This window comes from Cajanus cajan, chromosome 2 (assembly GCF_000230855.2).
Source record: "Cajanus cajan strain Asha chromosome 2, NIPB_CcT2T_4, whole genome shotgun sequence".
Taxonomy (NCBI): domain Eukaryota; kingdom Viridiplantae; phylum Streptophyta; class Magnoliopsida; order Fabales; family Fabaceae; genus Cajanus; species Cajanus cajan.
The window spans coordinates 53,944,834-54,089,012 of NC_138518.1; the positions used below are offsets into that span (position 1 = coordinate 53,944,834).

The 144,179-nt window shown below is 36.3% G+C and overlaps 6 protein-coding genes across 13 annotated transcripts; 3 read left to right on the forward strand and 3 right to left on the reverse strand.

The window, feature by feature from the left end:
* Nucleotides 1–7,330: 7,330 nt before the first annotated feature.
* Nucleotides 7,331–12,908, reverse strand: LOC145954369 (callose synthase 9-like). The gene is made up of 3 exons (XM_083068445.1): nucleotides 12,570–12,908; nucleotides 12,313–12,473; nucleotides 7,331–12,219 (listed from the first exon to the last, which is right to left on the reverse strand). The coding sequence occupies exons 1-3, from the start codon at nucleotides 12,906–12,908 to the stop codon at nucleotides 12,183–12,185; spliced, it is 537 nt and encodes a 178-aa protein (XP_082924571.1). The 3' UTR covers nucleotides 7,331–12,182.
* LOC109811236 (callose synthase 7) lies at nucleotides 7,331–37,590 on the reverse strand. Of its 3 annotated transcripts, XM_083068442.1 has the most exons (16): nucleotides 36,816–37,590; nucleotides 36,255–36,355; nucleotides 35,961–36,076; nucleotides 35,791–35,878; nucleotides 35,585–35,695; nucleotides 35,316–35,477; nucleotides 33,101–33,187; nucleotides 32,868–32,959; nucleotides 32,374–32,497; nucleotides 30,498–30,623; nucleotides 30,331–30,407; nucleotides 30,110–30,203; nucleotides 27,806–27,961; nucleotides 20,546–20,674; nucleotides 20,298–20,415; nucleotides 7,331–14,517 (listed from the first exon to the last, which is right to left on the reverse strand). In XM_083068442.1, the coding sequence occupies exons 5-16, from the start codon at nucleotides 35,663–35,665 to the stop codon at nucleotides 14,252–14,254; spliced, it is 1,512 nt and encodes a 503-aa protein (XP_082924568.1). In that variant the 5' UTR covers nucleotides 35,666–35,695; nucleotides 35,791–35,878; nucleotides 35,961–36,076; nucleotides 36,255–36,355; nucleotides 36,816–37,590; the 3' UTR covers nucleotides 7,331–14,251. The 3 variants fall into 3 exon arrangements, with proteins under 3 accessions (XP_082924568.1, XP_020230502.2, XP_082924569.1); XM_020374913.3 differs by lacking the exon at nucleotides 27,806–27,961 and having other exon boundaries at nucleotides 36,816–37,533; XM_083068443.1 differs by lacking the exons at nucleotides 20,546–20,674; nucleotides 27,806–27,961 and having other exon boundaries at nucleotides 36,816–37,570.
* Nucleotides 37,591–39,795: 2,205 nt separating this feature from the next.
* LOC109811247 (callose synthase 7) lies at nucleotides 39,796–93,660 on the reverse strand. 6 transcript variants are annotated; one of them, XM_020374928.3, is made up of 42 exons: nucleotides 92,901–93,660; nucleotides 91,840–91,940; nucleotides 91,588–91,700; nucleotides 91,418–91,505; nucleotides 91,219–91,329; nucleotides 90,970–91,110; nucleotides 82,353–82,439; nucleotides 82,135–82,226; nucleotides 81,631–81,754; nucleotides 79,688–79,813; nucleotides 79,523–79,599; nucleotides 79,295–79,388; nucleotides 72,976–73,104; nucleotides 72,730–72,847; nucleotides 70,677–71,008; nucleotides 70,491–70,543; nucleotides 69,802–69,862; nucleotides 68,998–69,082; nucleotides 68,866–68,915; nucleotides 68,665–68,751; nucleotides 66,971–67,075; nucleotides 66,611–66,705; nucleotides 66,438–66,519; nucleotides 66,181–66,341; nucleotides 65,964–66,087; nucleotides 65,762–65,856; nucleotides 65,568–65,664; nucleotides 65,327–65,478; nucleotides 64,407–64,516; nucleotides 62,726–62,836; nucleotides 62,567–62,635; nucleotides 62,283–62,469; nucleotides 62,074–62,185; nucleotides 49,800–49,922; nucleotides 49,589–49,707; nucleotides 49,382–49,465; nucleotides 48,749–48,861; nucleotides 48,374–48,603; nucleotides 41,080–41,643; nucleotides 40,934–40,984; nucleotides 40,482–40,667; nucleotides 39,796–40,271 (listed from the first exon to the last, which is right to left on the reverse strand). In XM_020374928.3, exons 1-42 carry the CDS (start codon nucleotides 93,112–93,114, stop codon nucleotides 39,927–39,929), a joined length of 5,598 nt encoding a protein of 1,865 aa, XP_020230517.2. In that variant the 5' UTR covers nucleotides 93,115–93,660; the 3' UTR covers nucleotides 39,796–39,926. The 6 variants fall into 6 exon arrangements, with proteins under 6 accessions (XP_020230517.2, XP_020230514.2, XP_020230516.2 ...); XM_020374925.3 differs by having other exon boundaries at nucleotides 41,080–41,877; XM_020374927.3 differs by lacking the exon at nucleotides 91,588–91,700 and having other exon boundaries at nucleotides 41,080–41,877.
* A 2,661-nt stretch (nucleotides 93,661–96,321) lies between these two features.
* Nucleotides 96,322–97,422, forward strand: LOC145955038 (uncharacterized). The gene is made up of 2 exons (XM_083069735.1): nucleotides 96,322–96,815; nucleotides 96,912–97,422. Exons 1-2 carry the CDS (start codon nucleotides 96,322–96,324, stop codon nucleotides 97,420–97,422), a joined length of 1,005 nt encoding a protein of 334 aa, XP_082925861.1.
* Nucleotides 97,423–97,895: 473 nt separating this feature from the next.
* On the forward strand, nucleotides 97,896–98,885 carry LOC145955040 (uncharacterized). Its single transcript, XM_083069736.1, has 3 exons — nucleotides 97,896–98,173; nucleotides 98,277–98,351; nucleotides 98,438–98,885. The coding sequence occupies exons 1-3, from the start codon at nucleotides 97,896–97,898 to the stop codon at nucleotides 98,883–98,885; spliced, it is 801 nt and encodes a 266-aa protein (XP_082925862.1).
* A 27,023-nt stretch (nucleotides 98,886–125,908) lies between these two features.
* LOC109811253 (alpha/beta-Hydrolases superfamily protein) lies at nucleotides 125,909–129,617 on the forward strand. The gene is made up of 2 exons (XM_020374940.3): nucleotides 125,909–126,238; nucleotides 128,393–129,617. Exons 1-2 carry the CDS (start codon nucleotides 126,066–126,068, stop codon nucleotides 129,426–129,428), a joined length of 1,209 nt encoding a protein of 402 aa, XP_020230529.1. The 5' UTR covers nucleotides 125,909–126,065; the 3' UTR covers nucleotides 129,429–129,617.
* The last annotated feature ends 14,562 nt before the right edge of the window (nucleotides 129,618–144,179 follow it).

Here is a 144,179-nt window from a genome sequence, read left to right on the forward strand (position 1 = left end):
AAGGTTGCCATTTTACAAAGAGTGATTTGGTTAAGTTGATGGTTGTTTTGGGTATTTAATTATTTATGTTGTTATATTGAGTAATGTGGCATGATTATGGAGAAGGTTGCATGTAATTATGGAATATGCTTATGTGTGTTTGGTTTGGAAAGCTAATGGGAATTTAGAGGAGTAAGGTTATGGTATGGATTACGAAACCTCTTGGTGAGGTTTGGATATAATTTTTGGGAGAATATGGATTTTAGGGGTCCCATGGTGAGGATCCCAATATGCAACTTTTCCAAAGATTATATAATAAACCACTTCATATGTTAGGTAGATTTTGAAGTACACCTCTAAGTATTCTATTCGCTACTGGTATGAGGGCAAGGTTGAGTCATATCGATGGATGAAGTGGCCAGGATCACCAGGATTACATGACGACGTAATCCAACTGTATATTTTCCTTGAGAGGTTAGGTGTGTGACATGGGAAGGTGACATGCTCACAAATTCAACACTTGGTTTGGATGTGTTCGCTACTTCATGGGATTATACAATGGTGTGACATTGGTTTGGATATGGAATATGTATGCATTTGGTATGGATTGTATACATTAATTATGGATTCTTTATTATTATAAATTATGTATGCATTGATATAGATGTGTATACATTAGATTTTGGATTTGGTTTATATTGGCATGGAGATAGACATGTAATAATGTTGTCATTCCCTTGGTATGGATAAATTGTTGATGAATATCTATTTTTTTGATATTTCATTATATTGTATTATGGTTGGTTTTATATGTGTTAACCCTTATATTTCCTTGATGTGGACTGTGATGATCTCACTATGTGAGGGAGCAGATCAGGTGTGAGGCTTTGGGATATCAAGGAGTCTTTTGGCAGCTGCTTTGAGAAGTGGCTAGACTTAGAGCTTGACCAGCAGCTAGAGTGTCTTATTTTTGATGTTTTCATGATGTAGTAAATATATTGTCTTTTTGGATGACTGTATAACCTTATTGGTGATAACTCTCTTATAAAGTTATGTTTTATATGATGAAAACAATTTACACGTCTTTGAATATTTTCACTCTAGTGTAGCTGGCATTTGCTCTCTTTTCTTTATTTTTATATTATCTCATTTTAGTTGTCCTATTGGTTGTTGATGTGATGGCCTAAGTCGGGTCGTTACAGGATGCCTAGACTCTGTCTTGATTCACCCAACAGAAAGGTTTGATGGATTTAATCCTTCAATAAATAAAGCCATCAATACTATACAAGCTATTTTTATGTGTCACATAACCATAAAAATAGTGACTTACCCCAACTATTTCTCACAAAGCCATTATTTAACGCATGTTATGAAACTGTTGACAGATGGACACAAAGAATATCCTGGTGTTTTGTATAATGATGGATATGAACTTTGGGATGTTCAAGGCAATACCCATTATCAGTATAGCTTATACCGAGCTCAAGTCATGGGATATCAATGGTTTTTCTCTAAAACTGACGAAGTAGAGTACAACCTTATCAAAGAAACCCATGATACAAAATTGTATCTACCTTCATAAAATAGGAAGTTATTCATTCCTTTCCCAATGGAGAACAATAATAAATTAGTTGAATTCTTTCAAAAGGAAAAAAGGCATAAATAAATTTATGAAGCAAACGGAAGTTTTAGGCAACAAACTCCAATAGATAACCAATCCATGACAGGATCATCCGAGATGCAAGAAGTCGGGGAAGATGAAGAAATATTAGTCTCTAAATAAATAAATAAATAAAAAAGGAGTGGAGAAGAAAAAGAAGATTGAAACAAGAAGATAAAGATTGTTATAATTCTTATCACAAAAACAAAACGATAAGGATTCCTGCAAACCTTATCACAAAAGAATCAGCTTTAAGTCTAGTCATGTGCCATGTGACAGAGTAAATGTATGGTGTAAAAGTATACTTGACTGAAGGGGCATTTTAGTTACTTTAGTTTTTACTTTTTCCTTTGTGAGTCTTGAGTCTATAAATAGAATCACCCAGTTCTCTTAGGGTGTCGTAGTTATTTTATTTAACTAATGCGAATGTAATTTAGAATTCTAAACTCTTGAGAAAATGATTTTTGCTAAAACCTGGGATTTGGAAGCCTGAATTCTTTAGGTGTGCCCTTGATAAATGTTTAATGACCTTAAAGAAAGAAAAGAAAAGCTAATAGTTTGTCTGCAGGCTAAAATGAGGCTATAGTAAGACCTAAATATTGGGCTGTCGTAAGACCTCAACCTTGCGAGAAGAGGCAGAAAACTATTAATTTTTCAATTTCTCTACACATAAGGTTTAAATAAGAAAGAAATCCCAATTTCTCAAATAAAAGAGTTCAGGTTGTTCATTACATTCTATATTATGTTAAACGTTATAACTGGTTTATATTTCTTTAATTTTTTTATTATAAAAAAAAGAGTCCATAATCTCCTTTTACCTTTTACTTTTTATCTTGTACTTTTTCTCTTAGCACACTTGATATCAATTTTACTTTTGTTTTTATAACATAAAGAGTTTAAAAGATATTTAGATCTAAATGCATATCAAGTTTAATTGGTTTAAATTTTTCATATATTGTTTTAAGAAAAAATTAACTATAATTTTTTTTTATGTATAATTAGTATTGTTTTCTGATTAAAATTGAAGTTTTGTTTCGATAATATATGTAAACATATATTATATAATGAGATCTACATAAAATATAAATACATATTATCAAGATAAAATTATAATTCTAATTGAAAAATATCATCAATCACACTTAAAAAATTATATCTAAATTTTATAGATTATTTTACCATTTGACTTCTCAAGATTTCCAACATTATTTTAAACATATTACTATTTGAATATATTATTTCACCTTTCTCATTTTCGATACATTCTAATTTTGGGTTCTATGATTTTCTCTTAATTCTCTGTTATGAACTATGTTTTCTTAAAAAAAAGAAAAGGAAATGATAATAATAAAAATAAAATTGAAGAAATACTCACAAAGGTAGGCAAATCTTGGATTCTCATTTTCAATGTCAAGGGCTGCTTCGAGATAAGGCACAATCTTATCAAGTGAAGAAGGCACAATGTTAATGTCCACAACACCTTCCTCATCGTCTCGTAAGTCCACATTTCTAGTATGAACCCTCACAAACCTCTTTGTTGGTTGCCAATCTGTCTCAAAAGGACCCTTTGTGCCACTTGTGCTGGCCATGGTCCTCCCACGACCACCAATGAACCAATGTTTAAGCTTTTTTTTTTTTTTTTCTTTTCATTTTTCTTCTCCTTCTTCACCACCTCAAAAGCATCACAACTAATGGGATTTGCCATTTTTTTGTACTAGGGTAGAAGAAGGAACCAATAGGATTGATACTTTGATTGGAAGACAAGTTTTGGAATGCTCATAGCAAGGGAAAAATATAATATAAAAAAATAAAGAGAAAGAAGGGAATGAGTGTGATGCAGCTGCTATGAGTGCTTTTTCTTTTGGTGATAAACAAAGGAACAAACTAGAGATGAACGTTCACATTATTTCACAATCAGATTGCATTTGTTTATTTGTTTATTTTCTTGAGAAGTGGGAAAGTGGGTCTTTGAAATTGCATTTAACGAATATGTTAATTCTTAGATGCCAAGGAACCAATGGGTTTTGGAGTTTGGACACCCCATTCAATCATTGTGTTTCAAAAGATTATAGCAAACATGTAACAGGGAATGAACGCCATGTAATTCTCTACTACGTTTTTGAAATGTTTATTTTTATTTATCTTCGAAAATATTTTTTTTTTTAGTAAGACAAAATGATTTTTGAATTTTAGCAAAGACTTTTCATTTTTTGAAATTCTTTCATCTTTCGAAAGATATTTTTTTTAAAAAGAGCAAAAGCAATTTGGGATCGTTTTATTAAAGTGATGTAAGGGTCACATCTAAGACATTGTAAAATCATTCAAACAAATTGATTTTTATGAGTATGTTCTTTAAAGACATGCATTTTCTCACCTTCTTTTAGTTCTATCATCAATCGATATGACGTCTGAGACAAACTAAATGATCATAATAGAGCAACAAGAATGACATTCAATTTTTATTCTTAAAGCATATCAAACTAAGTGTGCATACATATGAGTTCTAGTCTTAGCATCTTAGAGATTTAAGACCTAAAGTAGAGCATACAAAAAGGATTTTATATATGATATAATATGCTTGTTTTATCTCTTTCTTATAATGCATATCAAATCATATGAGTAATATAACATGTATATCTAATTTAGGTGCTATATCCAATGCACAGTGGACTCCCCTTGAAAACATGCATGATATGAAGAATATAACTTGCGTCAAACAGCTAATATGTTCAATATAAGGATTATTCAAAGTAAAAAATTGTAAAATTCTTCAGAAATTTAAAGATTTGAAATATAAAAAACTATGTAATTACCCCCATTTTGACACCAACAAAAGTTAGGTCAAGTCTAGTCATCCTCGTCGTTAGAGCTAAAGTCAAGGTTGAGGTGAGATAACAACTTGTAAAATTTGCTTGCATAGCATGGTTGCCTCCTCAAAATGAAGTGTGGAGCTCGATAGAGACCAATGATCACTTTGTCATAATCCTCTTTAATGGCAAGTGGAAGGAGAGGTGGAATAGTTGGAGGTGAAGAAGCAAGTTCTGGGGAATAGATAAACACTAAAATGGGGGTTGAATAGTATATATAAAAAACTCACGATTTTAAGTACGTGAAGTAGTATCTGTAATAAATGAAGGATTAGTAAGAGTAATCAATAAATACAGTGTTTTTATACTAGTTCATCTCAATCACCAAGACTATATCCAATTCTCAATCCAACCAAATTGAGTTCCACTAATTTTCAACAAAGTTACAAGTTTTCTTTTCCAATCTACTTCTGGCTCAAACAAGTGCTTTTTGACTGACCTCTTCAAGCTACTAATCAAGTATTCTTTTACATACAAGTCTCTTCATGCTAAACCTCAAGTATTTTTTTTTACAGACAAGCCTCTCTAGGCTCAACCCCAAGTATTCTTTTATAGTTAAACTTATTTAGGCCCAAAACCAAGTATTATTTTACAGACAAGTCTCTCTAGGATCAAAACCAAGTTTTCTTTTACAATCAAGCCTCTCCAAACTCAAAAAGTATTCTCTGTGTTAAGCCTCTCCATGCTTTACCTTATAACAAAGGTTTTGAAGGTATTACAAGGTTGCAATTGTCATCTCTTTTAAACGCGATCACAACGAATCATTTGACTACAAGAAAGCTCTTGAAGAAGATTTTTTAAGAGGTGAGTAAAAAATAATTTTCTATATTTACACTTATATTCTCTATTATTGCTTATTCTTCTTTTTGAGTTCCAAAGCTTCTTATATAGTAGCTTTGAAAGAGATGACCATTGTGGCTTCTTGAATCTAATTCATTGAACTAATTCATCTTACTCCTTTGCCTGATCTTTAGAGAAAAGAAGTATTCGTTGGTGTAGCAAATGCTTCAATTAATTGCACTAGTATTATCATAGAATACATGTATATTATTTTCAAGACTAAAATAGTCTTCTAATTGATACTTAACCTATAGGAGCCGTGAGCAACATTTAACTGTTAAAATATACTATATCTTTGCAATTAGAGTTTTGTTTCTTGCTTGCCCATGAAATGAGACAATTTCCCAAGAAGTGACAACCTCTATGTGAACTCTTTCTTTCAATCCTATCTCCAACAGTCTACATCACAAAATCCTACTAACATGAAATCATTATTTTTCTCATAGAACAAACTAAGGTTACTAGGTCCTACAAGATGTCTAAATATGTGTTTAACAACCTTTAGATGAGACTCTTTACAATCATATTGAAATCTAGCATAGAAACAGATGCTGAATGTGACACCCTTAATACCGTAACACATATATTGTAATAATGTAAATAAGCTAAAGAAATAAATTTGTTAATATTAGTAAAAGGGCCCACATAAAAACCTTCATAAATGTTCGTCAGTGTCCAAAATAATTCAAAATAAAACTTGGAAAATAAAACATAAGAGCTTACAAATTGTTTTCAAAAGAATAAGTATAACTCCAAATATATATAAAAAAATCGATGTCCTAAGAATCCTTTACCCTAATGTCACAATATCATAGCACACCCACAACTTAACTGTTGGCATTTTGGATGTCACTCATAGTCGAATTTTTCTCACTTAAAACATCCACAAATTGTACGGTGAGAAAAGAAAACATATATATGTAAAGAACATAAAAACACACCACAATGTAATCTCTTCATAACTTATTACATAATGAAATATTTACAACCATTTCTATATATCATAATTCTATCAATCATGCATCATCTTTACATCACAATTCTTAATCACACCAATCCATCACATCAAATAATTTGTATTATGTTAAGCTCACGTCACCCATTTAGCATCCTGTGCCCAAGGTTGTGCCATGCCAACATAAGTACTAATTGCCACACATAAATCTTGCAATTAACACTATGCCATGCTCATGTCACCCTTATAGCATCTTTTGCTCAAGGTCGTGCCACGCCGACATACCTGTTAATTGCCTCACACATCCCACCCTATGCCATTCTCACACCACCCCTATAGCTTCTCATGCTCAGGTTCGTGCCACACCAACATAAGTGTAAGTTTATCTATAATCACTTCACATTCAATTCATACCAATTACCACACACAAATCTTGCAATTAACATTATGTCATGCTTACACCACCCTTGTAGCATCTCTTGCTCAAGGTCATGTCACGTCAACATATGTGTTAATTGCCTCACACATCCCACACTATGTTATGCTCACGCCACCCCTGTAGCTTTTCATGCCTAGGGTCATGTCACACTGACATAAGTGTGAGGAACCACAATTATATCACATTCACATTCAACACAACATCTCATATCATGCCAGCATACTCACATCATAATTACTTGAACAATTAAGCAATAACATACCATTTGCCACATCATGCTATAAATTCAATACCAAAATGGTAGATACAATACATATACATTTGTACCAAGACATCACACCACAAGTCATAACTCAATTCCACATCACATACACAATACAAATATGTCCACACAAAACAATGGTTCACATACCCTCAAGTAGTTCACCATGAATCCACATCTCATCATTATACATATATGAACTAACTCTACAACCTAGTACATACTACTTTAAACAATTTTTCAATTCACAAGATACTTTAGAACATCAAACAACATACATCTCCTTTTGACAACTGTCAAAGAAAATAACATATAGAGAGTTATACTCATCTAAAGAAAAATTTGCTACATATAGAGAGTTATAACATCTCCTTACAATATGCTACACTTACAAGACCTGAAATCAGTTTTGCTGTTAACAAAGTTTGTCAATTTATGGCTACTCCTCTTGACTCTCACTGGGTGGCTGTCAAACGAATCCTCAAGTATTTAAAAGGCACACTCTCTTATGGTCTTCATATGCAACCTGCTGCTGTAAATGGACCCATCTCCCTCATTGCCTTTTGTGATGCTGACTGGGCCTCTGATGTTGATGACAGGAGGTCCACTTCTGGTTCTGCTATCTTTTTTGGACCCAATTTGATATCTTGGTGGTCCAGGAAACAGCGTGTTATTGCTCGGTCCAACACAGAAGCTGAATATCGCAGTATAGCCCAAGCCTCTGCTGAATTAACTTGGATTCAAGCCCTTCTGCAAGAACTTAAGGTTCCCTTTTCTACACCTACTTTGCTCTGTGACAATCAAAGCGCGGTGGCCATTGCTCACAATCCTGTTTTCCACAGCAAAACAAAGCACATGGAGATTGATGTGTTCTTTGTTCGTGACAAAGTCCTCTCCAAGCAACTTCCGGTTTATCACATACCAGCTCTTGATCAATGGGCTGATCTTCTTACTAAGCCTTTGTCTGCTGCTCGGTTTGAAGTTCTTAGGGACAAACTCAAAGTGCAAAGTTTTTGTGTCAAAACTTCACCTTGAGTTTGAGGGGGGTTGTTAGTGTATATGGGTTACAACAAAAAGGGAATATTTGTTTGTTAGTCCTTTTTGCTTTTTGCATTCTGCGATATCTTTAGGATATCTTCAGAATCTTTTAGTGGACAATTGTCCTGCCACCTCTCTTGTTTTTCTCTCTCCACTGGTTTCTTTTACAACTGTTTTCTCTCTTTTCTCTAGCTGCTATAATTTAGAAAAGGTTCTCTATATATTCAGCTCTCCTTGTATTCTTTCTACAGCAACAATGATAATAAAGTTTCACTATTACATTTTACCTCTCTTGATTTTATCTAACATCGAATTCCTAACATAAATGGAGCTAGATGGTTTATCACCTTTATAGATGACCATACTTATGTGTGTTGGGTGTACCTCTTGAAAGAAAAATCTGAAGCTAGCACAACCTTTAAACAGTTTCATAAACATGTCACCAATATTTTTGGCTCCTCAATTCACATCCTTTGTACTGATAATGGGCGGGAATACTTCTCTAATGATCTTAATGGTTACCTACAGGAACATGGCATATTCCATCAAAGTTCTTGCAATCATACCCCGCAACAAAACGGGGTTGCTGAAAGAAAAAATTGCACATTTGGAGGTTGCTCGTTCTCTTATGTTCACCACAAATGTTCCCAACCATTTTTGGGGAGAAGCTGTGTTAACTGCTACCTATCTTATCAATCGTCTTCCCTCCAAACCTCTCCAATTTTTAACCCCTCTTAACTGTCTAAAAAGTTTTTTTCCTTTAGTCAGAATGTTGGAGTCTATTCCACCAAAAATATTCGGGTGTACAGTCTTTGTTCATAACTCAAGTCCTACAAGAGGAAAACTAGATCCAAAATCTCATAAATGTATATTCCTTGGCTATTCTCCCACACAAAAAGGGTACAAATGTTACTGCCCAAAATCCAAAAGGTTCTACATATCATGTGATATCACTTTTCTTGAAAATCAACCTTTCTTTCACAATGATTCGTTTCAGGGGGAGAATATGATTGAACCTCATCATTGGGATCCTTCCATCTCTCTTCCAATTTCTCTTCCTTTACTTCAACCTATACAAAAAGAATCTGAAACAGAATCTACACTAATAACCAATCAAGGGGGAGAATTAGAAAAGAGGACTCAAAATGAGTTCAAATTTTTTCCAAAATTCTACACTAGGAGACATAATGTTCCTTTGCAAGGTCAATCTTCAGACTTGGAGCCAAATCATGAGGAAGCAATAGACTGTAACACTGAAGGTAATTGTGCAGTTGAAAATCTTAATGTTGAAAATGATACTATGGATGAATTTGACTTGTCTATTGCATTACGAAAAGGAGTTAGATCTTGTACAAAGCATACTATATCAAATTTCCTCACATATTCTAACCTATCTCCGAGATATAGAGCTTTTGTTACAGAATTGGATAGAGTTCAGATCCCAAACACTTGTCTTTGATGCTCTTAAAGACGAAAAATGGAGAGCTGCTTTCCTAGAGGAAATGGCTGCACTAGAAGAAAATAAGACCTGGGATATTGTCAAGCTGCCCAAGGAGAAGAAAGTTGTGGGCTGTAGATGGATATTTACCACAAAAATGGGTGCAGATGGGAAGATAGACAGGTATAAGGTGAGGCTAGTGGCCCAAGGCTATACCCAAACCCATGGTATAGATTATGAAGAAACATTTGCACCAGTTGCAAAACTTAATTCTATTAGAATTCTCATTTCTCTTGCAGCAAATCTAGATTGGAAACTACACCAATTAGATGTGAAGAATGCTTTCTTGAATGGGAAGTTGGAGGAGGAAGTTTATATGAAATTGCCCCCTGGATTTGAAGGAGAAAATAATGATGTTGTGTGCAGGTTAAATAAGTCCCTGTATGGACTGAAACAGTCCCCAAGGGCCTGGTTCACAAGATTCAGCACTACTATGAAACAACTTGGCTATGTTCAAAGCCAAGCAGACCACACCCTTTTTGTAAAAAAATCCAAAGATGAAAGAAGGGCTATTCTTATTGTCTATGTAGATGACATGGTAATCACAGGTGATGACAATCAAGAAATTGACAATCTCAAAAGTTGTTTGCAAGCAGAATTCAAGGTTAAAGATCTTGGGCAGCTTCAATACTTTCTTGGGATGGAAATAGCTAGAAGCAAGAAAGGTATTTTCATCTCATAAAGGAAGTACACTCTTGATTTGCTTCGAGAAACAGGGAAACTGGGGTGTAGACCTGCAACAACTCCCCTAGATCGAAATTGGAAGCACAAGATTATTGAAGATGATCCTCTAGTTGAAAAGGAGAGATATCAACGCCTTGTAGGAAAACTAATCTACCTATCTCTCACCAGACCAGATATTGCCTACAATGTTAGTGTGGTAAGTCAATTTATGCATTCTCCTAGGAAGAGGCATTTGGATGCTGTAAATTTGATTCTTCGTTATCTCAAAAGTACTACTAGAAAGGGATTACTGTTCAGAAAAAATGAACACAGAAGTGTAGAGTGTTTTGCAGATGCTGATTAGGCAGGTTCAATGGAAGATTCAAAATCTACCACAGGATACTGTACAAAAGTATGGGGAAACCTAGTGACATGGAGAAGTAAAAAACAATTGGTTGTTGCAAGAAGTAGTGCAGAGGCTGAATATAGAGCAATTGCTCAAGGAGTTTATGAACTGATTTGGATAAAAAGATTATTACATGATTTATTTATTCCCCTTCAAGAGCCTGTGAAACTGTACAGTGATAGCAAGTCAGCCATAAACATAGTACATAACCCAGTGCAACATGACAGGATGAAACATGTAAGAACTGACAGATACTTCATCAAGTCAGAAATGGAAAATGGTACATTTTCTCTACATTATGTTCCAACCAAATTACAAGAAGTAGACTTGCTGACAAAGGCTTTGTTGAAGTCAGATTTTGAGTCTAATATTAGCAAGCTAGGAATGATTAGCATCTATTCACCAGCTTGAGGGGGAGTGTTGGATAGAAATCCCAAAATTTATGGGATATTATTATGTTGCAGAATTTCAGGGATTAATTTATGGGATATTATTATGTTACAGAATTTCAGGGATTAGGATCTACGACTTATTCTTTATTGTTGTTACTGATTTATAGGGATTCCTATTTAATTATAGGAATTGCCTATTATTTGTTTCCTTTTCTTATTTCCCTGTTTTACCTATTTATGTACTAGACCAATCATTTGAATAAAACAAGAAGAATGATTTCTTCCACTTCTGATAATAAAAACCATTCATAAGTTTGTCCTTGTCCTTCACATTAATCAATACTCATTCATTTTTTTCCTTTTAATTCCAATCAATATAGCAGTCTATCACATTGACTAACCTGAATGACAACATCTCCCGAACTTTGGGAGCCGTTGGCATATTCATAAATAAGGAGTTTGCAAAGAATGTAATACGGCGTCGGGCTTCTAGATTTTGGGGCACATTTATGGCTAGTTCCTTGACTGTCAAAAGCAAAAGAAGCCTAGTAACCTACATAGGCACATTTATGGCTGGTTCCTTGACTGTCAAAAGCAAAAGAAGCCTAGTAACCTACATAGAAAAAACAGAAACTATTAAGCAACAACACATTCAAAAAGAATACGGTAATGTGTTCATTTATGTATAGCTGACAGGACTACCTTTCCCGTCACTGATCTTTTGCGTCTGAGAGAAGTATCGATGTTGACAAACATCTCCTTTCTCATTGCACAATATTGCTAAGGTGTTTGCTGAAACCTAGAGAAAGAAGAACCAAGCCAATATCGTAAAGCCATACTTATTATAAGGTTTAAAAAATCATATACAAAATTTCAAGTCACTTTCAAACATACAAATGGCCATCAACCATAACATCGTGTGTGATAATTGCTGCAATATCTTGCACCAGATTCACTATCTGGGACTTTTGTTTGCCATCTGCAGACTTCTGCCAGTGGGAAAAAAATTGATATTTGTATAGATTTGCAGAAGTCTTATGAAAAGGAACTGACATTACTGAGAAGAAAAAAAGGTAGCACGATGGGAAAAACCTACCAATAGAGTTAAGAATTTCACTAACTTATCAATGAGTGAAGGCAATCCACTCATCTTGAATTCCTTCACAAATGTTTCTTCTCGTATTCACCGTTCTACTTTAGCACATATCCTGCTTACAAGCCTGTCTCCATGGAATAAACCTAATAAATTCCCGAGGATTCCAATAAGAAAATTAAATGGGTGAACAGAGGCTAAACAAGTATATTTCTCTTACAGCCTGTCTTCTTCATCCAGTAGAAGATTCAGTATGATGTCCTTGACAGTCTCATAGCATTCAACAACTGCTGAAGACATATATGCATCACTCCTAATCTTTCTGTATAAATCATCATCAGTCTCCTTATGATCTTTTGCCATGTGAACAGCTATATGAATCTATCACATATTGAAGCGATTTAGAAACGAATCAAAAGACACATCCATTCAATTATGATAAACATTTGGCCATGGGGAATCACTCATATGACACACCTTATTAGCAAGCAAGAATAGAGGCCACTGAATGACAGAAACATCAGTTGCACTGTATGGAATTAGAAGCACCGGAGTCCAAAACCCAAGGTCCAATAGATGTAGAATGAGAGAGACAGACTGTAGAATTACCAGTATGAGCAACAGTGATGGAAGAAGAGGCCTATTTAGTTGCCTTGAATTGAAGATACTCTTGGTAATCATCGGTAGATAATGTGATTGGATGATTGCCCACTGGTTCAATCTTGAGCTCTGGAGCTGAAGTTGGAGATTGAGCCACATTAGCTGTCTTGCTTGGAAAGCCATGCAAGGAATAACACCTATCTCGTGTATGTCCATCTCTCTGACAGTAGGTACAATGGAGGTTTCCTCTACCCCCTTTACCGCGACCACGACCTCGACCGCGCCCTCGACTTCCACGGTCAGCTGTGCTAGAGATAAAAGCAGAGGACTCAGATTCTGTGTGAGGATCTGCCTCTGGTGAAGGGACCCGAATCAATCGATCTATGAGTTCTTCTACTGTAGGAATGACAGGATTTGTCAAGATTTGATCTCGAACAGATCCGTAATCTTTGTGGAGTCCTTGAAGGATAAACACCATGAACATATTATCAAGTTTGTTTATTATTTGTTGAGGATCATCACTAACCAACATTAGCTTGAGCTCATCAATAGTGGATTGAGCACGATTCAAATACGTTGGCAAATCATTATCAACCATACGAAGAGTTTCCAGACCATGAACAGACTCGTATATTCTTTGGATATCATTGGCATAGACATTTCGAGCCTTCTTCCAAATATCATAGCATGTCTTGTACGGACGAAAATGCACCATTAATTTAGGCTCAATGGACTGCCACAATAGAGATACAAGTTGATAATCTGTCCGTTGCCATTCATCTCTCACCTCTTTATCAACTTCAGACGCCCTTTTAGTAAGATGATCATAAAGACCCTGACCTAAAAACCACATTTCAACCGCAGTGGACCAATCCAAATAATTTTTACCATTAAGCTTTTCAGATGTAATAGTAGGTGATCCAGAAAAGGCAAAGGAGACCAGCCCCCTTTTGGAAGATTCAATTTTTGGGTTCTCCTTGGGAATCTCTGCCATGAGGAGAAAAAGAAGAAAAACACCAAACAATCAACCACGAACAGAAACCAAACAGCCACAGAACTTCAAGACAGCAACCAAACAACACCAAACGACCACGAAACTCCGAGGCCGCAACCAAACGACCTCCAACAGACCACCTAGAGTGTGACCTACTACCTGAAAAGGGTCAAAACGAGAAGAGGGAGGGCCGACGAGTCCAACGAAAGAAACCGCGTCGCAAACAGAGGCTGGTAGGGCGGCGCGAGAAGCCCACGCGCCGGCGAGCTTCCTCAACGAGAACCGCGCGTGGGAGCGCGTGAGGCGGCGGATGACGGTGGGACGCGACGGAGCGGCCGATCGGCGACCTCTGAGTGTGCAGGCGGTGTCAACTCCGGCAGCCGCAGACAAAATTCGAAAACCCTAGAGTGCTCTGGTACCAACTTGAATATGAATAATTTCTTATTATTGAATTTGAATAGGTACAATAAAATAAATAGGCAGAAAACATAATCAATCCCTAAAGTTTAGGGATTTAGATAAAACTAATTAAAGAGAAGATAAACTAGTATATCTAAACTATATCTTATAGAATTATCTTAACAGCAGGCACTATGTTTGGTAACATATATAGTACAACAACATAGGGGTAAAGTGACTGATTCCCCCATTCCCCAGCCCATTTGGTGAAAAATTTTATAATTCCTGATGGATTCTGTAGCGACTTGGAATAACAGATTGGCAAAACAACAACCCAAATAGCTGCTACCACAAATTTCAAAAAATATCGAAGCAATTGAGTGAACTTCATATTCCTCAATGCATTCCATGTGAGAATAATATCAAGAGTTGCTGCAAATAGAAGATATGAGAAAAAAAGTTCATAAAATTACAACAGTAATTGCTATTGAAACTATAGAAGAATAAAGCTACCTTTATTTAAAAAAATAAAACATATATTTTCCATCTTGTTTACCAAAGAACTAAACAACTTCCAATAGAAAGGAGTGGTTCTTTTGGCAAAATCTTTCCATTTTGGACTTTGAATTTGCATGTAAACAATAATTGGTAAGTTAATATCTAGAGATTTACAAATATACAATGGAGATAGAAAGAACAATGGTTGATATGGAGCGACAGAGCTATTACAACTATAATGGACAATATGCAAATTTAGGTGGTATACAGTTTCGTGGAAAGCAAGAAACTATTAACCCTATTTTTCTGTAGATATTTAATAGCCTTGATATCACCTATACTTTCCAAATAAACCATAATAGGCCCACCAGGGTGTGCCCGTGTTTTCCAAGCCACATACCCAATCCAAGTTGTGGGCCTTTAAAGTATATTGATACTTTCTCACTTGGGTAATTGAGGTATTACACAATTAGTTTAGTTATTCAATTACTCAATTTTTCGTAAGTGTATCTTAAGAGTTTTTTTCATAGTTGTCAAAATCAAACCGGACCGGATCGACTGGTCTAACTGGGAACCGACTTGGTGACTAGCCCAGTATTGGAGTATATAACTTTACTGCTTAATATTGTATTAGATATAATATTGTATAGGGTTATTCTTTCTGTCATTTTTCTGTTTTAGCTTTGGTAACCTGTTCAACAGGTTACTGTTTCTATAACTTCTTCTAGAAGCTATTAAAAGATATATATATATATATATAGGTCTATTGTATTACAGATTCAACTACTGAAATAACACAAGATTTTCTTCCCTGTTAATTTGTCTATGTCTCTCATTCTTTCCCTCTCTAATTTCAATATGGTATCATAGAGTTGTCGATCCCTACTGCCTCTCTCTTACTCTCTTCTCCTTCTGTCCTTGCTATTGAGTCCTACCACCACTTCTTCCTTTTCTCCCTGTCTGCACTATTAGTCTCTTCTCATGGCTAAAGAAACGCCATCGTCTTCCCCACCACCGCCCCATTTTCATGTTGAATCTGTCAAACCCTCCTCACCCCTTCCCTTACCTTCTCGCACACTATTTTTGAGAAATTAGATACCAAGAACTATCTTTTTTGGTGTCAACAAGTTGAACCTGTCATCAAAGGCCACCGTCTTCGTCATTTCTTAGTTAATCCCCAAATCCCATAGAAATTTCTTTCGATTTCTGATAGAGATGCTAATCGTATTTCTGAAGAATATCTTGCTTGGGAATAGCAAGATCAGTTGCTTCTCTCTTGGTTACAATCATCAATGTCCAAGGACATGCTCACTCGAGTCATTGGGTGCAAATCTTCCTTCCAAATTTGGGACAAGATCCATGCATATTTTCATGTGCACACTAATGCCAAAGCACGTCAACTCCAAAGTGATCTTCGTAGCACGAATCTTGAAAATCGTTCCATTTCTGATTATCTTCTTCGAATTCAATCCCTGGTCGATGCACTAACTACCATTGGTGATTCCATCTCCTCCAAAGAACATCTTGATATTGTTCTTGAAGGCCTTCCGGAGGAATATGAGTCCACTGTTTCTCTTATCAGCAGCCGCTTTGATGAACTTTCTATAGATGAAGTCGAAACACTTCTTCTTGCTCATGAATCGCGTCTTGAGAAATTCAAGAAAAAGAACCTCATCTCTGTCAACATTCTTGAAACCTCCTCAAGCTCCAATTCTCCTAACTTGCAACCTCAAGCCAATCTTGCTCATCAAGATTCCCAGTTTGCTTCTTTTCGTGGTGGAAGAGCTAGTGCACGGTATGGTCGTGGTGGACGACCCAACAACCATTATGGACGTGGGCGTGGCAGGTTTGCAGGCATTCAATGTCAAGTCTGTCACCGATGTGGTCACATTGCCTCTTCTTGCTATTACAGGTTTGATGGCAATTTTGTCCTAGTTTACCTCTTGACACTTCATTTTCCTCTACCAGCTCAACTGCCACCCTAGGCTTTGGGAATAATCCTCATCCCTTCCACTCACAACCAGCCACTCGTCCCACTTGATTTTCTAATGGCATTTTAGGTTCTCGACCACGTAACCCAAATTCATCTCAGGCATACCTTGTTTCTAATGGCAGCCTTCAAACTCAACCATCAGCTATGGCCATGACTTCTTTTTCTCCTGGTTCAAATTTGTGGTATCCAGACTCAGGAGCATCCAATCATGTCACCAACATGTCTTAAAATATCCAACAATTCACCCCCTTTGAAGGACCAGATCAAATTACAATTGGCAATGGTCAGGGTCTTCCCATAAATTCTTCAGGTGTTACTACTTTTTCTTCCCCTTTAAAACCTCACATTTTCCTTACTCTCTGTTGTAATTAGAGGAAAATCTTCCTAATTAGAGAAAATATCTGTAGAATCTTCTAATTTATTTTTCAGAATATTTTTTCCTTGTTTCCTTATTTTGGAAGATTAGATTGTTACAAATAGGTGTTAGGAAAATGTAATACAAATAATTGATAATAACAAAAATCATTCTCCTTTTCAAGTCTCTCAATAATCTTCTTTATGTTCCCAATATTACCAAAAATCTCATCAGTGTGAGTCAATTTTGTAAAGATAATTCTATCTTCTTTGAATTTCACTCAAGCTTCTGTTTGGTTAAATCATAGGACACTAAAGAGACTCTTCTCATGGGAGTTGTTGGCCCTGATGGCCTGTATCAATTTCCCTCTTTGCTTCAACCAAGACAACAAACAACACTTACACCCTCTGCTCACATAGCTTCTTGTAATTCTGTTTCTTATGCCACTTGGCATTCTAGACTAGGACATCCACACAATGATGTATTGAAATCTGTATTCAAACTTTGTAACTTTCCTATTATCAATAAAACTGTCTCTGATTTTTGTACTCCTTGTTGTCTTGGCAAATCTCACAAATTACCATCTACATTATCCAAAACAATATATAATACACCTTTTGAACTAATATATAGTGATTTATGGGGCCATGCACCATTTATATCTGATAATGGTTATCAATATTATGTTACTATTGTTGATGCACATACTCGGTTTACTTGGATTTTCCTTCTCAAATGCAAAGCTCATACGCTTGATGTTTTTAAACAGTTTCATGGTATGATTCAAAATCAATTTCAATTACCTATTAAAGCTATTCAAACTGATTAGGGAGGAGAATTTCGTTCCTTCTCCTCCTATCTCCTCCTGGTTTTGAATCATCTGATAAGAATTTTGTTTGCAAACTTCATAAGGCAATTTATGGTCTTAAACAAGCACCACGTGCTTGGTTTGATAAGCTTAAAGCTACATTGTTTCAGCTTAACTTTCAGATCAACAAGTGTGATCCTTCCTTGTTTGTTTATTCCCATGATAACAATGTAATCTACATTCTTGTTTATGTAGATGACATTATTATCACTGGCAATAATTCTTCTATCCTACAGAATATTATTTCCCAACTCAATTCAGCCTTTTCCTTCAAAGACCTTGGTCGCTTGGATTATTTTCTTGGCATTGAGGTCAAATCTAATTTTGATGGCTCACTTACATTAACCCAAAGCAAGTATATTTGTGACCTCCTCAATCGCACTAACATGGAAGATTCTAATCCTTTTTCTTCACCATGATTAGTGGGTGTAAATTGTCTAAAACAGGTTCTGAAAAATTCTTAGATGTATCCTTATACAGATCTGTGGTTGGTGCATTACAATATGCAACCATCACTAGACCTGAAATCAGTTTTTCTGTTAATAAAGTCTGTCAATTCATCTCTAATCCACTTGAACAACACTAGTCTGCTATCAAACACATCCTTCGCTATTTAAAAGGCACTATGTTCTTGGGATTACATCTGCAACCAGCTCCATCCAACTCTCCTTTGTCTATTCAAGCATATTGTGATGCTGACTGGGCTTCTGATCTTGATGACCGAAGATCCACCTCTGGTGCTTCTATTTTTGTTGGACCCAATCTCATCTCTTGGTGGTCCAAGAAGAAAACAGTTGTTGCTCACTCAAGCACCGAAGCAGAATACAGGAGTCTTGCCCTTGCCACTGCTGAAGTCTTGTGGATTCAAACTTTACTATCTGAACTGCATGTGTCTCATCATACACCTATTGCCTATTGTGACAATATGAGCACTGTTGCATTAGCCCATAATCCTGTTCTTCATGCTCGGACCAAGCATATGGAGCTGGATCTCTTCTTTGTTCGTGAAAAAGTTGTTGCCAATCTTCTTCAAGTTGTTCATGTTCCAGCTATTGACCAATATGCTGACATTCTTACTAAAGCGTTGTCTCCAACTCGTTTCTGTGAACTTCGGACCAAGCTCAAGTTAGTTGACTCTGCACATCACCCTACTTGATCTTGCGGGCGGATATTGGAGTATATAACTTTACTACTTAATATTGTATTAGATATAATATTGTATAGTGTCATTCTTTCTGTCATTTTCTGTTTTAGCTTTGGTTACCTGTTCAACAGGTTACTGTTTCTATAACTTCTTCTAGAGGCTATTGAAACATATATACATAGGACTATTGCATTACAGATTCAACTACTGAAATAACACAAGATTTTCTTCCCTGTTAATCTGTCTCTGTCTCTCTCCTTCTTTCTCTCTCTAATTTCAATACCCAGAAACTTGGGAAAACCAGTAGATTTCAAAACCCATGCAAACCTGCTGGACCGATCACACGGGTCCAAAACTAATGAAAACTGATCTAGGAATGGTGTGGAAAACCATGTTGAATCAGTACTATTTCAACAATATTTAAAAAAAAAAAAGTCTTAATATATTTTTGACAGATTTTTTTTATTTTAAAATATTTATAATGAATAAAAATATATTTATTAAAGAGTATAAATTGGAATAAATTATTTTATAATTTTTTAATAATTTTCATATAAAGAATAATTTAGTCATTTATATTAATTTACAATTTGTTATATTTTGATATTTTTCAATTTATTGTACAATAATTTGACATTTTTTTAATCTATATGTAAATTTTTATTATTAATGGACATTATTATATTTTATTAAATTAAAACTTAAATATTATATTTGGACTTATATTTACTTTAATTATTAAAGTTTTATTTTAATTTTTAGTGTTATTAAATCATAATATTTTATTTATTTAACATTATTTATATATAACTTAATTATTATTTTATTAATATTGATTTAACTATGGTCGAACTAATGAACCTTGAACCAATGCCTCGATCATTCAATCTGTCGGATTTTGAAAACATTGTTTTTTTTTTGTAACTAATAGTCACCAACAGTTACTATCATTGAGCAACAACACCTACATGCGTGTTTGTCTTGTACAAAGCAATTTAATCAAACAAGTTCAGTATCCTTTTTTCTTTTCATCATTTTCTCACTTTTACTTTTCAAATCAGCATTCTCAACACAGGCCAACTCATCATTTGTCTAACATTTTGAAATCACCCCATCATTACACTTCTTTTAGTATTTGGTCCACAACTTAGTCATGTCTAGATTTCCATAGACTACTTTATGAAGATGTAGGAAATAGTCTGTTAGGGCATAGCCTAATCAGCAATATATCCAAACATTAACTTTTTGGGAGTGAGATGGTGGATATTTTATCCTACCTCCTTTTCTATCCTTTAAATAAATCTTTTGATAAAGTACATACAACAAGAAGCTCAAACATATAGGAATCAAGTACCTTGAAGAAACCTGAGAAAAGCATATGTAATGAATATAGTCATAACATTTTCAAAGGCATCTGAATTAAAAAACACGCCAACAGGTCCCAAGGAACTCCATGCTATGATAATCATTGCCTGAAACAAATACTTTCATATTTGAAAAAAAAAAAATTGCATACTAAAGTTTCAAGACTTAACCATAGCTCTAGACATTCCATTAAAATCAACATAGAGAACATTCCACATATCCAAATACTATGATTACCTGTAGTGCCAATATAAAGAATATCCACATTCGATCAAAACTCCTATACAAATGCAAAAATGTTCGAACTTCAACAAAATTTGTTTTGGACTTCCTCTTATAAACTCCAATGGTTGCTTGGCTACGTCCCTGTTATTGACCGTGAGAATATTTACATATAGTATTGCTTATAATCATTGCAATAATTTTATTAGTCTAGAAGGAAAATACAAATAGATTGTATATATGTATATTCGACCTTTAAGAGTAGGGAAAAAGAAGAACAAGAACAACAAGAATGAATAAAAAATAAATAAACACCTATCCATTAAAGACCATTTAGCTTGAGCAATAGATCTTATGTTCAATCATTACACACATGACATGTCTCTAGTTCAATAAAGGTCATTCACGACCTATCCAACAGAATATGTTGGATACCAAAGTAATAAAATAATAACTCTTAACTAAAATAAGAGATGAGAAAATAGGAATTAACACAATTTTTACGTGGAAAACCCTCAACTGACCAGGGAAAAACCACGAGCAAGACTAGAGAAATGTTTTCACTAAGTGGAAGAGAAATTACAACCCCTCTCTAAATACAAGGAGAGAACAATAACACGTTCTCTCTTATAATAGGAGAATACACTCACTTAGAGACACTCTTGCTTCTAAGTCTCAAATGAGGAGTTACAATTTGGGATGCTAAAAATGAAGCATGGGAGGTGCTATTTGTAGGGAAAGGATGAAGCATGGCTATTAATGCATGGTAGAATTTTTCTACCGCCCAACCAGCTACTGGGTGAAGTAAGTCTATCAAGTTGAGCCTGAGTTGGAACATAGGAGATAATCAAGGACTTGTTAAGAACTCTTTCTCTGACAAAGATATCAAGTTATATATGCTTGGTTCTGGAATGAAGAACTAGATTTATGGCTAAGGGCAATGGTACTCTAATTGACGCAGTACATAAATGGTGTCGAAACTTCAACTTTAACTCATTGAGCAAAGATTGAACCCATAAAACTTCAGATGTAGCCAATGCTAGACTTCAATATTCAGCTTCAGCAATGGCTCTTGTTACTAGAGTTTGTTTTCTAGACCACCAAGAAATAAGATTGGGTCCAAAAAATATGCAAGCACTTGAGGTAGAGCTACGATCATCTATATCAAATGCCCAATCAGAATTTGAGAAACCTTATAGAGTTAGAGGAGTAGTAGCAGTTGTTGGTTGAAGACAAAGACCAAAACTAATAGTCCTTCTAAGATAGCTTAAGATGCACTTCTTGGCAGTCCAATGAGATTTTAAAGGTTGTGCCATAAATTGGCACACCTTATTTATTGCATATCCAATTTCAGGGCAAGTAATAGTCTTAAGAAAGTGGGTTTGGACCTAACTCAACCCTACAAAACCAACTTGTAAGACAAGTGTTTCCCTCTATTTACTCTTTAATTGTCTTATCTCTAGTCAATGTGAGACTTGGGTTTTTCCTAATACATCTCCTCATGTCCAATATTATTGATCTTGGTACGTGAATAAATTATAGGTGGCACTTTTGAATAATCTATAATAGGCGGGACTTGAATTTTTTCTCAATACACCCCTTTGCACTCAGCACTATTGGACTTAGTATATGTATCAATGGTAGATGGCCCTTTTTAGGGTGGATCTAGATAGTTTTGATACCATCTTAGAACGTGAGTTATAGGCCTAACTCAACCCTATAAAATTGACTTGTAAAGTGAGAGTTTCCCTCTACTTATATACTCTTTAATTGTCTTATCTCTAATCGATGTGGGACTTGAGTTTTTCCAAATAAATAGTGACATATTGAACAGCCCTAACTATGAATCTGTAACTGATAGGATCATCAAAATAGACATTACCCAAATCGAGACAACTTGATATTAGATTGAAGAGTGGATATGCCTTTTACAGAGTCCATATCAGCCCTTTTTAAAAGATCTCTAATATAATTAGCTTGAGTAAGAACAATAAATCCTAAATCTGTGTTTTTCACTTTGATGCCTGGAAAATAATTCGAGCCAGCAAGTTGTTTAAGAGCAAAATCATCATTCAACTTTGAGATAAATTCTTGAACTAGACAAAAACAGTTCATGTAATTATGATATCTTCAACATAGATGAGTGTGTAGATACAAACTCATCTAAACTTCAGAGTTTGCTGCGCCTTAACCTCTGTTTCTACTCCATTTTCACTTCAAATTCACTCAAGGAAGGTCCAAGGGACTTGGATGCTGAGGCATAAAATTCTGGTGAACAGGTGCATAGGCAGGATTGAACCTGTGATAATAGTAAGAAGTTTCATGACCAAACTTATAGAAAACTTGGCATTGAATATTTCCTCAACCTGAACGGCCACTTCTACCACCTCCTCGGCCAAATCAACCACCATGATATGCTTGGAAACCAGAAGAATGAGAATTATCAACTGTAGACTGAGGTGCAGTGCCAGCAAGATTAACTTGAGGTGCAAGCGAACGGTTGAAGCCTATAAAGGAACAGATTCAACTAGTTTGGATTGCGTCAAATTCAGAGTAGAAACAGAACCAACAACATTTTTTTGTTTATTAACATGACTTTCTTGAGCTAACAAAAAAGATTCAACATCATCAAAGTCAAACCAATCAGGTTTGCTATTCACCAAAGTAACTAGGGATTCATATTCGAGAGGCAATCTTTCAAGAAGAACATCAAGTTTCTCTTGTAAAGAAACAGTTCCAATGGATAATTGTGAATTGGTGATAGATTTATTTGAGTTAGAATCTATGACATAGATCAGACACCTTTTCTGGTGCTACGAAGCTCTAAACGAAGATGATGAGCATGTGCTTTGGCCTTCGAATGGAAGTGATGATGAATTTTCTCCCATAATTGCCGGGAGTAGAGACAACAAATAACTTGGTAAAATTGATGATCTTAATGACAATTGAAACCATGTGAGAAGGAGTTGATCAAGTAACTCCCAAGCTACGAATGCTAGCTTCTCTTCATCAGGAAGATGATCTTCCTCAGTGAGAGATAGACTCAGAATTTCAGGTGAAGCACAACACCTATGAAGTTTGTGCGCATGATACACTAGTTCAACTTGCTAGATCCAAACAAAGAAATTATCATTTCTGTAATTAAAAATGAAAACAAAGAGAAGTGCAGCAAAATCCATGTTGAAAATGTCAAGTTTTGCAGCGGAGAAGGATTGGAAGCCATGCAAGACTTCAGAAAGCTCTGGATACCATGTAGAAGTTCAGAGAAAAGAGAGAGAAAGAGAAAACTGATTCTGTTAATATTGATATTGTGGAACACTTCAATGAAACAGATCAGGTTATATAGTTACAAGGAAAGAGTACAGAAGAAGCTAAGTAGTTATGCTGATGTGGCAACAGCCAATCAGCGTACAGAAAGACTAACAAACAGTCTAACTAACTATGCTGACATGGCAAACCACCACTCAGCTTACAACCAAAAGAGAACAACTCTACTACTCTATTAAATCCTGTAGTATTTTTTTCCACTCTCATTGTGTCCTCAATACCTTATACCATGGGGATGATAGTTGGACTTGCGAAAGATTATGGCATGTCATATTTTTTTTTTGCGATGCATGAAGACTGATGGTAGTACCATAAAAAAGGTGTTGCCTTCCAATCAACAAGTCTTTTAGACATCCACTTTTTAGTATGCTTATGTCTTTACTCTCATTTGTTTACAAAAGAGTCGGTCTATTTTTTCACTGTGAGGATGGTTGTCAATTTTCAAAATACCACCGTGCAACGTTTCCTCTTAATAACAATAATTTTAACCTTATTCATTTTGATGAATGGGATTTGTTATTGACTCTATATGTGGGAACCAGTGTTTGGTGATATTCATTCATGATTGAAATCATGTGACATGGAAGTTTTTCATTAAATATACTTGAATATGAATAATTTCTTATTATTGAATCTGAATAAGTACAATAAAATAAATAGGCATAAAATATAATCAATCCCTAAAGTTTAGGGATTTAGATAAAACTGACTAAGGAAACTAAACTAGAACTTAAAAGAAGATAAACTAGTATATCTAAACTATATCTTATAGAATTATCTTAACACTCCCCCTCAAGCTGGAGCATATATATCATATGCATCTAGCTTGTTACATATATATGTTATCCTAGGACCTCGTAAAGATTTAGTAAAGAAATCTGCAAGTTGATCCTTGGAGCAAACTGAGGAGGTCTTGATGATACCGGAGAGAATCTTTTCTATGATGAAATGGCAGTCAACCTCTATATGCTTTGTTCTCTCATGAAAAGCTGGATTAGAGGAGAGGTATAAACCTGACTGGTTATCACAAACTAGTTCCATATGACCAACCTTGCAAAACTGCAACTCTTGAATTAAGAATTTTAGCCACAAGAGCTCACATGTGGTGTGAGCCATAGCACGATATTCTGCTTCTGTACTTGATCGTGCAACAACACTTTGCTTTTTACTCTTCCATGAGACAAGATTACCACCCGAAGACACAATAGCCTGATGTTGACTGCCTATCACTTGCATCACCTGCCCAATCTGCATCTGAATATCCAACAATGTTTGTATGTCCTCTATCATTGTAAACAAGTCCTTTTCCTGGTGATCTTTTGATGTATCTAAGGATTCGAACAACTGCAAGCCAATGACTCTCACAGGGAGAGTTAAGAAACTGACTTACAACACTGACAAGAAAGGATATATCAGGTCTGGTCATGGTGAGATAATTCAATTTTCCCACTAATCTTCGATATCTCCCTGGGTCAGAATAAGGCTCCCCCTGATTAGGCATAAGCTTCACATTAGGATCCATGAGAGTGTCAACTGGCTTACAATCTATAAGTCTGGTCTCTTCTAGAATATCAAGGGCATATTTTCTCTAAGAAATAACAATACCGGACTTTGACTGAGCGACCTCAATCCCGAGAAAATAACGTAGGGACCTAAATCCTTAGTGTTAAAGTGTTTAAATAAGTGTTGCTTCAGAGCCTTGATGCCCTCCTGATCATCACCTGTAATCACAATATCATCTACATAAACAACAAGATAGATAAATCTATGTGTCGATGAGCGTCTAAAGAAGACAGAGTGGTCTGTCTCGCAGCGGATCATTCCAAATTCCTGTATAACTTTGCTAAACCGACCAAACCAAGCACGAGGTGATTGTTTGAGGCCATACAAGGACTTTTGTAATTTACATACAAGACCAGACCCCCCTTGAGCAACAAACCCAGGAGGTTGATCCATATAAATCTCCTCCTCCAAATCATCATGTAAGAAGGCATTTTTGATGTCTAATTGAAACAAAGGCCAATGCCTCATAGCAGCCATAGCTAAGAAGAGACGAACTGAGGCCATCTTCGCAACTGGAGAGAAGGTATCGCTGTAATCCAAACCATATACTTGCGTGTATCCCTTAGCCACAAGACGAGCTTTCAATCTATCCACCTGTCCATCAGGGCCCACTTTAACATTAAATACCCACCGACAACCAACAACAGATTTTTCAGGCGGAGGTGGGACAAGTACCCAAGTGTGGTTGGAGTCTAAAGCTGTCATCTCATCAATCATTGTTTGTCGCCATCCTGGATGGGTTAAGGCCTCCTGTACTGTCTTGGGAATGGTAATAGAGGAAATAGCAGACACAAAAGCATAATAGGTAGGAGACAAACGATGATATAAAAGAAAGTTATAAATAGGATGAGGATTACAAGTAGAACGACTACCTTTACGAAGAGCAATGGGCAAGTCAACTGAGGTAGGTGGGGCCAGAGTAGGTGAGGAGACTGAAGCAGGAGTAGAATCACATGGCTCAAATGAAGAACCATCGGGAGGAACAACAGTATGAGATCGACGCTCATATGTTATCCCAAATCGGTGTAGAGGATGGTCAGACCCTGGTAGTGCGGGAGGATCTGGTGCCTCTAAAGTAGCAAGTGTGGTAGGAGGCAGACTATGATCAAAATGAGGAATAGGCAATACCTGAGAGAGGAGATCTGAGTCAACCGGAGAGACATCTGTGGCAATAAAATATGGTGTATCTTCAAAGAAAGTGACATCTACACTGGTGTAAAATCGATGCGTAGCAGGAGAGTAACAACGGTACCCCTTTTGGACACGAGAGTATCCTAAGAACACACATTTGATGGCCCGAGCAGACAGCTTAGCACTTCCTGAGAAAAGATCATGGACAAAACAAGTACAGCCAAAAACACGAGGATGAATAGAATAAAGGGGATCCAATGGGTATAATAGGGAATGAGGTACTTGATCATTCAAGACAGACGATGACATTCGATTTATTAAATACCCTGCAATGAAGACAGCATCGCCCCACAAAGTAGCAGGTGTGGTAGGAGGCACACTAATCAAAATGAGGAATAGGCAATACCTGAGAGAGGAGATCTGAGTCAACCGGAGAGACATCTATGGAAATAAAATATGGTGTATCTTCAAAAAAAGTGACATCTGCACTGGTGTAAAATCGATGCATAGCAGGAGAGTAACAACGGTACCCCTTTTAGACACGGGAGTATCCTAAGAACACACATTTGATGGCCCAAGCAGACAACTTAGCACTTCTTGAGAAAAGATCATGGACAAAACAAGTACAGCCAAAGACACGAGGATGAACAGAATAAAGGGGATCCAATGGATATAATAGGGAATGAGGTACTTGATCATTCAAGACAGACGATAGCATTCGATTTATTAAATACCCTGCAGTGAGGACAGCATCGCCCCACAACTTTGAGGGTGCATTGGCATTCAATAAAAGAGTACGAGCAGTGTCCACAATATGTCTATGTTTTCACTCAGCTACACCATTTTGTTGAGGTGTATGAGGGCAACTAGATTGATGTAGAATGCCATGGGAAGCCATAAATGATTTGAAGCAATCTGAAAAATATTCTTTAGCATTATCACTTCATAAAATCCGAATTACTTTGCCAAATTGAGTTTTGATATCCGAATAGAAACTTAGGAAAATGTTGAATAACTCAGAACGATTTTTCATTAAAAATATCCAAGTACATCTAGAAAAATCATCAATAAAGGTGACGTAATACCTATGTCCTAAAAGAAAAGGAATGCGACTAGGACCTCAAACATCAGAATGAATAACATCAAAAAGGAGACATAGCTCGACTATTAATACTATTAGGAAAAGAAGCTCTAACATGCTTCCCTAATTGACACGACTCACTCTAAGGACACCAACCGTGAGAGATGAGGTACCATTTTCTTTAATTTATTCAAGCTTGGATGACCCAGGCGACGATGAATTAAACCAGGAGACTCAATAGATGCACATATGGTAGAGGTAGAAGGCTGAAGGTAGTAGAGACCATGTGATTCAGATCCGGCTCCAATCGTCTGTCCCGTACTCCGGTCCTGTATCAAGAAAGAATCAGAAGTGAAGGTTATGACACAGTTTAGTGACCGAGTCAACTTACTTATAGAAATCAAATTAAAGGGACATCCAGGAACTAGTAAAACAGATTTTAATGGTAGTGATGGGAGAGGTGATATTTGGCCAATACCAGTAGCTTGAACTTTTGACCCATCTGCAAGAGTGATATGATGTGGAGTTTTAGGTAATGATAGGTTAGGGAAAAGGGAGACATTACCAGTTAGGTGATCAGAAGCACCGGAGTCCAAAACCCAAGGTCCAATAGAAGTAGAATGAGAGACAAACTGTAGAATTACCAGTATGAGCAACAGTGATGGAAGAGGAGGCCTGTTTAGTTGCCTTCAATTGAAGATACTCTTGGTAATCATCGGTATATAATGTGATTGGATGATTGCCCTCCGGTTCAATCTTGAGCTCTGGAGCTGAAGTTGGAGATTGAACCACATTAGTTGTCTTGCTCGGAAAGCCATGCAAGGAATAACACCTGTCTCGTGTATGTCCATCTCTCTGACAGTAGGTACAATGGAGGTTTCCTCTACCCCCTTTACCACAACCACGACCTCGACCATGCCCTCGACTTCCACGGTCAGCTGTACTAGAGATAAAAGCAGAAGACTCAGATTCTGTGTGAGGATCTGCCTCTGGTGAAGGGACCCGAATCAGTCGATCTATGAGTTCTTCTACTGTAGGAATGACAGGATTTGTCAAGATTTGATCTCGAACAGATCCGTAATCTTTGTGGAGTCCTTGAAGGATAAACACCATAAACATATTATCAAGTTTGTTTAATATTTGTTGAGGATCATCCCTAACCAACATTAGCATGAGCTCATCAATAGTGGATTGAGCACGATTCAAATACGTTGGCAAATCATTATCAACCATACGAAGAGTTGCCAGACCATGAACAGACTCGTATATTCTTTGGATATCATTGGCATAGACATTTCGAGCCTTCTTCCAAATATCATAGCATGTCTTGTACGGACGAAATGCACCATTAATTTAGGCTCAATGGACTGCCACAATAGAGATACAAGTTGATAATCTGCCCGTTGCCATTCATCTCTCACCTCTTTATCAATTTCGAACACCCTTTTAGTAAGATGATCATAGAGACCCTGACCTAAAAACCACATTTCAACCGCAGTGGACCAATCCAAATAATTTTTACCATTAAGCTTTTCAGATGTAATAGTAGGTGATCCAGAAAAGGCAAAGGAGACCAGCCCCCTTTTTGGAAGATTCAATTTTTGGATTCTCCCTAGGAATCTCTGCCATGAAGAGAAAAAGAAGAAAAAACAGCAAACAATCAGTCACGAAACTCCGAGGTAGCAACCAATCAACCACAGAACTCCGAGGAAGCAACCAAACCACCACGGAACCCCGAGACAGCAACCAAACAGCCACGGAACTCCGAGACAGCAACCAAACAACCACGAAACTTCGAGGCAACAACCAAACGACCACGAAACTCTGAGGCCGCAACCAAACGACCACCAACGGACCACCTAGAGTGTGACCCACAACCTGAAAAGGGTCAAAACGAGAAGAGGGAGGGCCGGCGAGTCCAACGGAGTGAACCGCGTCGCAAACGGAGGCTGGGAGGGCAGCGCGTGAAGCCCACGCGCCGGCGAGCTTCCTCAACAAGAACCGCGCGTGAGAGCACGTGAGACGGCGGCTGACGGTGGCTCGCGACGGAGAGGCCGATCGGCGACCTCTGAGTGTGCAGGCGGTGTCAACTCCGGCAACCGCGAACAAAACTCGAAAACCATAGAAACCCTAGATGTTGGCTGCTGGATTAGGGTTCCTGGACCAGAGTGCTCTGATACCAACTTGAATATGAATAATTTCTTATTATTGAATCTGAATGAGTACAATAAAATAAATAGGCATAAAATATAATCAATCTCTAAAGTTTAGGGATTTAGATAAAACTGACTAAGGAAACTAAACTAGAACTTAGGAGAAGATAAACTAGTATATCTAAACTATATCTTATAGAATTATCTTAACATAAATCTGAATATATTAAGAAATTCTGGTCTAACAATTGACAGTTGAAAAATAAGCATAACACATACAGACAGGAAAGAATTAAAAAGAAAAGAGAGAAAATAGATACAGACCCGACGTGCTGTCTCATGTGTCTCATCTGAATGCCTAAAAAAATCTGCTTTGGAATTCAATGGCCAGCTTAGATCATGAAAACATTTGTTTGACCTGAAAAGGCACTTATTTGAGATTCTTGTTATCCAAATGAAAAAATAAATAAATAAATAACTTTTTGCACTGTTTCAAAACTCGAGTTTTCATTATTTGATAACTAAAAGTTTAATGAAACACTGACCAAAAATATTCATTGAGATCATCATAATTTCTCCAATTGGAATGACTTGCCTTGCCTTTGTTGTTTCTCTTTGCTTCCTTTTTCACCAAATACAGAAAAAAGTGTCAGGAAAACATTAGAAAACATGCAGCAAAACTAATATGATTATATAGCTGCATCAGACTGACCTTCATCAAAACTTGATATATTGGACTTATAACTTCCCTCAGAAAAAATTCATCATCACGTCCTTCTAGCTGCTCTTTGCTCCCAGTCACAGTCTCAAATAAAATCGTATAGATTTCACGGGACATCTTCGGGGGAAAAATGCAGAGAGAGTCATTAACATTGCACCAAACAATCTACACCATGCTTGCTATGTTACTATAAAAAACGTGGTACACATTTACGAGTTTTTTTCACTTATTAAAAGATTCATTTTACTTTTATTTAATAATGAATACATACAATATCTCGTACATGTTTTAACATATTATTTTACAGTTAAACAATACCCGTGTCTATGCATCTTTCATTACATTACAATAATTTTCTAATTAATAATTTAATATAATTATATAATAAGTTTGTGTGAATATATTTTAACAAGAAATATATATATATAATCCCACATACATTAAAGAACATTAGTCTAGCATAATTGCTGTCAAAAAAACACATTTGTGTAGCATAAATAAAAAATTAGTAATTATAATATCTTAAATCTCCTATGCTGATAAATGAAAAAAATTAAACCAGCTGAAAAATTAGTTGCAGCTCCAACAACAACACATGAGAAACCTGTCCAAACTAATAAATGATATGGAGATTGAACACTATAATGTTATTTATATTGATTTTTATTTTTTTTCCTTTTTTGCCATAATATGTTGAATCTAATTCAGTTTGCCTTTTTTTTATATTGAATTTATCCAAGTTACTTCCTCGATCTAACGGTATTTATATTTTAGATACATGTAACTAATTATGCACACATAATTGTTTCCTCTATTTTCACATGTGAAAACCAATATTTGTTGTCTTAAAATAAAATTTAGTGACCTTTTTAATTTATACTCTCCTGCCATTATGTTTGATATTTAAGGTTTTGATACAAAAATTATGAAATGTAATTAATATGTCACATTTCATAAAAACTTTACAAAAAGAATATTACATAATTTACTAATATATCTTTTATTTTTCTTATTAATTAGATTCTCTATCACATGCACTTCTTTCTTATTTTCTTACTGTGCAATAAATGGTTAAAGATATAATAGAGAAAAAAAAATTAATGATTCATTATAAATGTGAGCAATAATAAAAATAGAACAAAAATGTTACTAAACTGTTAAACAAATGGGATAAAGAAAATAGTTAATGACCATTTTAACACAAGTGCAGATACTACACGACTTGTGTGATTGCATGGGTCAACATACATACTAGTTGGATATAAAGAGTTGATTCTCGCAAATGTTGTGGTCTCAAAATTCACCGGAGAAATGTCTCCATCCGACAAACTTACTTGTTGCATTTCATTTGTGATTTTCACATGAAGCTATTTAGTTGAAATTTATAAATTTAGGAACTTCATGAGAGGGAAGTGATGCCCTGAGGAAATCTTCTTCCTTTTAAAAGACATTTGGCTATAACATTAACATATAAAGAGGAAAGGTGAATTTTTTGGGGTGTATAGAAGAAGGCTTTGCCTAAAATTAGAATGATATTATTTGTTTAATCTGAAAATACAATATACTCTGTTCTGTATTCATGAGATATCTTCCTGCTTAATTTCAATGATTTCATTCTCTATGAGAAGAATAATACAAGAAATTAAATATATTAATGATAGTTTAATGTGGTGTCGCTGATGGAGGTGAGAATGATGGTCTAATGATGTTTAAAAAGGTATGACACAAAGCATTTCGTTTCACATAATGCAGTTTAAGTTTGTTATACGCATAAGATTAAAATGATGGACTTACAGCGCAGGCACAGCAGAGAAGAATGAATGATATGTTATTAATAATGTTTTACAGTCAGTAATAGAAAACTTACATGATGGAAAATATAGCAAAGACACTCAGGCATAAAGCGAATATTTGAAGCTTCTCCCCATATTAGAAGATAAAGTGCGATATAAATCAACTCCATCTGTTGCTTGTCATAATCCTCTAGAAACCTATATAGTGTTAAGAAACAAAAAAATTATGCACTAAATTAATTAAAGAGCTCTTCTTAGTATATAAACATTTTATGAAGCACAATATATTTAGAGTAGGCTTGCACGCAAGGGTTCAGAGAAAAATGGAAGAGGTTAATTAATTTTTTGGTTTTAAATTAAGAGTTTAAAAACATTTATATAAAAGAATAATGGATGATTGGAAAGTGCATGGTGATATTTCACATTTTTCTTCCATTTAAAAAATAAAATTTTAATTCAAATTGAAAACTCAATCTTCCCTTCTCTTTCCCAACTCTCCTCAATCCAAACTTACTCTGAAAGCTCAAAACCATTGGTCATATAGCCTCACAATAAAACACTCAATTACCTAAGATTGGATTCACAATGTAGATAATCACACCATGACTTATAATTTTTGAAAATTGTAGCCATCAACTTTTCCACAGTTTCTGCATGGAGCTGCAACAAGATTCTTGTTAGCTTTTAATATGATACGAGGAACAGTAATCACAACCTGGAAATTTAGCATCACCCTGTTCATTAAATATGAAAAAACAAAAACTAGAAAACAAAAGCTTTTTGCAGGAAATAATAGTTCACCTGATTAGTTGATTCAGCACTGTTCCTTATATTCATGTTGGCAAGTAATAATATAAGGTGCTCCCTTTGATTTGCTACATTTCCTTTCTTCATATCCCGAAACAGAAGGAGACATCAAATCAGATTATTCACCAGAAATGGCATTAAAAACATAAATAGTTGTATTCTTCATTGCTGCTAACAATAAAAATTGAAAAGTATAACTTTGGTACAAAAGAGAGATTCCAATTCACTCTGAAACATACAAGAAGATAAATATAAAAGAAAACAATACAAGAAAAAGTTCTATATGCTCTCAACATAACTCTATGTATGCGGTATTACTGTAAGTTAGAACCCATTAATGTTATGAGAAGTAGTAATTTAAGCAGTTTTTTTATTTTCAATATCCCATCCTAATTCATTTATAAATTTACTAGTGACGTCGAGAGAATTTGTGTCTCTATTTATTTTCTATAAGAAAAATAATATTTTTAGAAACAATTGAGTAGTTACTTGAAAAGAATAAACTATTTGAGACCAAAATGACATTGGGAGAGAAATAGTAATTTAAATTTCTAAATAAAATAAAGAGTAAAATAGTTCATATAAAAATGGAGAAACAAACAATTATTAAAAAAAGTATTTCCGATATAAATGTTAGAGTGCTTCTAGCATGAAGTACTTATAATATGCCTCATCCATATACCACTAAATTGGCCTATTATTGCTGGTTAAAATCGGAAGAAAAAAAAATCACCTCCTCAGGCTGCCATGCCGCCACGGTCCCTGCCACCTAAAAATTCACCACCCCCTACGACAGCACCACCCCCAAAAACTCCACTCGGTCGCCGTCACAACCGGTTCACTTGTGCCGCTGACAAGGTCATCACCGCCGGCGTCGCGCAAGGCCATGGCCAACGAGGACGTCGACCCGAGCGAGCTGCGGCAGAGGACGATGGCACGATTCTTGGAAGGAGGGAGAAGCAGTTATTGCCGCCATCGGCACCAATCCCATCCACCCCTCCTACATCGCCGCCACTGGCGTCGCGCAAGGTTGTGGGCGGCAAGGACGTCGACGCGCGTGAGCTGCGGCGGAAGACGGTGGTGCGGTTCTTACAGGATCTCGGATCTGCAAGCCTTGAGGAGAGACGCAACCGGCACCAGCCCCATCCACCCCCTCCTACATCGCCGCCACCGGTGTCACACAAGGCCATGGGCAGCGAGGACGTCGACACGCGCAAGCTGTGGCGGAGGACGTGGCACGGTTCTCACTGTCAAGGTTTGGAAGAAAACCAAATCTTCTGGTTGCCAGTCACAAATCTCAACCATTCAATTTTTAAATAATATATCCAATAGTGAAAATTACTGCTTCATCCATGTACCACATTTCTTCGTACTTCATGTTAGAATTTTCCATAAATTACACTACAAAACAACTACTAATTAGCATGGGTCAATTAGTATGTTTCCTATTAATTATTCAGTCTTTTTTTTCCTCTTCCTTGGCTTTCTTTCTTTGCTCACACCATTTTTGTTGCTCCCAGAGGCAGATGGTGGAAGGGCCCAGTCAGTAATCCCCAAACTTTAATCATTTTTTACCACTTTTTTGTGTTGCAAAGTGGCTGATGGATGGACGACAACAAGAGCAATCTCTGTTACGACTTTGGGAAGCCCAACCTTTTGAACTCGTATGCAAACTCGTTTTCCACTAGTAATCTCGAGCGAAATTGCACAAACTCAGCCAAAATTGCGAGTTTGTTGTGATTCTACATGTCTACGAGGTTCACTTAGAAAAGCCCCGAAACAACATGGAGACCTGCGTTTCTCCTTAGGTTTTCTTTTTCTTCTCATGATTCACACATCCCTCTCGATCGCGGCTGCAGAACAAACCCAAAACCCGCTGGATCTGTTCCTCAGCATCGCCGCATCAGGGCTTGTTCGCCTGTTCGTTTATCGGAGTCACATTCTCTGGTCAGCATCTTTGTTCTCCGGTTGGCGTCCCCTGCTTCGGGGTTGTTCTCATCGTGTCGTGTTTCCAGGGTTCTCATCGTCCCTGGCTGCCACTCAAGAAAATTTTTATTTGCCGTAATTTTAAGAACTTGTTTCTCTTGTGACGATTTGTTACTAAACTTTACTACTTTATTATTGTAATTTACTATTTTACTTTAACATAGAGTTGAAATCTTAAGTTATCAAGAAATAGAAGGGAAAGGGGGAGAAGATTTATTGTTACCTGAAACCCAACAACTGAGGCAATCCAATCAAGTATATCATTCACTTTTTTAAGCCTGTCCATAGGCATTGTAGAATCATCATTAGAACCATCAGGTCTTGCACGAATTACTGGAATTGGAAGATTATCCACCCTACATATAGCATCAATTGCTGCTTTGATCTATAATTTTCAAGAAAAAAAAAAAAGATTAAAATTTTAAAATATCAGGGTGGTTATATCATTAGCAGATGCAAAATAAACAATGCATACGTCTCAGATTCACAAACCTCGGGAAGTTCCATGATTGCTGGTTTAACACCAAGAGCATATAGTGGAAGAATGTTATAGTGTTCATATTGTCCCCTCATCTTCTCAACATCCTCACCATATCGTTTTGTCTGGCAATAAAACAACATCCTTAGTCCACATCCCCACTATGTTTAGAAGTATTTTAGATATTTTAGTCATGGTAGCATAATCAAGCAAAACAAACCTTTTCCTGAAATCTTTCTTAAGGTATTATAATCGTCATTGCTTCATACAATACAGTGGCAATGTGAACATTGTTAGCCATCTCCTCCCTTCAGGAGAAACATGAGAAGAATAAGACATTATAACACAATTCATAAAACTTGCAAGCACAAGTTTAAGATCAAGCCTCACGGTCTCTGGGTAAATTCTCCATCACGGATTTTCTTTTCATAGAATTGTAGGTAGTAGTCCTGCAGCTCTTTAACATCACTCTTTCTCCTCGGAAATTTCAGTGTAACCTCCTCTTCCTGCCACCCAGAAATTTTAAAAATGAAAAAGAGAAAATCATGTCATGTTGAGATTAATATTTATGTATTTAATCAACAGAAGATATCATTATACCAGCTCATAGATACCAAAGACAAGTACAAAACAGCACCTTTAAAAACTTTAAGAACTGTAAGAAAATAAATTTAGCCAGTGTACCTTCTCAAGTTTGGACAATAGGTAGGTCTTGAACTGACGAACACCCTGCCCAATTGATGTAGGATCAATTTTATAGGCCAGCTCAAATGCATGGAAACGACCTAATTAAAGTATTAAACAAGAAAAGAAACACCAGTATTCAGTACCATGTAATCTTCTGCAAATATAAGTTAAAAACACCTTTGACACACTGAATTTAGATGTTGAATTTGAATTTGTGATTACTGTCAGAGTAAAATTCCTCAAATAGAAACTAGCTTCAGTATGATACTTTGCAGTAAAGGCTTGTTTGGACATATTTTGACTAATATTTATTTTGCTATATCCTTTTTCTTCGGAGTGCTGTTAAACAGACCAAATTATTAGGTTCGCTGAAAATGCCCTTAGAAAAAAGTATTTTCAGTGAGTAGTTGAAGGTTCATCTCTCTCATGGAGACTAGATAGAAATGGTTAGTTTCTGCCAAATCAGAGACTTTGAAGTCTATCTATGAGAAACCACATGTTGGTTTTTTGAGAAATGAAGAGGTGCCCACTGGAGTTTAATCATATAAAGATACTCACAAATAAAGGCAACTCTTGGATTCTCCTTTTCAATAGCAAGGGCTGCTCTGAGAACAGGCACAAGCACAGAAAGTGAAGAAGGCACAATCTCAGTGACCAAAACACCTTCCTCGTCTCGGAAGTCGTCGACATTTATAGTATGAGCCCTCACAAACCTCTTTGTTGGCTGCCAATCTGTCTCAAAAGGACCCTTCGTGCCACTTGTGCTGGCCATGGTCCTGCCACCACCAATGCAACAAGGTTTAAGCTTTTTCCCTCCTTCACCACCCAAACAGAATCACAACTATTGGGATTTGAGTGAAGGGCAGGGGAAGCTGAATTTTCAATTCTTTTGGAGTTGGGTAGAAGAAGGAGCCAAAAAGATTGATACTTTGATTGAGAGTCATGTTTTGGAATTTCCATATTAGGATGGGAGGAGGAGGAGGGGGAAAATTATAATAAAAATAAAGAAGAAAAGAAAAAGGAAACAGAATGTGATGCAGATGCAACTTCTTTTTTCGCTGAGTTCTTTCTCTTTTGGTAATAAACAATTGAACAAACCAGAGATGAAAGTTCACTCTTAACAACCGGATTCCAATTGTTTATTTGTGAGAGAAATGAGAGGTGGTTCTTTGAAATTCAAACTGCGACTTGACGAATATGTTGATAGTACATGCCAAGAAACCTAATTAAGGACTTAAGGACTTTGGAGTTTAAAATGGAATAGGTATTACGAGTTTTTTGATCGGGAGACTATTAAATATGTGGGAGGTGGGCGAATTTCTTCGTATATATTATTCTATATTCTATATTTATTACTCTACTAATTTGTTATTTTATATTTATTTTTTTGTTCGTCCCTGAAGTATCCACCGTCGACAGCAGTGGCTAATCTCCTCGCTACGTTGGAGGCACCTCAAAGGGTGGGATAGCTGGTCCCAAGATTTAACGCGGCTGCATACACAAGGCAGGATTCAAACCCCTGACCTTGCTTAAGCGTGGATCAACCCCTACCGCTGAACCACACGGTTGGGGTTATTTTATATTTATTTATTAACAAATAAAGATTAACTAATCTTATTAATATGGAACTTGGTAAAAAAATCGGGTTTAATAACTGAAAAATTAGATTCTGAAAGAATATTCTTTGAATACTAAAATTACGTATTGAATTTGGATTCTTGTATCCATATTCAAAAAGTTTTTGTGATTATTGCCGAAGAACTGAAATAAAAGATAGGGTAGAGCTATGACAGTTATTGTATGGGGTCTATCCAATGCTAGATGCAAAGGCGCATAATAGATCGATAGAAACATTATGAGCTGTCCCGTAATAAACTCAGTGGTTGCTGATATTTTTTTCTCGGTCCCTTCTTCCACAAGCCGAGCTCGAAGAAGGAAGAGATAAGAGGGCTCTATGGAAAATGTAGTAAAAAATCCATAATAGAGTCCTACCACAACTATCAACTTACACCAAAATTTTAGAATAAAAAAATCACTCATTTTTTTTAATTTGGTTAATTTGTATAAAGGATATTATAGTAATTTAATTTAATTTTAAATAAAAATAAAATATTTTCTCTCTCTTATTAATTTCATTCTCTAAGTTATTTCTCTCTTATTAAATTTTTCCTCCAACTCATTTCTCTTTTCTATTAAATTCTTTCTCTAACTTATTTATTTCTTTTCTATTAAATTCCTTCTTTAACTCATTTCTCTTTCATCTCTCATGATGTCTCTCCTCTCTCTCTCTCTGAACAAATAAGTGTGATGTCTCTCCTCTCTCTCTCTCTCTCTCTGTGAACAAATAAGTGGGAGTATATTAGCATTCCCTTTTATATATATAGGAGAGTGCTAATATACTCCTACCTATTTTTTAGTTAGAGTATGTTAGCAATCTATACCAAAATTTTAGGATAAGAAAACTACTGATTTCTTTTGATTTGCTTAATTTGTACAAAGGATATTCTAGTAATTTAATTTAATTTTAAAAGAAAATAAAATATTTTCTCTCTCTTATTAATTTCATTCTTTAAGTTCTCTTTCTTCTATTAAATTTCTTCTCCAATCCATTTTTCTTTCCTATTAAATTCTTTTTCCAACTTAATTAATAAAAAAAGAAATAAATTAAAGAATGAAGTTAACAAGAGAGAGAAAATATTTTATTTTTATTTATAATTAAATTAAATTATTATAATATTTTTTGTATAAATTAACCAAATCAAAAGAAATGAATAATTTTTTTATCCTAAAATTTTAGTGTAGGTTACTAATATACTTCAACTAAAAAATAGGTAAAATATATATATATATATATATAATATTATATAATTTTAAAATATTTTAAAAAATAATTTATAGACTTATTTTATATATTAAAAAATTTAATTTAAAAATTGATCATATAAATTTGATATAAAATATAAATTATTGAGTAGAATTACGGTTCTCTTTTAAAATCACACTTTATCTATTGTTCTCGCCTAGAATGACTTAGATGCTGATGTATCTAGATGAGATTCTCTGTCATTCACGGATTACAATGTCTCTTGATGAAATGCTTTCTTCTTCTCTTGGATTGGGGGCAATACCTTCCAAAAAAAAAAAAAAAAAACTCTGATCATCAAGTTAGTAAATTCATCTCTTGATACCTCTTAGTATATCATATGTACCTCTCTCCTCTTGAGAGAGATTGGACATTTTTACCTTTTGATAAGATATTTGTTGCAATTTTTGTATTACGAGTTATATAACTGAATTATCTTTTTTACCAGACCTTTTGACCGATATGTCATACAGATGTCCTCAACAATTCATATGGTCGAACTCGGTCAGGTCGGTACATCTATCATTAACTTAATCTCATTTGTTAGAAAAATTCACTCTTAACAACCAGATTCCAATTGTTTATTTGTGAGAAATGAGAAGCGGGTCTTAGAAATTGAAACTGCGATCTCATGAATATGTTAATTCATACATGTCATGAAATGTAATTAAGGACTTTGGAGTTTGGAGTTGTCATTCAATCTGTGTTTTTAGAAGAAAGACCCTTCCTAACATATTACGGAAAATAGATAAAGAGTGTTTATTCATATATATTTTAAAATTATAAATATATATTAAAAATATAAATTAATAATTTACATTATCAACCTGTCGTCCTTCAATAAGTTTGTTAGCTTTTCTAACTTTAGTACTCCTTACCATTCTCGGATTTGCAGGATGAATTGCCATCTGTCCCTGTACGTGCACCTTTTCTTCCTTTCCAGCAAGAATTGTTGAGATAGGGAGCCCTCTACTAAATGCTTGACTGAATAGCAAGCGGGTTTGCCACACTGATACAAACGTGAACCTTGACAAAAAGAATATTGGCATGAAGATTATTAATCCCATTACATAGTCATAAGCTCTGCATAGCTCTTTCACTGTGCCCCATAGTCTAACTCCTTTCAGCCATACCTTCCATGCTTGTGCAATCTTCATGAAAGCAAAGGAAAGAAGGAACATCAACATTTTTTGATGAATGAAGTACTTACATAGAAAATTTTCTAGGTTGGTTTGAAAGTAAAATATATGGCAATATTTCTTTAATCTGCCTAAAGACATGTCATACAATAACAAGTTAACCCAAATAATAAAGATTGTCTTTAACTCGTGTTTTTCTAGGATGCAGAAGGTCTAACTTACCTGAATAATGGCCCATCCAGAAGGCATGAAGGCGATAATAGCAGCAAAGAAATCTGATATGGTAAGTCCAAATACCACAAATAGTACTGTCATGAGTGACAAGAGACAAAGAAAGCGAACTGCCTTGAAAATACGAAACATGAGCTGAATGTCACTGCCAAATCTTTGTCTTCTCACTGATTCCATCTGATATGCTCATACGGAATTCATACAATCAACAGAAGACCAATTAATTAAAATTGCAGAAATCTGAACTAATTTTAAATGTACAATGCTCTATATGTTCACCTTGTTTGATTGAAAATAAAAATATTTTACATCTAAAATTTAAACTACATACAAAATTTCACTTAGTTAAACTTTTGTAGCAAACAATTAGTTAAGCTTAAATTGAAGAAATAATGATTTTACGGGAAGTCACTAGTCTTGATCCCTAGCTAGCATTTATGTACCTTTAATACAATGAGTATTATTATTAAAACTGCCCAAGAAAGTCCAAATACCTACAAGGAAAAAGCAAATTGGTACTTGTAAGATGACATTATAAAACATGCAACAATTAATAAGATTGGAGAATACAAAAAATGAGTTATTCTACCAGCAAATCTTTGTTATGATGAGTAATATCCATGTGGTAGACAATTCCATATTGGTACACAAAGAAGCGAAATGCAAGAATTATCTCAAATATTTTTCCTCTCATATTTGAATATTTCAGGTGTTCATTTTCTTCATCCCACCAAGATTCCCAGCTTTTATCAGGTGAAATACCAAGACCACCACTTTTTCCAATCCACTGCTTCCAATCTTTCCAATCATCAGATGTTTTTTTCCAATCAAAGCCAGAAGGATTAAATAAGAAAGGAGCAAACAACCAAGAAGTGGCCAAAAACCACATTGAGATTGTTATAAATAAATTAAGATGTGAGCTGCGATATGACTCCCCATAGACTTCATAAACAATCAATAGTATGAGAATCTCCAAGGCCTTCGCAAAATGACTTCGTGAGTACAGCCTGTAGTTATCATAAAATTTTGCATGGAAGACAACAAATCCACGACCAGTTGGTCTATACTTAGCACCTCCATGCAAGAGTGTTCTTCCATAATAATGAACTTTTGTTCCAAGCTGGAAAGTAAAGAACACAGAGCCTAGCTGCAGCTGCATAAAGATAAAATCACCTAAGGCAGTGCGAAATCCCTTCTCCAAGCCAATTTCCATAACCATTGGCAGCACAAGCAGTAATCCCAAGTGAACAACAAACTGAGTTGCCAAGACCTCTTCAAAGGCTTTGCTCTTATGTATGTTTGGACTTTGAAGAATTTCTCTCTCAACTCCACTCAAAACCATATATAAACGACCATATAAGAACACATACACAATTAACACAGTTACCTGACAAATTCATAAAGTCCAAATGTGGGCATTAATACAAATATATTCTATAGAACAAAAGTACAGTCACGTGCTTTAATAGTTATTTGTCTAGTTATATCTATGGTTGTATTGTACGCTGTATATTTCAAATATTTCATTATATAGTCGTATAAAACATCCCAATTGTTGGAAATAACATAAATATCTTTAGGGGTTTATCAGTATCTTATCTTTTATTATTATTTCTTTTTTATCTTTTTCCTCTTCTATCTTAAAGTCATAGTTTCCTCATTTTAGAGATAAGAGTTTTCTCTATAAAAGCATGATTAGAGAATGTAATTTGTGTGACAACATTATCAACAAATGTTCCTTTTTCAAATTGACATCAAAGCTTCCTAATCCAGGATCTCTATTTCCACTGCAAACACAAACCACTGGTGCCTCTCTATAGCTCCTGCCATCGTTAGTTTTGGTGGTGGGCCAGAAATAGTCGCCCTACCCTGACAATCAAAACACCAGAAGTCCTGAAACCAGATTCAGCCCCATGTGCCGCCCTAGTGCATTATCCAACGAAACCCACTTGTCGTCGACCTCATAGACAAGGTTGCCAGATCCTACCCAGTCTTTTCAAAGTGGTGGGGTCATCTAGTTAGATGTTGTTTATGCAAGATATTTGTGTTTGAGAACTCAATTTTTTTCACCATACTAGTTCGCTTTTGTTCATTTTGTTTGAGATGGCTAGAAAAAAATTATTCCTTTGGGTCAAATGGTTTGCCAAATGTTATCAGCTCCTACTGACTTCATGGTTACAATTATTTACAATAGACCCAATACATTCGGAGAGTTCCCAAAGGATGATAGTGATTATTGAAAGAGGAGGCTTGAGCTCATATGACCCAAAGTTTTAATTATGGGTCTATGAAGAGTCTTATTATGAATTGGATGTGTCATTCTATGGTTTGAGAAATAAGTCAAAATTATATGTTTCATTCCATAATGAGACATATGGGATGACCTAAATGTAACTTTCTCATTGAAGAAAGACTTTGTTGCATGATATGACATTGAAAATAGAGTATTAATACGAGACAAGTGACTCTTTATAGCCAGGTATCATGAAGTGTTAAATGGGTTATGAATCAAGTTGGATTAGCACCAAAGTATGACGAAGTGTTAGACAGATGCCACCACCATTCGGGGTTGTCCAACGAGGAAGGACTTTTAAGTTCCTTCATTGTCTAAATTTGGAATACGATCCTATTCTAGTGTAGACTCTAAGAAAGGACTGTCAATAGAATTGATGGCATATCATTTGATATTATTTCCACTGATTTGCTGACCCTTTAAAATAGCATATCTTACATGATTGTATAGCTGTAGTCATGTAATTATATTCTTAATTATTCCAGCTGTAGGTTAGCATTTTTTAGCAAACTTTAAGGCTAGAAATCAGTTTGGAATCTTATTATTTAATAGAGAATTCTCAAGAGGAGAACGCACAAAATTTTCACCTCAATTTCCTTGAGTTTTGTTGTGATTCAAGAATTGTGTGTATTGTTGTACACATACCAATCTTACTTATAGAGTGAATACAATAAATGATAGAGATACTAATCTCTAATATTATGGAAACTAATCTAATCATATCCCTAATTGATAGTGAGGATAATAGCCATAATATATGTATCCATAATATCTGTAATATATTCACAATATCTGTAACACTCCCCCTCAAGCTAGAGCATATATATCATATGCACCAAGCTTGTTACAAATGTAATCAATCCGAGGTCCTTTACGCGATTTTGTGAACATATATGCTAACTGGTCACCGGAGGCAGCCGAAGGCAACGGTCAGAGGCGGCGATCGGAGGCAGCGACCGGAAGCGACGATCGGAGGCGACGGCCACCTAAAGCGACAGTCGAAGTCAGCGACTGGAAGCGGTTGTAGGTGGCGACCAGAAGCGGCAGTCGGAGTCGGCGATCGGAAGCGACGGTCGGAGTCGGCGACCGGAGGCGGCGGTCAGAGTTGGTGACCGGAAGTGGCAGTCAGAGGTGGCAATCGGAAGCAGCAGTTGGAGGCGGCGACAGGAAGCAGCAGTTGGAGGCGGCGACAGGAAGCGACCAGTGGCGGCGGTGTGACGACCCAAGGTGGCGGTCGGAGGCGACAACTAAAGGCAGCGACCAGAGGCGACGGTCAGCGACGTGGCAACTGGCAACACGACAACCGAAGGCTGCAGTCGGAGGTAGCAACCGGAGGCGGCAGTCGGCGGTGCGACGACCGGAGGTGGTAGCCGCCGACGTAGCGGCCGACAACGGTCAAAGTGGGCGACCGGAAGCGGTGGTCAGTAGCGCAGTGATCGGAGGTGGTAGCCGCCGGCTCGACGGCCGGCGGCAGCCGGAGGTGGTAGCAAGGGCCTTTGCAAGAAGAGAGAAAAATATATTCTAAAAGAAAAGAACCTAAGCTCTAGATACCATGTTGTGATTCAGGAATTGCGTGTATTGTTATACACATACCAATCTTATTTATAGAGTGAATACAATAAATGATAGAGATACTAATCTCTAATATTATGGAAACTAATCTAATCATATCCCTAATTGATAGTGAGGATAATAGCCATAATATATGTATCCACAATATCTGTAATATATTCACAATATCTGTAACAAGTTTTACATGGTATCAGTCTCGGTTCTGATTCAAAACTAGTTTTTTCTTCGCTGCGCTCCCAGTCTCTACGTTCCTAGTTCCAATCTCTTGCACGGTACTGTTCATGACGCGCACTGCTCACAACACAACATAATGTCTACTGACAAGTATGATGTCCTCTACGTTTGCCTTAATGGAAAGAACTACTCAACCTAGGCATTCCAGTTCCAGATCTTTGTCAAAGGCAAGGAGCTTTGGGGTCATGTTGACGGAACTGATTTTGCTCCTAACAAATCCACGCACACGGAGGCACATGCCAAATGAGAGGTCAGAGACGCACAAGTTATGACTATGTTATTTACCTTATATTACAAAATGCCTAGTAAGCAACTCATTACTATTGCCAATGGAGATAATGAAAAGTCCCATTGTGAAAACATCTGCCAATTGAAGTCTGATAAGTACATGAGTTGTAATTATAATACTGATATGCAACTTCTCTTTGATAAAATGCTTGTCTAACTCTATCTACTTCGTCCTATCATGTTGGACTAGATTATGAGCAATGCTAACAGTTGACGTATAATCACAAAATAGTCTCATATTTAACTTTGAGGTCATTGAGAATAATATTTATCCAAAACCCCTCACAAATACCATGGACCATAGCTCAAAACTCAGCTTCTGCACTAGACCAAACAATTCTATCTTATTTCTTACTTCTTTATGTCAACATATTCTTGGCAAGAAACATACAATAACCAAAATTGTTGCAATTGATCCTACATAGTCAACATCAAAGAACATACTTCCAAAGAAGATCAATCACAAGATTTCTTATTTCTAGCTTGTGTAAAACAAACCTAAAACGAAACTTATTATGAGACAAGGAAAATACTAATTATAGTTAAGTCAAGTCAGTAAAGGGATAAAGGAGTGATGATTGACCTAAATTCATATTATAATGTTATTAAAATTGAAAAAGGTCAAAATTTTGATAAGAGATATAGAAAGAGATATTTTGGAAAGTGTTGAAAATGAGAAAATCATTCAATGTTTTTATAATATGAAATCTTAGAGAACAATTTGAAGTATATTTATATTTCAAAAACAATGTTAAATTATACGTTTAATACTACAAATTTATGTATGAATATTGCCCCCACTGTTTAAAATTTATGGATTCGTCACTGGTTCAAACAATAAAGACATTGTCTCCATTGGCAACTGTAATGAGTTGCCTGCCAGATATTTTTGAGTATGATGTAAAGTGGGTGGAAAAAGAAGTCATATGATCTGTTGGCCAAGAGTCAAGGATTGAGGTGCCTTGAGAAACAAAACTAGAGATGTTAAAGGATCTCTCACCCTTCATAGTCAAGGTACACAAACTAGAGGTCTTACTCATAGAGCTAATATGGATTTCAAGCTCACCGAGCTCTTTTTGGACCTCGAATGTTCTTTACTAGGACCTCTGTTTTGTCTGCTTGGTCAGAAGTAGTTTGATTTGCCCACATTGATAGAGTCCTTGTCTGCACCCATATGCTCGAGAACTTTCTCTCTTCCATGAAGCTTATAGTTAGTATCTTTGGTGTGACCAAACCGCTTGCAGTATACACAGTATTCCACATGATTGCCCTTTGGTGGAGGCTTCTCCGTACCGAGAATTTGAACGTGTATGGGATTGTATTTAGGATCAAGCCATAGAGAAACTTAAAGTTTTTCCCCTCTCAATAACCTTTGAGTGTGCAATAAAGTCAGCCTTGCACATCTTCAAGCTTTGGTATTGATCCAATTCAATCCATAAGCCATTTAGGGTTCCATATTATTCAGTCATAAAAAGGGTTATTACCTTGCAGTAAAAATCTTGCTCTTTGTATCATAGTAAGTAGCAAAATCCTTTTTCGTAGAGTATGTTTCTCTAAGGACGTCCCACATCTTACGTATTGAAGAGTAGAATATACAATTCCCACTTACCTCAGAAGTCAAAGTAATCCATAGCATGGTTGTCAAACTCGCGAGTCAACTCGTAAACTCGTACGAGTCTACGAGTCTAGGGTAGCAAAACGGGTTAACTCGCTCATAGACTCGTTTTTTGGTAGACTCGGGTAGACTCGGTCAGAATCGCGAGTCTGAGACCGAGTCCACGAGTCTGGTTAGTTTTTTTTTTTCACCCTTAAATGGCCCAAAACGACGTCGTTTTGCCTAGGGTTAGTAAGTGAGAAAGCATTTTTCCCTTCGCGCGACATGCCTCCACCATTCTCACGTTTCTGATCTGGTTTTTCTCCCTCCGCAATGTTCGAACTCTGATCTCCGCCTACGAACGCTCATCTCCGCCGCTACGAACGCGCATCTCTGCCGCTACGAACGCCGCTGCAATCAAACGCCCCCTGCATACGAACGCCGCCGCTATCAAACGCCCCCTGCATACGAATGCCGCTGCTATCAAACGCCCCTGCATACGAAATCGCGTCCTCTTGCTGGGAAGGACGCAAGTCTGTTTTCTCTCCCTCCGCCGCATCTCTGTCGCATACGACCGCGTCTGTCTTCGTGAGTCACTCTAACATTTTTTGATTTTTTGGTCTCTTAGTGTTAATGAAGAGGATGAGCTTGAAGAAAATGAAGATGATGATGATGCACATGCATTTGTTGGAGGATTGGACTTTGATTGATTAATTTAGATCTTGTTTTATGTTTTTGATTTGTGGACTTATGTGTTTTCGACTTTTGGTTGTTTATGTATGGTTAAGATTTGTATTATGACATTTTATTGTTGTTATTTGACTTATTTCAGACTTAGAATGTTGAAATAGTGATATCATATTGTGTGTGTTCATGTTTTTTAATATATTTTAATATTAGGTAGACTCTTACGAGTCTACGAGTCGAGTCTACGAGTCGAGTCTACGAGAGCTCCACGAGTTTGTGTAGACTCTCGAGTTTGACAACCTTGATCCATAGCCAAGTCATAATCAAAGAATCCTCATTATCCCAAGCCTCAAATATTGGGTCATCATGATTTAGGCTCACTCCATCAATATGACTCAGCTTCAACCATCCTTTGAGGGTGGTGTAGATGCATTGTGACCAATCTAAATAGTTACACCCGTCAAGACATAATGGAACCACCACATCTGAAAGGTCATTGGGCCCTAAGGTGATACCTTTTCCTTCAACCATCACTAAAAAAACACAGTTTATCAAGCGAAACAGACCCTTGAAACCGTATTTGTCCAATCACCAACAAGTGTATCACATCGGAGAGGGTCGCGGCTTACACACATTTTAAGGAAGGTGGCCCGTGGGGCGGAGATCAACTGCGAAAAGTTCAAAATTTTGCTAGCAATGGAGGGGGGCTCCTTTTGGTCTGACCACCAGTCCTTAAGGTGATGGAGGTAGTGGCTTATGACTATAGGCATGGGTACGCCAAAGCAGAATAGCATAAACACATAGCTCCCCAAAGTGGAAGCTTTGATACCAAATTGAAAAAGAAATTCTATTAATAAGTTTTACAAAATATTTTCTCTAATCATGAATTTTATAGAGAAAACTACCATCTCTAAAATGTGAAAACTATGACTTAAAGATAAAAGAGAAAACATAAAAAATAAAGGATAACGATAAATCACTAAGATATTTTGTTGATAAACCCCTACAATATTATGTTATTATCAACAATATATCATAATATATTTCTCTAATTATAATAAGAATTTTGGTGAAGTGTATTACTTGTGTGGTTCTTTTTAGGGGTTGTGTTGCTACTATATTTCTATTGTGTTTTTGCCTCTTTCTTTTCAAACTATGGCACGACTTGTGCTCTCTATTAAGACAAGATCCCCAAAATGAGATTTGATTAGTTACCATGCTATTGAAGTATAAGCCAACTGTTGTGAAGTAGAACGACAACATTCTATAGAAGTCAAATCGTTGGCCAAGTCGATAAACATCACGACTAAGTGTTTGCTCTCCATTTCCACTTGCAACCTTAGCCTCTAAAAGTGATATTTGATTCATACTTGTATCACTCCCTTTACCTACTTGTATGTATTCATGATGTGTGATAAATCCTTGACGTAGTGTTGAATTGAACCCTATGTATGTTAAGCACAATTAGTAAAACATTCCCACCCACAAAAAATTACAATATAGATTCAAATTGAACTCTATGGATGTTAAGAAAAATGAATAGAAAATTTGGATCTGTCAGATATCATTTTCTACTCAACCATATAATACCTGCAAATATATCCTCACTTAGGTTTATAACTTTTGATGCTTTGCTTATGCCACCTCTTGTTATGTGGAAGATTCTGTCAAATATATCAGGATGACCATAATGAAATCGGACCCTACAAATTCAAGAATATGGATTACTTAACAAAAGTGAAAAAGTTAGAGCATAGGTAAAAAAGCAAGACTTATCCTATTCTTGTTTTAAATCCAATTGCAGCAGAAATTAGGGATGAGTTTGTGTTTTACTCATGCATCAAACCCAATATTTATAAGGACTAAACCAAAATGAAATGGGACCCTATGAATTCAAGAATATGGATTACATAACTGAAGCTCAAGCGAAGAAAAAAGTTTAGTGCATAGATTATAAAGCAAGATATATCCTATTCTTGTATTTGATTCAATTGCAACACAAATTAGTGATGAGTTTGTACTCTACTCATGCTTCAAACCCAAGATTTATAAGGACTACATTGGCTTTATAAGGAGGCCATGATTAAGGTGTGACAAGGGTGATTGCAATTAAGGCTGATTTCCAATAGAAAATAAGGTAAAATTTTAAAAAACTGTGAAATAGGATAAAAATCTCAATGGATTTATAATGCAGTATCACAGGACAAGCAAATTGGAACTAACCTTAAAGGATTTGCCAAAACTCGTTGACCAATGGTCACGGAGCTGGTCTCCTGGTTTTCCCTAAACCAGGCAAGTGAAGAAACACTGCAAAACAAGAAACACATAAGAAAACTTGTGCCAATTCAAGTTTCATGTGTATTTATTTTTTTGGTTAAGAAATAACTTATTCAAACAAGATTTAATATTAGATATTGTCACAAGGTAAACCTTCCAGTAAATAAATGCTCTCTTATGCCCAAAATGGTGGGTTTTCGTTGCCCACTATGTGCTTTTCGAAATTCTTCCAATACATTTCTCATTTTGAAAGATTCTTCATAATAGTTTTCCTTAAAAAAAATAAAATGAAATTAGTGCAACATTGATTTATACAAAAGATAATTCTTAACTTGTATTAAAATGAAGTCCAAGGAAAAGTTACCTGATTTATATCTCTAGTCTGCAAGGCTTCTCCACGAGTAAATATAATTGCATGATTTTGGTTTTCAGCTTTCCCTTCACCAATTATTGTTGGAGGCCCAGGTAGCTTGATGCGATATACTTCCTAGTAATACAATTTATAATCATTTTAATTATAATTTAAGGCTATTCAATACCCCAAACCAACTCAACATGAATTGAGCGACAACCACAACATCCTTTAGTTTGTCACGTGAATAATCTTTTACACTAGAATTATAGTAGAGTAGTAGCATTCATATCCTTGAGTGATGAACTTGGAGTAGACCGAAGATTGGAGAACCCGACGAAGAAACATTGGCTGAAGGGAGAAAGTGGTGGTGGTCACCTCCAAAAGCTCTTGTTGAATTAAGCGCTTACCACTAGGTTAAAAGCTATAAGTCATAGCCTAATAGTTAGGACACAACCTTTTGTACTTAACCATAACGTGTCAATTGTGACTTGACCCACGTAGGTCTTTGTCACAAGACAATTGATGTCACAACCCAACGAATAAGCTCTCCCTCAACAATTACCCTTGTTGGGCATCAAACATGTGACCTTGGCACTAATATCAATTATTGTATCGAGCTCTTACCACTAGGCCAAAATCTATAGATGATAATCAAGAAACAACCCTTTCTATTTATCCGTAATGTTGCAATTTTCTCCTTAATTTTTGTATCAAACATTTTCTAATTAATGCTTTGATTTAATTTTGTAATAAATCTTGTCAAAATCATATTTAACTATAATTTGAATTATGATCACATCATAGATGTCAAAATATATTTTAGGAAGTTTTAGATATTATTCCTATGGTATTTTAATTCTTTATATTTTCTGTATTTTGCTATTAATACTAGGCTTGTATATTTAGAAACAATCCCACAATTACAGGGATTTGTCCCCTAGAATAGGTTGTTCCTGTTTCCTAAAATAGCCAACAGGCTCATGTATAAATCTGATGTATCTCATGATTAAAATAATATATGAAATAAATGATTTCTTCTAAATCTGAGATGGTATCAGAGCTCCTTATCCTTGGGAGACTCTGACCGTGTGATCTGATCATAGCCTTCATTGCTATGCAACCCTAGAATTTCATTGCAGCCTTCATTGCTGTGTGATCCCGAACGCTCATCACAGCCTTCATTGTTGTGCACTTCCCTACTGTTCCAGACCCTAAATCGGTCTGCTTCTCTATACCTTAATTGCACTTATTTGTAATGGCTGAAATTATAAATTCAGTCATAGAAAATGGAGACAACAAGTTCCAGAATGCGAGTGAACTTCAGAATGTCCACTCTGCCTATCGATTGAATGGAAAAAATTATCTCGAATGGTCTCAACTCATTAAGACCATCTTGAAAGGGAAAGGAAAGGTTAGTCATCTAATTGATGATGCCCATGTTGAAGGAGATGCCAGATTCAAGTCATGGGATGAAGAAGACTCCATGATCATGGCATGGTTATGGAACTCAATGGTTCTGAAAATCAGCGATACATGCATGTTCCTCAATTCTGCAAAGGCAATATGGTTTACAGTAGAGGAAACTTACTCTAAGGCAAAGGATGCTGCCCAAATTTATGAGGTAAAGGTAAAAACTATGGCAGCCAAACAAGGCACTAAAACTGTCATGGAATATGCTAATCAACTCAAATCATTATGGATGGAACTGGACCATTACAGGGTCATAAAGGCCAAGTTTTCTGAGGATTTAACAATTCTAAGGGAATACATTGAACAAGACCAGGTGTATGACTTCTTGGTAGGCCTAAACCAAGAATATGATCAAGTCAGAATCCAAATATTGGGAAAAGAGAAGGTTCCTGGGCTTAATGAAGTAGTGGCAATTATTTGGAGTGAAGAGAGTAGAAGGAGCCTAATGCTAAAGACCCCAACTACTGATAGTTCTGCTATGATTGTTGAAGGAGCAACAGTCATGGTTGCGAAACAAAAGTAAGCAGGCCTTCTTCCAAATGGGGATTAGTGGATGTAGACCAGCTGACACACTCATTGATCCTAATAAGAAACTTGGAGATGGCAAGGAAGGTGATCCTATGGATATTGGCCGCTATCAAAGACTTGTGGGGAAGTTAATTTACTTATCTCATACAAGATCTGATGTTGCTTTAGTGATAAGTCTTGTAAGTCAATTCATACATTTTCCCTAAGAAGAACATCTTGAGGCAATCTATAGAATCTTAATATACTTAAAGTTTGCTCCACGAAAAGGTCTTTTTTGCAACAAATTTTTTTTTATCAACAATCCATTTTAGCCTAGACTAGTGCAAACTGGGCAAGTTCAATCACTTATAGAAGGTCTACTTCAGGGCATTGTACATTTGTGTGGGGGCAATCTTGTGACATGGCAAAGTAAAAAATAAAATGTAGTTGCTAGAAGTAGTGTTGAAGGTGAATATAGATCAGTGGCACAAAAAATTTGTGAGATGATATGGTTGAAAAGGGTTCTAGAGGAATTGAGAGTGAGTACCGACTGACCCATGAAATTGTATTGTTACAGCAAGGCTGCAATAAGCATTGCACAAAAACTAGTGCAACATGACAGTACTAAACATGTGGAGATTGATACACATTTCATCAAGGAAAAACTAGATAATGGAATCATTTGAGTAACTCAATGTAAAGACTACTTTTCTTCTTAGAAAAGTGGTTTGGGTCTGTTAGATATAATTTTATCTTATGGGCCTAGGCCCACTACTTTGTATATAAACACATCTTTTGGTTTGCAATACACAAGGAATATGTTCTCTCCATTTACCATTTCTCTCAACATGGTATCAGAGCCTAATCCTTGACCTCCCGGTGGACCCACTGTTCATCGGTGCCCGGAAAACATGTCTCATTTCGTTTTCCGGCTACCCATCTCGCTGTGCTTCTTTCCGGCCATTTTTTCCCACTTTTCCAGCATTTTTCTTTGCTGCCGCTACAGTCGACTTTCTGGCTGACGACCCACCCACCTAGGTCCCCTTGCTCCGACAACTCCAACGGCACCAGTCACGCGACGAACGGAGATCGCACACGCCCACACGCGCTGATCTCGTTCTCGCGCGTTTCTCTCTCCTCCCCGTTTGCCGTCGCGCGTGGCAGCACGTCTAGCGACTTTTCCGACACCGGCTCGCCCCAACGTCCTCTACACTGATCTACTCTTTGTTTTGTGATCGGACCTCGTTTGTCACGGATCTCTTCCATCTCGGGCCATTTTTTCTCTCCTGTTCTAGCATCTATGGCTACCCCTACCGCTGTTCGGCCTGACTCCTCTATTTTCACTAACTATGTCAATGTCCCCCTTTCCATTGACAAGTTAGATGGAACCAATTATGATACTTGGGCTTCGGATATCAAGCTTTGGCTTAAGGGACATGATTATGTTGCTCACCTTACCCAGACAGTTGCTTCCGTTGATGAGAAGGATCGTCCTCGTTGGTTGAAAATTGACACTCAAATTTGTAGTGTCCTTAAGTCGACCATTCATCCTTCCCTAAAGCAAATTTTTCGTGCTCATGAGACATGTGTTGATGTATGGGAACAAACATGATTGTTGTACACCAATGATACTCAACGTCTCTATGGTGTGTGTCAAAATCTCCAGAATATCATTTCTCCCCGACGTCTTGAGGGCTCCATGGCTGAATATTTGGGCCAAGTTCATGGCCTTCTACATGACTTCAACGAACTTTTGCCTCCCGCTGCCACTCTTGCCAAGGAACTAGAGCAACGCCAAACTTCCTTTATGTTGATGGCATTGTATGGGCTTCCTGATGAGTACTCTTCCATTCGTGATCAAATTTTGGGATCTCCGACCATGCCTACCTTGAACTCGGCTTGGTCCACTCTGTTGCGTGTGGCTTGCAAGTTTTCCCCTGACATACCTTCTTCAACTCCCACTAGTGACTCCTCTGCTTTGGTTTCTCAACGTGATGATCGTCAGTGTTCTCGCAAACCGGGCAAAGGCCTCCCAAGTGTGATCACCGTCACAAACTGGGCCACACAATTGACCGTTGTTACGTCTTACATGGTCATCCCCCTCGCCCTGCTACTACTGTTGCCCACACTGCCACCCCTGTCTCTACTATATCTGGTGCTACCCCCTCTGATAGTTCTGGCTCTGGACCTCCAACTCTCTTCAACGACTTCCTTAAATGGTATGAGGAATGTCAAGCTTCCAATTCCACTGCTTCTGTTGCGCACACAGGCCCTTCGTTTTTTGGTCTCACTCACTCCACTTCTCTTGGCCCTTGGGTCCTAGATTCTGGTGCTACCGATCATATTTCTGGTAATCGGTCTCTTTTCTCCTCTCTTTCTACTTCTGCTTATTTACCCTCTATCACTATGGCTAATGGCTCTTGTGCCACCTCTCATGGTGTTGGTACTGTCCATCTTTCTCCTTCTATCTCCATTGACAATGTTCTTTATGTCTCAGAGTCTCCCTTTAATTTATTATCCCTTAGTCGTCTTACTCGCTCTCTTGATTGTCTTATCTCTTTTACTAAAGATTCTATTTTCTTACAGGACCGGAGTTCTGAACGGATGATTGGCACCGGATGTGAGTCTCATGGCCTTTATCACCTAGTGTCCTTTTCTCCGAGTGTCCCCAACCGAGCGTTGTCTCTTTTTGTTTTAGTTCACTCTGATATTTGGGGGCCGAGTCGGGTTAAGTCCACTTTAGAATTTCAGTATTTTGTAACTTTTATTGATGATTACTCTCGATGTACTTGGCTATTTTTAATGAAATCTCGTTCTAAATTATTTTTCATATTTCAGTCTTTTTATAATGAAATTCAGACTCAATTTGGTGTTTTTATTCACACTTTTCGTAGTGATAATGCTCGTGAATACCTCTCTCACTCTTTTAAAGCCTTCATGGCTTCCCATGACATTCTTCATCAGACTTCTTGTACATACACCCCTCGACAAAATGGGGTGGCTGAGTGCAAAAATAGACACCTAATTGAGACCACTTGCACCCTCTTACTTCATGGTCACATTCCTCATCCTTTTTGGGGTGATGCTGTCCTCACCGCCTGCTATCTCATCAGTCGCATGCCATCTTCTGTCCTTAACAATCAAATACCTCACTCTATTTTATTTCCCACTCAACCTCTCCACCTTTCTACCTCCTCGCATCTTTGGATCTACATGTTTTGTCCATAATCACAATCTTGGTCTTGACAAACTCTCTGCTCGATCTCACAAATGTGTCTTTTTAGGGTATCCTAGGTCTCAAAAAGGGTATAAATGTTTCTCACCGTCCCTTCATCGCTACTTTGATTTCAGCTGATGTCACCTTTCTTGAGTCTTCTCTCTACTTTCCATCTACTTCCCCTTCTCCTACACCTGTCCTTGCCCCTTAAACCATCCTTCTTGTCTTTGATACTCCTCCTTTGTCTACTGTGTCACCCGACCCACCACCTCCGCCTCCACTACAAGTTTATCATTGTCGGCAACGCTCTAGCCTTCCTATTGGACCCCCAATTGACTCTATTTCAGTGCCACCACCTTCGTCCCCTCCAGCCCAACCACTTGAGTCTGACCACCCTATTGCTCTTCAGAAAGGTAATCGTTCTACTTGTAATCCTTCCCCTCATTATATTACTCTGAGTTATCACCGATTATCCCCATCCTAATATACTTGTCTCTCTTCTCTTTCCTGTGTCTATTCCTCAAACTGTAGGTGATGCCTTGGCCCACCCTGGTTGGAGACAAGACATGCTTGATGAACTGTGTGCTCTTCAGAACAATGGTACTTGGGATCTTGTTTTTTTGCCTCCTGGGAAGTCTGTAGTTAGATGTCGATGGATCTTTACAATCAAGGTTGGTCCTGATGGCACCATTGATCGACTCAAAGCTCGTTTGGTCGCCAAAGGTTATACTCAAATTTTTGGATTAGACTATGGTGACACTTTCTCCCCCGTTGCCAAGATGACCTCTGTCAGATTATTCTTAGTCATGGCTGCTCTTTGTTGTTGGCCTCTCTATCAACTGGATGTTAAAAATGTCTTTCTTCGTGGGGATTTGCTCGAGGAAATTTACATGGAGCAACCTCCTGGGTTTGTTGCTCAAGGGGAGTCTTCCGGTTTGGTATGTCGTCTCCGCAAATCACTTTATGGTCTTAAGCAGTCTCCAAGGGCATGGTTTGGTAGATTTAGTACCTTAGTCCAACAGTTTGGTATGATTCGAAGCGAAGCTGATCATTCGGTCTTTTATCGACATTCCACTGCTAGGTGCATCTACTTGATAGTGTATGTTGATGATATTGTTCTTACTGGCAGTGATCATCATGGAATTTCTCAGATAAAACAACATCTTTGACATCACTTTCAGACAAAAGACCTTGGTAAACTTAGATATTTCTTGGGGATTGAGGTAGCGCAATCTACAAATGGAATTGTAATATCTCAAAAAAAGTATGCATCGGATATTTTAGAAGAAACTGGGTTAATGAGTTCCAAGCCCGTTGATACACCTATGGATCCCAATGCTAAACTTCAACTAAGTCAGGGGGAGCCTTTCTTAGATCCTGAGAGGTACAGAAGATTGGTTGGGAAATTGAATTGGCTCACGGTAACTCGTCTTGACATCTCTTTTGCGGTTAGTGTGGTGAGACAATTTCTCAATTCTCCATGTGTATGACATTTGAATGCAGTCATCCGCATTCTGAAGTATATCAAAGGTGCTCCAGGAAAAGGTTTATTATATGGCTACAACAATCATACCCAAGTTGTGGGGTACTCAGATGCAGATTGGGCAGGCTCTCCCTCTGACAGGATATCCACCTCAGGTTATTGTGTCTTTATCGATGATAACTTGATTTCCTGGAAAAGTAAGAAGCAGAATGTAGTGGCAAGATCTAGTGTAGAAGCAGAATATCGTGCTATGGCCTCTGCTACGTGTGAGCTCATTTGGCTCAAACAGTTGCTTAAAGAACTGAGATTTGGCGAAGTCACACAGATGACTCTCATATGTGATAACCAAGCTACCCTCCATATTGTCTCAAATCCAGTATTTCACGAAAGGACCAAACACATTGAAATAGATTGTCACTTCATTCGTGAGAAGATTTTATCTGGGGACATTACTACTCAATTTGTTAACTCTACTAATTAGTTGGCAGATGTCTTCACCAAATCATTACAGGGTCCTAGGATTGATTATATTTGTAACAAGCTTGGTGCATATGATCTATATACACTAGCTTGAGGGGGAGTGTTAGATATAGTTTTATCTTATGGGCCTAGGCCCACTACTTTGTATATAAACACATCTTTTGCTTTGCAATACACAAGGAGTATGTTCTCTCCATTTACCATTTCTCTCAACAGGGTCTAACTCAATTCTACAAAACTAGTTTAATGGTAAGGGTTGCTCTCACTTATATACTCTTTAATTGCCTTATTTCTAGTCGATGCTAGACTTGGGTTTTTTCCAATATACCCCCTTACGCCCAACACCATTAGACTTGGTGCGTGTATCAATGGTGGATGGCTAATTTAGAATAGATCTAGATAGCTCTGATACCGTCTTAGAAAAGTGGTTTGAGCCTAACTCAACTCTACAAAATTGGCTTTTATGGTGAGGGTTTCCCTCCACTTATATACTCTTTAATTGTCTTATCTATAATCGATGTAGGACTTGGATTTTTTCCAATATTTCTCCATAGAAAACTTGAAGAGGAAATTATATGCTCCAACCAAAAGGCTTTAAAGAACAAGAAAACTTGGTTTGCATGTTAACTGAATCTCTATATGGTATAAAGCACGCGTCAAGATGATGGTACAAGAGATTTGATTCCTTCATTATTGGTACTAAATAGGCTATGTTCAAACCATTGTATGTACTACAATAGGTTTAATGACAATGATTTCATCATTTTGTTGTTGAATGTGGAAATGTTAGTGATAGGCTCCAACAAAGATCAAATTCAAGAACTAAAGGCATAGTTGGCTAGGGAGTTTGATATGAAGGACTTGCAACCAATAAACAAAATTTTAGGGACGCAATGCAAATTTACCGACACCTAAAAGACACGAAGATTTGGCTTTCTCAGAATAATTACATACAAAAAGTCTTGCAAGGCTTCAACATGCAAGACTATAAGTCAATTTCTACCCCACTTCCTATCTATTGTAAAAATATCCCCCAAGTATAAGTCCTATCAATGTCTCAAGTATTGTATGCATAAACAGTGGAAAGCCTTATGTATGTCATAATTTGATCAAGACTAGACATTGCACAAGTACTGGGAGCGGTCAATAGATATATGACAAATCCTAATAGAGAGAATTGGAATGTCATTAAGAGGATCCTTAAACACATCAAAGGAACCCTAGATGTTGGGTTATGTGTTGAAGGATCAAAAATTGTAGTCACGGGCAATGTCAAGTCAAATTTTACCAACAATCGCAATAAAAGAAAGTCTACTACGAGCTATGTGTTTATACTTGCAAGAGGGGCAGTAAGTTGGTTGTCCAAGTTACAAATTTTTGTAGCTCTATCAAGTATAGAAACTGAATACATGCCAACTATTCAGGCATGCAAGGAAGTAACCCAGATTTAAAGACTAATGGAGGAACTTGGACACAAGCAGTAGAAGACTATTATATTGTGACAATCAGAGTGCCTTGCACATTGCAAGGAATCCAACCTTTCATTCCAAAACAAAGCACATAGGTATAAAATACCACTTTGTTTGAGAAATAGTACAGAAAGGAAGTGTGGATATGGAGAAGATTCACACTTAACACAACATAGCATATGTGATGACAAAGCTAATCGTTTTATGGTGTCAATCCTCTTTTGGCCTATAAAAAACTTAAGTAACATAATTTTATTATTAGCTCAATCATAATCTTCAAGTGAGAGAATTCTTAAGTGTAAAGTCCCTCATTGGTGAGTTTTGACTCGTGGGTACGCAAACTTAGTCTATAAATAAAGCCTTATGGTTTCCTACAATCTTATCCCAGTGTTTTCCTTTCCTTTCTTTATATATTCTCTTTGTCTATTTTGAGAGAGTTTCTCTAAGTAGTGGTATTCTCCTATTTTCTAGAGAGTGTCCTTGTGTTGTCCTAGAGTTTAGAGAGAAGTGTTGTAATTTCTTCCACTTAATGAAGGTCCTCTTTTGTCCATTGTCTCTTTTGTCCCTCTTTTTTTCCTCGTATTTTAGTTGTAAGATATTATTTTGTTACTTTAGTACCTGATAGAAAGTCAACAAATTGGAGGTTAAGATGAAATATAGAGCACATCCATCTATATTGAATATGGTGGTCCTTCCTTACCATAGATGAAAATGGGAAAGTTGGAGTAACAAGTAGGTGTAACAAAACACTTAAATTTAAGTGTTGGAGGTGATGGTTGGCTTGTGAAAGCTTGGGCAAAAAGTTGGAAATGAATAGTATCAACCTCCAAGTACAAAATCGATAATAATGTCATGTACATGGTTTGAGTTGGTCGTCCTTTGAGTTAACTACCATTAAAACTAGAAAATTGAGTGTAGGAACATTGATGGTCACCAATGAACTTGTCATCACAATTGTAGAAAAGGCCTTGATCCCATTGCTTTTACATTTAAGCAATGCCAAGACAATTAATTAATGAGTATGTTTAGGGTTGAGGTTGTGTGGGTTTGATGGTAGAAGCATAGCCATGGGACCCACCACTAAGGTCATGGCTAGAAGGATGTAGGAGGATTGAACTTGTGTTGAAGTCAATGGGCCTAAGCTCCTCTTGAGTTGGGCTATTACTTAAAGTCCAATACTTTTCTTTATTTTAGGCCTTGTATTGTGGGTCTTGTAGTAGGACTTTAGGCCTTGATTGCGCTTGTATTTTTAGGCCTTGTATTTTGGACCTTGTAGTGTAGAATTTGTGAGCTTTATATTTCTTAGGCCAAGTAGTATAGGTTGTTTTGTTGGGCCTTAGGATTTAAATTGCTCATTTGGACCTAGACACACATTTGATTTGAATTAGTAGCACATGTGGCCGACCATGTGGTTAAGCGCACATGGGCTTCTAAATTCAAATGCAAATGTACATCACATGGCATTCAAATACATCAATTCAATCCTAGATCTAAGTGCACATGGGAGCCCAAGGTGGAGGGAAGGTTCACCAACCAATTTGAATTTCAAATTCAAATTGGCACGCCAACCGACCTTAGTTAGCTAATCTTGGTTCATTTTGAACCTTTGGTTAAGCCAGCTTCTCCTATAAGCCAGCCACCTAGATCTATTTAAGGTCTTTCTCTACATTTTGTGCATCCCTTTTGAGTATATGAGCATTCTATTTTTCAAAATTCTCTCCTTTCTCTCTCAAAGTTCTCATTGGATAATCATTCTCCTTAAGCACTTGCAACAAGGAAACCGACCTTGTGGAGTAGTGCACTTGCTTGTTTCTCCTTCTCTAGGAGAATTCGCACGCCAATTCAATCTTCTTATTCTCATTTCATTTGGTCATGTTACAGATATTGTGAATATATTACAGATATTGTGGATACATATATTATGGTTATTATCCTCACTATCAATTAGGGATATGATTAGATTAGTTTCCATAATATTAGAGATTAGTATCTCTATCATTTATTGTATTCACTCTATAAATAAGATTGGTATGTGTACAACAATACACACAATTCCTGAATCACAACATGGTATCAGAGCTTAGGTTTTTCTTTTAGAATATATTTTTCTCTCTTCTTGCAAAGGCCCTTGCTGCCACCTCCGGCTGCCGCCGGCAGCCACGCCGGCGGCTACCGCCTCCAATCGCTGCGCCGCCGACCACCGCTTCCGGTCGCCCACTCTGACCGCCATCAGCCGCTGCGCTGGCGGCTACCACCTACGGTCGTCGCACCGCCGACCATTGCCTCTGGTTGCTACCTCCGACTGCAGCCTCTGATCGTCGTGCCGCCAGTTGCCGCGCCGCCGACCGTCGCCTCTGGTCGCTACCTTCAGTTGTCGCCTCCGACCGCCACCTTGGGTCGTCGCACCGCCGCCACTGGTCGCTTCCTGTCACCGCCTCCAACTGCCGCTTCCGATTGCCACCTCTGACTGCCACTTCCGGTCACCAACTCCGACCGCCGCCTCCGGTCATCGCCTCCGGTCGCCAACTCTGACCGCGCTTCCGATCGCCGACTCCAACCGCCACTTCCGGTCGCCGCTTCTGGTCACCAACTCCGACCACCGCTTCTGGTCGCCACCTATAACCGCTTCCAGTCGCTGACTCCGACCGTCGCTTCAGGTGGCCGTCGCCTCCGATCGCTGCTTCCGATCGCTGCCTCCGACCGCCGCCTCCGGTCATCGCCTCCGATCGCCGACTCCAATCGCCGACTCCGATCGCCGCTTCTGGTCGCCAACTTCGATCGCCGCTTCCGGTCGCCACCTACAACCGCTTCCAGTCGCTGACTCCGACCGTCGCTTCAGGTGGTCGTCGCCTTCGATCGCCGCTTCCAGTCGCTGCCTCCGATCGCCGCCTCTAACCGCTGCCTCCGGTGACCAGTTAGCAGATGTGTTCACAAAATCTCTTAAAGGGCCTCGGGTTGATTATATTTGTAACAAGCTTGGTTCATATGATATATATGCTCCAGCTTGAGGGGGAGTGTTACAGATATTGTGAATATATTACAGATATTGTGGATACATATATTATGGTTATTATCCTCACTATCAATTAGGGATATGATTAGATTAGTTTCCATAATATTAGAGATTAGTATCTCTATCATTTATTGTATTCACTCTATAAATAAGATTGGTATGTGTACAACAATACACACAATTCCTGAATCACAACAGGTCAAAATCCATTGGAGAACATCAAGGAAGGATCAGGAATTTGGTCATCATTCTTCATTGGAGGATCCATCATGGGTGGTAGGGGTCATGTAGGTTGATGAGGGGAGATTGATGCCAAAGAAGGGTTGATAGGTGGGGAACTAAAGGGCTTTGGTTTGATGTCCTTGGTTTTGGCTTCAATGTCCAATTTCGGGTAAGAGGCCAAGAAGAAAATAGTTCAAAATAACATCAGAATATAGGTCATAATTTGCCAACATTTTTTTTCTCAAAATGTAAATAACTTCCTAGTGAATTTCATACGTTGAATATCCAAATTAGACCACCCTAGATTAGTAGATTTTCAAAGAAAAATTATACAAAACTAAAATTTAATTTTTAACATTTTAATAAATATGGAAAAAGCACAACTCACAATAAAACATTAAGCCATAATCTTTTGTTCATACCTCATCATATTTATCCCTTCCCTTGACAAGAACAGAGTAATAAACTTTTTGAGGTCTTCCATCCTTTTTGTCTTCTATTTCATCTATGTATGCAACACGAAGGGATGAATGCCTGCATGGAATGTTCGATTTTTCCACTATCAATCCTTTTATTATTTTACAATATACAATAAACTAATAATGTTATGCAAATGGTTGTATTGACTCACGTTAACATCAGACTGAGAATGCTAATATAGCAACTTTTCTCTCTTTCATTTTTGGATTTTTTCAGATAACCGTACATTTGACAAGAAAGAACATAAGTGAACTTTAAATCGGCCATAGCTTGTGCATTGTCGAGAAACTTCTTATTTTTATTGTAGAAATCCTCTGTCCGAAAGCCTTCAGAGAGAGCTGCAAGAGAAAAAACATATAGTTGACTTTGTATTTGAATGGCTTCTGTCATATCTCAAAATTTGAACTCGACACGGTATGTAAATAGAGAAATAACCAGTGTCTCCAGCAAATTCTATGAAGCATTGAAGGATCAAAGCTTGCCAATAGTACATCATTCCTCTCACTAGCAAAAACATATGGTTGCAAAATAACATTTAAATTGGAATATATATTCAAATCTAGAAATGAAAATATTGTTCATTACGATCAAGACCTGTTCGATAAAGTGTCTGTCCTCTATAAGATGCCCACCGACAAATTAATTCCTCCTGATCTTTCTCAAGATGATCACTTTTTAGTCGTTCATTGAAATTGGCCCATTCATCTATAGTGCATTAATGTTTGTTAATTGTGATCCAAATTTTGAGAAAAGAAAAGAAAGTACTAGATTAATCATATAAGAATGTCCTAGAAAATTACAAATTATATCATAATTATTTTAGTAGAAAAGCTGCGAGAATGTTAAAAAAGAATGTAATAAATAATTAAATATTACTCCACTAACATGGTACTGGCATATGGCAGGTGATTAGATGCCTAAATATATGGCAACAAAAACTCACATTGTATACAATTACAAGAAATAGAGAGAAATAAAAGTCACATTCAGTTAAGAAAGTAGATTGAAATCTAATTTAACTTTACAAAACCATATTGCAAGGTCAGCGTTGATCCCCACTTATATACATTATTATGGGCTTATCACTAGTTAATGTGGAATTTCCAACACACCCACTAGTTGTGGAATCTCCAACACACTCCTTCACACTGAGGACTAAACTTCTTGAGCATGAAATTTGTAGAACTAGGCATCTACAAGTGATCCAATAGCGATAAGAACTTTGATATGCTTTGATACCATTTTAAGAAAGTAGATTGGAGCCTAATTCAAACTTACAAAATTGACTTGTACGATGAGGATTGCTTCCAACTTATAGACGCCTTATCATTAGTCGATATAGGATCTCCAACACATCATAAATATAAGATGAAGAGATTTGAGGGGAAGTATAAGTAACACCAACATAGTGTGGCCATACATCATAATGTTCAAAATAGAGTTCAGGAGTACCATAGAAAATCATTTTGTATTAGATTGATAAAAGATACAATAGAAGTATGTAAGTGCTCTATTTATAGAGCTCATATGTAGCAACAGTCTAACAAACTAAACGACATCTCTAACAAACTAATTATTCTTAACTTATTCTTAGGGATCACAAATATACCCGTACTCGCAGGTAATACCCAAACCCATCTCGACTTTGACGGGGAATACCCGGTTTGACCGAGTACGGGTACGGGTAAAACCCGATATATTAAATCGGGTACGGGTACGGGTATGTACTTACCCGCCCCGTACTTGTACCCGTCCCCGTTCCCATTTTTAATTTAATACCCACTTTCAATTTAATTATATTAAAGAATTTTAATATTTTTTTATGTGTGATTATTTATTATAATATGAAATAGAGAAATAACCTAACTATAATTATAATATAATAAAAAAATAATTTAAAAATATCATATTTTTACAAAAAATAAAAAATAAAAACATTGACGGGTACGGGTATATCGATACCCGACGGGACGGGGATGAAAATCATATACCCGACGGGTACGGATACGGGGACAAGGATGGGTTTGACTCGCAGGGACTGGTATCATAAAACCCGCGTACCCGACCCGCCTCGTTGCCATCCCTACTGATTCTATCCTACACAAGAGACCACTTAATAACCATGAAGATAGAAAACTATCAGCCTTCAACATTGTTAGTGCTACAAAATCAACCTTCACTCATATTTTCTAAAACTATCAATGTCAGACTGTAAAATGAGTGCACATATATTAAAGCGGGCCAGTAATGTAAGTAAGCATTTAAAAATACTCACCAGGATATATCTTGGTTAGGTACGATAAAATTGATATTCCATCTTCATTTTCCTTATTAAGTTCCTCATCAGAATATATAATATCTTCTTCAAAATATGGTGTTAGAACACTGAAGCAAAACTCAAATAAGTTTCACATCATGAAAGCATGAGGAAAATTGTTAAAAATTAGAATATTAATATTTATGTTAGAAAATTAGCATTAAAATAGAATATACGGTGAAGTATATTTATGTTGATTACTGTAAAAGATATGATTAGATATCTAATCATATCTTTACAATTACATTAGAATGATCAAATACAGATAGTCAAGCTGGATATTAGTTATTTGTAACCGAAGTATGCTTTAATTCATAGTAAATCAATCAATAAATAACAAATCATGTGTTTAACATTATACAATAACTTTTCCCAATAATTCTCTCTCAACAAAAGTAAAGAACCATGCGTATATTTGAGAAAGTGAATAATTAATGTGTGGATACATGCATGCAGGCACAATAAATGAGGTGGCAATTAATTCTTACCAACAACAAAAAAGCAATAGTAATGAAAAACACATCTTGGTATCTTAATCTTCTTTTTTTAGTTAGTCAGGAAAAATGGTTTAGTAGACCTTGTGTACGGACAACATTTCATTCATCCATTTTAAAATTTCGTATTTATTAGATATAAAATTGTTCATAAGCCTTGGCCCAACCACTTATCCTTTTATGGAAGTTGGCTGTGGATGTGGCATTAGAATTATCAGGATGTCGTCAAGTGTTTGATTCTTGTAGCCCTCAGTCTTCTAGCATGAGGTGGTGAGTCATGTAAAACCATTCATAAGTTTGTCCTTGTCTTTCAAATTAATCAATACTCATTCAAATTTTTCCTTTCAATTCCAATCAATATAGCAGTCTATCACAATGACTAACCTGAATGACAACATCTCCCGAACTTTGGGAGCCGTTGGCATATTCATAAATAAGGAGTTTGCAAAGTATGTAATACGGCGTCGGGCTTCTTGATTTTGGGGCACATTTATGGCTGATTCCTTGACTGTCAAAAGCAAAAGAAGCCTAGTAACCTACATAGAAGAAACAGAAACTTTTAAGCAACAACACATTGAAAAAGAATAACGTAATGTGTTCATTTATGTATAGCTGACATGACTACCTTTCCCATCACTGATCTTTTGCGTCTGAGAGAAGTATCGATGTTGACAAACATCTCCTTTCTCGCTGCACAATATTGCTGAGGTGTTTGCTGAAACCTAGAGAAAGAAGAACCAAGCCAATATCATACAGCCATACTTATTATAAGGTTTAAACAATCATATAAAAAATTTCAAGTCACCGTTTCAAACATACAAATGGCCATCAACCATAACATCGTGTGTGATAATTGCTGCAATATCTTGCACCAGATTCACTATCTGGGACTTTTGTTTGCCATCTGCAGATTGCTGCCAGTGGGAAAAAAATTGATATTTGTATAGATTTGCAGAAGTCTTATGAAAAGGAACTGACATTACTGAGAAGAAAAAAAGGAAGCACGATGGGAAAAACCTACCAATAGAGTCAAGAATTTCACTAACTTATCAATGAGTGAAGGCAATCCACTCATCTTGAATTCCTTGACAAATGTTTCTTCTCGTATGCACCGTTCTACTTTAGCGCATATCCTGCTTACAAGCCTGTCTCCATGGAATAAACCTAATAAATTCTCGAGGTTTCCAATAAGAAAATTAAATGGGTGAACAGAGGCTAAACAAGCATATTTCTCTTACAGCCTGTCTTCTTCATCCAGCAGAAGATTCAGTATGATGTCCTTGACAGTCTCATAGCATTCAACAACTGCTGAAGACATATATGCATCACTCCTAATCTTTCTACATAAATCATCATCAGTCTCCTTATGATCTTTTGCCATGTGAACAGCTATATGAATCTATCACATATTGAAGCGATTTAGAAACGAATCAAAAGACACATCCATTCAATTATGATAAACATTTGGCCATGGGGAATCACTCATATGACACACCTTATTAGCCAGCAAGAATAGAGGCCACTGAATGACAGAAACATCAGTTGCATTGTATGGAATTAGAAGCAAATCTCTATCCCTAGAAAATTAGAATACAAAAATACAATCAGAAGCCTGAAAATCAGGCATTAAATGCAAAATTTGTCATGAAGGCACGCGTAGGTTTCGACCTGTCACTGATGAGGTCTTCCTCTCTCATAGAATTTATAAACTCATTCCAAAACTGGGAAAAGTATGAAATATTATTCCGTTCATATGTCTCGTCCTGCCACAGAAGCTTAAGTCATATGACTGGATATTTAACTTCTATGAGGTTATAAAGGTTTTAAATATCAGTTGTGGTCCCGGTTGCAGTTTCGTCAACATTTATTAATAGATATAACAGAAATTGCACACACATGCAGCCAATGTGGCAAAAATTGCAATCACATTTCGGTCACCGAAGACTTGAAAAACTTTGACTTTGTGGCTAAATCACAGTCGCTGACTGTGTTTTTAAAACATGGTATATAATTTCATTTTACACATACCAATTCCACCTGTTTAGTCTTTCTGTCTCTTCCAGTCCAAAATCGCTCACTGAAAGCTCTTGGTACAGATTGAAATCTGGAGTGAAGCATTCCAAGTGTCCTTATCTAAGAGATGCAAAATGATAGGAGAATATCACCAAAAGACTGTAGCATGGGCTTGTATGTGTCTAAGTATTGAGTACCATAAAATACAAGACATAAAATAGGACAATTTAAAAAAACAAGGATACCAGAACTACATATTTTAAGTAAAATATAATCATATTTATAAATGCATATATTTATAGAGTTAGGACCGTTGCCACTATGTGCAAGTCTAAACACTTACACCAAATCTTATACCTTCAATAACATTTTGTATAATGAAAATTTAAGTCGATCCAACTGTTGAATTATATGATATTATACTCAAGATCATGTATATTAGATTTCAAATGATTCCATAATTATTTAGTAGTTGATTATATTGTTTTATTTTAAAGTATAATATGATAGTTAAAATGTGTAAATATCCATTTTTGGATAACATATTTAGAAAAGTTCAAATCATGTGCAATTTGATATACATAATCTTAAATATGACATTGCATGATTTAACGGTCGGATCGGTTAAATTTGTATCATACAAAAAGTTATTAAAGATATAAAATTTGGTGTAAGTGTTTAGGCTTACACTGCCAACAGGTCCTGACTCATTTATAAATTGCATATATCATATTAATTTATTTCTTTTTATTGATTTGTTTATTTTTCTCAATATTGCTGATATTCTTATTGGTTTGCTTTGATCATTGAATTATTGTTGGTCATTAATCTACTGAAAAAAATTATTAAAAAGCATAATTGTAATCAAATTTATATAAAAATATTATATTCCAAGTTAAGATAATTATCCAAAGAAAAAATCTACTTGTTAAAAGACAAGGAAATCATATGCTTTGATACGAAGGCTGTAACATCACTTAAAATTAGATCTAATAATTTAATATTATCTATAGGTTCTGTTAATAATTAGCAGTGTTTTAATTAATAATATAACAGTGAATCTTATTTTTAAAAAATGGTCCATTAAGGCCCAGTAAAGGTAACCTTATGCTAATTTTAGGTTTAATAAATAATATTATTTAAAAGATTTTAATTAAGGAGAATAAGATTAGTAATATGATAAAAAGACTTAAATATCAAAGAGATGGGCTATTAAATAAATGATTCTTGGGGGGCTGGATAAGACGACAAAAACGTTTAAAAGTATTTTTAAACACTAAAATACACAATGCCATTAAAGTCATAATTATAATCTAATTTAAATCAAAATAATAATTTTTAAAGTTTAGATAATCGTCCCTTCATCATCCATAGAAAAAATCTAAGTTGTTTAAAGACCCGCCAATCATGCTGTGAATGGAGCTGTATAACATGCTTATCAGTATCTTATATGTATACATTGACAATTTTAAAGTATTCATGTACCACAGCCAGAAAAGTATTTCATCTCCAATATCAATGTAGTACTATCATTATTATCCCAACCAAAAATTCAAATCTTTCAATAAAAATCAATTAAAGATGGGTTTTATGCTAAGTATCAAATAATGAAATTTTTTTCCTTGTGAAATCAAAGAAGAAATCACAAAACAAAAGGGGGAAATTACAAAAGGTTCAATATAAAATATTGGAATAAATATCCCACTAACCTCTCCCACATGGCTGAAGGCTCCAACGATGACACCAAATAGAGTGGCATAAATAGCATACCATATTTGAGTATCCATAAAATAAACCTATATTTTAATATATAAAAAATATAAGAATGAAATGGATTAGTCCTCAAAAATTGAAAGCCGAAGTAATAGATAATGAATGTTACTATAAAATTCCTTTACTACTAAGCTCACCAGGATAATTGGAGCCCATATTGCAATGACAAGACATATATTATGAGTCTCTGTAACACTTATAGAATGAGAGTTGAAGCAAGCTATACTGATAGAACACGTAGGAAAGATAGTAAAAGGACAAAACATTACCATTTTCTGGAAATAAAACATGCCACTGGTGGTTATCTATAGACATCCCCATGATTAATTTTGTCGGTCCAATAAGGGGCAAAATCTATTGAAAGATTAATTTAGTGAAAAGAGAAACAAATTTAATGAAGTACAAGTTAAAAAATATTAGGTGTGTTTCATACAATCTCAACACAGGAAAAAAGGAAATACACGAAACATGTTTACAAGAATTCAATAGTTCATTTATCGAGAACATGAGTATAGTTAGAATGGGTGTGCAGGCTCCTACAATGAGCACTGCTGTACTGTATCATTTCTCTGTTCAGTTATATTTCTATTTAGGTTCTGTTACATTAATGTTAAGTATTCTATTAAAACAGAACTCTTGTATCTCTCCTTTATATACCTTTGCTCAGTGCATCAATAACACAAGTCAATATACACTTTCTTTCGATCATTCTCTTTAGCTTCTCTCTGAATATTAACATGAACAACCTTACAATTGACACAGAAAAAATAGAGGCACTGAAATACTATAAACATGTGTTTGATGATGTGCATGCAAAATAGTGAATGAGAAATGTCACATTAGATAGATATAGTTATGTTAAGTAACATTAACATATAAGTGAAAAAGACCCATAAACCTAATATCTTAAAGTTTTGGGTTAAGATATGGTGTCAAGTTCACTTGTATGGTTGGCTTCTAGCCTATTGCTTTAGTTCTCCCCAATGTTTAAAAATCACTCAGATGTGTTTTAGTATCATTAGCTACTGATATTTGAATAAAAATCAAATCAAAACCAATTACATAAATAATACCTCCACATAGTAGCTGAATGCTAGCTTGCTACTTAGCACCATGATCCAGAAAAGGGTATACCTACCATAACACAACATATTTTAAAGCCAAAAATTAAGAATTTAATTAATAGTAGAAGCGACATATAGGTGCACATATGATTCAATGCAATACCCCATCATTTGTAAGATAGAATTGAAAAAAATAAATCCAAAAATTGAATTGTTGCTACTAAAATGATCATGGGTTCAAATAGTTTCATAAATAATAAGACGAAAACATTAAAAGGCAATTGATAGAGATGTATTCTTCAGCATGTTTGTAGTATATATAGTAAATATATTTGATATCCAAATAATGAAGTAATGAAAATTGTCTTTTGAAATTGCAATTTCTCATTCATGAATAAAATTGATCCAGATTTTTGTGCTCCTTGTTGTCTAGGAAAAGTAAATTCAGTCGCTGAACTGGAGGAGATATCGAGTGTATGAGATGAAGTTGTGGGTGAAGAAAACTCATGAGTAGGTTGACTCGTGGAAGAAGTAGAATTGGATATAGTGACTTGTGAGGAAGAAGGCGCCTCTGTAGGTATAGCAGGAATGACTGAACTAATAGATGAGAGGCTACAATATAGTCACCCCACCCCAACAAATATATCACAAAAAAGAACTAGATTTGAAACAGAAATTGGAAAAAATTTCTCACTTACTTCATCATTGATAACATATTCTCATGCATGCCACTGCCTACGTACAACTTTGGCTACAATATAGTCAACATTAGATAGATTACCCCCAAAAACATTTCAATTAGAAAGAGAGATGCAAAGGCTAACACAAGAAGCATCTGTTTCATATTCTAAGAAAATAAACAAATAAATGCATGTGTTGCTTACCTGAGCCCACCACATAAAAAAGGTGATGATTCGCATATTTGAGCACTCCAATGTTCTCCGCACAGGAGGAAGGAAAAATAGTATGGCAGGCACTATGTTTGGTAACATATATAGTACAACAACATAGGTGTAAAGTGACTGATTCCCCCATTCCCCAGCCCATTTGGTGAAAAATTTTATAATTCCTGGTGGATTCTGTAGCGAATTGAAATAACATATTGGCAAAACAACAACCCAAATAGCTGCTACCACAAATTTCAGAAAATATCGAAGCAATTGAGTGAATTTCATATTCCTCAATGCATTCCATGTGAGAATAATATCAAGAGTTGCTGCAAATAGAAGATATGAGAAAACAAGTTAATAAAATGACAACAGTAATTGCTATTGAAACTACAGAAGAATAAAGCTACCTTCATTTTTAAAAAATATATATATATTTTCCATTTTGTTTACCAAAGAACTGAACAACTTCCAATAGAAAGGAGTGGTTCTTTTGGCAAATCCTTCCATTTTGGACTTTGAATTTGCATGTAAACAATAATTGGTAAGTCAATATATAGATGTTTACAAATACACAATGGAGATAGAAAGAACAATGGTTGATATGGAGAATTACAACTATAATGGACAATATGCAAATTTAGGGGGTATACAAATTCTTGGAAAGCAAGAAACTATTAACCCTATTTTGCTAGATATTTAATAGCCTTGATATCACCTATACTTTCCAAATAAACCATAATAGGCCCATCAGGGTGTGCCCGTGTTTTCCTAGCCACATACCCAATCCAAGTTGCAGGCCTTTAAAGTATATTGATACTTTCTCACATAGGTAATTGAGGAATTACACAATTAGTTTAGTTAATCAATTACTCAATTTTTCATCGGTGTATCTTAAGAGTTTTTTTCATAGTTGTCAAAATCAAACCAGACCAGATCGACTGATCTAACCGGGAACCGGCCTGGTGACTGGCCCAGTAACTTGGGAAAAACAGCAGATTTCAGAACCCATGCAAACTTGCCGGGAACTGATCAAACCGATCCAAAACTAATGAAAACCGATCTAGGAATGGTGTAGAAAATCGCGTTGAATCAGTACTATTTCAACAATATATTTTTAAAAAAATCTTAATATATTTTTGACTGATTTTTTTTTTATTTTAAAATATTTATAATGAATAAAAATATATTTATTAAAGATTATAAATTGGAATAAATTATTTTATAACTTTTTTAATAATTTTCATATAAAGAATAATTTAGTCATTTATATTAATTTACAATTTTTTATATTTTGTAATTTTCAATTTATTTTACTTTAATTTGACATTTTTTTAATCTATATGTAAATTTGTTATTATTAATGGACATTATTATATTTTATTAAATTAAAACTTAAATATTATATTTGGACTTTTATGTTTACTTTGATTATTAAAGTTTTATTTTAAATTTTAGTGTTATTAAATCATGATATTTTATTTATTTAACATTATTATATATAATTTAATTATTTTATTAATATTGGTTTAACTATGGTTGAACCATTGAACCTTGAACCAATGCCTGAATTGATTCAATAATCGGTCCGATTTTGAAAACACTGATTTTTTTTTAACTAATAGTCACCAACTGTTAGTATCATTGAGTAACAACACCTATATGCATGTTTGTCTTGTACAAAGCAATTTAATCAAACAAGTTTAGTATCCTTTTTTCTCTTCATCATTTTCACACTTCTACTTTTTTGCTCAGCATTCTCAACACTGGCCAACTCATCATTTGTCTAACATTTTGAAATCACCCCATCATTACACTTCTTTTAGTATTTGATCCACAACTCTTAGTCAGGTCTGCATTTCCATAGACTACTTTATGAAGATGTAGGAAATAGTCTGTTAGGGCATAGCCTAATCAGCAATATATCCTGACATTAACTTTTTGGGAGTGCGATGGTGGATATTTTATCCTCCCTCCTTTTCTTTCCTTTAAATAAATCTTTTGATAAAGTACATACAACAAGAAGCTCAAACATATAAGAATCAAGTACCTTGAAGAAACCTGAGAAAAGCATATGTAATGAATATAGTCATAACATTTTCGAAGGCATCTGAATTAAAAAACACGCCAACAGGTCCCAAGGAACTCCATGCTATGATAATCATTGCCTGAAACAAATAATTTCAAATTTGAAAAAAGAAATTGCATATTGAAGTTTCAAGACTTAACCATAGGTCTAGACATTCAGTTAAAATCAACATAAACAACATTCCACAGATCCAACTACTATGATTACCTGTAGAGCCAATATAAAGAATACCCACATTCGATCAAAACTCCTATACAAATGCAAAAATGTTCGAACTTCAACAAAATTTGTTTTTGACTTCCTCTTATAAACTCCAATGGTTGCTTGGCTACGTCCCTGTCATTGACCATGAGAATATTTACATATAGTACTGCTTATAATCAATGCAACAATTTTATTATTATGGAAGGAAAATACAAGTAGATTGTATATATGTATATTAGACCTTTAAGAGTAAGGAAAAAGAAGAACAAGAACAACAAGAATGAATAAAAAAAATAAACAGCTATCCATTAAAGACCATTTAGCTTGAGCAATAGATCTTATGTTCAATCATATACACACATGACATGTCTCTAGTTCAATAAAGGTCATTCACGACCTAAAATACGAGATGAGAAAATAGGAATTAACATTATTTTTACGTGGAAAACCCTCAACTGACCAGGGAAAAACCACGAGCAAGACTAGAGAAATGTTTTCACTGAGTGGAAGAGAAATTACAACCCCTCTCTAAATACAAGGAAAGAACAATAACACATTCGCTCTTATAATAGGAGAATACACTCACTTAGAGACACTCTTGCTTCTAACTCTCAAATGAGGAGTAACAATTTGGGATGGTAAAAATGAAGCATGGGAGGTGCTATTTATAGGGAAAGGATGAAGCATGGGAGGTGCTATTTATAGGGAAAGGATGAAGCATGGCTATTAATGCATGGTAGAATTTTTCTACCTCCCAACCAGCTACACATAGAAATTTTATAACCTATGTCTTCCTATTGTTGACTTTGTTGCCACAAAATGGCTTTACATTCACACAACTTCACAATCTCCAACTTAAAGCTAAGGAAGAAGGAAGCAAAGAGAGAATAATTCTGTTATGATTTCTGTTCCCCTTTTTTCCAATTCCACAACAAAGTTTATATGGAATCAACATGTAAGATAGTCCAACCACCTTAGGCTAACAATATAATACTAGTAAAAATAAAAGAGTATCCTCATTCAGTATTATTCTTATATTAAGACTTATTTATAGCAAACAAAGTCCCTCAATTTAGTGGGCCTCTTGATGGTGCGTTTGGGCCTCCCACTTTCCACCAATGGTTCCTTTATCATGACATCCCTTCAGCAGGTGCTTGCATAGATGTATGACCCAACTCAATAGGAAGAGCTTGCTTATGAGCTTTATCATTTTCCTCCCCTTCAAAATTCAACTTGTCCTCAAGGTGAAAGGTTGGATAATCATAGCAGAATTCTGCAAATGGCTCCCAAGTGGCTTCCTCTGGCGTATGTCCTTCCCATTGAACCAACACTTGCTTTTGGGGAACACCATGGTTCAACACGTTGCGAGATGCACAAATTGCTACAAGAATTTCCACAGGCTTATCATCAAAACTACCTGCTAGAAAGTCTCGAGCTTGTGAAACCATCTGACCGCGAAAAAACTTGAGGACTAAAATATGAAATACAGGATGAACACAGCTTCCCACTAGTAAGCCCACATGATATGCAACCTGGCCCACACGCTCCATAATAGAGTTGAGAGAGAAAGAGAGAGAGAGAGGAATTGAGAAGATGAGAGAAAGTTGTCATTAGGCAAAATATATTTTCATTAACTAACTAAGAAATCATACATGACATGTTTATATAGAGCCAATTTATATTGGTCTATATTAACGGTAATAAATGTGTACATATAATTAAGGAGTAAAACTATACTCCAATATCCCCCGCAAGCTCAAGTAGGATGAGGAGACTCGACTAAGGCAAGAAAAACTGAAGGCGAGAGTACTTGCATCAACCTCCTGGGCCATAGGTACCCTTCAAAGAGCATCTACAACACGATTAGAGCTACCACGTTTGTACTCAATGCAAAAAGTGAAACCCATAAGTGTTATCACATAAGGTTGTTGATCCGGGGTTTGGATCACTTGCTGTAAAAGTTCCTTTATACTTTTGTGATCATTGCAAATCACAAATAAGGAACCTAACAAATATTATCGCCACTTAAGCACAGCTTCGATTATTTCATATAATTCCTTGACGTAAACAGAGGAGGCTTGAAGACGAGGACTCAATTTCTTGCTATAATAAGCAATGGGGTGACCTTGTTGCATTAAAATAGCCCCAACTCCATCATTAGAAGCATTAACCTCAACAATGAATTCTTGAGAAAAATCAGGAAGTTGTAAAATAGGGGCTTCAACCATGGATTGTTTGAGAGCTGCAAAAGCAGAATCTGCAGCAGGATTCCATTCAAAGGCATCTTTACGCAAAAGGTATGTGAGAGGGGCAGCAATTAAGGCATATTTAGCAACAAATCGACGATAATATCCTGAGTCCTAAAAAACCGCATAATTGTTTGATGTTTTATGGAGTAGGCCACTGCACCATGGCTTCAATCTTCTTAGGATCAGAATGAACACCTGTAGGAAGGGACAATGTGGCCCAAGTATTCGATGCAATGCTTGCAAAACAAACACTTAGAGAGCTTAGCATAGAATTTATGTGAGTATAAACGATGCAAAACCAGCTCTAAATGTTGAAGATGATCATCCAAGGAAGAACTATATATCAAAATATCGTCAAAGAAAACAATGACGAACCTTCGAAGATAAGATGAAAATAGTTGGTTCATGGTTGCCTGGAATGTCGAGGAGGCATTTGTTAAGTCAAAGGGCATAACAAGAAACTCAAAGTGGCCATCATGAGTACGAAATGCAGTCTTGTATATGTCTTTAGAGTGTACACGAATCTAGTGATATCCAGCACGTAGATCCAGCTTGCTGAAAATTGAGGCACCCTCCAACCCATCCAAGAGTTCATCAATAGTAGGAATTGGGGACTTATCCTTCATGGTGGCAGCATTAAGGGTCCTATCATCGACGCAAAACCGCCACGACCCATCCTTCTTACGAACAAGCAAAACAGGAGATGAGAAAGGGCTTTGGCTTGGTCGAATGATCCCTTGCTCAAGCATTTCTCAAATTAACTTTTCCATCTCCAATTTCTAAAAGTGTGGGTATCTATATGGACGAACATTAACAAGTTTGGTTCTAGCAATCAAATGAATGCGATGGTCGACAACACGATGAGGTGGTAAGCCTAAAGGGGGCTGAAAAATATCTTTGTATTTAAGCAATAATGTGTGAACCGCAGAGGGAATGTCCAATGGCAAGGCAAACTCCACTGAAATGGTATCCATAGCAACCACAAAACTAGAAAGCTCAAAAGGAAAATGAGAATCCTTATGGTGAACAAGGGCTTGTAAGTGATGGATAGAAATTGGACTCGGCAGAAATTTAGTTTCACCTCTAAGAGTCACCTATTGATCCTTTCAAATAAAATCCATAGTGAGAGCTGAGTAATCATGTGATACCAGACCAAGCGATTGCAGCTAAGGAAAACCGAAAACAACATCAGGACCTTCAATCACCAACACAAAGAGATCTACTGTGAATTCAATTCCTTGAGGAACCAGAGCCGTTTTAGGACAACTATATTGGCACCTCAGAAAAGCACCACTTCTTGTGGAGACAAACAAGGAATGGGTGTTATTGGAAGAGCCAATTGTTCAACCAACGAGGGTTTGATGAAATTGTGAGTGTTGTCTCTATCAATTAAAACTTGAAATTGCTTAGAACCATAAGATCCGAACATGCGTAGAGAGCAACCCTGAAGCTAACAAGAAAGAGTGTTAAGGGTGGAAATATCACCGAAAATCTCCTCGGCTATCATATCCCAATCCCCCACTTTCTCGTTAGTAGTGTCACCATCATCCTCACAACCAAGAAGCAGTAGGTATTATTTTGACAATGATGATTGGGTCCAAATTTTTTATCGCAATTGTAACAGAGACCCCACTCTCTCTTATCACTCAACTCTGCTGGTGTTAGACGCTGAATTGAGAGGGTCGATGAGAGTAGGAGAGGTGGGAGTTTGGCTGTATGTGTGATGCGTAAATTGGGCTTGGGTGTTGGAATACGACAGACATCCCCTGGGCCAGTCACACTTGAAAGTTGGGTTCAGCTTGTTAAGTGTCCAAAGCCAAAGGAAGAAATCCCACGAGGACTCCCTTTTATCGTAACAGCTGCATCATCAATCCGAGCTTCATAAGCACTAGCCATGGCAAAGGCTTCCATCAATGTTGCTGGACGATGGAATTGTAACTCACGACAAATGTTCGCCTGAAGACCAATGATGAAAAAACTAATGAGAAGAGGTTCCGATATACCTGTAACCTTGTTCAACAATTCCTTGAATTGAGTTTGGAATTCGACAACCAATGACATCTATGTGAGTTTCGAAAGATTTCCCTCATAATCCTCATAAGCATTAGGACAGAATTGATGTTTAACCGCAGCAATGAAAGAAGGCCTGTTAGAAAATAGATTGTTTCTCTTGGCCCATTGAAATCAAGTTGCCGCACAACCCTCCAAATGAAAGGAGACAATTTGCAATCGTGTTTCTGGTGGGGTTCCATATAATCAAAATAAGCTTCAATACGAAACAACCAATCAGCAAGATCAGAACCATCAAAACGCGGTACATCGAGTTTCATTGAGCGAGGTGTCAATGTGTGTGAACGATGACTCAAAGAATTTGCATGAGTCTGCTGAAACTCTGTACGAGGGTTAGCCATCTTGGTCTCAACAGAAATCATGAACTGTTGCAGGGAAGCATGGATCGAATCGGAGAGAGTATCCAGCTGTTTTTCAGAAATAGCAAAAGAAGTGGAAGAAAACATGGCACCCAATCTACAAAATGGAGAAGATTAATCAATGAAAGCACTAATGATATAGTAATGATAGTAAAGAGCACCTTTCAAGCAGGTGTTTGCTTCTAACAGAAAAGACTAAGGAAGAAGGAAGCAAAGAGAGAATAATTTTGTCATGATTTCTGTTCCCCTTTTTTCCAATTCCACTACAAAGTTTATATATGGAATCAACATGTAAGATTGTCCAACCACCTTGGGCTAACAATATAATACTAGTAAAAATAAAAGGGTATCCTCATTCAGTATTATTCGCATATTAAGACTTATTTATAGCAAACAAAGTCACTCAATTTAGTGGGCCTCTTGATAGTGTGTATGAGCCTCCCACTTTCCACCAATGGTTCCTCTATCATCCATTCAGCAGGTGCTTGCGTAGGTGTATGACCCAACACAATAAGGAGAGCTTGCTTATGAGTTGTATCATCTTCCTCAGCAAGATGATCTTCCTCAATGAGAAATAGACTTAGAATTTCAGGTGAAGCACAACACCTATGAAGTTTGTGCACGTGATACACTAGTTCAACTTGCTAGATACAAACAAAATAATTATCATCAGATAATTTCTCTATAATTAAAAATGAAAACAAAGAGAAGTGCGACAAAATCGATGTTGAAAATGTCAAGTTGTGCAATAGAGAAGGATCGGAAGCCATGCGAGACTTCAGAAAGCTCTGGATACCATGTAGAAGTTCGGAGAAAAGAGAGAGAAAGAGAAAACTGATTCTGTTAATATTGATATTGTGGAACTCTTCAATGAAAGAGATCAGGTTATATAGTTACAAGGAAAGAGTACAGAAGAAGCTAAGTAGTTATGCTGATGTGGCAACAGCGAATCAGCCTACAGAAAGACTAGCCAACAGTCTAACTAACTATGCTGACATAGCAAATAACCACTCAGCTTACAACCAAAGGAGAAGAACTCTACTACTCTATTAAATCCTGTAGTATTTTTTTCCACTCTCATTGTGTCCTCAATACCTTATACCATGGGGAGGATAGTTGGACTTGCGAAAGATTATCGCGTGTCATTTTTTTTTTTTTTGCAATGCATGAAGATTGATGGTAGTACCATAAAAAAGGTGTTGCCTTCCAATCAACAAGTGTCTTAGACATCAACTTTTTAGTATGCTTAAGTCTTTACTGTCATTTGTTTACAAAAGAGTCCGTCTAATTTTTTCATTGTGAGGATGGTTGTCAATTTTCAAAATACCTTCGTGCAACATTTCCTCTTGATGACAATAATTTTAACCTTATTCATTTTGATGAATGGGATTTGTTATTGACTCTATATGTGGGGACCAGTGTTTGGTGATATTCATTCATGATTGAAATCATGTGACATGGAAGTTTTTCATTCAATATAAATCTGAAGCTTGTTAAATATTTGTCAATTTCTTCAATCATATTAAAAACTAATTTGAAAAATCTATTAAGAAAGTCTGGTCTAACAATTGACTGTTGAAAAATAAGTACAACACATACAAACAGGACAGAATGAAAAAGAAAATAGGGAAAATAGATACAGACCCGATGTGCTGTCTCATGTGTCTCATCTGAATGCCTAAAAAAATCTGCTTCGGAATTCAATGGCCAGCTTAGATCATGAAAACATTTGTTTGACCTTAAAAGGCACATATTTAAGCTTCTTGTTATCCAAATGTATAAAAATAAAAATAAATAAATAAATAAATAGCTTTTTGCACTGTTTCAAGAGTTTTCATTATTTGATAACTAAAAATTTAATGAAACACTGACCAAAAGTATTCATTGAGATCATCATAATTTCTCCAATTGGAATGACTTGCCTTGCCTTTGTTGTTTCCCTTTGCTTCCTTTTTCACCAAATACAGAAAAAAGTGTCAGGAAAACATTAGAAAACATGCAGCAAAACTAATCTGATTATAGCTGCATCATACTGACCTTCATTAAAACTTGATATATTGGACTTATAACTTCCCTCAGAAAAAATTCATCATCACGTCCTTCTACTTTCTCTTTGCTCCCAGTCACAGTCACAAATAAAATCGTATAGACTTCACAGGACATCTTTGGGGGAAAAATGGACAGTCGTTAACATGGTACCAAACAATCTACACCATGCTTGCTACGTAACTATAAAAAAACGTGGTACACATTTACAAGTTTTTTTCACTTATTAAAAGATTTATTTTACTTATATTTAATATCTCGTACATGTTTTAACATAATATTTTACAGTTAAACAATACCCGTGTCTACGCATCTTTCTTTATATTACAATAATTTTCTAATTAATATAATTATATAATAAATCTGTGTGAATATATTTTAACAAGAAATATATATATATATATATATATATATATATATATAATCCCACATACGTTAAAGAACATTAGTGAAGCATAATTGCTGTAAAAAAAAACATTTGTGTAGCATAAATAAAAAAAGTAATTATAATATCTTAAATCTCCTATGTTGATAAATGAAAATAATTAAACCAGCTGAAAAATTAGTTGCATCTCCAACAACAACACATGAGAAACCTGTCCAAACTAATAAATGATATGGAGACTGAACATTATAATGTTATTTATATTGATTTTTATTTTTCTCCTTTTTTATATTGAATTTATCCAAGTTACTTCCTCCATCTAACGGTATTTATATTTTAGATACATGTAACTAATTATGCAAACATGATTATCTTGGGACCAGCTATCCCACCCTTTGAGGTGCCTCCAACGTAGCGAGGAGATTAGTCACGGCTATCGGCGGTGAATACTCCAGGGACGAACCAAAAAAAAATTATGCAAACATGATTGTTTCCTCTATTTTCACATGTGAAAATCAATATTTGTTGTTAAAATAAAATTTAGTGACCTTTTTAATTTATATTCTCCTGCCATTATGTTTGATATTTAAGGTTTTGATACAAAAATTATGAAATGTAATTAATGTGTCAGATTTCATAAAAATTTTAAAAAAAATATATTACGTAATTTACTAATATATCTTTTAATTTTCTTATTAATTAGATTCTCTATCACATGCACTTCTTTCTTATTTTCTTACTTTGCAATAAATGGTTAAAGATATAATAGAAAAAAATTTAATGATTCATTATAAATGTGAGTAATAATAAAAATAGAACAAAAAAGTTACTAAACTGTTAAACAAATGGGATAAAGAAAAAGTTAATCCCATTTTAACACAAGTGCAGATACTACATGACTAGTGTGATTGCATGGATCAACATACCAGTTGGGTATAAAGAGTTGATTCTCGCAAATGTTCTGGTCCCAAAATTCACTGGAGAAATGTCTCCATCCTACAAACTTTCTTGTTGCATTTCATTTGTGATTTTCACATGAAGCTATTTAGTTGAAATTTATAAATTTAGGAACTTCATGAGAGGGAAGTGATGCCCTGAGGAAATCTTCTTCCTTTTAAAAGACCATTAATATATAAAGAGGAAAGGTGAATTTTTTGGGGATGTATAGAAGAAGGTTTTGCCTAAAATGACTTTTGGTAAATAATTAGAATGATATTATTTGTTTAATCTGAAAATACAATATACTCTCTATATTCATGAGATATCTTCCTACTTAATTTCAATGATTTCATTCTCTCTAAGAAGAATAATACAAGAGATATAAAATATATATTAATGATAGTATAATGTGGTGTCGCTGATGGAGGTGAGAATGATTGTCTAATGATGTTTAAAAGAGATATCACACAAAGCATTTCGTTTCACATAATGAAGGTTAAGTTTGTTATACGCATAAGATTAAAATGATGGACTTACAGTGCAGGCACAGCAGAGAAGAATGAATGATATGTTATTAATAATGTTTTAGAATCAGTAATAGAAAACTTACATGATGGAAAATATAGCAAAGACATTCAGGCAAAAAGCGAATATTTGAAGCTTCTCCCCATATTAGAAGATAAAGTGCAATATAAATCAGCTCCATCTGTTGCTTGTCATAATCCTCTAGAAACCTATAAAGTGTTAAGAAACAAAAAAATCATACACTAAATTAATTAAAGAGCTCTTCTTAGTATATAACATTATATGAAGCACAATATATTTAGAGTTCACTTGGATGCAAGGGTTCGGAGAAAAAGGGAAGAGGTTAATTAATTTTTTGGTTTTAAATTAAGAGTTAAAAAAACATTTATATAAAAGAATAACGGATGATTGGAAAGTGCATGGTAATATTTCAATTTTTTCTTCCATTTAAAAAATATTCAAAAATAAAATTTTAATTCAAATTGAAAACTTAATCTTCCCTTCTCTTTCCCAACTCTCCTCAATCCAAACTTACTCTGAAAGCTCAAAACCATTGGTCATATTGCCTCACAGTAAAACATTCAATTACCTAAGATTGGATTCACAACGTAGATAATCACACCATGACTTATAATTTTTTAAAATTGTAGCCATCAACTTTTCCACAGTTTCTGCATGGAGCTGCAACAAGATTCTTGTTAGCTTTTAATATGATAAGAGGAATAGTAATCACAACCTTGAAATTTAGCATCACCCTGTTCATTAAATATGAAAAACAAAAGCTTTTTGCAGGAAATAATAGTTCACCTGATTAGTTGATTCAGCCCTGTTCCTTATATTCATGTTGGCAAGTAATAATATAAGGTGCTCCCTTTGATTTGCTACATTTCCTTTCTTCATATCCCCAAAACAGAAGGAAACATCAAATCAGATTATTCACCAAAAATGGCATTAAAAGCATAAATAGTTGTATTCTTCATTAGCTGCCAACAATAAAAATTGAAGAGTATGTTTCCTATTAATTATTTTTTTCTATCCTTTTCTAGTTAGCATTGGTCATGGTCGGCACTAATATTTTTAAGAAAACTAAAAATTACTATTAGCATTGACCAAATTAATACTAATTAATAATTTGTAAAATAATTACTAAAGTCGGCTAGGCAAGCATTTAATAGGGTCTACATTAGCACTGACATGGCCAACACTAAGATATTCAACTAGCATGAAATTGAATCTTCTGTCCTACCTCTCTTCACCTTCACCAATTCAAAGAATTTATTATTAGAGTCGGTTGGAGCAATGCTTATTAGCGCCGACTAATGTGGATGCCTGAGTGCAAAATTAATTTTTTTCTTCACCTTCATCAATTCAAAAAATTATAAGTACTTCTCACCCCACACCCAAAAACAATTTTTTTTTCCTCCTGGGCTTTCTTTCATTGCTCACATCATTGTTGTTGCTCCCAGAGGCAGGGTTGGGGCATGGTGGAACGGCCTAGTCAGCAATCCCCTAACTTTAATCATTTTTTCACCACTTTTTTGTGTTGCAAAGTGGCTGATGGATGGAAGACAACAAGAGCAGGAGCATTAGGAGCAGCAGCAAGAGCACATGCGATAGGTTGAGGAATTTTGGTACAAGTAAGAAGAGGGAAATGAGAAAATGGTAACATGCTTTTTTGTGGTCTTTATTTTTTAGTGTTGACTTTGATGACTCTAATTAATGTCAACATAGAGTCAACTTATTCAACTCAAATAAAAGACTACTTCTAGTCGACGCACACACATTTATTGTTGGGAAATGGCATCATAATTTCCCTTCTCTGTTAACTCAAAATGGGCACTGAGCGGAAACGTAAAATTATCACACCAGAAATTTTAGCGTGGAAAACTTTTCTCAAGAAAAACCACGGGACCAGTAGGCCACTTAATCTTCCACTATAAAAATAATGGGAATACAAAATACAATAATATTGTATCCTCAATTTGTGGATGACACTCACAAATTGGCTCACTATTTTTCTCTCTTAGAGAAACTCTCTCTAAGGCTCTCTCTCTATTTCTTCAAACTATGAGTGGAAATGCTTCACTCTTGGATGATTAAGCCTCCTCTCAAGCCTCCTATATATATACTTCAAGAATGCATCATGGCCATTGGATATATGTGACTAGAAAACACCACAACCATTGATTTGATACTTGGTCATTATTAATCCACACCTACCTCACCTACCACACTTATCACACCTACCACACTTATCACACCTACCACAATAATTTTTTTTTTCTATGGCTGGACCCATCAATTCTCCCCCTCCAGCCATAAAGAGGGATTATCCTTGGATTAGTTTAGGGTTGATGCTAAGCCTGCAACTTCTTTACAGACTTCTATCTTCTCTCTTGGTAGAGATTTTGTCATCATATCAGCCCCGTTGTCTTTGGTGTGTATCTTCTCAATCTTGAGCATTTTACTTTCTAACACATCACGGATCCAGTGATACCTTACGTCGATGTGTTTCGACCTTGAATGAAATGTCGAGTTTTTGCTGAGGTGTATGGCGCTCTGACTGTCGCAGTAGAGAACATAGCTTTCTTGATCTTGTCCTAATTCTTGTAGGAATTTCTTCATCCACAGGATCTCCTTACAACCTTCAGTGATTGCAATAAACTCTGCTTCTGTGGTGCTTAAGGCAATGCACTTTTGTAGTCGTGATTGCCAAGAAATAGCTCCCCCTGCAAAAGTAATCAAGTATCCTGATGTAGACTTTCTTGAATCTACATCTCCAGCCATATCTGCATCTGAATATCCAGTGAGCATTAAATTTCCATTGCCAAAACACAAACAACTTTTGGCAGTTCCTTTCAGATATCGTAATATCCATTTCACAGCATTCCAATGCTCCTTTCCTGGATTTGATAGAAATCTGCTCACAACTCCTACAGCATAAGCAATATCTGGTCTTGTACAGACCATTGCATACATAAGGTTACCTACTGCAGAGGAATAGGGAACCTTGCTCATTTCTTCTTTTTCTTCATTCACTGGGCATTGCTTCTTACTCAATTTGAGATGACCAGGTAATGGAACATGCACAGATTTGGCGTTATGCATATTAAACCTTTCAAGAACTTTCTTGATATAGTCTTCTTGTGACATCCACAACATTCTTTTGGAACGATCTCTAATTATCTTCATTCCAAGAATTTTCTTCACTGAGCCCAGATCTTTCATGGCAAAGGACTTGCTTAATGCCTTCTTGAGAGCAGCTATTTTTGTTTTATCCTTTCCAACAATTAGCATATCATCAACATACAACAATAGTATGATGGACTCACCATTCTCATAATTCTTCACAAACACACACTGGTCTGCGGAGGTCTTTTTGAAATTATGTTGGGCCATAAAAAGATCAAACTTCTTGTACCATTGCCTTGGAGCTTGCTTCAGACCATAGAGGCTCTTCTTCAGGCGACACACAAGATGTTCTTTGCCTGGTTCTGCAAAGCCTTCAGGTTGCTCCATATAGATTTCTTCCTCTAAGTCTCCATGTAAGAATGCAGTTTTGACATCGAGTTGTTCTATCTCCAAGTCTAGCTTCGCAGCTAGGCCGAGAATTGCTCTGATGGATGTCATCTTCACTACTGGTGAGAAGATTTCTTCAAAATCTATTCCCTTTTTCTGGTTGCACCCCTTAACAACAATCCTTGCTTTGTATCGGGGTTTTGTGTTGTTCTCTTCAGTCTTGAGCTTGAACACCCACTTGTTTTTCAATGCTTTTCTTCCTTGTGGCAACTCCACTAATTCATAAGTTTCATTCTCCTTCAGGGACTGCAATTCTTCTTCCATTGCTTGCAACCATTTTTCTTTATCATTCATCTCAATGGCTTCTATAAAGCTTTGAGGTTCTCCCTCATCAGTAAGATTAACATAATCATCTGAGAGATACCTTTTTGACGGTTGTCTGACTCTCATTGATCTTCTAACTTCAGGTTCTTGTTCTTCCTGATTAGTCTCCATTTGTTCTTCTTGCATTGTTTGACTTTGTTCTGACTCAGGCTGTTCTGTCTGATTAGGTTCATCAATTCTTTGAGAAATCTCTCCCCCTGAATTGTTTATCACTATGGGGCTTGAATCTTGAACCTCCTTTTGCTTTGGCTTCTCAGGTTTCTTGATATCTTGGATCGTTTGATCCTCAAAGAATATCACATCTCTGCTTCGAACAATCTTCTTGTTTACAGGATCCCACAATCTAAAGCCAGGTTCATCTTTTGGTGAACGAAGGTATATACACTCCTTCACCTTAGCATCTAACTTTGTTCTTTCATCCTTAGGAATATGTACAAAAGCCCTGCATCCAAAAACTTTCAGGTGACCATAGTAGGCTTTCTTTCCGGACCATACTTCTTCTGGTATCTCTCCATTTAACGGTCTTGAAGGTGACAAATTAATCAAATCAGCTGCAGTTAATACTGCCTCTCCCCAGAATGACTTGGGAATTTTAGCATGAGAAAGCATACTTCTGACTTTCTCTGCAATCGTTCTGTTCATCCTTTCAGCTACTCCATTCATCTGAGGAGTCTTGGGAGGTACTTTCTCATGTCTGATCCCATGAGTCTTACAATAATACTCGAATGGACCTAAGTACTCTCCACCATTATCTGTTCTTATACATTTCAACTTTCTTCCAGTTGCACGTTCAACTAAAGCATGAAACTCCTTGAAAGCTTGAAGAACTTGATCTTTTGTCTTTAATGGATACACCCACACTTTTCTGGAGTGATCATCAATGAAGGTAACAAAATATTGAGCACCGCCAATGGATCTTTCAGATGTAGAGCAGACATCTGAGTGAACAAGATCCAGTATATGCTTTCTTCTTCTTGCATCATCTGGTCTTCTAAAAGATACTCTATGTTGTTTGCCTGCTAGGCAGTCTTCACAAGATTCAAGTGGCTGCCCTTTAATATTTGGAAGATGATCTTTTGCGAGAATCTCCAAGCCCTTCTCACTCATATGGCCTAACCGTCTGTGCCATAATTCTTTGGATGCATCTTGAGCAACATTCATATCTCCCTTACATATCTTTCCCTGCATAGTGTACAAGGAGCCTTCCTTCTTGCCACGAGCAACAATCATGCTTCCTCGACTAAGTTTCCATCTGTCGGCACTAAATTGATTTATCATCCCAGCTTCATCTAACTTACTTACTGAGATAAGGTTCAATCGCATGTCTGGAACATGTCTTACCTCCTTCAGCATAAGCTTGTTTCCATTTTCAGTCATTAGAGCTATTTCACCAATGCCAACAATTTTACTTGTGACATGATTTCCCATCTTCACCATACCAAAATCTCCTTTTTGATATGATGAGAAGAATTCTTCATGAGGTGTGACGTGGAAAGATGCTCCTGAGTCAATTATCCAAATGCATTCATCAAATGCAATATTCAAATAATTTTCTTCTCCGACAAGAAATACATCATCTGAGGTTACTGCAGTAGTAGTTCCATCTTCCTTCTTTTTTCTTGGGTCGATTTGGTCAGGATGGACTGTTCCAGCCTGTTGGTCTTTCTTCAAGAATCTGCACTCAGACTTCCTATGGCCTGGTTTCCCACAATAATAGCAACATATTCTTGTACGAGATTTGGATCTACCTTGTGATTTTCCTCGTCCTCCTTTTTCACGATTCTTGCTCCTCCCTCTATTGTCAATGACATTGGCTTCAAACTGATTGTTTAAGCCTCTTTCTCTTCGTCTTGATTCTTCATTTAGCAAACTGTCTGTAACAGAATCTAGACTGAGCTTTCCTTCTGGAGCAGAATTGCTGAGAGTGATAATTAAAGTGTCCCAGCTTTCAGGTAGAGAACTGAAGAGCATAAGAGTTTGCACCTCATCATCTATGTTTATTTCTGCTTTCTTCAGTTGATTCACAAGACCTTTGAAGGTATTCAGATGTTCGATCATGTTTTGACCGTCCATGTACTCCAACTTTGCAAGTCGTCTGTAAAGGTGGGCTTTGTTCCTAGGTGTCTTCTTTTGAATTAAAGATTCAAGTTTTGTCCACAACTCATACGCATTGGTATAAGTTGATACATGCTCGAACAAACTTCGATCAATATACTTTCTGATCACAGCTACAGCTTTCCGATTCAGGATCTCCCAGTCTTTATCAGTCTTCCCCTCTGGCTTACTTTGCTGGGTGATTGGCTCATACAAATCCTTGCAATATAAATGGTCTTCCATCATCGGCTTCCAATATGAGAAATTATCAGCAGTTAGCTTGAACATATCTCCATCATGAGTGGTGGTACTCTCCATCTTGAATTATACAGGCTGAATAGTGTCCAACCACAAGAATAATCTTTTCTGATGTGGAAGATCAGATAAAACTGCAACCACAGAGCATACTAAGAATTTTCTTATGAGAATGACACCTTAGTCTTCAAGAGCTCTGAGAGCTCTGATACCACTGTTGGGAAATGGCATCATAATTTCCCTTCTCTGTTAACTCAAAATGGGCACTGAGCGGAAACGTAAAATTATCACACCAGAAATTTTAGCGTGGAAAACTTTTCTCAAGAAAAACCACGGGACCAGTAGGCCACTTAATCTTCCACTATAAAAATAATGGGAATACAAAATACAATAATATTGTATCCTCAATTTGTGGATGACACTCACAAATTGGCTCACTATTTTTCTCTCTTAGAGAAACTCTCTCTAAGGCTCTCTCTCTATTTCTTCAAACTATGAGTGGAAATGCTTCACTCTTGGATGATTAAGCCTCCTCTCAAGCCTCCTATATATATACTTCAAGAATGCATCATGGCCATTGGATATATGTGACTAGAAAACACCACAACCATTGATTTGATACTTGGTCATTATTAATCCACACCTACCTCACCTACCACACTTATCACACCTACCACACTTATCACACCTACCACAATAATTTTTTTTTTTCTATGGCTGGACCCATCATTTATGTCCATCTTTTTACCAGGACATTGAGATTGTCGCTCGACCAATACAAAAATAATACTTAGCATCGACTTTTATTGAAAAATCAATGCTATTTTATGCTTTTCTTGTAGTGTTAACAAAAAGTGAAAGCCCATCAAAGAAGTCAACCTTTGAATCGAACAACTACAATGAAGCTGAAAAGAAAAAGAGCGATTTTAAATTGTTCATTTCTCATATTTGTTGTGAAAAAACCTAATATCGTAAAAGGTTCAAGGAAGATATCTCCACTGAATAACACTGGCCATTTTTGCTTCAGCTACAAATAAACAAACTAGAAAAAATGATTTTGCTTTAAGCATTGCTCAGATCTATTATCATTACCAGATAATATTAAAAATTCTTTGTTCGAGAACCCTTCCCGAATTCCAACTTATTTGAAGGTTTGGATCATAGCTTTGGAACAACGCCATTTAATCACCATCATGTTGCTTCCGGATCAGCCTTATGTTCACATTTGTTAAATCGAGTACACGTTTGATAACATTTTTGTAAAATATACTCATCATATATACACTTTCTATTCCATCTCACTTCTACCTCATTTCTTTCTCTCTCAATCTTCAGTTTTTATTCAATCATCCATCACATGTATCATTTTTTTTTCTCTTTACTTTTTATCTCTTCTTCCTATCTCTCTTATTTCCACCTTAATCCATTCCATTTTGGGGTAGACAAAAACCATTCTCTAAATTATGCTTACCAAACATAAAATTATTCTTCAAGAGAACACACTCTTCTAAACATGCTTTTTACTTTTCCTCAACATTAGAAATGTTACTCTCTAAATCTCTCTTTTCTATTGATTCAAATTTATTGGAAATCACAAATTTTGGTGAGTTTCACTTCTTATTGGACAACTTTCTCTCCTAATTTTATAGTTATCAATCAATTCAAATAAAAAAAATTAAGCATGCATTGAAAGAAATGTGTTACTAACACTCGTTTTATAAAAAAGTAAAAAAACTAAAAGCCTGATTCCAAAATTCCTATGAATTCAACTATCAAAACCCAATCATGAGCACATTCAAGGTCACTTCATTCACCACCAATAGAAAGGTTTTACTTTCCCACGAATCTGACATTGGGAATGTTAATTTTCCACAATTGGTTTTTTATTTAAAAAATAACATTCCTACAAAACATTGTATCCCAAAAGTGGTTTTTACACAGGACTCCCATGGGAGCGGTGAGACACTAACATTCCCAACGTCATGTTACTTTTATTTGCTTATTTAGTGCAATGAAAGAAAAAAAATTGATTCCCGGATAACATTTATAAAAATTGGAGGAGGTGGGAAACTAACACGTTCGAGTTAAAAATAAAGTTTTAATGTTGTAAAAATGTCATGTTACATATATTTACTTGTCTTATTTAATGCAGTAAAAAAGCATTGATACCCAAATAACATTTATAAACATTTTCAAAAATATTTATCATCAACCAAGCAGATTTTCCATATTCTCAAGATTTATGATTCCCATAAATTATGAATTTTAGCATGGTTGAATCAAGTTTTAACTCATAGAAACTTCCGAGTTTATGACTTTGGGAAGCTCAACCTATTCAACTCGTATGCAAACTCGTTTTCCACTAAATTCGCGCTATCAAGCAAAATTGCACAAACTCAGCCAAAATCGCGAGTTTGTTGTGATTCTACATGTCTACGAGGTTCACTTAGAAAAACCCCAAAACAACATGGAGACCCTCGTTTCTCCTTAGGTTTTCTTTTCTTATCATGATTTGCTCGTCTCTCTTGATCGTGACTGCAGAACGAACCCAAAACCCATTGGGATCTGTTCGTCGGCATCGTTGCGTCAGGGCTTGCTCGCTTGTTCGTTGGTCAGAGTCACGTTCTCTGGTCGGGATCGCATTTGCTGGTCAGCATCTCTGTTCTCCAGTCAGCGTCCCCCGTTCCGTGGTCATTCTCATCGTGTGGTGTTTCTGAAGTTCTCGTTGTCCCTGATGCCGCTCAAGTCAATTTTTATTTGTTACCATTATGAACTTGTGTCTTGCGTGAAACTATGCATGATTTGCTACTAAACTTAACTACTCTATTATTGAAATTTGTTATTTTACTTTACTATGAAATTGAAATGTTTAATTATTATATTATTTATAGGTATTTTAATATATTTTTATATTAAGTAAACACAAATGAGTTTACGATTCGAGTTTAGAGGATCTCAACAAGTTTACGTAAACTCTTGATTTTGACAACCTTGATTTTTAGGCATGAAAAATCTTGTCATATACTAAACACTACCTTGAAAACTCAAGTCTGATGGATTAATAACAAGTGTTGCACTTAGTTATCTCTCACCTAAAATTGTAACCAAGACAATATCCGATCAAAGTGAAATTAGGAAATAGAAGGGAAAAGGGGAGAATATTCATTATTACCTGAAACCCAAAAACTGAGGCAATCCAATCAAGTATATCATTCACTTTTTTAAGCCTCTCCATAGGCATTGTAGGTCTTGCACGAATTACTGGAATTGGAAGATTATCCACCCTACATATAGCATCAATTGCTGCTTTGATCTATAATTTTCAACAACAAAAAAAGCAGATTAAAAATTTAAAATATCAGGGTGATTATATCATTAGCAGATGTAAAACAAACAATGCATATATCCCAGATTCGCAAACCTCAGGAAGTTCCATGATTGCTGGTTTAACACCAAGACCATATAGTGGAAGGATGTTATAGCGTTCATATTGTCCCCTCATCTTCTCAACATCCTCAGCATATCTTTTTGTCTGGCAATAAAACAACATCCTTAGTCCGTGTATCTTTAGAAGTATTTTACAAATTTTAGTCATGGTAGCCTAATCAAGCAACAAAAACCTTATCCTCAATTTTTCCAAGAGGTACCACAGTCTTCAGCGCTTCATACAATACAGTGGCAATGTGAACATTGTTAGCCATCTCCTCCCTTCAAGAGAAACATGAGAAGAATAAGACATTATAACACAATCCACAAAACTTGCAAGCACAAGTTTAAGATCAAGCCCCACGGTCTCTGGGTAAATTCTCCATCACGGATTTTCTTTTCATAGAATTGTTGGTAATAGTCCTGCATCTCCCTAGGATCACTTCTTTTAACCAAGAATTCTGTATCCCAAGATTCCTGTCATGTTGAGATTAATATTTATGTATTTAATCAAGAGAAGGTATCATTATACCAGCTCATAGATACCAAAGACAAGTACAAAACAGCACCTTTAAAAACTTTAAGAACTGTAAGAAAATAAAATTAGCCAGTGTACCTTTTCAAGTTTGGACAATAGGTAGGTCTTGAACTGACGAACACCAAGCCCACTTGATGTAGGATCCGCCATATGGGCCAGCTCAAATGCATGGAAACGACCTAATTAAACAAGCAAAGAAACACCAGCATTCAGTACCATATAATCTTCTGCAAATATAAGTTAAAAACACCTTTGACATACTGAATTTAGATGTTGAATTCAAATTTTGGGATTACTGTCAGAGTAAAATTTCTCAAACAGAATCTACCTTCAGTATGATACTTTGCAGTAAAGGCTTGTTTGGATATATTTTGACTATATTTATTTTGCTATATCCTTTTTCTTTGGAGTGCTGTTAAACAGACCAAATTATTAGGTTCGCTGAAAATGCCCTTAGAAAAAAGTATTTTCAGTGAGTAGTTGAAGGCTCATCTCTCTCATGGAAGACTAGATAGAAATGATTAGTTTCTGCCAAATCAGAGACTTTGAAGTCTATCTATGAGATACCACGTGTTGGTTTTTTGAGAAATGAAGAAGTGCCCACTGGAGTTGAATCAGTAGCGAAACAAATTCAGACAAGTGACAACTATAGCCATAATCTTTCATAAACAAAAGCTTTTATAGCATATAAATGCCAGATGCATGTTTGAAGTAAAACATATGACAACAACTTTGACAAAGTATTTATAACATGCTTCAAAGCTGCTGCTCCTCTTATATTGATTCTTCGGTTGTTAGATTCTGATGTAAAACCAGCCATGAGTTTTATATATATGAGGAGATGGATTGTAAGAAAAATATTATGAGAAACTTTAATAATATATATATAAAGGTAAATTTTCCAAATTTCGTTAAAATTTAATTGTCTTATTTGTGTATGTGTTTCTATTTCTAATATGCCATATTTGGTATTTGTGTAGCTATGAAACTGTATGGGAAATTATTGAACAGAGGTGGGATACCCAACTTCACAAGCCTTTGCATACAGCTGCATATTATCTTACAAGTTTATGATTCTAGTCGAGTTTGACAACCTTAATGACAGGGGATTGTAACATGAATCATATAAAGATACTCACAAAGATAGGCAATTCTTGGATTCTCCTTTCTAATGGCATGGGCTGCTCTGAGAACAGGCACAAGCACAGAAAGCGAAGAAGGCACAATCTCAGTGTCCACAACACCTTCCTCGTCTCGGAAGTCGTCGACATTTATAGTATGAGCCCTCACAAACCTCTTTGTTGGCTGCCAATCTGTCTCATAAGGACCCTTCGTGCCACTTGTGCTGGCCATGGTCCTGCCACCACCAATGCAACAAGGTTTAAGCTTTTTCCCTCCTTCACCACCCAAACAGAATCACAACTATTGGGATGTGAGTGAAGGGCAGGGGAAGCTGAATTTTCAATTCTTTTGTAGTGGGGTAGAAGAAGGAGCCAAAAAGATTGATACTTTGATTGAGAGTCATGTTTTGGAATTTCCATATTAGGATGGGAGGAGGAGGAAGGGAAAATTATAATAAAAATAAAGAAGAAAAGAAAAAGGAAACAGAATGTGATGCAGATGCAACTTCTTTTCGCTGAGTTCTTTCTCTTTTGGTAATAAACAATTGAACAAACCAGAGATGAAAGGTCACTCTTAACAACCGGATTCCAATTGTTTATTTGTGAGAGAAATGAGAGGTGGTTCTATGAAATTGAAACTGCGATTTGACGAATATGTTGGTCGTACATGCCAAGAAACCTAATTAAGAACTTTGGAGTTGCCATTCAATCGTTGTGATTTTAGAAGAAAGACCCGTCCTGACATTTTACAGACACGGGCAAGGCGACAATAGATGAAGAGCCCTTATTCATATATATATATATATATATTATAAAATATAAATTCATAATTTATATTATTAATAATTTATATTATTAATAGAGGTGATTCTTCTTTTTTAAGGTATACATATATTTTTTATTTTGGTAAGGTTTAGTTTTAAATTAATCTAACTCGACTGAAAAATAAATGAAATCTAATTAAGGATTTGAATAAATATATATAATAAAATATTATATAATTTTTAATTTTTTAAAAAAATTATAGAATTATTTTATATATTAAAAAAATTTAATTTAATATTGTTAGTAAAAAATTGATATACAATATAAATTATTTAATAGAATTATTATGACTTGTACAGGTAGGATCATTCGGCCATACCTTTCGGCATGTCGCTCGACATAGCAGGTAGTCGAGTTGATTATGCTCGGGTCATTTTTGCGAAATTGTATGTCCACCTACATCAGATCGGCCCAGTTGGAGGCCGAGAAGGATCACGCCAGATCGGTTAAACTCACCATACCTGGTTGTCGACACTCGATCGACACCCCCGATGGCCGAAAGGCCTTGAGCGAAGTAATTCATAGAACCAGTAATCATCCTTAAGTAGTGATTAAAGATTAATCATGCGAATAAGCCAATTAAGGATGTATTACTTAATGAGGTAACCCTAGTGCAGGGTCCATGGAGGGCAAGGCCCATTAATGTCAATATCGAGGTAACGTCACTATTCATTCATTATTATCGATATTCGTGCTTATCCTGACTTGAGCGTCAGAATGCCTTTTGTAGGTACCCTCCCCCTCACTAGAATATTCACTTGGAGCTCTCATTCAGCCTTTAGAGTACGAGAAGATTACTAGTGTGCCTCTTAGACAAGTATATTTTGGCGCCCACCGTGGGGCAGAACCGAAAGCTCTAAGGCAACAGGCTAGGACTATGGTGAACACCAGGAAGACGAATATGGACGACCGCCGATCCGAGGATGAAGATCATGTGGAAGTAGTTGACGAAATGAACATCTCAGAAACCGTTCGACTATTGAAGGAAGAGATGGCCATCATGAGATAATAGAGGGAGAAAGATGTTAGCGAACTGTCGACCCTAAAGGCGGAGAATGTCGCACTAAAAAACCAAGATCCTTCAAGGAAGCCTACTCAGCCAACCCATACGCAAACACAAGGATCTTTCCAATCCCATGAGATCCACACCTCGGCCCCTTATGCTTCAGCCATAACACTAGAGAAGTTCCCATCCGCCATCCCTTTGGCCGATCCACCACCCTCCAGCCGATCAGTGGACATCGACACCCTTTCACCACATCCATCATGCAATCACCTTTATTGGACCATTAGAAATCCCTTATGATAGACAACTATGGTGGCACAACTAGGGATGGCAAAGTGGGCCATGGCCCGCGGGCCAGCCCGTTGGCCCGCCAAAAATTGGCGAGCCCGACCAACTATTTCAACCCGCCAACCCGTCAAGCCCACCCCGCCAAGCCCGCCAACCCGCCAGGCCAAATAGCGGGCTGGCCCGCCACAACCTGCCGGCCCGCATATATTTTTTTTTATAATTTAATTATTTTTATGTTTATTTTATTTTGATGTAGAAGATGAGGATGAAGATGATTAAGAAAAAAAGTAGAGACAACTTCTTTCAAGAGAGCTTCTAATATTCTTAAAATAAAAATTTAAAGTTAATTAATTGTATTTAAACTTGTTTTGTGGACTATCAAAAATTTAGTTTATAAATAATTTGTAAGTTTATAATTTGGTTTTGATTTTGGTGTAAATGGAATAATTTCTATTTGATTTTGTTTTAAGTTTGTAATTTGTTTTTGTTGAGCATATATTATGTACAATATGTATGCATTTTTAATTTCATATGGTTATATTTATTTATTTGTAGCATTTTTTTTATTTGACCATAAAATATTTTTTTTCCATTTTTTTTATTTTTATTTTTTGTAAGCGGGCCGGCTGATCTTAGGCGAGGCGGACCAGCATCTCCAGCCCGTTTTACATTGGCGGGCCGGCCCGGCCCACCCCGTTTTTGGCGGGCCAATGGCAGTCCGGGCCAAAACGGGCCGGGCTGGCCTGTTTTGCCATCCCTAGGCACAACAGACCCAGATGAGCATATCGATGTGTTTCTTACGCAAGTAACATTGAGTACCACCGATGACACTGTGATATGTCAGATTTTCCCGATGTCCCTAAAAGGCAAGGCCTTAAGTTAGTTCACTCGACTTTTGGCCAACTCGATTAACTCCTTTAATACTCTGGCGTCACTGTTAACCATCCAATTTGCGACCAGTCGGCCACACCAACTAATTTCCCTGTCATTGGTCAACATTCGACAAGATAAGAAGGAGTCACTTCGAGCCTTCATGGATCGGTTCAACAAGGCAGCATTAGAAATCCGAGACCTAATCTGACTGTAGCCCTCCACCTTCTCACTACGGCCTTGAAACCGAGGCTTTTTGTTAATAGTATCTGTAAGAAACCCCCTGTTAACAAGGACGATTTTCATCGACGTGCTGATAAGTACATGCAAATGGAGGAACTGGCCGATTTCTGCAATCAAGCCCGAGCTAAGCTTATTGGAAAGGTAAAGAAACCAGGATACTAACCCTTTCAAGGTCGAGGCAAAGATTTGACACTCTGGGAAAGGCCGATGCGAGGTCTGAAGTACTCTCATTACACCCCCTTGAATGCGAGTAGGGCGGAAATACTTGAACAGGCCCTTGCATCGGAGGTGTTAGCCATTCCAAAGAGAGCTTCAACTCCCCCACGTGCCGGCATGAACAAATCTTGCAGATATCATCGCAACCGTGGTCACTCCAACGAAGAGTGTTCAACTCTTAAGGATAAAATTGAAGATCTGATAAAGCAAGGTCAGCTTCAAAATTTTGTTGATCGGTCGACGTCATCTCGGCATGGTTATCAATCCCAACACCGTGACCAATACAGACAAGAGCGCTCTAAAAGACATCATCGCGAGCGTAGCCGGTCGAGGGACAAGAAAGAAGAGCCCCAAGCGTCTCATAGACGTGTCATTAACAAAATTGCAGGAGGATTTGCAGGAGGGGGCACAACCTTTTTGGCACAAAAGAGACATTTGCGCGCGGTTCAGGCGATGCATGCCATCAAGAGACGACTTACAAGAAGGTTACCAGCTATAACATTCACAAAGGCTGATTTCTAAGGTATCGACCCCGTTCAAGATGATCTGATGGTGATCAATATAGAAATACATAATTGCAGAGTTAAAAAAATGTTGGTAGATCAAGGCAGTTCGGTCGACATCTTACACTGGAATACCTTTAAGCAGCTCGGAGTTCTCGAAGAGGAATTAGTTCCTTACAATGAACCTCTTGTCGGCTTTTCAGGAGAAAGGGTCAACACCAAGGGATACATCAAACTTTTCACTCAATTTTGTTTCGATAAGAAGGAATATCGAGACATCCAAGTGAAGTACATTGTGGTACATGCCAACACGTCCTACAATATAGTACTTGGTCGGCCCTCATTGAACGCCCTAGGGGCCATTGTCTCAATGCCACACCTTGCGATGAAATTTTCATCTGATACAGGAAACATCCTTACAATACATGCCGACCAAAAATCAGCTCGGGAATGTTACTTTGCCAGCTTAAGAATAACCCGTTTGGAAGAAGAACCAAGATCAAGAAGAGTGAATGTTGTGACTCCTCTACCCTTAGCATCCCTCCCTTCAGCTTGGGATCTTGACCCGAGGCTGAACAACGATGAATGAGTTGAACCGATAGAGGACAAGTTAGCTTTGCAAATCGGTGAGCAAAAGTCTCAAGTCACATATATTGGGATCGGTTTATCAAAACCTGATCAGATGGCACTGAGTGCGGTAATTATAAAAAAATAAGGACCTCTTTGCATGAGTTCCTTGGGATATGCCAGGAATAGATCCTAATTTCATGTGTCACAAACTATCAGTCTGTCGTGAGGCCAAGCCAGTAACCCAATGAAAAAGAAAGATGGGAATCGAAAGAAAGTTAGCGGTGGAGGAGGAAGTCACAAAATTACTTGAGGCCTAGTTCATTTGGGAGGTGCAATACACAACATGGCTAGCAAATGTGGTCATGGTCAAAAAGTCGAACGAAAAATGGAGAATGTGCATCGATTACACCAACCTTAAAAAAGCTTGCCCAAAGGATGCCTACCCATTGCCAAACATTGCTTAAGTGCATAGACCCGGTACAAGCCGACTACATGTTAAGAGAAGTCCATGAAGGAATTTGCGGATCCCACTCGGGTGGAAGAACTTTAGCGGCCAAAGTACTAAGAGTCGTCTACTATTGGCCAACTCTCAAAAGTGATTGTGCACAGTTTGTCAAGCGATGGACATTTGCCTTATGGGGGATGGACATACTCGATCCTTTTCCCCTTGCTAAGGACCAATGCAAATTCCTGTTGGTTGCCATAGACTACTTTATGAAATGGACCAAAGTCGAACCACTTGCCACAATCACCACAAGCAATGTTCAAAAGTTCCTCTAGAAGAACATTATCACATGCTTCAGCATCCCCCATGCCTTTGTAACAGATAACGGTCTTTAGTTTACGGATCAAAAGCTCAACAAGTTTATGCAGGATATGGGTATTCGACACCGATTCACATCAGTCGAACACTTGCAGTCAAATGGGCAAGCCAAAGCTACAAACAAGGTGATTCTCGCGGAGTTGAAAAAATGCTTGGGTGACGCTAAGGGAACTTAGGCTGAAGAACTGTTGGAAGTGTTATGGGTTTATAGGTGTACTCCTCAATCCACAACAAGGGAGTCTCTCTTCCGATTGACATATGCCACCGATGCCATGATTCTTGTTGAAGTCGGAGAACCTTCCTTTCGTCGGCTAAATTTTGATGAGAACTCTAATGACACATCTCTCCGAGCTGAGATTGATGTGGTTGAAGAAGTGCGCAACAAGGCTTGGATAGTTGCACAAGCTTGCAAGCAAAGAATGACCCGAAGGTTCAATTCTACCCTCACAAAGAGGGAATTCAAGGAAGGTGACTTGGTGTGGAGAACACAAGGATCAGCAAGACAAAATCCACGAGAAGGGAAGCTAGCAGCCAATTGGGACGGCCCTTTCCAAATCAGACACAGTCTAAATAATGGAGCATACAAGCTCGAAGAGCTCTCGGGAAAAATCATCACCAGAACTTGGAATTTGACCCACTTGAAGACCTATTTTAGTTAAAAAATTTCATTGTAATATAATTACAAAAGGATGTATATACATGGGTGCACTCTTTTCCTTGATTGGTCTTTTCTCCCCTTATAAAAATATGAAAAGGGGTTTTGGCCGACAAGGTTTTTAACGAGGAACTAATCAATGAAATATACCATTTATTCTCATACTTAGCTGTTATTAAATATTTCAAAATAAAGGCTTCCCTCCCGAGTACCTACTCAGCCAAGGATGTGCCTTTAGATTCCACTCAAAAGGTTTCCCTCCCGAGTATCCGCTCGGCTAAGGATGTGCCTTCAGATTTCACTCAACAGGCTTCCCTCCCGAGTACCCACTAGGCCAAGGATGTGCCTTTGGATTTCACTCAATAGGCTTCCCTCCTGAGTACTCATTCGGCCAAGGATGTGCCTTCGGATTTAACTCAAAAGGCTTTCCTCCCGAGTACCCACTCGGCCAAGGATGTGCCTTCGGATTTCACTCAAGGCTTCCCTCTAGAGTACCCACTCGACCAAGGATATGCCTTCGAATTTAACTCAAAAGGCTTCATTCCCGAGTACCCATTCGGCCAGGGATGTGCCTTCGGATTTCACTCAAAAGGCTTCCCTCTCGAGTACCCACCCAAGTACCCACTCGGCCAAGGATGTGCCTTCGGATTTCACTCAAAAAGCTTCCCTCCCGAGTACCCACTTGGCCAAGGATGTGCCTTCAGATTTCACTCAAAAGGCTTCCCTCCCAAGTACCCACTCAGCCAAGGATGTGCCTTCGAATTTCACTCAAAAGGCTTCCCTCCTGAGTACCCACTCGGCCAAGGACGCACCTTCGGATTTCTCTCAAGAGGTTTCCCTCCCGAGTACCCACTCGGCCAAGGATGTGCCTTCGGTTTTCTTTTGCAACGCTTCCCTCCCGAGAACTCACTCGGCCAAGGATGTGCCTTCGAATTTCTTTTACAAGGGTTCCTTCCTGAGCACTCACTCGGCCAAGGATGTGCCTTCAAATTTCTTTTACAAGGTGTCTGTCCCGAGTACTCACTCGGCCAACGACTTTTGATTTTGTAAGATTTTCCTCTCTTATACTCACTAGGCCAAGGTTGATCTTTGAACTATTGAGTCTTGCGGCCAAAGCCATATTTGGTTAAGTTGATTGGCCGAAGCACATACAAGGTTCGCGGTTAAATTCAATTAGAGTAATCTCAAGTCATATCTCAATACTCACTGTTCGACAACAATACAATACAACTTTTTCAACAAAAGATATTTTGCATTTCAAATGTAAAGAGGACTCTATCGGACTGAAAGTACAAATGCTAATAAAAAGGCCTTTATCGGCCAACAACAGACAACAAATAGATCAAACACAAAGAGGCTTTATCGACCCAAAATACTAAAACCTAATTGTCATGATTTCCAATATCTTCCTCCTTGCAATTGTCCTCGGCTCCACCGTCATTCTTAGTGTCGGCATGAGTCTCCTTGTTTATAATCAGTTCAGGAGCAGTGGTTGTTGTCGGGGCCTCAACATCATGATTGGCCCCTTCTAGCATCTCCCCGAAGGACATGAAGACCCCTCAATAAAACTCCCGACTCATGTCAAATTGAAAGTCCACTAGAAGATCGCAAAAGGACTTCGCCTACCGAACGACCTAAAGGAACCCAGCCTTATGTTGAGCAACAATACGCTCTTTGGCTTCCTCCTTGAAGTTTTCTAGTTCGACCTTGACCCGTTCGACCTCCTCCAACTGGGCCTGCCCTTCATTCGACGCCTTTTGGAGCTTCAGGTGGAAATTATCATTTCCTAGTGCCGGTCAAGCACAGACAAAACTGTTACCCAAATTGGTAACTCTAACACGAGGATCAAAACTCCCCGTCTCGCAGCAGACACCTCAACTCCAAGCTAGCCCTGACCTGCTCCCATACCAAGTATGATCATCGCAGTTCCACCACATGGAAAACAGAAGGGTAAGCTAGAATCACAAATCAATCCTACAAGTATAGAACAATAATCTATACTACACAATCATCCAACTACCAATCATATTCATAGAGTCACACCATACACTCTATCCAATACTACTCATGCATAAAGTACAATCCACCAATCATGAAGTCAAAGACCACACTTCATCATATTAATAATCAAGCAATAAATGCATCTCATGACAGATATCAATGCATATCAATCATCTAACGCGTCGTTACGCATACACCTAGGAGATCTCCATAACAATAGAGTTGTATAAGTGACATTCCATCCTACCGAAATCACCCCAACCGTTTTCACGCCCAATGCGCCCGCTCAATCATAGCTAAACAGGATATAATCCTCACTCGGGTTTACTCAGATGATGTCACTTACACAATTGGAAGTCCAGATCCACCGTCAGGTATAACACAGCTGGGTACAGGCTTACCACGACCTTGGCATGCATAACTAAGTTAATAGTGGAGTTCGCCCACCGACTATCCGCAAGGATCCACGCACCTTCCCGAGTACTTGGTTAAGGGAATAACCCTCGACCTCATACCCCGCTCCAACACTAGCTAAGGACTTAGAGGAGACTCACCTAATACCTAGTGGCCTATCTGAGCACCACTCTCCCAAATCCAGTGGCCTCCCTAAGCACCACTCTCATATATCAGTGGCCTATCCAAGCACCACTCTCAAGAGACTCTATGTGAGCTCTTCCAGTTCGAAAATATTTTTCCTCTCCTCAAGTCCTAGGCTAGACTCAAGCCATAGGCATCACATGCAATCATGCATCATACATCATAATGGTCTGCCCACCATCATGATCAACAATCATACACATGTCATAAGACATCACATGCAATAATGCTTCATACATCATAAATGGTCTACCTACCATTATGATCAATAAACATACTCATATGAACATATGCACATGTCATATCATATTCAAACATTCATACATATCATCACAAAGCATACATATGAATCATACCGCACCATACATCACATATCATACATACATGATCTAAAACTTCAACTTTAAACATGCATAAGCATTAAGTTATTCACAAACATGTTCACGCCTGGCGGAGCCTGAGCTCGCCTAGCCTAATCCCAACCTGAGAGTCCTAAAACTCATCCATACCCGGTGCGTTCAACTCACACTCGATGTCCTTGAGACAGAGACTCCTAAGGGTCTCCACGCCTGACGCAACCAAATCACGCCTGGCCCAACATCCAATCCGAGAGCCCTAAACTCTTTCACGCCTGGTGCACTCAACCAGCGCCCGACCTAAAACCTAGTCAGAGAGTTCAAAACTCTCATCCAAACTTAACAAATTCAGCCACATGCAAACACAAAACACAATACATAGGCTCCATACAACTCAAAATAAACTTAAATCTCACATGCATCCAACCTATGCATCAAAATCATCAAAATCCTCTTTTTTCTCAAAACCCCAAAAAATGAGATTTTCTTCAATCCATCTATGGATTCTCAACATTCATGCATCAATTGAGTTTCTAAACTCACATGCAACCTACACAACAACCATTCTAGCTTCCCTTACTTGAAGATCGGCTCAAAAAGCCAATAATTGTAACGAAATAGAATTCATTTCCAAAGCTCAACCCGGAACTTCAATCCTCCCAAAGCAAGCTTTCTAATCTGAATTTCAAGAAAAGACAGAAGGAGTTAGTGATCTAGAGGAGAAAAGGAGTCAAACAGAGAAATTTGGGAGAGAAAGGAGCTCACTGACCCATAGACCTTCTTGTTAGAAAAGAATGGCACAATCCAAGAGGGGGGGTGAATTGGATTTTATGACCCTTTAAAAATTATCAGAGTATTTAAGATCTTTATTTCACTTAAACTTTTCTAAGACTGAATTTTTCAAATGAAGCTCTCTTAAAGACTTGTTATGAAAGTATGAATGCAATATGCTTTCTTGATTACAAAATTGTGATGTTCAAATATAATGTTCTAATTCAGATTTAAACCAACAATTTTCACATACACATGTTAATCAAGAATTATCATCTTTAATGTTCAATCAAGCAATTACTCAAAGTAAAATATAAGGAAGAAGAAGATTGCACAAGTCTTTTATACTAGTTCAGCCACTCCACATGTGACCTACATCCAGTCCTTAATCAACACCTGATTAAGATTTGTTCCACTATCTTAAGCAAGAAGGTTTACAAGCACACACACATGCATATACTTCAACAAAAAAGATAACCACTTTCTTGACCCCAAGAAAGCACCCCTTGTAGAACCCACTACAAGAAACCTTACCACTTGAGAAACCCTTCTCAAGATTTTTACAAAGATTCACAAAGAATAAAGGAACGAATTCACCTGGAATTCTTGAAGCAAATCTTAATCTTCCCCTTTCAAGATATGATGATGATGATGATCTCACAAAGTTTTTCACAAACGTTTTTACTCTTGGATTTCACAAAGAAAACTCTCCAAGATGTCACAGAGACTCCACAAAAACGTTTTTCACAATTTGATTATCAGTTCTAGCTTTTGTCTGAAGTTTCTCAAAGTTCAAACTATTTATAAAAGTTTCAGACGCAGATAATCGATTATTTTAAAGAATAATCGATTATTTTGTTCTTCAGGTTTTCTGGAAACCAACCAAGAACAATATAATCGATTATTTTGCTGGATAATCGATTATTCTAGAGGGTTGTTTCTGGGATAATCGATTATTTTGGCAAATAATCGATTATTGCAGCAAGGCATCCCATTTTGCCTGTTGCTGAAATAATCGATTATATTTAACGATAATCGATTATTTTGAGTTAGTTTTTAAAATTTCGTTTTTAAGTCTCAAAATAACTTTCCAATCTTTTCACTCATCATCACATACCTCTACTTAACTTTAGATATAGATTTGCTTATGCACAAAGCATACTAAGCACACATAATATAAAAACTTATTCAAAACACCTTCATTTCTAAACTCTATTACATTGCTCCATTACATAGCATTTTCTTGACTTTTCTTTGACTTTGTTTTTGTGCTTCCAAGTTGTAAGTTGTTGTTGTACAATTGTGTTGTGATCATCAAAACTCCTTTAGGTTTCAAGCTCTCCTAAGCTCAACACTTCTCTCTAAAACTTCTCTCTAAAAACTCACATTTTCTTGAAGGCCCCTAACCCCTATTTATAGATTTTTTGGACTGCCCCAGAACGGCCCGTATCGAGTTCGGAACGGCCCGTTCTGAACTCCCAAATCACGCACAAAATCCACGCCCAAAACGGCCCGTTCTGAAATCAGAACGACCCGTTCTGGGACTCATCCAGAATGGTCGTTCTCCCTCCGGAACGACCCGTTCTCCTTCCAGAACGGCCTATTCTCCAACCAGAATGGCCCGTTTTGGAATTTGGAACGGCCCGTTCTCCCTCTAGAATAGCCCGTTCTCAAATCAGTTTTATAGGTCAATTCAGCAGTTTGGAACAGCCCGTTCCAGTTTGGGAACGGCCCGTTCTGGGCTACTGAATCAACCATTTTTTTTTAACTATGTTACAAGAGTGGGGGGCACCACAATGGTGCTCTATGTCGACTCGGGCAGGGTAGGTTGCTTTAGCTTCTTGGTTTTTTGACTATCTCGAGCAACCTCTTTTGTAACATAGTAAGTTGTTTCAGAAGGCCCAAAATCCCAATATGGGTGATTTAGTAGCCCAGAACGGGTCGTTCCCAATCTGGAACGGGCCGTTCCAAACTACTAAATTGACCTGTAAATCGTAGTTGAGAACAGGCCGTTCTGAAGGGAGAATGGGTCGTTCCAAAACCCAAAATGGGCCGTTCTGGAGGGAGAATGGGTCGTTCCAATACCCAAAATAGGCCGTTCTGGAGGGAGTACGGGTCGTTCTAGATGAGTCCCAGAACGGGCTATTTTGATTTCAGAACGGGTCATTCTGCATGTGATTTTTGTACGTGATGAAAGGGTGCTGAACAGGCCGTTCCAGATTCGGAACAGACCATTCTGGCCACTCCGGAACTTCTATAAATAGGGGTTGTGTGGTTGAGGAGAAAGTGAAGTTTTTAAAGAGAAGGTTTAGAGAGAAGGACTCTAGGTCTGTGAGCTCTTTTCTCTCCCAAATTTCTCTGTATGATTCCTTTTCTTCTCTACATCACTAATTCCTTCTGTCTTTTCTTGAAATTCAGATTAGGAAGCTTACTTTGGGAGGATTGAAGTTCCGGGTTGAGCTTCGTAAGGAAATTCTACTTTTTCTCAATTATTGGCTATTTTGAGCCAATCTTCAGGTGAGGGAAGCTAGAATGTTTGTTGTTTAAGTTGCATGTGAGTTTAGAAACTCAATTGATGCATGAAAGTTGAGGATCCATGGCTGGATCAGAGAATTTGCTCATTTTTCGGGGTTTTGGGAAAAATGGGATTTTTGGTGAATTTGATGCATCAGATGGGTGCATGTTGATTTTGAGTTTGTTTTGTGTTGTATGGAGCCTATGCATTGTGTTTTTGTGTTTGCATATGGTTGGATTTGTTAGTTTGGATGAGAGTTTTAAACTCTCTGAATGAGATTAGGCTAGGCGTAGGTTGAGTGCGCCAGGCGTGGAAGAGCTTAGGGCTCTCGGGTTGGATGTTGGGCTAGGCATGATTTGGTTGCGTCAGGCGTGGAGACTCTTAGGAGTCTCTGTCTCAAGGACACCAAGCGTGAGTTGAACGCGCCGGATGTGGATGAGTTTTAGGACTCTCAGGTTGGGATTAGGCTGGACGAGCTTAGGCTGCGTCGGGCGTGAACATGTTTATGAATGAAATGATGCTAATGCATGTTAAGTTAAAGTTTTTGATCATGTATGTATGATATATGATATATGTTGAGGTGTGATTCATATGTATGCATAGGGATGATATATATGAATGTTTAAATATGATATGACATGAGTATATGTTCATATGTGTATGATTATTGATCATAATGGTGGGTAGACCATGTATGATGCATGATGCATTATTGCATGTGATGTCTTATGACATGTGTATGATTGTTGATCATGATAGTGGGCAGACCATGTATGATGCATGATGCATAATTGTATGTGATGCCTTATGGCATGAGTCTAACCTAGGACTTGAGGAAAGGAAAAATATTTTTGAACTGGAAGAGCTCACATAGAGTCTCTTGAGAGTGGTGCTTGGATAGGCCACGGATATATGAGAGTGGTGCTCAGGTAGGCCACTGAGTTTGGGAGAGTGGTGCTCAAGTAGGCCACTAGGTATTGGGTGAGTCTCCTCTAAGTCCTTAGCTAGTGTTGGAACGGGGTATGAGGTCGAGGGTTATTCCCTTAACCAAGTACTCAGGAAGGTGCGTGGATCCTTGCGGATATTCGGTGGGTGAACTCCACAATTGACTTGGTTATGCATGCCAAGGTCGTGGTAAGCCCGTACCCAACTGTGCTATACTTGACAGTGGATCTGGACTTCCAATTATGTAAGTGACATCATCCGAGTAAACTCGAGTGAGGATTATATCCTGTTTAGCTGTGACCGAGCAGGCGCATTGGGCGTGAAAATGGTTGGGGTGGTTTCGGTAGGATGGAATGTCACTTATACAGCTCTATTGTTAGGGAGATCTCCTAGGTGTATGTGTGATGACGCATTAGATGATTGATATGCATTGATATCTGTCATGAGATGCATTTATTGCATGATTATTAATATGATGAAGTGTGGTGTTTGACTTCATGATTGGTGGATTGTATTTTATGCATGAGTAGTATTGGATAAAGTGTATGGTGTGACTCTATCAACATGATCGATAGTTGGATGATGTGTAGTATAGATTTTATTCCGTACTTGTATGATTGGTTTTGAACTCTAGCTTACCCTTCTATTTCCATGTGATGGGACTACGATGATCATACTCGGTATGGGAGCAGGTCAGGGATAGCTTGGAGTTGAGGTAACCGTTGTGAGACGGGGAGTTTGATCCTCGTGTTCGAATTACCATTTTAGGTAACGGTTTTGTCTATGCTTGACCGGCACTAGAGAAAGATTTTTTTGGGATGACTGTACATATATGGAGTTCTATTTTGTATTTAAGAAACTTAGTTATTTTTATTCTTATCTATACCTATATGTATGAGTTATCCAACTTAATATTTCTCTTAGTTCACTAGTAGTAGTGCGATTCTACTAAGTGTAGAGACCATGGCAGGTCGTTACATCTTTCCCCTTATGCATCTTTCGGCGCTTATAATTCGAGGAGGGGGCAATCAATCATCTTGCTCTGCCCGGGGAGTGCGAGCAACTCCCAAACTACTACCACCCACTCCACTCTGCCTGGCCTGCTGCATCCGACCGGCCAGCAAGTTCTGAATGTTGAGCTCATCGGCACCTTTAGTCACCATAATTCTTGTAAAAACAACCAAGTCAACATCAATATGAATTTAGCGCACTCTCGAAATAGGACAGCTAACGCACCTATCAAATCATTCTCCCCCTTGTGGGATTCAACCAAGTTAATAAGAGCCTTCGTCGGCAAAGGCCGAGGAAGGCAAAGTAATAACTTTAGATCCTTCCGCTCTTCGGCCGTGAGAAGGTCTTTCAGCACGATTTCATACGATCGAGGAACGTGCCTCTAGTAAAATGGAAATAGACTTTTGTTGTCTTCACCACAGAAAAAATGTTTCCCGTTTAGTCGAATCGTCACCTGAAAGAACCTCGCTTTGAATGTCTTGTAAGAGGAGGTGAAGCTATCCAATAATTGTCGATCTCCTACTCGGCTTAAGGACACCCACTTTGCTAGGTCAAACGGCCTTGACGAATAAAAATACAAAAATAGCAGAGGTGAAGGTTTGATGCTAAGACACCGACATAAATGGTTGAAACCCTATATTTGAGCCCAACTGTTCGGATGTAGTTGGGTCAGTGCCACGTTCAACACCCTCAACACTCCCATGATAAACTCGTCAAACGGTAGCTTCACCTTCAGGTCTCGGAATAGGCAATCATATACATAGAACGAATCCATTCTTTCTGTATGCTTACCCAAACAAACCATATCGGGGTCCAAGAAGGCATTATTTCGGCACGGCTGAACGCCTATTGGGTATGGGTATTTTGAGGCATCAAACATCAAACTCTCATATACTCCCACAAGTTTGTGATCATCGACACGTCTCGGTAACGAGAGTAGTAGGATGTCACCTTGTTGTTCACCCATTCGAAGTCAGGCACCTCAAACAGACCATACTTTTGCCGATTCGAAACCCGCTTCGAATTTCAAACCACTGGGCTTCCACTAGTGGACGTTTCAACAAAATTACTCCCACTACCTGTAGGTATTTCGACCTGCATAGACAATATCTCTACACTCGGAGAACTGCTTGAGTCATTGGATGACAAATCTCGTACGAATGATCCTATTCAGAAAGTGCTGGTCGAAGAGCGATCAGACGAATCTGACATCTTAAACACGTACCGTTGTAGAAGCAAGTCCTTCATACGCTTAGCTGCGCACGAGAACTCGGTCGGTCACCCACAAAACTTGATCGGCTACAAATTCGGTCAGTTGCTCGCACACTCGTTCGGTCACTAAGGAATACGCGTAGTGGGCTCTACCACCATCATAAAATAGTCCAAAATTTAGGCGGGAAAATTCAAATGGAAAGATTGCCGCCCTTAGATCCTAAAGATCTAACGGTACAAATCGTGCGACCTTTCAACTCAACCATTTGGAATGTCAATCGACTCGATCGTTAAGAAATGACGTGGCCACATACTAACATTATTACCCTTGAAGATAGTTCTCTCTCTCCAAGGCTGGGGGGCAAGTGTACAGGTAGGGCCATTTGGCCATACCCTTCGGCATGTCGGTCGGCGCAGTAGGTAGCCGAATTGACTACGCTTGGATCATTTTTGCAAAAGCGTATCAGCCACCTGCATCAGATCGGCCCAATTGGAGGCCGAGAAGGATCATGCCAAATCAGTTGAACTTACCGTACTTGGTTTCCAACACCCGATCGGCACCCCCGATGGCCGAATGGCCTTGAGCGAAGTAATTCATGGAACTAGTAATCATCCCTAAGCAGTGATTAAAGGTTAATCATGTGAATAAGCTAATTAAGGACATATTACCTAATTAGGTAACCCTATAGTGCAGGGCCCATGGAGGGCAGGGACCATTAATGTCACTATAAATAGTTCACATCTCTAGGTAACGTCACTGTTCATTAATTACTATCGATATTCATGCTTGTCCAGGCTTGAAATATGCATACTGTTCTAACACAACTCTGAATGAACTATTAATTAATTTCAAATCAGAACTGCAAGTCAATGTTGAACTTTAAAAAAATATAAAAAAGGAATTTATTCATTGACTATCCATTTTGGAGGGAAAATGGATTAACTTGGAGATGCTACCTCACAGAATCTATTATCCAAAACCTTTTTTTATATAATATATATGGATATTGTATTAAAATATGCATAGTGTTCTAACACAACTCTAAATGAACTATTAATTAATGGTTATTACTATAGCGTCAGTTTATATGAAGCAGTTTTGATACATTTCTCATATCAACAAATCACAAATTGACACGTGGTTGTAATAAGCCGAGTCCAAGTCAACCGGTCAAGGGATAATTGGAGAATTTCACAAAGGGACAGAAACATAATTTTCATTCTATGACCCCCACCTCCACCTCAATTCCCTTCACCTGAGTCACAAGCTTCTCATTGTAGAACTGATCCCCTTGCACTGGCCATGTCATCATCGAAACTCTATGGTCATGGCCTTTAGCGTGGAGTTCCAACTGCATGTGTGAGAAAAGCACCCACTGTAGCGTGGCCAAGAATAGGGTTTTTGCCACAAATAAAATAAAAAAATACACGAAATGAAAAAAAAAAGTAATTACCAGAATAGGTGATTTTGGCCAACATGGCGTCACATGAAATGAAGAAGGCGCACGGGCCGTGTGCCTTCTGCATGTGACGCCTGGTGCACATGCATGAGGCGCCATCCTTGAGTTGTCCCTTCAACTACAGCATGTCCCTTGCATGGGGTACCTTAGGAGCAGAGCATTAAATGCTTAGCGTAGGGGCCCTAGTGCATTTTTAGAAAATGCAGGGGTACCCGGGGCCTTCCTTATCCCGACCACCCACCTCTCCCACCCTTAAATAGTCGCCTGTTCTCCTTCTCTGATTCACCTTCGTGGTGAATTTGTTCCTCTTTCCTCTCAGTTTCTCATTTTGTGCTCTCTTCCGTGGTTATCCGATCTATCATCTCCGTTGAGGGTCTCGGACTCCATCTCAGCTCCGACTGGTTAACGGTTATGTTGAGTAAGTAAATGTATTTTACTTTTAAGAAAATGTTAATTTCTTATTTTAAAATTTTAAAATTTTTTAAAATGAAAATTTTGACGTTTTAAATTTTAATGATTTAAATATTTTATTTTTCAAGGAAGGAAAAATTGTATAAGGTACTGTTAATTTTTTTTGCAAGTAAGTATTATATTTTGTGTATTATAATTACAATTTTAAATTTTAAATAAATTATTGTATATATAATTTGTAACTAGAATAAATTGTATGTATTTGTATGGTAGGAAATTGTTGTATTTTGAATTTAGAATTTGAATGAATGTAATGTAGTATGATTTATGTTAGTAGGAATATTAAAAAAGAATTAGTCACTGTTTAGGGTATAAATTATTTGTATATATTTAAGTGGTGTATAAATTGATATGTAAGAAAAAAAATTAGTTAATATTATATTTAAAATGATTAATTGTAAATTATAAAAAACAAATAACGCATTTAATTAGTATTTAAAGTAATTTATAAAAATATTATTTACCTAATATGAAAATTGAAGAAATTAATAAAAATTACTAAAGATTTAACGTGGAAAATTTAATATTGAAATCATATATAACAAATATTTGTATTGATAAATATGTTTTAAATATTAAAAAAATATAAGTATTATATTTTGTAAACAAATGATATTGTTTTAAAATTATTATAACAAATATATTCAACAAATATTATTGTAAAGTTTGAGATATTAATAACTGATTGTTAAATAGACTAGTGTTTTATATTTATTAAAACCTACTTGTTTATTGATGATATTATTTTCGTAAGTACTCAATATTAAAAATTATGTAACTTTTATTTAAATAAAATAGTAAATTAAGAATTTGTAAATTTAAATATTTAAGAAATCATTAATGATACGAATTAGTATTGTATTTTATTGTATATTTTTAATAACCGATATATGAATATTATTATTTAAAAAATGTGAATAATAATTTAGATTTTGTATAAATAGTATTTAAAAATTGTTTTTTTACTTTAATATTATGTTCGTTTCTTTGTTTAATTGTATTAGGATGTCTACATAGATTGTTCATCCAGGACCTATCGATGATTCCCTATTAAAGCTTCAACAATTCCATATATCTGAGTATATATGGAATGGAGCTGAAGATAAGATTTTAAAGGTTAGGAGAGCAACACAATCAGAATTGCATGAGGTTGAGATTCTAGATGTTATTCAGGATCTTCTACAGAGGGCTGGGTTTATGGGGATGGCCCAAATCAATTACTTTCCTATAGACTATCATTTAATTTTTGCCTTAGTTGAGGGATGGAGACTAGAGACTCACGTTTCACATGCTCTTTAGCAAGTGTACTATTATGTTGGAGGATGTTGCAATCTTACTTGGGTTGAAGATCTCTAGGGAAACCATTACTGGATACGCAACTATGGATTGGGCAGCTCTTGTGCAGCGCCTTCTTGCATGACACCCCCTAAGTCAGTGCTTGTTGGCGGTCGATTGAGGATGAGCTAGATTGACCAATACTTTTTTGATGTATTTGAGCATGATAGCTAGGAGCGGTTGGAACGCTATACTAGAGCGTTCATTTTACACATGATCGGGGGATGTCTATTAACTGATCACTCTAGCTCCTTTGTATCCCTCAGATACCTGGTTTTGCTAGAAGACTTTCATGCTTTTGGTCATATGAGTTAGGGCTCATGTGTGTTGGCAAATATGTATAGGGAATTGTGCGTGTGCACCAATTATGATCACAAAGAAATTGGTGATTTAGCTATTTTGGTGCAGTTCTGGGCATGGTATTGGTTACCTGTTCTTGCATCACCTTTATCCACCTGTTGCACATTGGGAACGGACCGTTCCATTTTTGGAACGGGCCGTTTCATAGATGGGCGTTGTGGGTTAATTTGTAACCCCAGAACGGCCCGTTCTGATTTGAGAACGGGCCGTTCTGGGTATCAAATTTAGGCATGGAAAATGAGTCCAGAACGACCATTCCGGATTCAAAACGGGCCGTTCTGGCCACATTAATTTGTTATTAAATAATGATTATTTAATACTTTTTTTCATATATATATATATATAATATTAATATTTAATATATAATACCTTAAATTAAATATAATTATTTAATATTAATATTTAATTTATATATATATATTAAATATTAAATATTTAATATATATATATATATATATAAATTAAATATTTATTTAATTTATATATATAAATTAAATAATAATATTAAATATTATTGTACATTTTTTTTATATTAAGAAACTTCTATTATTTAAATATTGACATCAAAAAGTGGAAATATAAAAAAAAAATAAAGTAATACATGTTTATAAAATTAAAATAATAACACTTTTATAAACATTAATAAAATAATGTTACAAAATATAATTATCATAATATATTTTTTTATTATTATTTATTATTATAAATATTATTATTTTCATTTTTATTAATAATATTATTATTTATTATAATTAGTATCATTATTATTTATTATGATTCTTATTATTTTTCTAATATTTATTATTATTCTTATCATTATTTATTATTTTTTTAATAAATTATACCCATTAATATAATTTTATTGTAATTATTATTATTTACAATAAATAATATTATACTCATTTTTAATCCAAGGGTAAAAGTGTAAATTATATATTCATCTATTAAATTTTTAATTTTTATCTATCATTAAATTTAAAGCAAATATTTAAATTAAATTATTTTTAATTTAATATTTTATAATTTTTTTAGTTAAAATTTATATATTTATCTTTTAATTATAATAATTATAAACTTTTTTTAACTTAAGGGCAAAATAGTAATCTTATATAATTATCAATTAAAAAATTTATTTTTATGTATCACATCAATCATTCACAAACTTTCACAAACTTTCTTTATACTTTCCACTCACTTTTCCTTAATCCAAACAACATCACTTTCCACTCACTTTCTCTTCAAATCCTTCATTTTCCACTCCCCCTTTTCCATCCTCAAATCCAAACAAACCCTTAGGACCCATGCACTATTAGTTAGCCATGGATGCACAGAAGCCGCATGGGACCCTGGGCGCCATCTTCCTAAGCCCAAAAATCCCTCCCTCCCATGCGCCTAGTTTGAAACAGACATAAACCCAAAATCCCCTCCCCCATGCGCCTAATTTGTACAATTCCTAAACCTAAAAACCCCTCTTCCCATGCGCCTTACTTGTAGTAATAATTGTTTACAAAAATTTTCCTCCTCATGCGTCATCTTGCACTTTTGTCTTATTACTATTTTCCTGTCCCCCTGCGTAATGTGTATAAATTGCCACGTGACAAAATTCACCAATAACGGTAATTAGTTGTTTTTTAAATTTATTTTGTATTTTTTTAATTTTTTTTATTTATTAACGTCAAAAAGCCCCAAGAATAGGCAGCTGCGGGCCCATCCCCTTATAATCATCCCCTTCTCCTTATTTCTCTCTTCAAAATCTTTGGGAAGCCAATTTTCCTTTTCCTCTCCCTTTTTCTCTGACACTACCCATATGAATGCATGTACTCTTCCCCTTCAAGCTCCGCGAAGTTGTGCACAATGAGGTCATAGCTCTTCAGCTCTATATCTAGGTGGTGGTCAAAGAAATCGAGGGTATGCTTCGATGGTCTAGCGTGCATGGTGATATGGTGAGGAAAATCGGGAATGACGAAGGGACCTGTGTCGTAGGGAAGTACTGAAGGGTTTGCTTTCACAGAGTCCATGTCGGCCACTGTGAAGAGGGTGAATCTGTTGAAGGTGAGTCTTGAGATGCCAAGTGAAATTCCCCAATTGCCCCTTGACCGGTTGACTCTGACTCAACTTATTATAGCCATGTGTCAATTTGTGATTTGTTGACATGAAAAGGGCACCAAAACCCTCTCATATAAACTGGTAGTGGTACCGTAGCAATAACCTTAATTAATTTCAAATCAGAACTGCAGGTCAATGTTAAACTTTTAAAAAAAATATATAGAAAAAAGGAATTTATTTATTAGCTACCCATTTTGGAGGGAAAATGGATTAACTTGGAGATGCCACCTCATAGAATCCGCTACCCAAAAACCTTCTTTTATATAATATATAGACACCTCACACAATCCACTATCCAAAAACCTTCTTGTATATAATATATAAATAGATATGTACGTCTCTCCTCTCAAGAGAGATTGAACTTTTTAACCTTTTGATAAGATATTTATTGCGATTTTTATATTGTGAATTATGTATTTGAACTATTTTTTTTTACCAAACCTTTTGACTGATATCTTCAACAATTCATATGGCTGAACTTGTACATTTTCAATTTCGGCCATGTCAATACATCTATCATTAAATTAATTTCATTATTAATCATGTTAAATAACATATAATTTCTTAAAAATACAACACATAAAATTAATTTTTCTACACTAAATATAAAACGAGTAAAGTACTTCTCCAACAAATTTCTTAAATAATATCTAATTATCTATACTAATATTAGTACATTATTATCATGTAATTTTTGTTTATTAAGACACTAATTTACGTTATTTATACTATATTTTTATTTCAAAAAATATGTAACTTCCGTGCACATATGATACGAAACTCTTTATTATTTGAATTTTTAATTTCTTGTTATATTAAATAAGTACACATTAATATATCTAACTCTCAATATTATTTGATTTCTCTTCTGCATATTATTTTATATAAATAAATGGTTTTCATCTTAAATATTTTTTCGTTAACATTTTTTTCATTCTTAGAAATGAGTATATATCAAGAAGAATCAGTAGCATAGAACAATCATGTAATAATTTAAAATTTAAAAATAATATAAAAAAGGATATGAGGATCTTGACTTTTTCACATAAATAAATTTTAAAAAAATAAAAATAAAAAAAACAATTTATTAGTATAGATTTTTTTTGCCACGTGGCAAAATGTGAAGGAGCATGGGAGGAGGAGTTTTCTAATAGGACAAAATACGTGAAGATTACTCCTCCCACCCATGCGCCATGTGTATATGTTGTGAAATGTAAGTGTGAAGAAGCATGGGGGAGGAGTTTTCTAATAAGATAAAATAGGTGAAGATGGCTCCTCTCCCCTATGCGCCATGTGTGCGTGTTTTGTGAAATGAGATGGCGCATCCCCCTATGTGTCATCTATATATCACTTTTTTAGTAGTTTTGTAGTAGCCTTTGACCGGAAGTGACTAAACCGCGTAGGGGGCTATTGAGTAGGCATGACAATCTAACCTGCCCTTCTAGGTACTCGCCCGAACTCGCCCCAATTTAGACAGAAAAAATCCGTGTTTATCGGGTTTAAGTTTGAGTTTTTCTTGATTGATAAAACTGGAGGCAAGAACGGGGATGTTAATACTCGCCTAGCCCCCACCCCCGCCCTTAATAATATAATTAAAAAATTATTTATATATATATATAAACTAAAATTAAAACATTTATATGTAAAAATTTGTATTATTTTACTTTTCTTTTACTTTTTTAAAATTTGTTCATATTTATTTAAGAGAAAAAATGTAGGAACAGGAGCGGGGGCGAGGAAACCCAAACCCCGTTAGGGACGAGGATAGGTACCCAGATTTTACCCCTAGCGGGTATCGGGGCGAGAGCGGTTTAAATCTATAGGGGCGGGGGCGAGTTTTACGCCCCTGCCCCTGCCCTGTCCCGTTGTCATGCCTACCCTTGAGTTTTGATGAACAACAGGTTTTTTCACACTTCATCACTGTTCTCTCATTTTTTTCCGTAGTTTTCCTCTATAAATTCATATGGTGTTCTCCTCTTTCATTGTAAAATTGGTTTCAATTTTTGTTGTTATTGTAAGTACTTAAATTTTGAAGTATAGAATTTAATATTTATTTAATTATGTTTTAGATTATTTTATGTTATTATGCAGGTTAAAAATCAAATATATCAAGTTTTAAAAAAATTGTTTATATTTTATTGTATATTGTAATATTAAGAAAAAAAATTAATATTTGTTTAAAATATGTATAGATAATAACCTGTAAATTTTAAAATAATCAATATTTTAAACAAATATTAATTTTAAGTTTAAAATAAGAGAACGGGATAAAGTATGCGAGAAAAAACCTGTTGTTCATCAAAACTCAAGGGTCCTTGTACCATTTATTCACTTCCAGTCAAAGGTTATCACAAAGTCACTGAAAAAGTGATATATAGATGACGCATAGGGGGGATGCGCCATCTTATTTCACAAAACATGCACACGTAGCGTATGAGGAGAGGAGTTATCTTCACCTATTTTGTCTTATTAGAAAACTCATCTTCCCCATGCTCCTTCTTCACATTTACATTCCACAACACATACACACATGGCACATGAGTGGCAGAAGTAATCTTCACTTATTTTGTCCTATTAGAAAATTCCTCCCCCCATGCTCTTTCTTCACATTTTATCACATGACAAAAAAAAACTTATACCAATAAATTGTTTTTTTTATGTGTACTATCCGTATTGCGTAACCGAGCTCCGAGCTCGGCACCATAACGGAAGCCGACCTCGGACACGCACCGCGTGACATCAGCTCGGTATTTAAGCGAATCATAATTGATCCCCAAGGATCTCGCCCCAGACGAGGTCCGTTATCTAATCATATTACACCTCATCTCAGGCCCAAGGCCCAAAGCAACCCTAATTCACACCTAGGTACGTGCATTACTTATACGAGACTAATACTCACACAAACATTAACTTTAGCATCGGAGTCTCTTTTGCAGGTACCACCCCCATCTTGGAGCATCAAGCGTACTAGCGAAGGAGGCTCACCGATCTTACCTGGCGGATCAGCTCTACAGCAAATTTCCGGTAAGAACATTTGGCGCCCACCGTGGGGCCGATCAAGACAGCTCTTATCGGCCACACTTATGGTTTTCACCAGAAGCCATAGTAGACACACAACAGACGACGCAAACCACTCAACCACCATGGATAACGAATCAGCGTTGAGGAGACTAATCGACCAGGTCGAACAGATGCGGCAGCAACATGCCGCCGACCTACAAAACATGCGTGCCAAGCACGACACTGACCTAGCGGCAATGCGTACCGCTAATGAGGCCGACCTGGCGGCGTTATGCGTCGAGAACGAGCGAATCCGCGCTTAACTCCCTCGACACCACTCCGATCATCCTCCTCATACGAGCAACCATAATGGAGAGGAGGAGCACTCAGTCTCTCAATCCCGGACTGTGACTAGGGCACCGACTTCACGACCCGCCACGCACCGATCTCATGCATCGACGCACAAGTCGGGCCCAAACACCAGCAGAGCACCCACTCATGCCACAGAAGGCCAAGAAACCTTCCGCCGACATCCTTTTGTGGACAGCATCATGGAGACCTCACTCCCTCGTGGATGGAAACCTCTCCATCTCGACCGCTATGACGGCACGACGGACCCCGATGAGCACATTGACCTGTACACAACCCAGGTAAACCTCTACACTAACAGTGACGCTATCCTGTGTAAGGTTTTTCCGACCTCGCTCAAAGGAGCTACACTCCACTGGTACACCCAGCTACCCACCGGGTCCATCGACAGTTTCAGCACCCTGGTCTGGCGATTCATGGTGCAATACGCCACAAGCCGACCTCATCACACAACCTCGACCGCTTTGGCCAACCTCAGGCAGAATGACGATGAACCTCTACAAACCTTCATGGAACGCTTCTCCAGCATCTCGGTGCGGATCCAAAACTTGAACCCTGAGGTCGCCCTGCACTCCATGCTCATGGCCCTAAAAGCCGGCCCCTTCGTCGATAGCCTATGCCGAGACCCCCCCGTGATATGGACGAGCTCCGCGCTCGCGCGACCGGGTACATCCAGATGGAGGAACACTCCGCTTTCCGTGACCAAGTTCGCGGAAAAGGTCCAGCAAAGTCAGAATAAGGGCATAAGGACAAAATAAAAGTCAACAACGACAGCCAGTTCAAGAAGTCAATTAGGGGAAACAGAGGAGGGAGATACGACTTCTACACTCCCCTAAACGCACCTAGAGTCCACATCCTGGAGGAAGCCAGCAATAGCAACCTGCTCGCCCTTCCACCGCCAGGCCACACTCCCAACAGCGCCGACAAGTCCAAGCACTGCCGGTACCACAGGAACCATGGTCACAACCACGGAGGAGTGTCGCACACTCAGGGAACGTATCGAAGAACTCATTCAGGCAGGCCACCTCGGCCAGTACGTCCAGCGACAGCAGAGTAACCGAGGCGGCTACGGCGGTTGGGGACGAGGCAGAGACCGTGGTTCGAGAGCTCGCACTGACCGACACCCGGGTTCCCAACAAAATACTAGCGGCGCAGTACAAGCCGAGATAAGCCAAGAGACAGAGTCGGCTCCCTTACGGGGAGTAATCAACACAATTACGGGTGGCTTTGCGGGGGGAGGCGCCAGCAGCTCGACTCGAAGAAGACACCTGCGAAGCATCAACTGCATCCACTCTACCACCTCGGCCCCGCATCAAAGCTCACCGCTGATCTCTTTTTCTGACGAGGACTACGCTGGCGTCAGCCCTAACCAAGATGACCCCATGGTCATCGTCGTAGAAATAGCCAACTGGGAGGTGTAGAAAGCACTCATCGACCAGGGGAGCTCGGCCGACGTCCTGTACTGGCCGACGTTCCTCAAACTAGACGTCCCCCACTCTCTCATACAACCTCACCCTGAGCCCCTAGTCGGCTTCGCAGGAGAGCGAGTTCACACTCGAGGGTACGTAGACTTACTGACAACTTTTGGAACACCACCGGATACAAGGCGGGTCATGGTCCGATACCTCCTCGTGGAAGCCAACACTTCCTACAACATCATCATCGGAAGGCCCACCTTAAACCAACTCGGAGCGGTAGTGTCAACCCCACACCTCACCATGAAGTTCCCGGGCAAGGACGGTAAAATCATCTTCGTCAAGGCTAATCAGAAAACGGCTCGGCAATGCTATGCCGAGAGTCTGAAGGTCTCCTCGTCCAGCAAGCAAAGCAAGGGGGATGCCCCCACCGCAGCTTCTTAAGTTTCATTTCTTTTTTCAGTTTGAACAAAGTTGTGAACTCTTTTCCCGCCCCAGTCTTTGACTGCGAGGGTTTTTAACGAGGCACACAGGCATAATAAATAAAATTACTCATTTTGCTCAATCCATACTCTTATCTTTCTACTTATATAAAGGCTGAAAACGAACCTTAAACGCACAAATGCAAATTCCGAGGTCGAATACGAACCTCAACACTCTCGCTAAAGGTCGAGTTCGAACTTTAATTAAATAGTTCATCTAAAATCTAAGGTCGAATTCGAACCTCGGTTTATTAAGGTCAAATTTGAACCTTCATTAAAATCTAAGGTCGAATTCGAACCTCGGTTTATTAAGGTCAAGTCTGAACCTTCACGAAAATCTAAGGTCGAATTCGAACCTCGTTTTATTAAGGTTAAGTCTGAACCTTCACGAAAATCTAAGGTCGAATTCGAACCTCGGTTTATTAAGGTCAAGTTTGAACCCTCACGAAGCTCTAAGGTCGAATTCGAACCACATAATCCGAGGTCGAATACGAACCTCGGCACTCTCGTTAACGGTCGAATTCGAACCTTAATCAAATCGTTTCACTCAAAATTTAGGTCGAGTACGAACCTCAGCTCAATCGTTTCAAATTGAAAGTCAAACTTGAACCTCCACGAAAACCTAAGGTCGAGTCCGAACCTCGTGCTATCAAGGTCAAATCTGCACCCTCATGAAAGTTTCAGAGAACAGACATCAGAATGCATACACAACGAAAATCGAGCACAAACGCAACTCAATCGTTTCCCTCAAAGTTGAGGTCGAGTTCAAACCCCGACACCCTCACCTATGATCGGATACAAAACCTAACATATTAATCTAACGACGAGAGCGAACTCTCAATGAGTCACTCAAACTTAGGCCGAATCCAAAGCATACTAGGGACATCAAACATATGTCTCAAAGCACGCAAGTGTCGAAAATCAGACGAAGTCGCAGATGAAGAAAAACACATATATACATAGAAGCAAAGTTTCCAAGGTTCAATACATAAAGTCAGGAATAGGAAAACATAAAGCAAAAAAGAGAACAAGAACGGCCTAGGCTGAGGCATTTCCACACGAACTGTCATCGACATCATCCTCCCTGACCAGCCTCCCAAAGTGGACGACCTTTTCCACATGCAAGGAGGAGAAGTCGATCCCGGGAGCTAGGAGACGTGCCTGACGAGCAGCCTTTTGAAAGCCCCTCTTGTGCTCCATCACAACGGAGCGTTCGACCTCCGCGAGCCTCTTCTCCGTGGCCGCTTTCCCCGCCGCGAGCTCCGCGAGCTCCGCCTTCAAGGTGGCAATCTCGTCCTCATGGCCACCAAGAATGACCTCGCTACGGAGGCGCTCCTCAGCCGCCGCCGCCAACTCTCCCTTAAGAGAGGTCACAACGTCCTCCACAGCCCGCACTTGGCTGCGAGAAGACGTCACCTCATCCTCCAAAGAGCGAGCGCGACCCCGAGAGAAGGCGACGAGCTCTTGCAACTCCCCCACCTGGGAAGCATAAGCCTCGTTGGATCGTAAAGCGATCTCAAGAGACTTTTGCACCCTTGCAAGATCGCCCCGCGCAGACCGAAGCTCCACCTCCTGCCGCCTCGCCTCACCAACAGCAACACTGAGAGCCTTGTTCTCCTCCCTCAGGATCTTATTTGCATCCTTCCAGGGTTGAAGTCGGCCCCTCAGCTTGGCCAGCTCCTCTTGCTGCTTGGCCAGGTCCTCCTGCTGCTTGACCCACCTCGGCTTCTAGTGACCTAGGATGCCCATAGCCCTCTGCAGCAGGACCTGAGCAACATCGAAACTATCCTCGGGGCCGACCTCCTCTATCAGCCCCTGGTCCTCGGAGCTCAACGAACCCTGAGGGAAGAACTTCTCAGCGGTCACCCCCGAGCTCCACAAGGAGTCCAGGTCGGCCGAGGTGCTCACATGGTCCAGCCGCACCTTTGGAAGGCCCCCCCGAAGCGGTGGGCCAGGTATCAGCTCCGGGAAGCCCCCTGTGACGAACCAGACGGCGGTGCCGAAGCTGCAGCGGGGGACGAGGGAACCTCCGACCTCGCCTGCGGAAACCAGCCCCATGTCAAAAAAGAGATAAGATGACAAACAGGAAACCACGAAAGTCAGGGAATACTACTTACCTCAACAGCAGGAGCGACCTGCTCGGTGGCCGCAACCGCCACCTCGGCAGCCTGGGCGACCCGCCCAGCAGCCTGCGTCGCCGCCTCGACGGTATCTCCCTCCTGCGACAGATGACCCCAGGTCAGAACACAGAAAAACACAATAAACGACATTAAAAAAGCAACAGTAACAGGGTTCTCACCACCTTGGCAGCCTGGGCGACCTGCTCAGTGGCCGGAATCGCCACCTTGGCAGCCCGAACCACCTCCTCAAAAGCCACCTGAGGGGCCTCCTTGGGCGGTGGACTCTCAGTAAGGTCCACCGCACTCGCATCAGCGGCCGTGGAGGTCACCTCCTCGGCGTCCGCAGGGGCAGAGGTCCCCCCGACCTCCTTCGCTCCCCTTTTCCTCTTTCGGCTGACCTTTAGAGGGGGAACATCCTCATCTTGAGGCTCGGGGACCTCGAGTTCTGTGACATTGTAGCGATGCTTGAGCTCGCGCCACAAATTCTTCCCCATGATACCTATAGACAAGAAGCAAAACACATCAGCAAAAGAAAGCTACACAAACCCCAAGCCACCAAAAAACAAAATACTCACTCTCCAAACCCCTCTCCCTGTATGCCGAGTTCGCAAGCGACAGAACGAGCTTGCAATCCAGCGGGCGAGGAAGTACAGTGAGGTTGTCGATAGCGGCCACCTCCGAGGCCGTCAGTTTCACCTGGCCTACCCCATGAAACCTAGACGGTTTGGGGCACCAGTAGAAAGGGAATTTCGGCAGCCCGCCGAAATAAAACGCCCCATCCTCCAAAGGGTCAACATTCACAAGGGCAACCTGGAAAAACTCTTGCTTGAAATTTTTATATGACTGGGAGTAGAGGGTAAACAAACCCCCATCCGTACTCCCACTCAAGGACAGAATGCCATATGGCGGAATGCCTAACTTCAACTGATAAAAATGAAGAAAGACGGGAAGGGATACCTCTATCCCTAAAACTGTTCACAGGACTTGAAAAGCCCTCAAGAAACCCCAACTATTGGGATGCAATTGGCAAGGAGCCGCGTTGACATGGTTCAAAAAATCACACTCAAACTGAGTGAAAGGAGGATAGACACCTAAATCCCTAAAGAAACAATAGTACATATAGAAATGGGGAGAATCGGTAGACTTCCTCATGTACACACCCTCACCAGCCTGACAGGGTTCAAGCCGGATCATTCGGGAGATAGAAGGGTCGCAAACCCTGCACGACCTGGCAATCCTATTGACCTCAAGAAAGGTCCGAAAGACACTTTGGATGCCCCCCACCTCGCACTTGACCCAGTCATAGCCAGGAATGCCCGGCTCCGGGCCCCGGGGCGGATCCCTCTTTTCGGTGGCGGCTTTCCCGGTAGCCACCACCTTACCACGCGCCTTGCCCCGAGAAGGCGCAGAAGAACCGACACTACTTCCCCCAGCCATGAAAAAGACAAGAAAGACTTGAAGAAGGTTGGGGAAGAAGGAAAAAGAAGACTGTAGAAAGGAAGTACCTGGTACTCTCCCTCATAAATTAACCCTAACAGTGACTAGGTTACCGGAAACGACGGCAGAAACGGAGAAAATGGAGACGGAAGACGAGCAGAAAAATGAGAGGAACAACGCACACAAGAAGCTGAAAAAGCGAAAAGTGAGCAAAGTGAGAAGGGAAGAGGCGCGTATGAGAGAAAAGAAAGTTTTCTCCCAAAATTCAAAGCGGCCATGCCACGTGTCAACCTAAGGGCACGCCTGACAACGCAATTAATCGCAAATTCATCATTGCATAACCGTCATTTCCCATGACACGCCACTTGCACGTTTCCGAGAAATGAACAGTCGTGACACATGTCACCACAACGAGCAAATGTACGCGAGAGGTCACCTCCTCCCAGCGAGCTCGGCCTTAACTCCTCGACCTACGATCTTCAGAGCTCAGGGGGCTAGTGTACTATCCGTACTACGTAACCGAGCTCCGAGCTCGGCACCATAACGCAAGCCGACCTCGGACACGCACCGCGTGACATCAGCTCGGTATTTACGCGAATCATAACTGATCCCCGAGGATCTCGCCCCAGACGAGGTCCGTTATCTAATCATATTACACCTCATCTCAGGCCTAAGGCCCAAAGCAACCCTAATTCACACCTAGGTACGTGCATTACTTATACGAGACTAATACTCACACAAACACTAACTGTAGCATCAGGGTCTCTTTTGCAGGTACCACCCCCATCTTGGAGCATCAAGCGTACCAGCAAAGGAGGCTCACCGATCTTACCTGGCGGATCAGCTCTACAGCAGATTTTCGGTAAGAACATTATGTATTTTTAAATTTTTTAAATTTATTTAGGCGAAAAAGCCGAGGATCTTACATATGCTCCCACCGATAGCAAAATGTTCCTTTTCATTTCAATTTCATTCGTAACGATCGAATAAACATCATAACCCGGAAGTTCTTGTGAAAATGAAGAGGCAAAGGTATTTGGTTGATATATATATAGACTCGGGGGAGGGGTTCAATCAACACTTTAAATACCTTTAAATTATTATTTAATTTTAACAAAATTTAATATAAAAAGTATTTAAAGTTATAAATTAATGCTTATATCAGTAAAATTTAATTTTAATATAAAAAATATTAAGTGATATAATAATTTATAAAAATTAGATTATTATCATTCGAGATATATATATATATATATATATATATATATATATATTTCCTTGATTTATATTTATAAGATTCAACTTAAAATAATTATTTATTCCTTTATATATTTAATTATTTTTAGATTAAAATATTCTTAACTAAAACATGTTTTATTAATTTGTATACATTAGTTATATACTATTTTTTAAAAACGTGCATTCTAATTTATTAGAAAAATAAATAATATTAATTATGGGAGAAATAATATATAATATGCACTCTAATTAAGTAAGAGAGAGATGAATATTAATTAAAAAATAATAATACAAGAATATATATATATATATATATATATATATATATATATATATATATATATATATATATATATATATGACAAATTTATTGTATCAATTAGATTAATTATTTTTCTTGAAATAAGATGTATATCTCTTAAACTAGAAATAGTCCTTTATATTTATTTTTGAAATATAAAAAAAAAAACTTTGAAAGCATATATAAGTGCCTCATTAATTTAGAGATAATTTTAGAAAGAATTAAAAATTTAAAACATATTTATTAATCTTAAGAAAAAATAAATAATTTTTTTTAATATTAATGAATTAGTTATTTAGATCTTATAATAAGGACCAAATGGAGTATGATTTTTTTATAATTACGAAAACTAAAAAAATAATTTTATATTTAAAAGATTAAAAATAAATTTATCTCACATTTAAAAAACTAAAAACATATTTAAGTCTTGTTTGAAACATTTATTTATACAAATTTTAATTATAATATAATTTATATAGTCAAATATAATATTTATTTACACATACAACTTTTTATTATAAATTTTAATTATATATAATAAAATTTTCTTTTTATCTAATGTATAAGATCTCTATTATATTGTATGTCCTTAAATTGTTTTTAAAATTTTTAATTAGGACTCTAAATTAAAAAATTTATAATTAAGTCTTTGATTTTTTATAATTTTTACAACACAACGTCAAAAAAAAAAGTATGACAATCTTACTAACTTTAAATATTGAATCATAAAAATTGTAAAAAAAAAAATAAGAATTTAACTATAATTTATTTTTTCAGTACAAAGACCTAATTATAGATCATTAGAAACTTTAAGCAAATATCAACAAGTTTTTAGGTCAATTAAAACTGGATTTGATTTCCTTAATAAGGTTTCACTTTAAATATTGTAGATAAGAATAATGATTAAAAATGGAAACCTTATTGAAAGTAGTCAATAAAATACTCTTACAAAGGTTAATTATCAACAAAGCTAGTAATATATATAATTTTTAAAAAAAATATATTTACACATTTTTTCATCCTAAATTTTCAATTTTATGAATTTTGTCCCTTAACTTTTGAAATTCTATGTCTTATTATCTAGATTTCAAAATTTTTCATATTTTATCATTTTGTTAATTAATTAATTATTTTCATTAATTAATTATTAATAAATTAATTATTAATTTATTAATTAATAATTAATTATTTTAATTAATTAATTATTAATGAGTTAACATACAAATTATACCATTCATTTATCACATCAATAATATATATTAATAATCAATATGACACGTTAACTATTAATTAATAGATAAAGATAAAAAAATTATAAATAATAAAATATATAAAAAATATATATAAATTATGTAATAAAATATGCAATTTCAAAAGTTAAAGAAGAAAATTAACGAAATCGTTAAAATTAGAGTGAAAAAAAATTCATTTTTGTTTGATTATTGCACTTGAAGAAAAGAATTAAAAACAAAAAACAGAAACGGATGCGTCAGTAGAAATATGACCGTTACATAGTGGGATCCGAATTCGCAATCGTTTTTGAATTTGGTTATTATTTGACTGTTTTACGAAGAAAAGAACACAAGAAATCCAACGAAGATCCTAAACAACTAGTTCCCACAAAGGAAAGCCACCACTTGACACAGTTCACGCTCTCACTTTCTCTCTTTGCAGCATCACTATGAGCACGCAAATCACAAGCCCAGTGATGAAAGAAGAAGAAGAAAAAGAGGAAGGAACAAACGAAGTGGTTCAAGAAGAAGAAGAAGAAGCATCTCACCCTTACGCCTTTCATGTTTCTGGTCCTCGCAATTTGACCACCCTCAACTGGAGAGACCTTATCAGTTCTAGCTGGTGGGTACCCTTTTCACCTTTTGCTCCGTTCCTTCTGAATTTTAGTTAAATTTAGCTTTTTGGCTTTCGGGGTTGCTTTTTCTTGGCCCCATTTGGTCAGTGCTTGAACCTTGGCGTGCAAAATTTGAAACTTGGCTTTTGGGAGTGGTGGTGCTAGTAGCACGCATGCTTGATTTCTTGATGCTTCAATGATTTGATCCGTTTTGATGTTGTTAGTGTGATGGGGTTTTGGATTTTAGCACGAGGTTGCCAAGTTTAAGAAATGGGTTTGTAGGGAATTTGAATTTTGCACGCTTGCTTGATTTCTTGATGTTTCAATGCTTTGATCCGTTTTGAAGTTGTTAGTGTGATGGGGTTTTAGATTTCAGCACGAGGTTGCCAAGTTTAAGAAATGGGTTTGTAGGGAATTTGATTTTTGCACGCATGCTTGATTTCTTGATGTTTCAATACTTTTGATCCGTTTTGAAGTTGTTAGTGTGATGGGGTTTTCGATTTTAGCACTACGTTGCCTAGTTTGAAAAATGGGTTTGTAGGGAATTTGAATTGTGCAAATTTTATCAAATGGGTTTGTGGAGGATTTCAATTTTACTGTTTTTGGCTTGAAATGTAAAAATAGCAAGATTTGTCAACTGGGTTTGGCGTATATCTAATAAATTGGAGATGGGGTTCTTGGGTTTTAGAGATCTAAATGACAGAATTATATGGTTGCTTCAAGTACATGTTCGGGATTGAATCCTTCTCTTTTAGTTTTTAATTTTTATAAAAAAGATTTTTGGTGGGTGCATATGAAATTAATTGTGAACTATATATAAAAGGTGTTTTCAACCGTGGTTCAAAAACTACAAAGGTCAATGATAATTGATGCGTGCTTCTTTAGTTTCCTTATATGTTTATCATTTATTTGCCTTAAATTGGTGTGTTTTTGTTCTCTTTGTTAGAATCTCCATTTTGATACCAAATATCTTAGTTGCTTCAATTATTAAGTATTTATGATAGACTTTTGGTCACCCTGATTTACAGCATTTCCTCTGCTATTATTAAGAATATCATCAATGTGATTGTTTTCGTTTTAGGAATTCTCTACGAAAAAGACTTGACTAGTCAATTTAGAATTACGCATTTGCTATTATATTTTTGGCTTTACTTGGATCGCATTCGCATATACCAAATTCCCGAGTATGAAGAGAAAAGAATTTCACTTTTTTGTATTATGGATTTCTTAATTAAAATCCTTTCTACTAATTGGACTACCATAGCAGTTTTTTTTCCTATGTTTATTTCATTTTTAATTTTAATTTATAACACGGGTCCTTAGGCCTGAATTACTACCCTTTTCTTGGTAATTTTAATTTATAACACGGTTAATGTTATATTCATGTAGTTTTCCCCCATGTAGAAACTAATGCCTTGTTTGTTTACTGTTTTCAGAATCAATTTTCTGCTTTCTAAAATTTGTCTCGTGAGTACATTTGAAAGTGTTTGTCTTCCCGAGAACATTTCTGTTTTTTAAAAGTTTATGTCCTCACCACCTGAACAAGGCACTTGAAGAAAATACGAGAATGGGGAAAATGAGAAAACTTCTCTCAGGGTTTCTGTTTTCCAGTTTTTACTCGTTTTGGAAAAGATTTTCAAAACTTAATAGATTTTAGATGAAAAATTGCTGAGTAGTGTAGATTTGTTTTAGAAAACATTTTTTCAAACAAAAAAGTGAAGATTTCAATTCAGAGTTCTGGTTGAGGTACTTGTAATGGCTTGGCAGTGAAGATTTTTTTGAATCAGATAAGTTGGGTTCTGACTATTGCTTCTCCGTTTTGAGCTTCGGGCGTGAACAGACATTTGGTGCCTTACAAATAGCAATCCAAACACACATGATTGGTTATAGACTGCTTTGCTAGTCTCATTTAATTTTTAAACTTGTGAAAATCATGCACTTTTCTCATTTCGCTTTCACTTTTTCATTCATAAAATTTTCCACTCTATGGTCTATGCATGTAAGGTTGAGTATCACATTACCATTAACTCTAGCAAGAGTGACTTATTCTTCACATGCCATTTTGAACATAATGGAAAATCATCTAAGTTTACTGGCAACAGAATACATTCTTTCAGTGTATGTGTATACTGATAAGTGATAACTATTTTGTGTATACGCAGGAAGGATGCAAATTACAAAAGAACTGTCATTGCTTGCTTCATACAGGCAGTTTACCTTCTTGAACTTGACAGACAGGAGAATCGATCGCAAGAAAGTGCTCTAGCTCCAAATTGGTGGATTCCCTTCAAGTACAAGCTCACACAAACATTGATTGATGAAAGAGATGGATCCATATTTGGTGCAATACTTGAATGGGACAGATCTGCAGCAATGGCTGACTTAGTACTAATAAGACCAAGTGGTGCCCCCAAAGCTGTTCTAGCACTAAGGGGAACATTACTTAAAAGCCCTACGATGCGAAGAGACATCGAAGACGACCTTCGCTTCCTTGCCTGGGAAAGCCTGAAGGGTTCTGTCAGATTCAAAGTAGCATTGGAGGTTCTAAAATCGGTCTCCGAAATGTATGGAAGCAGCAGTGTTTGTGTTGCTGGTCATTCATTGGGAGCAGGTTTTGCTCTTCAAGTGGGAAAGGCACTAGCAAAAGAAGGCATTTATGTGGAGACACATTTGTTCAATCCACCTTCAGTTTCACTGGCCATGAGTCTCAGAAACATTGGAGAAAAGGCTGAGTTGGTTTGGAAGAGGCTTAAGTCTATGCTCCCTTCTTCACAAGAAGCTCAAGTTGGCAATGATGGTGACAAGAATTTGAGCTTAGGACTTAAGAGTTGGATACCAAGGTTATCTAGCTTCAAGAATGCTGGATTTGGGGTGGGAAAATGGGTTCCTCATCTGTATGTAAACAACAGTGACTACATATGTTGCTCTTACACGGATTCCGAGTGCTCGGGAGACAAGAATGATGATGCTGACAAGGAGAATGTCGGTCCAACTAATGGTCAAATTGCAGCAAAATTGTTTGTTGTGACCAAGGAAAAGCAGAAGTTCCATGAAGCTCATGGCTTGGAACAATGGTGGTCTAGTGATGCACAGCTTCAGCAGGCTATTCATAGCAAACTCATAAGCAGACAGCTTAAATCATTGTATACAACAGGTGGTACTTCTTCACAAGTAATGCAGGGAAAACCACCTAGGTAACATTGGATTGTTTTTCATTCTTATTTATACTTTTGGTTGGGTTCATGTCTTGTTACTTCTTTTGGTTTTCTTATGTTTTTCTTTTAAACAAATTGTATCATGTTACCTTACAATAGATGAGGTCATTCTTTTATGATTTCATGCTTACGGTTTCAATCATATATTTAAATCCGTATTCTTTTATGTGCATATTATTCCAACTCTCTATTAAACCGATTTTAATAGTTTATAAAAGATTTAAAAATATATTTAGAAATTATATGAACTCAATGGATATGTTTAATGTGCTGGAAACATGTCTTTTTGGGTGAAAAAAAAACGGATAAATTGTCGTCATTGTTTTAATACTTTATAATATAAACAAATTGTATCATGTTACCTTACAATATATGAGGTCATTCTTTTATGATTTCATGCTTAGGGTTTCAATTATATATTTAAATCAATTCTTTACTAAATCGATTCTAATGCTTCATAATATATATGTATAACTAAATAGATATGTTTAATGTGATGGAAACAGGTTTTTTTTGGTGAAAAAAAAAATTGATGATGTCGTTATTCTTTTAATACTTTATAATATAAATATATTAGTTGTTGAAAATAAAATTTCAATTTAATTAAGGGTACTCTGTGAATTGTGATTACATTATTAAATAAAAGTAGCTAAAATCTACTATATTTGAGTCTACAAAACATGATTTTCGTCTTCTTTAAAGTTGACTAAATTTTGTATTTTGAAACAATCGATCTGCGTCTTGCCATAAGTTATTTATCTGTAGCTTTTGTGTTCCTTTTAGCATTTGCTGTGAAAATACAAAAGACCAACTTTAGAAATTAAATTGATGCTTTTCAGCTAAATTGATCGGTAATACAGATTTCAAGGACTAAATTAATACTTATGTTTTACTCCATGATTTTGAATTCTTCCAAAATATAGAATGACTTTGCCTAGATTTTATGCAAGAATGCGAATGATTGTGCAAAAGCTGAAGAGTGAAGACAAATTAGTCAAAACATAATATATATCAAATAAGTTTATCCTTCCAAGTTATTAACTTTTAAATAATTGCACTCGCCAAAAGACTAAGTTTACTGTTTTGTAATGTAGAAGGAAATTTTATGATTAAATCAATAAATCTGTGAAAAAAAAAATCGAATCGATTAAGTTTCTCGTTATAAAATTATAAATAGCTTTATCCATCAAATGATGTTTGTTCACATGTATAGATAATTTCCTAAATCCAAACTAACTCAAACCCACATGATTTTTTTTTTAAATTTTCTAATATTTGGGTCATATTCACGTCATCTCAACTCATTTAAACTCGTTCATATATGTAAGGATTGTGCAATGAATAATTTTTTTTAAACCATAAATCTCCAAACTCAACACATACTTGTAACATATTATTAAATTTAATACAAACATATAAATTAAAAAAAATACTAAAGAGCCTTAAACCTCCATAACTTTCTTTTATACTCCTTACTTTCAATTTTATTTGACATTTAACGTTTTGACACGTGATTTAATAAATATAGTTAATATGTTTGATTTCATAAAATAAATTATATAATTTCTAAATATATTTTTAAATCTTTTGACTCTCACCAATAATTAAATAATACATCAATAATAATTAAGGATATAATAGGAAAAATATATTTAATATTATACTAATATTATAAAATGACAATCAAATTCAAAAAACAAGAAATGTTAAAACGTCAAACAAAATGACTAATGTGATTTTCTCAAGTAACAAATTTTTATCATAATCAATTTGATAAACTCTATTAATTGAGCTAATGGCTTCATTTTTTTCAAAACATAATTACACGAGCTATCATGTATATTAAAGATGCCAATAAAGTTTTCGTGTTTATCGATCCTTCATAGCATTTATTATTTTTTTTTATAAAATTCTCAAACTCAATAAGATATAGAGCTTAACAATGCACTTAAATAAATGTGTTACTCTTATAGTTATAGTAATGTTTGTGGTGACTAATGTGATTTTTTCAAGTCACAAATTTTTATCATAATAAGTTTGATTATGTCTACTAATTGAGCTAATGACTTCATTTTTACAATACATAAATGTACGAACTATAATGTATATTAAAGATATTAATGAATCTCGCGTTTATCGATCCTTCATAACATTTTTTTTTATAAATTATTAATAAAAAATAATTAATCACGAATATATTCGTCGTTAATAATGTCGGTAATTTTGTGGGTATTGTTATAATATTTTTAAGAAATTGTTTTAAAATTATATTAAATAATAATCTTATTTTATTAAAAATAATATAGTTCAAAATTGTAAAATTATTATAAATATTAAGAAATTATCTTTTAATTTTATACTATCATGCATCAATATCATTTCACTAATTATATATTTCTCAATTTAAATAATATTAACTATATAATATTAAAATATATTGATAGTAAATTATTATTTTATACTATAATTTAATTATAAATTTTATATATAATAGTTGGTATGGTAAATTAATTAGCATGAGAAAATTAGTTAAGTATTTAATAATTTAATTTGTTAATCTTTAATCATTAAATTTTTTAAAGTTATCAACGAATTTTTTTCATTTTTTACAAATAATGTTTTAGACAGATAATCTGTGGGAAATATTTGTCTGAAACATCATAATTTTTCCATGGAAAAAATTTGTGGGTAACATTCGCTCCATCTGAAATTATTCACGGAAAAAATCCGTGGGTAATATCCGTCGGAATCATTTATGTTTCAGATGGACACATATTGTCAAAAAAATTCGTCGATAATGTCATTTTTCAGACGGATATTTATCCGTGGGAAAAAGTTCGTCGGTAATAAGTGTTTTTTTTGTAGTGGGTTCACCTCTTAAGTATGATGTCCTTTGTGTATTTGGTTATCTTTGCTTTGCCAAGAATCAACCTCATGTGAAGGATAAGTTTGACACTTGCTCTTGTTGATGTGTGTTTGTGGGGTATCCATTTGGTAAAAAAAGGGTGGCGTTTGTATGACTTAAAGAAAAAAATGTTCTTTATATCTCGATATGTTATTTTTTTGTGAACAATGGTCTCCTTTTTCCAATGAAGTCTACTTGTATAATATCAATGATGTGTTTAAAAATAAGAAGTATTATGACATTGTGAGTTATTTTAAGGATACTCCCTTAGCAAAGGGGAGTGAGGAGCACTCAAGTATGGCAAGAGAAACCGATAACGAGGTAGAACAACACATCACACCACCTACGGGTGGCGACTTGGATGTTGTCTAACAACTTGGTGCCACTTCAAATACTGGAAAGGTTGTGATTAATGAAGAAAATGTTTTATCTGAAACTGGTCGAGGTCATCGAATAAAGAAACCTTCTAGTAAACTTAAAGATTTCATCACTAACATCGTTCATGTTACAAACCCTATCCCATCACCTATTCCCACTCTCTCAACATCCTCAAGTACTCTTTTCCTATTACTTATTATGTAAATTGTGATAAGTTTTCCTTGAGACACACTTATTTTTTGGCAGCACTTACTACAGGAACTAAACCCACCTCTTTTAAAGAAGTTGTTAAGCATCTAGGTTGGCACAAAGTTATGCAAGATGAAATAGATGCACTTGAGAGAAACATGACTTGGACTTTAGAGGACCTTCCACTTGGAAAGAAACCGATCGATTGCAAGTGGATCTATAAAGTCAAGTATCAATTTGATGGAACAATTGAACAATTAAAGGGGCAACTAGTGGTTTACGGGAATTGACAAATTGCCAAACTTGACTTTAATGAAACATTTTCCCTTTAGCTAAAATGGCCACAATTCACACATTTTTTGCTATAACGATAGCAAGAAAGTGGGAGCTACACCAAATGGATGTGCATAATGTCTTTCTACATGGAGATCTTGCTAAGGAGGTCTATATGCAACTCCTTCCTAGTTTACACTCTACTACTTTGGGTAAGGTGTGTTGATTATGTAAGTCAATATATAAACTCCAACAGGCACCTCAAAATTGGTTTGCTAAGCTCTCGACTGCTTTGGAGGAAATTGGTTTTACACAATCTTATGTTGATTACTCATTGTTTAGTTATTCCAAAGGTAATGTTGCTTTACATGTCATTGTATATATTGATGACATTATCATTATTAGTTCTTCTTCTTTAGCAATCAGAAAATTCAAACAACAACTCACTAAGAGATTTCATATGAAAGACTTGGGCATTCTCAAGTATTTTCTCGACATTGAAGTAGCACGTGGGAAGGATGGTTTGTTTCTTTCACAACACAAATATGTTCTTGACATTAAATGAGGTTGGCTTACTTGGCACGCGCCCTATTTCTACACCCATGGAGCAAAACCACCATCTTGCCACCATCAATGACATCGTCTTTAGTGATCCAGAGAAGTATCAGTGGCTTGTAGGGCGTCTAATCTACTTGAAAATTACACGACCTGAATCGTGTTACTCTATACATATATTAGTCCAATTCATGGGTGATCCTCTACGCTTGTTGGAATTTCTTGTTGAATAGATTAAACTTAGAATTTAGGAAGAAAATGGATAATAATCGAGCTAGGTGTAGGCTAGGGTCAAAATTGATGGGGATAGAAAATTGTTTCCTTTCTTGGAATGACGAATTAAGAATGAGTTAAAAAAGGAGAATGGTTAGTTGTGTTGGGATATAAAAAAAAAAAGGTAGCTGGTCGTAGTTTTATTGAAATACTCTACACCGGAGATATGTGGATAGTGGTGGCTTCACTTCCTTGGAAGGAAGATAAGCCAATTTGAGACGTCACACAAAGGTGATAGAAGATCCTTTGATAAATCTCTAAATTTGATTCAAAAAAGAACCTAGGAAAATCACTCTCACAAAATAAGTTTTGAAAACAAAATTCAGGTCAGATATTTCATTCTTCCATGACTGTACATATAGCTTTAGCCACCATTACACACATTAAAAGTAAATTAAGCACCATCATTAAATGTGAAGTTTGTAACTTCCCTGAATGTGCAATTGACAAGATTAATACAAATCAAAAAACAACCCATTTAAATTGGTCAGCCAACACAAACTTATTTTTGGGCTTTATTTTAATTAATATAATGTTAAATAAAACACCCTCAAAGGCCCATTAAGAAAGGCTCTACTTGGTCTCCATTTTCCATGATGCAATTCATCATTTTGGGCTTCAAATCTTCTAAGTTGGGCCCAACTTCAAGAATAGTTTCCAACACTTGTTGTAGAGCTTCCTTTTCTTTCCTAGTCCTTGCCCTTGTCATAGGTTCTCCAAGTTCTCCAAATGCTTCATGGTCCTTGTCCTTAGTGGTGTTCTCATAAACATGTGAGTTAAAATGGTTGAAATCCCTTTTGGCTTGTTTTGGGATACAACATGTGTGTCCCATGCAATTGTTTTGTGATAGTCAAGTTGCTATCCATATAACGACTAATCTAGTTTTCCATAAACAAAAAAAAACATATTGAAATGGATTGTCATTTACTTCGTGATGCCTTGCAATATGGAACAATTTCTACGTCTCATATTCGGACTAGTACACAACTCACTAGTACAAAAATGACTTTTAAAATCAGGGTTTTAAAATCGGTTATAAGGTAACCGATTTTAAAAGTGACGCAGTGGCAATTTTGTAAATAACCAATATTCGGACTAGTACACAACTCACTAGTCTCTGACGCTACTTTTAAAATCGGTTGTTCAATAACCAATTTTAAAAGTGATACTTTTAAAATCGTTTATCCAAGAGCCGATTTTAAAAGTCCACTTTTAAAATCGGCTCTTGAAGACCGATTTTAAAAGTACACTTTTAAAATCGGCTATCAAATAGCCAATTTTAAAAGTATCACTTTTAAAATCGGTTATTGAACAACCGATTTTAAAAGTAGCATCAGAGACTTAAACTTCTATCTCCACTCCCATTCTCCCCCTAGCTCCATTCTCTACCCTTTGGCTTCAATAGTTCATATATTTCTCTCTTTACTCTCTCGGGCTCTCATCTAAAGTGTGCAGCTTCTCATTTTCTCAGAAGAATAAAACATCAAGGTAACATTGTCTTCTATTGTCTCTTATTTCGTTGTTGCTGGGCAAATTTTGAGTCTGGAACGGCCCTAGAACGACTCGTACTGCTTGCAAAACGGGCTGTCCTACTTGCAGTACGGGGCGTACTGAGCGTAGAACGGGTCGTTCTGCTTGCAGTACAGGCCATTCTGAGGCCGTTCCAGACTAAACTTTTAGGCATTTTTTGATTTCTGGAACAGGCTGTTCCAGTTTAGGAACTGCCCGTTCCAAAGTGGGCACCTTTATAATTTATTTTTTGACTCACCATTGCTTTATATAGACAAATTAGGTACCCAACTTAGAAAATTAGACCATTTGTATGTATGTGTTATATATTTGTATTTTATTAATAATTTGTGATATAATTAATGTCTACCTAGTAATTTAGTGTTTAGAAAAATTAGGTGTTTTATTTGATTTTTATAAATTAATATGATGTTATATTTATGCACATAGTTTGTAATTTAGGATGCATCATAATTTGTAAGTTACTTTGATTAAATATATGGTTGACATTTACCAACTCTTGTCATTTGTATGTAATTTGGTCTATTAAAAACATATGAATTGTCTGGTATTTTATTAATTTGCAGGTTTTGTTCAGGGATCCTCCTAAAATAAGTTAAATATTTTAAAAAAAATTAATCACTTTTAATATTGGTCATGCATTGACCGATTTTAAAAGTCTCACTTTTAACATCGGTCACTGTTGACCGATTTTAAAAGTCTCACTTTTAACATCGGTCACTGTTGACTAATTTTAAAAGCCCCACTTTTAACATCGGTCAGCGACCGATGTTAACAGTCCCACTTTTTAAAATCGACTCTTTTAAAATCGGTCAAAGAACCGATTTTAAAAGTAAAAAATGATCGATTTTAAAAGTATTTTTTCCACTAGTGACTCATAGATATTTTGACCAAAGCTCTTGGTAAATCACAATTTTCTTTACTTCTTCGCAAGTTGGGCATTTGTAATCTCCATACTCCAACTTGAGGGGGAGTATTAGTGAAATATCTTTGTAAATAGTGGAATATCATTGTAATTACTTTGTAAATATTTTCTAGGATATGATATCTCAAGATGAGTTGTCTCCTTGATGTTTCCTATACTAGTTTATTTGTTTTCCTAGATTCGCTCTACTATTTATGAAAATATTCCTTGAGTACAAGGAACGTTAGAATATCTCTGTATATATTCATGGCTTTGGCCAAATTCAATAATAAAGAATCATTCCACAAAACTTCATAGGTTAAAGAGAGGTTAAGTTTTAAAAGAACAATTTTCTCTTAGTCATTTTACGCTTCTTTCCTTTTTATGTACGCGTACTTTCACACTTCATAGCTTGGAGAACAATAGTAAGAAGGAAGCACCTCGGGACCATGCATCTGTCTTCTTTTGTTTATCAAGGTAAGAGGAAGTGAGAAACTTCGCTCTGGGTGTGAGGTTGTATGTTGGATAGTGGAATTGACCCCCAATCTTGTGTATATCGTATACCTATGTATGAGGTTTTCCCCAAATGCATCTATTTTATCTCTTATTTTTCTTACACATTAATGACATGAATTATTTGAATGATTAATCAATTGTATGTTTTAGATTGTAATTGTATGATTTGAGTTTCTTTGTGGATTCCTATGAGAAACCCTAAGGGAGCTTGTTGTGACAGTTTGCAAAGATATTGATTGATATGTGTAAATTGAGTGATTTGGAATGTTAATTGTACGTTATAGAGAACTTTTATCGATTATATGAGTTTATGCATGGAATTGGATGTGGGTAACTTATACTTATTAAGGAGACATGATTTCCAGGGAGGAAGATCGTGTTTTCGCTTAACGAGATGTGTTGTGTTGCTCAGTGAGAAGCCCTAAGGGGCTCAACTCGCCCAACTAGATGTTGGTTGCTTAATGAGAAGCCTTAGAGGAATCAACCCACTCAATTAGATGTTGGTCGCTCAACGAGAAACCCTGGGGGGCTTAGCTCACTTAGTTAGATGTTGGTTGCTTAGCTTGATGTTGGTGGCTCAGCTAGATGTTAATCACTCAACGAGAGGCTCCAAGAAGTTCAACTCGCTTAGCAATTGTTAGTTGTTGTTTTACCCTTGTGATCTTAATACTATCTTTTTACTAATGATTAGTTGGTGTATTTGAGAATGCACATGGGATACATGAGGTGATATGAGGAATATGTGATATGTGAAGTAAAATCATGTTTATGTTTTTGGATCGAATCTATTTGACACGCATCATTCGTATAAAAATGTTTTAAGGGTATGACATGAAATACACTGTCAGGAAAGGTCCTCTTGTGTAAAAGCTTGGGGATCAGTCCTGGGGATAGCTCAATTTGAAAGTTTCAGTCCTACCCTTGTGTGCATGAGATGTATCTTGCATGACTTAACTATCCCGACTAGACCTTGGTAGTATGTCCTCTTAGTGAGAGTGTACATAAGGTGTGATTTGGCATATACTTCTAGGCTATTCTATGTGTATTATTAGCGACAATGCACACATGTGATGTTTTTACTGGCACCACATGCATGATAATATGTAGTCTATGTCCATTGCATAACGCATTATAATGTATATGTTATTGTTAATTATGTCATGAACAAACCAAGTGTGATAATGATATTATCTGTGTATGCTATGTCTTATCGTATGTTTTATTTGTGTTTGGCTATATCTAGTTTGTATTCTTGCATTGTGATGCCAGAGTGATTTATTTCTCACTCTCTCTTTGTCTTTGTTCTTGCTCTTATGTTGATTCTACCGGTGATGATCAACATGATACTGAAGATGTGGGTGATGAGAGTTAGACTTCAATATGTTGGGTTTTCTTTGATAAAGCATGTGATATTGGGACATAGCTAAGACTAGTTTATGACTTTGTTTTTGTTGGTTCATTTGGAAAACATTAGTTTTTAGTTTCCTTGTAATTATTTCAGTTGCATTATGTTATTTGTTTAAGGTACAACGTGGTTCTCTTTACTTGTAAGGATTTTGAGTTATTTTATTATATTGTGGTTATTTAGTTTTTATATTCTCATGTGTTATGATATACAAGGTAGAAGGTGTTACATTGAATTTGTAAAAATAGCTAATTTTTAATATTATTCTATTTTATTTAAAAATTTAAAAATAAAACAGTCAAAAAATTATTTATACAAATACAGATAATCACTTTTATATATAGGTATAGATGAAATTCATTTTAATGATTTTTTCAATGCCCTTCTTAAAGAATGTTTGGGTAAATAACTCAATTAAGTGTTTTTGTCATTTAAACACTTATATAAAGAGTATTTTCTATATTTGAAGATAAAACATAATTATTTTATTGCCATACAACCTTTGAGAGCTTACTTTGAAATAAGCTAAAAATAGCTTATAGACATATCACACATTAATTTTTTATAAGCTTTTCTAATACTCTTTTTTCACTTGGCTTCATGTGGTCTAATATGCTCATAAGTTCCTTTCACATAGTCTTTTTTGTTCATGTCCAAATACTTTATCAAAATTCTGTCATCTTTTCCTCTATAAGACATAATGAGTTGAAGATGGAACTGTTGACTTTGATTGATCTCTTAGTGATATTGACTGAAGTGACACCTCTTGGAATTCAACAATCTCCTAACGATGATATGGTTCTTCGATACAATTGAGACATCATAAGTAAAGGGTTTGTATATATATAAAAAAAAGCACTCTAACATTCAATTCAATAATAATTTCACCAAAATGGTTATTTGTAATAAGTGTTTATCTAATATAGTGATGTTGATTTTGTTTAATATTTCCAGTAGTTTGATTCTAATATGAGTTAGATCACATGCAGAAGGCTCTAGGCCTCTTAGGAGTAATATTACCTTGTTTGGATGTAACAAGGTAATTTTACTACAAATCGAGGTATAATTCATTGTTTGCAAGTAAAGCTTAGAAACCTTATGGGTTAGGCCATGCAACATATTGGGCTAAAGTGACCTGGTGCATGGATTGAGCCTTGAATCTCATCTAAAATAAGTGTCACTAAAATATTTCCTCATATATATATATATATATATATATATATATATATATATATATATATATATATATATATATATATATTTCTTTCTGATATAGTTACACATCTATCTTTACATACTCATTTTTGTTACTTACTTTTTTTTCCCTTTGAAATCCAATATTTACAACCATAAAGTATAATGTTTTATAAGACAAAAATTTCCCTTTAAATTTTATAGATACTTTGCTGTCACATAAAAAAAAATTCATTTTAACCACCTAAATTGTATCCAGAGTGTGACACATTCATTAATTTGTCCATCATTTTATAATATTCACCACAAATACTTAAACTTAGAAACATATATGGTTGTACTTGTATGACATTTTTTTTCCATTAATTCTTTTCCATTAAGTCACTTTCATGTTTCATACAAGATTGCAATACAATGTATACTCTATTTTATCCTACTAAAGACAAATAACTTTGATATGCCAAGATCTATATCAAAAGTTTTAGTTTAGAGTTAACCTTTTCTCATGATCACAATCACAACTATTTCCTTCACAAAATACATGCATTTAAAAATAATATTTTTTTTAGTTAAAAGAAAGCATATATATAAAGCAACTTTCATTTTTTTAATATCTTTTTTCCCTAGTTTCAAAGACAAATACCCCACCCACCATTCTGTTTGATATACTCTCTTCAACATTCGACGATACACATATCCGAGGATTTGTATTGACATAAAAAGTTTATAAAACATAATTTTTATATGAAACTAATTGTAGAATTTATATAATGTATTTTAGTGTTAGCTGTTATACGTTTGCTGGGCTCAAGGAAGCAGGGATAAGGTGGAAAATGTGTATATGAGATAGATGGACTTTGTAGGCACGCCATCAATGATTCATTCATTTGTCTGCTTCTGCAACCTTAACTTAATTTACTCTTCAGTCTAAATCAACATTTTCAACATATAAGTACCAAACAAATTAGAGTGTGACATCATAATAAAATGTCTTTTACCCTCTCCTCATCACACCAATACACATTTAATATACATTATTATATATATGAATGTTGAAAATTACTATCATATTCTGTGTACAATATGTTTGTATTGAAAGTACTCTTATCAAGATAACAAAAAGGAGAACACAAAATTAAGGATTGCTTTTAAAAGCTTGGAAATGGTTAGAACGTAGAAGTTGTGTATAATAAATTGAATAGCATCATAAAAAATTGGTCATTTTAATTGTGTTTAAACCCTTCAAAGTTGCAAGATGAAGGATAATTGACAATTCTGATAAGTAATATTTTTTCTATATATGGTTGCTAGATTTAATCTCCTGAACATTATTAGTAATAAAGTGTGACAAATCATCAGCATTTCTTTTAAGAAAACTGGAGCACATTGCTAATATAGGTTAACCCTAAGCATGGTGCATGCTGAAGAAAATATAACCAATACCAAACAGATAGAAATATTCAAGGAAACTAACAAACTCAAGTATTAACTAACAAAAGCAAAATCATATGCATCAAAGAGCACATGAAGGGCTAAATATTAAAATATATATATACAAAAAGAATACTTATACACATAACACGAGACATGAACTAGAAAAGTAAATCAAGAAACAACATCATTGATCGATGATCTTCCATAAAATATAGACAATCTCATAGTAGTCCTGACAGCTCATAATCATATATGCTGACATCTTGTTCATAACAGTTGTAGAAGGGATTTGGTTCAACATCCAACAGCAGTGACTCAAGATTCTGATATGCCAACAAATGGTCTATAGATTGGTTAGTCAGTGAGTCATGGAAGGCTAGGTCATCTAAGCATAACTGGTTGCAAACTTGGTTAAACTCTTCATTCATCAATGCATCATAGCACAACTCAGGTGAGTTATTGGTAGTTTCTTCAGGAGAAATAATTGATACATATTCATCAGGACTAGTTTCAGGGTCCTTCTGAGTCTCAGTTCCAACAAGGTGGTGGAAACACTCAACCATGTTTGGCTCCAAAGGAGGTGGAGACAAAGTGGTGGGGCTTCCATTGCCAGTTAACTCTTGAACTAGCTTCTTGAAGCTTGAGCTGTCAGTGATGTAGACCTTAGGCCTCAAAACCTTGATCAAGCTGTTGAATTGATGTTTCTGATGATCATTCTTAGATATTTTCAATGATTCTTGGCTTACTTTCCTTCCCATCGTGATGATTTCTATGTCTATACAACTGGCACTTAGTAATCTTCTCCTACCTCTCGGAGGATACAAGGAATTTAGGTAAATATATACTCATGTAGCAGAAGATATGTATGAGAGAGTGGATACTGAACAAACAGCATGGTATGAAACACTAGATGCTGAAAATGATATTTACTCAAATTTTTTAATAAAGCTTGTTTTATTAGGAGTCCATACCCACCAACCTGTCTCAAATAATACTTTAAAGGAAAAGAAAAATTAACTACACATTTTCTCTGACACATTCTTTTTAATACATCGGTTAAAATTTATTGAGACTCGGCTAAATGCTCTTTCTATTCCTTTTTATCATTTGGATTTTTAATAAAATTTTATTTCTATTTATTTGTCATTTTTAAATTTTAAAATAATATTAATTGTTATATTATCTATTATATCTTTATATCTCACCAAATTTTTAATTAATTTATACATAATAAATAATAATAACTAATATACATATATTATGAAGTAAATATGAAAGAGGATATAATAAGAAACATTAAAATCATTATATAAAAAATAAAAATTCTTTTTTTTTTTTATGTTTCTTGATATGTGTAAAACAACTTTAAACAACTATTATAAAGGAATTAAAGTAATATAAGAAGTAAAACTTGCATTATTTCATGAGTGTTAATATATTTTAGTTATTAATAAAATATTGTGTGTTAAAAAGTGTGTTGCTATTAATAATTTTTTTTGAGTAAAATTTTGTGTATAACAAAAATTGTATAATAACTTTTACAATATCATTTTTATGTTTATTTCTCTATCATTAATAATATAATATATCTCTATAATAAATGAAATAATTGAAAGAGATAGACACAAAACTAATATTGTAATATGTGTAATATTACTCATTTATTCTTTAAGTCATAAACACTCCCTCTACCTGTCCATTTTGAAGTATGACCTATGAAAGAAGATATGCTGAATTTTGTATTTACATGGAGATATGTGGATGTTGGTCAATTCAATAAGTTTTTCTTAAGGAATAAAAATAACTTGTTGTAACAGGAGATATAGATGCCACATGAAGTAGAAGGGCATTGAGGGCACGCAGCTTAATAGCAACATGATGCATGATTTATTAATTATTGCTTCATCTTCAACTGATAGAATGTAGTGACAGAATCAAACAAAAGGAAAATAATTAGATATGGAATAATGTTAAAGAGATTAACATGCTATTTGTTACTCCTGAATCGCTCCTTAATTTCACTATTGCTTTTTTGCTAGACATCAATAAATTCAAAGCATTATGCAAAATATTGCTGGCATCTATATGAAATCTAAGAGAACTTCTACGTTACTGCCAGGATAGTTTTATTTTCATTAATTTATATAAAGAAAAAAAAGAGAAGAATTTACTTATTTTAAGAGTAAGTTTATTTAAATTTATTTTACTTAATAACTTATATTTTATATTGAATTTAAATAATCTGATTATTAAATTAAAAAAAATTAATATATAAATTAAGTTTTTAAATTTTTTTAAAACTTAAAAACTATTTAATGCCTTATTTTATTAATTTAAATTAACGTATAGAATATTTTTTATAATTATTTGTCAATTTAGATAAATTTACTTTTTTTTTAGTGAATCTCTCCTCATATAATATTGATTGTTTTTTCTTAACTAAGTTAATATGATATTTTTATAAATAATAATACTAATAAATAAATTTTGTGAGATAAATTTAGTAATTAATGAATTTTATTTGACATATTTAATAATAATAAAATATTTTTTAATTATAAAGATTAAAAGAATAATTTTAATTTTAAAATATAAGAATTAAATAACCTTATTTTTAGAATAAAACCATATTTAAGTTTATATATTAAGGTGGAAATGAATGATTGCTTAATGATAACCTTTTTTGTGTCATTACGCTGTGTGAATGCTTTTGCGAGCTGTGTCATTGTCATACTCATCATCATATTAAAATCAATAATTTTGGCATTGGCTGTCGATGGTGCAGCTGAAAGGCACTACTAGCGTTTATAATTGAATTAATTCAAACGAAAAATTTTAAATTGAGTAAAAACAACTAAAAGTCCTTAGAAAATTGTAAATTAGTGATTTAATTTAGTTTTTAAATTTTTAAAATTATGCAATTTGAATTGATTTTTAAATTGAAATGTAAAATTGTTCTACATTGAACTAAACCGGACTTATTTGTAAATATATACTTTTTAAATGTAATGTATGTATATAAAATAGACATATAACATAAAAAGTGATTGTTATAAAATTGTAAATTACTAAAAAGATATTTTTCTATCCAAGTATACCTTATAATATTTAAAAGGTATTTTATAAAAATGTAAGTTACTAAACTGAATTTTAGAATAAAATATTATTAATTATTTAT

Coding starts and splice junctions, on each gene's coding strand:
- LOC145955038 (XM_083069735.1), top strand. CDS start 96,322: ATGCGAGGTCTGAAGTACTCTCATTACACCCCCTTGAATGCGAGTAGG. Junction 96,816..96,911: donor AAGAGACGACTTACAAGAAG/GTTACCAGCTAT, acceptor ACATAATTGCAG/AGTTAAAAAAATGTTGGTAG.
- LOC109811236 (XM_083068442.1), bottom strand. CDS start 35,665: ATGAGGGGACAATATGAACACTATAACATTCTTCCACTATATGCTCTT. Junction 35,478..35,584: donor CAATCATGGAACTTCCCGAG/GTTTGTGAATCT, acceptor TGAAAATTATAG/ATCAAAGCAGCAATTGATGC. Junction 30,204..30,330: donor GATCTCAATGAATATTTTTG/GTCAGTGTTTCA, acceptor GTGCCTTTTCAG/GTCAAACAAATGTTTTCATG.
- LOC145954369 (XM_083068445.1), bottom strand. CDS start 12,908: ATGGACATACACGAGATAGGTGTTATTCCTTGCATGGCTTTCCAAGCA. Junction 12,474..12,569: donor TATTCTTGCTTGCTAATAAG/GTGTGTCATATG, acceptor AATATGTGATAG/ATTCATATAGCTGTTCACAT. Junction 12,220..12,312: donor CTGGATGAAGAAGACAGGCT/GTAAGAGAAATA, acceptor CCATGGAGACAG/GCTTGTAAGCAGGATATGTG.
- LOC109811253 (XM_020374940.3), top strand. CDS start 126,066: ATGAGCACGCAAATCACAAGCCCAGTGATGAAAGAAGAAGAAGAAAAA. Junction 126,239..128,392: donor GACCTTATCAGTTCTAGCTG/GTGGGTACCCTT, acceptor GTGTATACGCAG/GAAGGATGCAAATTACAAAA.
- LOC145955040 (XM_083069736.1), top strand. CDS start 97,896: ATGTTAAGAGAAGTCCATGAAGGAATTTGCGGATCCCACTCGGGTGGA. Junction 98,174..98,276: donor ACCACAAGCAATGTTCAAAA/GTTCCTCTAGAA, acceptor AAGTTTATGCAG/GATATGGGTATTCGACACCG. Junction 98,352..98,437: donor AAGCCAAAGCTACAAACAAG/GTGATTCTCGCG, acceptor ATGGGTTTATAG/GTGTACTCCTCAATCCACAA.
- LOC109811247 (XM_020374925.3), bottom strand. CDS start 93,114: ATGGCCAGCACAAGTGGCACGAAGGGTCCTTATGAGACAGATTGGCAG. Junction 79,600..79,687: donor TATATCAAGTTTTAATGAAG/GTCAGTATGATG, acceptor TTGGTGAAAAAG/GAAGCAAAGGGAAACAACAA. Junction 70,544..70,676: donor TTTTTATGTGGTGGGCTCAG/GTAAGCAACACA, acceptor ACTATATTGTAG/CCAAAGTTGTACGTAGGCAG.